General features: G+C 46.1%; 1 protein-coding gene across 3 annotated transcripts; it reads left to right on the forward strand.

Annotated features, from left to right (window-relative positions):
* Positions 1-6300: 6300 nt before the first annotated feature.
* On the forward strand, positions 6301-117831 carry AFAP1L2 (actin filament associated protein 1 like 2). 3 transcript variants are annotated; one of them, XM_045023977.1, is made up of 19 exons: positions 6301-6557; positions 72631-72759; positions 73430-73507; positions 80844-80938; positions 87938-88028; positions 96784-96986; positions 98305-98484; positions 100838-100927; positions 101966-102050; positions 102952-103062; positions 103861-104072; positions 106041-106186; positions 106645-106756; positions 108610-108822; positions 108907-109099; positions 112603-112767; positions 113774-113967; positions 115069-115191; positions 117097-117831. In XM_045023977.1, the coding sequence occupies exons 1-19, from the start codon at positions 6542-6544 to the stop codon at positions 117121-117123; spliced, it is 2463 nt and encodes an 820-aa protein (XP_044879912.1). In that variant the 5' UTR covers positions 6301-6541; the 3' UTR covers positions 117124-117831. The 3 variants fall into 3 exon arrangements, with proteins under 3 accessions (XP_044879912.1, XP_044879911.1, XP_044879913.1); XM_045023976.1 differs by having other exon boundaries at positions 6303-6557; positions 96781-96986; XM_045023978.1 differs by having other exon boundaries at positions 6303-6557; positions 96781-96986; positions 102958-103062.
* Positions 117832-121900: the final 4069 nt, after the last annotated feature.

A 121900-nucleotide genomic window follows, 5' to 3' on the forward strand; every position in this document is an offset into this window, starting at 1 on the left:
TCTACTGCCTGTCCCTCCTTTCTCACATTTATCTCCAGACTTCTCCTTGTCCAGATCTATTCTGCCCCCAACAATCTTCTATTCATTGAACTTTTTGAAACTTTGCACTTTTAGAGAGAGGTAAGGGATTGCTTCTGTGTACACAAATTTGCAGAGGGACAATAGGGTTGAGGTCTGTTATTTCTCACCTCTATATATTTTATATTTTTTTATTTAAAAAACATTTTTGCTGTTAACAAACATGTTATCTCTGAAGACACAAATATACAGTTTGAGAACTGAAAAACTAAGCATCTCTGATGGTATCTTCTAGACTGAGTCCCAATAGGTAGATAGAAAGATTAACCTAAATAATCTATACAGGAGCCCCTGGAATCCCATAAAATTGGGTCCCTAATCCATGAACTATTGAAACTAATTTACAAAAAACTTTTCTTAAACATTATATGAATATATTGTCTCATACTTTAGAATTAGAATTTACAATCTCTATTCCATGATGAGATGTCTTTGAGCTATAATGTATCTTAATTATAACTATCTTTAGATAAGTTTCAGAGTAGCACCCGTGTTAGTCTGTATATGCAAAAAGAACAGGAGTACTTGTGACACCTTAGAGCTAACAAATTTATTTGAGCTAAGCTTTCATGGGCTACAGCCCACTTCTTCAGATGCATAGAATGGAACATATAGTAAGGAGATATATATATATATATATGGCTTCTTCCACCTTTTCATGTTCTGTATGTATATATATACAGAACATGAAAAGGTGGAAGAAGCCATATCAACTAGAAGAGATAGATATACCAATGTGATATATGCCATCATGTGCCAGCAATGCCCATCTACCATGTACATTGGCCAAACCAGACAGTCTCTATGCAAAAGAATAAATGGACACAAATCTGATATCAGGAATCATAACATTCAAAAACCAGTAAGAGAACACTTCAACCTCTCTGGTCACTCAGTAACAGACTTAAAGGTGGCAATTTTGCAACAGAAAAGCTTCAGAAACGGACTCCAATGAGAAACTGCTGAACTTGAATTAATATGCAAACTAGATACCATTAATTTAGGCTTGAATAGAGACTGGGAATGGCTGAGTCATTACACAGATTCAGAGGGGTAGCTGTGTTAGTCTGGATTTGTAAAAGCAGCAAAGAGTCCTGTGGCACCTTATAGACTAACAGATGTATTGGAGCATGAGCTTTCGTGGGTGCATCCGACGAAGTGGGTATTCAGCCACAAAAGCTTATGCTCCAATATGTCTGTTAGTCTATAAGGTGCCACAGGACTCTTTGCTGCTATTACACAGATTGAATCTATTTCACCATGTTAAGTATCCTCACACCTCTTGTCAACTGTCTGAAATGGGCCATCTTGATTATCACTACAAAAGTTTTTTTTTCCCTGCTGATAATTGCTCATCTTAATTAATTAGCCTCTTAGAGTTGATATGGGTACTTCCACCTTTTCATGTTTTGTATGTATATATATCTCCTTACTATATGTTCCATTCTATGCATCTGAAGAAGTGGGCTGTAGCCCACGAAAGCTTATGCTCAAATAAATTTGTTAGTCTCTAAGGGCTTGGCTACACTTACAAATTTGCAGCGCTGCAGCAGGGTGTGAAAACACACCCTCTCCAGCGCTGCAAATTGCGGCGCTGCAAAGCACCAGTGTGGTCAAAGCCCCAGCGCTGGGAGCGCGGCTCCCAGCGCTGTCCGTTATTCCCCACAGGGAGGTGGAGTACGGACAGCGCTGGGAGAGCTTTCTCCCAGCGCTGGCGCTTTGACTACACTTAGCGCTTCAAAGCGCTACCGCGGCAGCGCTTTGAAGTGCTAAGTGTAGCCACAGCCAATGGTGCCACAAGTACTACTATCTTTAGATAGGTTTTTCCCTCAAAAAGCATTTGATCAAAAAAAATCCAATTTAAATTTAAAAAAACTGATTTTTAATTGTTTTTAAATCATTGATTTTTATCCACCCGGATAAGAAGTAGGACTGAGTGTACTTGTAGGCTCTAAAGTTTTACATTGTTACATAACTGCACTCAAAAACAAAACAATCTACATCTGTAAGTTGCACTTTCACAATAAAGAGATTGCATTATGGTACTTATGAGGTTAACTGGAAAATACTATTTTTTTTAAAAAACAGCACAAGTATTTGTAACAAGAATAATAATATAAAGTGAGCACTGTACACTTTGTATTCTGTGTTGTAATTTAAATCAATGTAGAAAAAATCCCAAAATAGTTAATTTCAATTGGTATTCTATTGTTTAACAGTGTGATTAAAACTGAGATGAATTGCGAGTAATTTTTGTGAGTTAATTGCGTGAGTTTACTGCGATTAATTGCCAGCACTAGTCATTTCTAGTTTTATTAGGGCTTGGCTACACTTACATTTTATAGGGCTCTAACTTGCTGGCTCAGGGGGGTAAAAAATCATCCCTCTGAGTGTAGCAAGTGTGAGTGCTTTAAAGCACTAGTGTAAACAGGCTCCGAGCGCTCGGAGCCAATCCCCTCATGGAGTTGGATTACCAGGAGCGCTGGGAGAGCTCTCTCCCAGCACTGACGCGTGACCACACTCGCCCTTCAAAGCGCTGCCGCGGGAGCGTTCCCGCAACAGCGCTTTGAAGTTTCCAGTGTAGCCATGCCCTTAGACTCCAAAGAACAAGCTAGGTCTCTCACATAGTCTTCATATAGGAGCACCATGTGTTTAAGGTAGATACTTCCTTGGCAGAAGAAAGGGGAAAGACAGGAAGAACTAGTTATTCTGCTGCCCATTACTGCTTCTTCAATCGTTCCTCTGTCATGGTCACTAATTAATCTCAATTGTTCTGGGACTGGCCAGCAATCTTTGGATTCCAAAGAGTCTTAATCACAGTCATGAGGAGAAGTGAAGAGGGACAGTAGGTAACATAGACTCAGATTCATGTCTTCAGGCAGCAGAGGTCTCTAGGATTCTCCTGATTTTGCAAACACAGCTTGATGATTAGTTTTATGCATATAACTAGCACTAGATTCCAGTGGGACTACTCCTGTTTTAGGATAAGCAAGTACCTTAATCATTTGCAGGATCAGGGCTAGGTCAGTAGATTCTGGAAGTTGGATTAAGGATCGAATAATGGCATATTACTCTAGAAAAAGTCTGCATATTAAACTAGTAGATCTAGGCAAAGATACATCTTGAGAAAAAGCGGGGAAGATGGGTTCTGTGTGGCTCAGCAGAGTTTCCTGAAAGAATTCTGAACAGCTCTGTGATGCATCTCCCTGCTGTGTGAAAGCCTATGCACTGCTTGAAGAAGGCCCTCCTAAATCCAGGCCGTTTCTGAGCTGGTGATGGCTTTTGTCTGGATTTCTTCAGTCTTGCTGACATCAGAGACTGCTCCTCACCAGCCCAGACATCAAATCTGAGAGAAGAGAGGAAACAAGGGTGGGCAAAAACAATGGAGAACACTTCCTGTCTGTACCACACAAAACTGCTAGACAGCTGGGACAAATTAATTAGGAAAACTAACTTCCACTCACCTCCCCCCATCCCCAAATCCCCATGGTCTGTTTGTGCTGGGTTGGAATCCCATACGATTCTACTCCAGTCCTTAGCCAGGTTAGACACAACTTTATAAAAACCTGGAAGAACCAGAATCAAAGCAGTTTCTCTCTGCAGATTCAGGCTTCCTATTTTCTTGCTGGATTGAGCCTCCCGGAATTATGTAGCCAGTTTTGTTCTCACGCTGATGTGTACGTAAACAATATCCCAGACCATATTCCAGCTCTGCTGTTGCAGCTGGAAAAGGGAGCTGATTGTGTTTCCCTGATTCTCTGTGTTTTGTCCCAGCTCAGGTATAGATTAGGATGGCCTATATTAGGGGCATCACGGAGTGGCATAAGCACCAGCTCCATGCCAGCTGTGCCAGTTCTATGCCTGCTCAAGACAGATGTCCAATTTCTGCCCCCTTAGTGCTGCATGAGCTTGTTCACATCTTCCAAATAAAGTAACAAGTACATTGAACTGAGGCATAGATCTCGCTTGTATATGTGGCACTTACACAGCCCAACAACAGAAGCCCCAAATGAGATCAGGGCCCCTCTGGACAAGGGACAACATACAAACACAGAGTGAGAGTCTCTGCCCTGAAGAGCTTACAGTCTAATTAGACAAGACTGACCGGGAAATGGAGGCCCAGAGGTGAAGTGAATTGGCCAGGGTCACAGCAGCAAATCAGTGGCAGAGCTGGGACTAGACCCTACGACTCTTTTGTCTAAAGCACTGGGTTGGCACTCAGGAGAGCTGGGTTCAAATTTAAGTTCTGACACACGCCCTGTGTGACCTTGAGCAAACCACTTATGGACTCCTTTGAGGTGCAGTCAGGGGTCCTCTACTCTGTCTGCATCCCTCTCTGGATTCCTTGTTCTGGCCCGTTGACTCTCCATCTTATCCCTGTTTTTTATTTTATTGTATTTGTTGTTCCCTGTGGTAATCGCTTGCTTTCTGGCTCAGTGGCTCCTCCCGCTCAGACCAGGGGGTGGGCCGTTAGGTTTGGGAGAGCCTATGGACAGGTGTCCAACAAGGAGTCCGGTGGCACCTTAAAGACTAACTACAGTAGTATACTACAGGCCCAACAAAGAAAATAACAGAACACCACTGGCCATCACGTACAGCCCCCAGATAAAACCTCTCCAGCACATCAACGATCTACAACCTATCCTGGAAAACGATCCCTCACTCTCACAGACCTTGGGAGGTGGGCCAGTCCTCGCTGACAGACAGCCCCCCAACCTGAAGCATATACTCACCAGACCACACCACAGAAACACTAACCCAGAGACCAATTCCTGTAACAAACCCCATTGCTAATTGTCCCCACACCTACTCTAGTGACACCATCAGAGGACCCAACCACATCAGCCACACCATCAGGGGCACATTTAGCTGCACGTCTACTAATGTTATTTATGCCACCATTTAATTTGGGCTTGAACGGGGACTGAGAGTGGCTGGTTAACTACAAAAGCAGCTTTGCCTCTCCTGGAATTGACACCGCCTCATCAATTATTGGGAGTGGACTAGATCCACCCTGATTGAATTGGCCCTGTCAACACTGGTTCTCCACTTGTGCAGTAACTCCCTTCTCTTCATGTGTCAGTATATAATGCCTGCATCTGACAAAGTGGTTTTTTACCCATGAAAGCTTATGCCCAAATAAATCTGTTAGTCTTTAAGGTGCCACCGGACTCCCTGTTGTTCCTGTGGACAAGCTAATTTGACAGCACTGATGGGGAAACTGGTGAAGTGACAAGTGAATTGGCCAAGGTAACACCAGCAACTCAGGGGCAGAGTTGAGCACAGAACCCAGATCTCCTGACTCCCAGTCCAGTGCCCTATCTACTGGATCATGCTGCTTCTCTTGGTGATGTTATAACACAAGTAAGGAAAAATAAAATAAAACCAAATCCCCTCGCAGAATAATATTCAGTCATTCTTTTATACAGTAACTTTCAGCTTAGAGGGTCCCAAAGCCCTGTACAAATATCATTATCATTATCTGGAAGTCAGTATCATTATCTGGAAGTCAATGGCAAACACATTTCCAGGAAAGCAGGAACTGCTCCTACAATTTTTAAGCTGACTGTGTGAGAGGACTTGTCACTAAGAGCAGAAAGATGAAGCAATTTAAAAGTACAGAGGAATTATCTACTGGTAAATTGGGGGCTTTAAAAAAAATAAAAGTTAGCTGAGGCACAAATACACGAATTTGAAACATCTCTCCAAGCCCCTGCAGGAGGTTCCCTCAGCTCTGGGCTTCCATGGTTCCTCGGTGGAACCGTCCACAGAAATAAAACAGTGGATCCGACAAAGTGGGTATTCACCCACAAAAGCTCATGCTCCAATAGGTCTGTTAGTCTATAAGGTGCCACAGGACTCTCTGCTGCTTTTACATAAATAAAACAGTTTGGTCCTTCATCTGGGCACCACATTTCAGCAACAGTCATTAGCTGCTCCTCTTGCTCTGGCAGAGGAACTGTTCATAATACTCGAAGCCTGCTGTTTTCCAAGTCCTGATTTCCCCCCACCCCCTTGACAGGAATGGAAAAGGAACCACCTATTGTCCTGGGTTTGTTGTTTGTTTTTAAAGGTAGCTCGGTTTTGCTTAGATCTGTTCCCCACACCCCCACGGGTGCTGTCACGTGGGGGGCTGTAGCCGCAGCCGCTGTGACGGACTCGGGGACGGCTACCTAGGAGCTCAGACACACGCCTGCTGGAGTTGCAGTCAACTTTGCAACTAGCTTCTTTAGCCCCAGTGGGTACAGCTGCTGTGTGTGATCTCACAGGGAGGAGCGTTCAGCGAGGGAAACTGACTGGAGCCGGAATAAGAGGCTGAGAAGTGGCTTTAGGACAGAGAAATACATAACTGGATTGGTGGGAAAGCGGTCGCCTTCTCGTGGGGGGGATCCTTGGGAGGCTGAAATAACCGAGCCCCTGCAAAAAAAACCCGAGCCCTTGTCTGGATCTGCCTACAAACCAGATGGAAAAATTTAAAGGTAAGCTAGGGATGGTGCTTATTATTCCTGGGTGGGTAGGGCTAGCGCGTGGGTGGGAGCGGAGAGGTTTTGTGGGGGAAACACGCCTGCAGCGGGATCTCTTCCCCCACCCTCCATGGGTTTAAAGGGGTTTGGGGAGCCGATCCCAGTTTTCTTTCAATATCAGTGCCTCCCCAGCGTGTCTCACTGGCGGCTGATGGGTTTCCGCTGGGGACTCTGGGCGCTGGAGCAGACGGAGGATCGGCTGGAAATTGCAGCTCGGGCTTCTGCACTGAGTAACTCGCCCCAGCAGCGGCGCGGGTTTGGGTTGATTTGGGGGGTTTTGTCCCCCCCGCCCCGGCAGTTCCAGGATCCTCGGAAAACAGGGCGGGGGCAGGGCTAGACACCCTGTCGTGTATCGCCGTGGGGGCGTTTTCAGAGCTGGCTCGGTTTGGGGGCGGCCCCCCAGGGCTCCGTCGGAGGCTCGCCCTGAGAGCCGCGGGGGCTTTCCTGGGGCGGCTGATGATTAGCAGGGAGCGAGGGGAATTCAGGGATCGGGCAAAACTGAAGCCCAAAAAGCCAGTGCGGGGCTGGAGGGAGCCGGAGTTCCCCCGGCCGGGCCGGGCGGGTTCAGGTGGGCGCGTTGTCGCTTCGGGAGCAGTGGGGCGGCGTCCAGCCGACATGGAAACAGCAGCAAGTGCAGACAGGCGCAGACCCAGGCAACAAGCGGGGAGCTGAGCAGATTTCCTGCTTCCGAGCCAAATCCTCCCTCCGCGCCCCTGCAAGATGCTGCTGCTGGGACTGGGAGGTGAAAGCTAATTGCAGCCCCCGGGCAAGCTCTGCTCTGCTTCAGGTGATCTAGGAAGAGAGGCGGGTCGGGCTTAAGCCAGTTCTTCACCAGAGGGGTGATGGGGGGTCGCTGGTCCAGGGAAGCCAGTGGAAAGACGCCGTGTGTCTGTGTGTCAGAGTTACAACCAGTCTGACTAATCCCGTGCAGCGCTGGCTGGAGAAATGCACAGCCCAGGGCGCGATCCGGGGCACGGGCCCGTACAAATGGAACGTGGCCCCAGAAAGCGAACCCCGGGGATGTGCTACAATTCCCAGCCTCAGCCCTGGCAGAGCTGACCTGCCTCCTGTCGCTTCTGCAGCGGAAAGGACTCCCACCTCCCCCCACTGCGCGCGTGGGGGGCATTCGGAGCACAGCCACACGAGTTGCGTTATTTCAGAAGGACGAGCTGCTGGAGGGGAAATGGCAGCTGGTCTCCAAATAGGTGTTTTGTTCCGCTGTTGAGCTGAGTGGGTTGTTTTTGTAATGAATGCGCTGGGTTGCTGAGTCAGTGGACTGTACCCTGTGGAGCCAGCATCTGATCTGCTATGTTGGTGTAAATGCACCGAGGTCAATGGGTTACTAGGGACTGATGCCGGTGTAGCTCACTTTGAGGAGAGCGGACGCGCTCCTGAGACAGACGCCACAACGGAGGAAAGAAAGGGCACAACAGTCTAGCCAACAACAACGTCTCCTCCAAGATTACACCTGTCACGTCTGTGGGAAAAGCTGCAGGGCACAAATGGGGCTCCTCAGACACTGAAAAACCAGTGAACCTCCTTGGCTGACATCATCCAGAGAGAGCAAAGATAAAAATCAACCTGGCCCGTGGGGTGGCCTGTTTTTAAATTCTTTGTAGCCTGTGCACACCTGCTGACTGTCCCTATTTAGGAAAGGACAATCACAGGGCAAGACCCTCAGCTGGTGTAAATCAACCTGCACCTACACCAATTTATGCCAGCTACGGAGCTTCCTGTGCAGACAGAGCCCTGTAGTGTAGACACAGTCTACTGCCAGAAGGGGCAGGAAGGCCACCTCCCTGAACAACATCAGCTACATTGATTAAAAGCCCCTTTCCATCAATATAGCTGCACCCACACTTGAGAATAATCCTGGCATAGCTGTGCCAGTCAGGTGTGTGGAAAAAGCCATATCCCTGAATGACATAGCTATGCCAGGATAAATGTAGACCAAGCCTCGGGCAAAACATAACTTGGTGAACTCTAACCACTCCCTTCTGGGGGGATGCCCTAAACTAGTGGGCATTTAGGGTCTGATCCTGCTCCCATACAAGACTCCCCTCTCTGGAAGATGGAGCTGATCTGTTCTCGGCAAGGAAAACCTATAAAGGCTTGTGCTGCAGAACAGAAGTGGCAGTTGCTTTATTCACTGGGCCCCTTCAGGATGTTTTGGTGATTTTTAACAGGGAATTTTGTGCTCAACCAACAAGTTCCAGCCTGACTTTTGATTTAATTGATACTTGTTAGTGTGACAGCAACAAGATTTTATTAGAATGAAAGTAGCTGCACCAAAGCTGTGGTGGTTGTGCCCATTTTAAATGAGGTTTAACTGACCTGGTGTAACCCACACACCTGGTTCTGGTGTTCTGTCCCATCTAGTGGCACCACGACCACTTGGAGGGTACGTCTATACTACCTGGTAGATAGTGTTTGATGTATTGGGGATTGACTTATTGCATCTTGTCTAGTAATCTAGAACTCAGCCTAGGATAATATTTGTAGTTGTTAGTTAACTTGATCTAATTGGCAACCTCTGAACTAGAGTTAAAATAGATTCCAGTTCAGGTGAAATGATCACATGTCACTGTAAGACTTCATTATCCACTTGCTGGCACACATGTGTAAAGGAAGGCTTACAATTAAACAGAGCCATTTACAATCAATGGTCCTAGTTAATGGGAGGTATCAAGATTCCAAACCACCATTAATGGCCCAAACTTTCATAGAATATCAGGGTTGGAAGGGACCTCAGAAGGTCATCTAGTCCAAACCCCCTGCTCAAAGCAGGGCCAATCCCCAGACCAATGCCCCAGATTCCTAAATGGCCTCTTCAACGACTGAACTCACAATGGGGGGTTTAGCAGGCCAATGCTCAAACCACTGAGCTATCCCTTCCTTATCCCCTTTGCTTAATTTCAGTAGGACCTCAGAGTTATATTTCATATTCCTAGTTTCAGATACAAGAATAATACATTCATACAAATAGGATGAACACACTCAGTAGATTATAAGCTTTGTAATGATACCTTATGAGAGACCTTTTGCATAAAGCATATTCCAGTTGTTATATTTACACTCAAACATATTTCCATAAAACATTTACGGAATGCAACATCACACCCTCCTCCTGAACTTACTGCTGGAGTCTTGGACACAGTCCATGGCGAATGCAGTACATGTAAAATCCCCCCCCTCCACACACACACACACACTCAGGTTGGGCTTGCTTCCAGCTAGAGAGTCCTTGGGGACTGTTCCCACCGGAGCAGTCACCAGGACCCCAACTTCCACCTCCAAGATAAGTATCTCTGTGCACCTCTTCCACTCCGTTACAGCCAGTTCGTGCTTCTAGGTCTCGATTTGTGCTCGTCTCTGGGCCTCAATTTTCTTGTCTTTTAAGTCCAGGCTTTGCTGATGCGCAGCCTTTTCTTTTTCCAGGGCAGCTTTTTGTGCTTCGATTTGAGCCTGTTTCTGGGCCACAAGTTCTTTGCCTTTTAAGTCAAGGGCTTGCTGGCTCTCTCTTTCCTTCTTAGCAATTTGTAACCTGTGCAGTTCTAGCTTGTTCTGAGCTTTACTCTCACCTTTTTGCTGATTTTCCTGCCTCTCTTTCCCTTATCTGAAATAAGCAAACAGAAGATAACAAACCAGTAACCACTTTGTCTGTTCTCCAGCCACCACACTCAAAACTCACTTAAAATCACTACCACAGTCTCAAAGCAATCAGCTGTGCACAGATCCTGCTCGACTATGCCGCTGTGATGGGTTCGGTCACAGAGACCCCCTTGGGATCAGGGCCGGCTCCAGCTTTTTTGCCACCCCAAGCAGCGAAGAGGGGGGAGGAAAACAAAAAAGAAGCCGTGATCGGTGGCACTTCGGCGGCTGCTCTGCAGCGCCACTTCATTCTTTGGTGGCAATTCGGTGGCTGGTCCTTCCATCCAAGAGGGACTGAGGGACCCACCACTGAATTGCTGCTGAAGACCCGGACGTGCCGCCCCCTTCCATGGGCTGCCCCAAGCACCAGCTTGCTGTGTTGGTGCCTGGAGCCGGACCTGCTTGGGATTGTCTCCTAGCCCATTGTCCCTGCCAGCTTGGGACTCCAGAACCCTGCCTTGTTGAGCCAGACCTTCTTGAGCTAGCCTGCTGCAACACAGACCCAGGTCTGGTCCATGCCCCCAAAGCTGCAGACTTTAACCAAAAACTGTTCAGCAGATCACCTATCTCCAGCACCCAGACACCCAGCTCCCAGTGGGATCCAAACCCCAAATAAATCCATTTTACTCTGTAAAAAGCTTATACAGGGTAAACTCATAAATTGTCTGCGCTCTCTAACACTGATAGAGAGAGATGCACAGCTGTTTACTCCCCCAGATATTAATCACTTACTCTGGGTTAATAAACAAAAGTGATTTTATTACGTATAAAAAGTAGGATTTAAGTGGTTTTAAGTAATAACAGACAGAACAAAATAAGAACAGGAGTACTTGTGGCACCTTAGAGACTAACAAGCAAAATAAAACAAAACACACAAGTCTAAGCCTAATACATTAAGAAACTGAATACAGGTAAATCTCACCCTTAGAGATGTTCCAATAAGCTTCTTTCACAGACTAGATTCCTTCCTAGTCTGGGCCCAATCCTTTCAGCTGGTACTGACCTTGTTAGTTCCAGCTCAGGTGGTAACTCAGGGATGAAATCATGGCAGCCCTCTTTTTATTCTGTTCCAGCCCCTTTTATAGTTTTGGCACAAGGCAGGAATCTTTTGTCTCTCTGGGTTCCCACCCCTCCTTCTAACTGGAAAAGCACCAGGTTTGAGATGGATTCCAGTTCAGGTGACATGATCACATGTCACTGTAAGACTTCATTACCCACTCGCTGGCACACTGTATACAGGAAGGCTTACAATTAAACAGAGCCATTTGCAACCAATTATCCTAGTTAATGGGAGCCATCAAGATTCCAAACCACCATTAATGGCCCACATTTTGCATAATTACAATAGGACCTTAGAGTTATACTTCCTATTCCTAGTTTCAGATACAAGAATGATACATTCATACAAATAGAATGAACACCCTCAGTAGATTATAAACTTTGTAATGATACCTTACAAGTGACCTTTTGCATAAAGCATATTCCAGTTACGTTATATTTACACTCATAAACATATTTCCATAAAACATGGAATGCAATATCACAGATGACCCCATTATTAAATATTTGTTCTCCATGTTGGCACTTATAGACTCTGATCAAGTTAATCTTTAACCACCTGTTTGTTTAGATAAATAGATTGAGTTATTTCAGTCTACCACTATAAGGCAGATTTTCTAATCCTTTAATCATTCTCAGGGCTCTGCAGATGTAGGCTTCATTGAAGAAAATGAGGGAAATTTTTGGCATCAGCCACAATTGAATTTGATGAATCATATATATTTTTGTACATACCTTTAACTATTAGGTATGTGAATATTCCCTTATTCTCTCCACACTGTGCAATGAGCATTGGGGGTTTGCTCCACACGCTAGAAGCCAGAAAAATGGCATTGGTGGTGAGACACTGTGTGCGCAGTCTGTAATGTACTTTGGAATGAAATGGGCGGCATAAATGGGTTTTATTATTACAACACCCTTCCCTCCACCCCTTCCTGCCTCCCCCCCCCAAGGATGGTACCACTGAACAACTTAACAAAAGGAAACAGCTCACAATGCAACAAGCCAGCACTCCAAAATTGCCCCTTGTAAAATACCTGTAAAACGTTGTGGGCCCCACCCTTCCTTTATGTTGCAGTGTTTATTTCTTTGTCATGTTGCAGCTTGGCATTGGGAAAGCTTCCTCCCCTCCCCAAATACACACACCTTTGCCCCTCTTTTTCCGCCCCCCCTTGTCCTTACACAACAGGATTTGTTTGCATTGATTCCCAGCTGGGGAAGAGAGATTGTGTTTGAATGAGCTTATTGTTTTGGAGTTTTCACTGAGTCTTTTCACTGAAGACCACAGCCCTGGAACATATTAAGTGGATATGCAAAAATGCTCATGGTATTCTTCTGGAATGTTTGAGGTTTGTAGCGCTCTTTGCAGCAATGGACTGGGCACAAGTGGGTAATTACAGTAATGTGGCCAGGTCTACACTAGGAACTCTTAGCTGGTATAGCTGTATGGATATGCTATCCTGGCAAAACCCTCCTAGTCTGGATGCAGCTTCTGCAGGCACAACTGAGGTAAAACTGTGTCTGTGCTGCTGGCTTCTATGTTGGTCGGGGCGTGAATTTTGTAGTGGACTTGGCAACGACCCCCAAGGTTTGGTGGATTCCACACAGGGATATATTTGACTTTTCAAATGTAAATGCTAGAAATAAACTCACTCCAACCATTTCCAACTTTGGATCTGGGGCTAAACGTTTGACCCACTTTATAATATGGTTCTGTATAGCTGGAAATGGAGTCAGTATAAATGTCCATCTAAGATACTTATGTGGCCCCTATACAGGTAGTGTCTGCGTGCCTCAATCTTGAATGTATTTATTTATTTGTTCTTGCAACATTCCTGTTGCTGTTATTCAGGTGGGGAACTGAGGTACAGAGAAGCTAAGTGAGGTGTCCAAGGTGATAAAGGAAGTTTGTGGCATATCAGGGACTTCAACCCAGTCTCCCATGTCCTAGGCTCATGCTATAAACACCTTCCCGAAGGGGACCTTTTCTCTGTGAAATATAATTATGCCCTGGCCTTCCCTTCAGAAATATTACAACCATTCAAATAACCTGTTCTGTGCTCTTCAAAATGACTGAAGCCCATTTTGGATTAAAGGAAACCATGACGACAAAATCTATCCCAAAGTGACAGCAGTTGAAGTGCTCACGGGGGGGAGAAGAAGAAGAAGAAGTAGTAGCAGTGGGAGGAGGGATAGCTCAGTGGTTTGAGCATGGGCTTGCCAAACCTAGGGTTGTGAGTTCAATCCTTGAGGGGGCCACTTAGGGATCTGGGGCAAAATCAGTACTTGGTCTTGCTAGTGAAGGCAGGGGGCTGGACTCAATGACCTTTCAGGGTCCCATCCAGTTCTATGACACAGGTAAAAGAAAACTTGGAGGGACAGGAACCAAGAAAACATGTGGTAGATGTGCAGGAAACAAAGACTAGACAAAACATGGGTATGTATGTATAAGGCTGAGCATTCTTCTTTAAAGCTGTGTGAGTGTAACCCTACAGTATTCAAGCAGGCTCCTGCAACCTGAGCTTATTCACTGTTGAGTTATCACATCTTATATCCCAGGCTGACAAGCAGGACAGACCAGCACCATAAGTTTGCCAGTGGCTGAGGAAGCTTCATGAGGTGACACTAGTTTATTTGCAAACTGTTTTTTATTTTTCTGGCACTAGGAAGTCTACGTGCATCTTTGTCATGAGTGCGCACACATACGCACCTTCTTAAGACTCAAGAGAATGGGTTCCATGTAGAAATGAGCCTGACCAAAACTACCTGAGCCAAACACGCTTGAATTCTAGGAAAATGCAGATCCAAGTCTTAAAATATAAAACTAGGCATGATCCTAACAGTGACACTTCGCAGTTTTCACTCAGGCAGAGGCTTAGGTGCTTATCTGGCCTCATTACCATTGTACCCGAGCCCCTCCCCATTTTTAATTGTATTTATCCTCACAACACTGCAGTCAGGCAGGAAAGGGCAGTGGTGTTATCCCCATTTTACAGCTAGGAAAGCTGAGGTTGAGAGACTACAGGTGAACTCCTGCCCCCCAGTTGGCAAAATTCTCATTGACTTCAGTGGGGCAGGATTTCAAGCGAAGTGACTTGCCCGGGATCAAGCATTGTGGTGGAGCAGAGAACTGAACCCCCTGCTGCTGAGGCAATGCCTGAGTCACTGGACCATCCTTCTGCTTTGGGAGGGTTTCCATACACATAGCAAGGCCTCAAGGGGAGGATCTTCAATCTTCCCCTTTTCTCCATGCTTTAGGTGAGAGGCCTGCTCAAAGGATCGTCACACCTAGCCATGCCCCAGAAGGAGGGAATGGCAGGGTCCTGTGAGGGAGAGGAGTGGGCTGAGGGGTCTGCGTATGTGCACATGCTTCTCATTAAATCCCACAGAGGAGAGTGGTGTTTGCCCCAGCCAGACAAAGCTTTAATAAAACAAAGACCCTCTGGGAGACTTCCTGATACTCCGGTGGGCCAGGCCGACCCTGCTTGTGGTGTAGCCTGATTTGGGGTGGGTTAGTAGGGTCGGTGGAATTTATCCCCTTAATTTAATTTTATTTGATTAATTAATTTTCTAATTAATTAGTAATATTGATAATAATTAATAGATATTAATAATATGGGTATGGCTCGCCAATGTGTATGATCAGAAGATAAAGTTCGTCCTGAATCAGGCTTCACAGAGTTTATAAAAGGAACTTTGGGGTATATGACAGGAACTTACACTGAGACCGAAATAGTCATAAAGACCTTTTATTAAAATCAATGAAACAATAAGTAAATGTAAAAACAGTTCAAGATTACAAAGTTACAAAATATCACAGTTCTTTAAGAGATATATTTATGATAATACACTGTTATAAACTCACTCTGTGCAGTAGCACTTTGGGTGTTTTTCACACTTCTGATAGAGGAAGTTAATAGTATGGGTTTGGCTTTAACCCTCCATAAACTAGATGCTTTAAAAGGTAAAGCAGAAGCAGAAATTAGATTTCTTTATACTTACAGCTTTTGAAAAGAAATAATACCACAGCCTATTAATAGTTAATAGCCTTCATAGATGGGTAGCATCGATGCGTAGATGGGGTGGAGGCGATGGAGTAGACAGGAACAGATAGATGGGTATATCGCCTGCCTAATGGTGATTTGTTTCACCTTTTATAGAAATCTTCCTCCTATGCCCAAATTTCGTCTTCCCCCCATGGAAATGTTAGGGTACACCTGCCTCATAGGCTAACATGTGTGTGCGTATGAGTGACAGTTATGTACGCATTTGTGGTGTACTTGTTAGATTTGTGGGCAAAAATCCCTATTTCCACCCTTTACTGTTATTGGTTCAGTTAAAGGTCTCCAGACATCTGCGTAGGTATTTTGTCTTATTATTACTTTTCTGAGTAAGGGTCCCAAAGGTTGCTTTCAGCGTCACAGGATGTCTGACCTGGATGTATCTTGCATTTCAGCTATTGCAAATCTATAAATCTATAAGCCTATTACATACTTAAATTTATCAAAAAGACATTTTATACAGACCAACAGATTAATCCTCAGGGCTACAGTGGCATGCTGCAAAGCTCATCTGTGGGGCCCACTGCTGTATTGCCAGCCCCAAGCATTCAACAATCATGAGCCAGGCTCCCCCAAAAAATCACGAGACTGGCTTTTTTTTTTTTTTAAATGAAAGCTGAGAGTGTCTCACAATCACAGGTCTCCAGGAGTTGGAGCTTTAAGAAAAACACCAAAGAGTGTGCGACAAAACCTGCACCAGCTGATGAAGCTGGAATGAGGGGGGGAGTGAATGTGGTCAGGCGGTGGCTATCGCAGTCAGCGTGGTCTGGGCAGGTCAATGTGGATTCTGTCCATGTGCCTTGTGGATTTTACATTTTGCCTTGTACATTTAAATCGCTGTGAAGGTGTTCAGAAGGCTAAATAAATAATTCCCCAGTGAATGCTTTTAGAGGTGGCCATTTCACTGGGCCAGGAAGAGAAGGGGGATTTCTGGACACTGAGTTATGTCTACACTGCAGTTAAAAACCCACAGGTGGCCCGTGCCAGCTGGCATGGACTCACAGGGCTCCGGCTAAAGGGCTGTTTAATTGTGCTGTAGATGTTTGGGGTCAGGCTGGAACCTGGGCTTTAGAACCCTGTGAGGTGCGAGGGACCCAGACCCAAATGTCTATACCACAATTAAACAGACCCTTAGTACTAGCCCCTTAGCCTGAGTCAGCTAGCACAGGCCAACCACAGATGTCTAATTGCAGTGTAGGCATATGGTGGGAGGAGGGTTGGGTGGGGAGCCTTTCTGATCCATTTTCCCCATATTGTAAATCATCCACCCTACTCCCTGTCATCTTCTTGGTCCTGAGGAGGTTTGCTTCCCTCTATGGCTGATTCCTGACCTCCCACTTGGATTAGGAGCTAACCTCAGCGAGCTGAGTCATGGTGGGAGAAGCGTGAAGGAGCCGGGAGACTGGGGCAGGCAGGGGTATGAGGATCTCTACTTGCTCCTGGGGTGGAGTGGCAAATTGAGAGGCTGTGCAGGTACAAAGGAGATTGAAGACCCTAGTTTAAATGAGGATGGAGAAGGGAAGAAGGGGAAAGAGGTGGACTGGAGACCTACTCCTCAGTGAAGATCACCAAGGATGCTTATGCCTATCCTTGGAGAGCTAAATTGTTAATCTTCTCCCTCCCTCTGAAGGCTCGTGTCATATCTGGAGTCTTCCCAGCAAAGGAGGATGATATGGGAATCTTTTCAGAGCTGTTAGCCATTCAGGGCCTGCTCTGTGAGCGGGCCAGGGAAATGTTGTCTGTGCTGAGCATACTGGACCAGATTCTTATATACAGTCTTGCCAACCCAAGTGTTCAAAAATCAGGAGTGAGGACCCTCAAAATTATGAGTTTGGCTTAAAAATGAGATTTTAAAAAAATCTGGGATTCTTTTTCTTTGTCTTCTGGTTTCTCAGGCTTTATGTTATACATCAGACATGGTTTCAAACTTTTTTTCTCTGCAATGATGAAGTTGATAGAAACATTTTTTAATGACATCTGAGAATCACTTGACTCCAGGAGCTGTGGCTTAAAAGACCAAACATCATGAGATTTGCAATAAACTCATCAGAGTTGGCAACGCTGGCAATAATCTTACTGCATTAGGCCACTCAGGTAGCATAAAGGGGTCAGATCAGATACTGGCCTGCTGAGAATTCCACCAGTGGAGATGCTACTGGTTTGTGAAGTCAGCTGCCCTTCCACCTGTCCCATCATGGGGAGTATGCCAGGGAAGGGAACATGGAGGAGGCATGGCTTCTCTCTGCTTTGGTGATGCTCCATGATCTCTTAGTGGAGCTCAGCTTCAGCTGGGAACCTGTACTGCTGTTTCTGCAGCAGCCACAGCTCAAAGAGTGGATGACTGTGACTGAAAGGAATTGAAGCTAGATGTCTTCAGAAACAAATGGTAATGCTAATGATTGGCGTTGTTTAGTAAATGTGGTGGGTGGGCCAAAAATCAGTGAGAACAGCTGTTACTAAAGGAAAGGCAAGCATGGGTAATTGCAGCTGGCAAGGAAAGCCTGACTTACTGACTGTTATACTGCAGACTGGAACGTGGTGAAAGAGTTTAGCTGTGGAAATATGGACCCATTGGGTATCAGCAGCTGGGGATATGTTTGAAATCATACAGGGAAAGCATGAGAAAATGGCAATTGTTTGTTCTAAAGTTCCAAATATGAAGGGTAACTTTCACTTAAATACTTTTTTCCCACTGACCTATTGCCTTCTTCGTAGGCAAAATTCCATGGAAAGCACATCTGATGTTTTAGTGTATGGCAACATTATTTCCAGACAGAGTTGTAGTATGGGGTCAGACTGTGACTCCCACATAACATATATATTGTGCCAATTGTGATTTTAAGAAAAGCTGATATCTTTTTTTTTTTTCTCAAATGGAACAGTCTGCTTTTCATGGGTGCTTTCTCCCCACCCCGTTGTGTTGATGTTTTTGGATATGCATAGCATGATTCTTATCAATGAAGGGAAATATCTGCAAGTCTTGTTGGCAATTCAGCCTGTGGGTTTCTTATCACAGTTTATAAGGGATTCCAAAATTTCCCCAAAGTTTATAGGGAAACTTTGGTGCTCAAAAGAAGTCAGTGTGAACCCCCCAAATGGAGATGATATAGGGTCAAATTTTCAAAAGCCCTTAAGTGATTTAGAAGCCTAAGGGTACGTCTTCACTACCCGCCATATCGGCAGGTAGCAATCGATTTCTTGGAGTTCGATATATCGCGTCTCATCTAGACGCAATATATCGAACTCCGAACGCGCGCCCGTCGACTCCGGAACTCCACCACCGCGAACGGCGGTGGCGGAGTCGACGGGGGAGCCGCGGACGTCGATCCCGCGCCGTGAGGACGGGTAAGTATTTCGAACTAAGGTACTTCGACTTCAGCTACACTATTCGCGTAGCTGAAGTTGCGTACCTTAGATCAACCCTCCCCCCAGTGTAGACCAGGCCTAAGTCTCATTTTCAAGTGACTTAGGCTTCTAAATCACTTAAGAGCTTTTGAAAATTTGATCCATAATATATCAGCAGAAACTGATCCACTTTTACCTAGAAAGGAGTCTGATTGGGAAAATTCTCCAAGAGGTTTTTCCATTGCCGTGGGAACTCCATCTCCCTGAGCTACAGTAACTAGGTTGACTGAAGCATTTTACGTGAAGGGTTAGGTGGGCAGTTTTTCATACCCCTGAGTGCTGTAGTTACATCAGCCTAACTTTTAAGTGTAGTTCAGGTCATAGTTAGAAAATGAAGAGCAGACTTTGGCATTGGTGGTAAAAAATTAGCGTAATGGGGCTCCCATCCTTCCGATCCTGCTTTCGCACAGGTAACTAACTCTTTCAGGTGTGCATGGAATATACAGGTACAGGCTTCTCTGTCCTGATAGATACATATATCCAAGAACAGATCTCTGAGCTAAATTCACCCCACAAATCTTTTTATTATTGAGTGTGAAAACCATTAAGACTCAGGAGGAAACAGTTGGCTGACAGCCAACTGTTATGCAAGCTTATGCCATGTCACTGGTGGATTTAAACTGTACGTTTCTCCACAAGCAAGTTTGCAACTTGGAGTTTTCTTGCATGAAGAATTTCATCACATCAGCTGCAGCTCTGCAACATTCCAGCAACTCGTTTGTTTCATTTAGTATTGGACAAACCACTGAACATGGCTGATCTGTCTAGTTGGCTTCCATGCCAGACAACTCAAACTTCCAACATTACCATTCCTATTGTGAATGTTATGTGCACTGCATGTACTCAGTGTAAATATAATCAGAAGCCACTTGGTATCCACAAGCAGTTTGTGCATAACAGCATGTGCACAATTTGCAATTGCAGCCATAAAATTGTAAATACAAAAATGGAGGCTGCTTTTAAAAACCAGTGACAATAACTGCATAACTATATAAAGCAGGCATAGGGTCAGATGTCAATGGAGCGTCACTGATTTATGCTCGCTAAGGATATGGATATATGTATCCAAATCTTGTTGCAATCTTAACTTTGGAGTCACGACTAATGGCTGCATAATTTCACTTTCCATAGAGCAGATTAAAGAACATTTGCATCTCATAAAAAGGTATAAAGGTCTGTTGCCCAGTAGTTTTACCAACATAGGATCATAGGACTGGAAGGGATCATGAGAGGTCATCTAGTCCAGTCCGTTGCATTGATGGCAGGACTAAGTATTATCTAGACCATTCCTGATAGGTGTTTTGTCTACCCTGCTCTTAAAAATATCCAGTGATGGAGATTCCACAACCTCCCTAGGCAATTTATTCCAGTGCTTACCCACCCTGACAGTTGGGAACTTTTTCCTAATGTCCAACGTAAACCTCCCTTGCTGCAATTTAAGCCCATTGCTTCTTGTCCTATCCTCAGAGGTTAAGAAGAACAATTTTGCTCCATCCTCCTTGTAACAACTGTTTATGTACGTGAAAACTGTTATCATGTTCCCCCAGACTAAACAAACCCATTTTTTTTCAAACTTCTCTTATATGTCATGTTTTCTAGACCTTTCATCAGTTTTCTTCCTCTTCTCTGGACTTTCTGCAATTTGTCCATCTCTTTCCTGAAATGTGGCGCCCAGAACTGGACACAATACTCCAGTTGAGGCCTAATCAGCGCAGAGTAGAGCGGAAGAATTACTTCTTGTGTCTTACTTACAAAACTCCTGCTAATAGATCCCAGAATGATGTTCACTTTTGTTTGCAACAGCGTTACATTGTTGACTCATTTGGCTTGTGATCTACTATGACCCCCAGATCCCTTTCTATGTCATTTCTTCCTAGGCAGTCATTTCCCATTTTGTATGTGTGCAACTTCCTAAGTGGAGTACTTTGCATTTGTCCTTATTGAATTTCATCCTATTTACGTCAGACCATTTCTTTAGTTTGTCCAGATCATTCTGAATTTTAATTCTATCCTCCAAAGCACTTGCAACCCCTCCCAGCTTGGTATTGTCCGCAAACCTTATAAGTGTACTTTCTGTGCCATTATCTAAATCATTGATGAAGATATTGAACAGAACCAGACCCAGAGCTGATCCCTGCAGGACCCCACTCATTATGCCCTTCCAGCATGACTGTGAACCACTGATAACTACTCTCTGGGAACGATTTTCCAACCAGTTATACACTCACCTTATAACAGCTCCATGTAGGTTGCATTTCCCTAGTTTGTTTATGAGAAGGTCATGCGAGACAGTATCAACAGCCTTACTAAAGTCAAGACATGCACAAATTTCCCCCAGGAATAGAGAATTACAGAAACCCCTACGACAACCCAGTGCATGTTTCTCTGTTCCCCAGAGCCCAGCCAGGGGGCCAGACACCTGCACCCCCCCCCCCCCAAAGCCCAGCTGCAAGGGGGCCCCCCAGCCCAGATACCTGCACCCTCTCCCTCCCATGGGAGCCCCTGGCCCAGATACCCCTTCCCAGAGCCCAGCCCCCTACCCCTTTGCCCAGATACCCACATCCCCTCTCCACTAAAGCCCAGCCATGGGGCCCCCACAGCCTACAAGCTGGATCCCAGGCTTGAGTGGAGTTTCCTGCACACGGCTGTCTCCTTCCCTCAGGGTGTGCGGGGAACTGCAGCTGTTGGGAACCATCTAGCTTCCTCACGCCTCGCCCCAGCAATGTCTTCTATGTGCGAGCTGGGCTCTGCCAGGTCCAGCGGCCCCCAGTGGTGGCCAGCAGCACTGCAGCCAATGTCTGTGGGAGAAAGGAAATTCTGTGCGCACAATAGTAATTTCTGCAAAATTCTGCATTGCGCAGAACTCCCCCAGGAGAAATAAATTATAATCAAGACCATTTCTTGTAGATAGTCCACTTACATGGCTTTGATAACTAAAACCTTTGAAATGTAAACCTATATTGTTGGAGAACTAGAAGTAAATACTAATTGTATTTATCTGTTTACACCTATATATTGTTAGATATTAACAGTGTAACCAGATTAGCCTGTAGATGCTAAACTTCTGTTCCTGTCTGTTCCTATATTCTATTGCTGCAGAGATCAAAAGGGAATATTTACATTAGATGAAACTTTGGATGTAATAATATCACTGTCTGTATTTCTCTTTGAAGTTTGTAGTAAACTGTCTATGAACTGCTAGAGTGGTTAATTATCTCATGCTAATGCATGCAGCTAGTTACCAGTGTGTGCCTAGGAAATAGGCAGTTTAATTCAAAGCACCAATGTATATTACCTATTCTTCATCCAAGGAATGCCTACTGTGTTATCTTCTGTCAAGAGGCTATCGTAGCCTGCCAGAGATCTGCCAGGACTGGATTGCTTGAGGGGAGCTGTGATTTTGGCTTCTGGGTAACTAGGAAGGTGTAGTAGAACCTGTTTTGTTGCTGAATCTTGGTTTTGGGAATCATCTGCCCCATTCTTTGCACTTTGCCCTGATTGCTCAGTCTCAGTGAAACCCCTCCAGCAACCACAGTCACATACCCTTTATATCTCTAGCCAGTTTAATCTTGTTTTGTGCCTAGGCCTTTCTAATTTTGTCCCTACATACTTGTGTTATTTGTTTATATTCACCCTTTGTAATTTGACTTAGTTTCCACTTTTTGTCGGACTCCTTTTTTTGAGTTTCAGATCATTGAAGATCTCCTGGTTAAGCCAGGGTGGTCTCTTGCCTTACATTTCCTCTCTTTCCTATGCAGTGGGATAGTTTGCTCTTGTGCCCTTAATAATGTCTGTCAAGTTTCTTGAACTGTTCCCCCCCCTTAGACTTGCTTCCCATGGGATCTTATCTACCAACTCCCCAAGTTTTGCTGAAGTCTGCCTTCTTGAAATCCATTATCTTTATTGTGCTGTTTTCCCCTCCTACCATTCCTTAGAATCACGAACTCTACCATTTCATGATCACTTTTACCCAAGCTGCCTTCCGCTTTCAAATTTTCAACCATGTATTCCTGTTGCTTTTATTGTCATTCTCCTTCAAAACTAGAGGCATTGTTGCCTTAGGGCAAATCCAGTCAGCCCGAGAGGACAGATTACAATGTAACACTCCATAGCTGTTACGGGATAGTTCTGTTGTGGCAGCCAGTGAACAATGATAAAGCCATGCATAGGAAGAAGACTATGAAGGAGAATTGGATTCCAGGGCTTTGGGTAACAGGCAGTAGCACATTGTACCTCTGTAGATTTTACTTTGCTGCTCATGGTTGAGGTAAATCCCAGAAGGGGTGTGTGTGGAATAGACCTTGATTAGCTACATCAGTGCAAAAGCTACATGTGCCTGGTCTCCACTAGGATTTCATTTGACATAGCTGTCTCCAATTAAACATACAACTATTTTTTGCAGTGGAGACCTAGTCTGTGTTGATCATAACTTCTTGCACTTTCCATATATGTAATGCCCTTGCTTTCCTAACACCATAACAGGCTGAATTGTGCAACTAAGATTCTCACTCAGCCTATTGTTTATATGACTGGATATATTTGCACCTCCATTTGAATTCCCCTGCTTTAGTCATTTGGTTCATTCAATTTCATGTGTTGCTTATTTACCTCCCTTGTTTTAAACCCATGGCAGCTTTATTCTCCTGCAGCTGGTAATCTTGTGATTGCTGTTCAGACCAGTTCACTTAATGAAGACACGATAACCCAATGGTGCACCCAGGCATCTTCCACTTGGTGAAGGCCATGCTAGTGGAGTACCATATAGACACTAACTGATTCAGACCCTGTCATAATTGTAATAACCTTTTGGGAGCTGGGCTTGGAGTCTGTTTGCCTCCATATGGTACAAAGCATTGGATTCTGCTGCCTTGTCTGTACTAATAAAGTTGCACCCGTTTAACAAACTAGATACATTTTTAGATCAATTTAATGTGGTGCAAACCTCTGATATAGATGTGCAACTCGCTGGTCAGCAGGTGTTACAAGTTCCTTCTCTGTGCTTAATCCAAGGAGGACATGAGGCGGTTACAGATCCCAGTGTCAGAGCCTGGGTCAAGCTAGAGAGACTCTCTCTCTCTTTTAGAATTGCAGGACCTGGTTCTCCCTTTCAGCACTGGAGGTCCGTGGGTCAGTGACCGGTATGGGCCAAAATTGTGGCCATCATGGAGGTATTTACCCTTGCTTATGTTTATTCAGCTTAAATCGGGAACCTATAGATGAAGCTAAACAGATTTAAGCAGGACTTAAAATGGCTTAAGTGTGTCTACATTGGGATTTGCCCAAGATCAATTTAAAAATTGCTCTAGATTTCAAATCTTTAGTTAACTAGTTGTAGTCTAACTAGTATAGACAAGGCGTATTTCTAGAAATGGGAGTGAGAGTTAGAGAAAGAAAATAAAATGAAAATTCTACTGCAGAATTGTAAAGTTTGAATTCTCTTACGTGGCCAAGACCAAAAACAGATACTTTATAAACTCAGGAGGTCAAGAACTCCAGCATCCCAATAACCGAATGATTTCTTTTTAACTCACTAGATATTGTCTACTAAAACTGCCATTGGTCCTTTAGCCTCTCAGTGCCCTTCCAGTGCTCAGTAAAACAAGCCTGGGGCATCTCACAAGGATAATGATGATGATTTCTGGGCCAAAAGGTGTCCTGACTGCTAGTCAAGTGCTTTGACTATATTACAGAGCACTTCCTTTCATGAGTGCAGCTTGTTAGTAGATTCCTGGGTGGCACACACAAGCAACATTTTATGTTGGTTCACATTTGCATTTATTTATTTATTTATTAGGGATTATGGAATTGAATTGCTGTGGTTATTTAGATAAAGAATGGCTAGCTCAACCTTCCTGCTATACTTTTGATTTAAACAATGTCATTCCCCCAGATTATTTATTTATTGCCAATACCATGTTAGCTCTTATGATTGTTCTTGCAGCTTTGTGCAAGAATACTGCAGGAATTACATGCTGTGTTGTCAAAAAAAAGCACTTGCAGCATGTTCAGGCTCCAGGGAATTCTAATTAATCATCAGAGTGGGACATGAGGATCACTTATAGGATATCTGGTTAGTGTTGTAAATAGTTCTCACAGCTCTATACAGGTGATGAAGTGAAGTTGTTATCCACATATTTGGGGCAGGTTTGTTTGTGCAGCCGTTGTCTATGTCCAAAGTCAATTTCACTATAGAAAAGGATACACACCCTGGCTATTGTATTCTACTTCAAACAGCATGCTGGGATCTAGTTCAGTTATTTGGACTCTCTTTGTTACTAAGATTTAAATTCCGGAAGGTGCTCTTGGGTTGTATAACGTTATCTTCTCAGTACAAAAATCTCAGACCAGGTCTTCAGCCAACCACAAAATCTTTGCAGTTGAATTTCATTCCCAGGGTGGACTAAGTTTTTGTTGGAAACTCTCTGTTTTCAGCATATGTTCTTGTTTTTCCCCACAAACATAGCTGTCTCCTTGGCCCTAATTTAAAGGAAACACAAAAGGCCAAATTCGTGCGTGGTGTCACTCCAGCAAAGTCGATGGAGTGACTCTGGGGATCAGTTTGGTCCAAAGATCTTATGCTGGGTTTACTGAGAGGTTACCAGTTTTATTACTATGTTACTTAACTGTGTTTCTTGCCTTTGACAAGTCCCAAAATCAAATTTTAACCTAGCAAAATCTGTTTCTATTACAGGAGTAAGGCAGAGTTGGCAAATCATTAGCAAAATGAAAGCACTAATATTCCAGGGCTTTAGTATAATTAACATGACTAACACTTGTTCTAGAAATAATTAGGACTATTAAGAGGCAATAATGAAGCACCTTGCAGCCACATACTCTGTTCTATTATTGTTGGTTGGCATTCCAGTACTACCTAGGGGCCCTGACCAAAACTGAGACCCCATTGTGCCAAGCACTCTGCAAACACATGAGAACTTACATTGTAAGTAGACAAGACAGACAAAGGTGGGAGGGAAAACAGGCACAGAGAGATGAAGTAATTGCCCAAGGTGACACCACACCTAGGTCTTCTGACTCCCAATCTAATGCCCCTGCCTAGCCATTAGCATGCTGTTTCCCGGCATCCTAATTATGACCTACTAGGTGTTGTATCACTGCTCAGTTATATCTCAGCTTGGCAAGTAAACAGACTCCATTTAGTCCCATGGAATCAACTTCAGATGTATAGAGGAAAGCAGCCCTTAACATCCAGTTGTGCGGGATGCTGACTTCCATCCCTCTACGTGAGCACACTTCATCTATAGAAAGGCTGCAGCCTGGATTAAGAACTATAATGAACACTCATTAATTAACAAAGGCACTGCCATATTTAGCTCAGAAGTGGCCCAAGTGTAGTTTCTAGGCTGAATGTGCCCTATGCACTTCTGCGATTTGGCCTTACTCTCCCTTCACCTTTACCAAGCTCCAAGGAGAAACATTAACTCCTTCTGGGGCAAAATTTGGGTGCCCCTGTCCTAGCCTGAATCATGCTGTAGAATTACTTTCAGAAGCAATTTAGACTAAGATATTAATTTAAAATCAATAGTGGAAGAAATTACTAGGGAGCTAAGTTGTGAGTATTCCTCACTTAATGAGCAAGGGAAGGATATAATGAATCTGAAGTAAGTACATGTGCATTGCAGAGGAGGTGATCTGGCCATAGTTAGTTGTGATGGGTTGGATCACAGAAACCCCCTTGGGAACTGCCAACTGATGTGCCAAGACTACTTCTGCCCCTGCTTTCCCTGCCAGCTTGGGACCCCAGCACCCTGTCCTGTTGAGCCAGACATGCCCGTCTGCTCCAACAAAGACCCAGGGTCTGAATTACTTGCCGCAAAGCTGCAGACTTAACTGAAACCAGCTTACAGAAGTGTTCTTCTCTTTAACACTCAGATGCCCAACTCCCAATGGGGTCTAAACCCAAATAAATCTGTTTTACTCTGTATAAAGCTTATACAGGGTAAACTCATAAATTGTTCGCCCTCTCTAACACTGATAGAGAGTTATAGCTGTTTGCCCCCCCGGGTATTAATGCATACTCTGAGTTAATAAGTAAAAAGTGATTTTATTAAATACAGAAAGTAGGATTTATGTGGTTCGCAGCAGTGATAGACAGAACAAAGTGAATTACCAAGCAAAATAAAATAAAACACGCAAATCTAAGCCTAATACAGTGCTATAACTGAGTACACATAAAATCTCACCCTGAAAGATTTTCCATAAGTCTCTCTTTCACAGACTGGATGCCTTCATAGTCTGGGCACAGTCCTTTCCCCTGATACAGCCCTTGTTCCAGTTCAGGTGGTAGCTAGGGGATTCCTCATGATGGCTCCTCACTTTGTTCTGTTCCACCTATTTATATATCTTTTGCATAAGGCGGGATTCCTTTGTCCCTCTGGGTTCCCAGCTCCCCCTTCTCAATGGAAAAGCCCCAGGTTAAAGATGGATTCCAGTTCAGGTGACATGATCATATGTCATTGTAAGACATCATTACCCATTTGCCAGCACACATGTATACATGAAGACTTACAGGTAAAACAGAGCCATCTGCAGTCAATTGTCCTGGTTAATGGGAGTCATCAAGATTCCAAACCACCATTAATGGCCTACACTTTGCATAATTACAATAGGCCCTCAGAGTTATATTTCATATTTCTAGTTTCAGATACAAGAGTGGTACATTTATACAAATAGGATGATCATGCTCAGTAGATTATAAGCTTGGTAATGATACCTTACAAGAGACCTTTTGCTTGAAGCATATTCTAGTTACATTAGCATATTTTCATAAAATCATATAGAGTGCAACGTCACATTGGTTATCCAGCCATCCCCTCTTCCTCTGGCCACATCTCCTGGGCCAGTTAAGCCAGCACCGCAAAGGGGCTGTATCCCAATAGAGAATTGAGCTCTACATATGTGGGGATCATTTCACCGCCTTATGAAAACACACCCCGCTTAGAAGTGGAAAATGGTGCAGAGCGGTACTGGCAGCTCTTCTGCACAGGAAGTGAACAATATTTTATGCATTTGAAAGTAGAGGGAATTTTAGTTAGGCAAAATATAATTAGCCAGGGAGAATGTAACTGCTATTATTGATGTATATGTAAAAAGCCATATAAATGTTCTTCATTCACCATTTTCTATAAACAGGAAATATCTTTCAATCCCTTTAAAAGTTGGCATCATGGGAGATAAAATAATAATAATAACTGGAGATATACCAATCTCCTAGAACTAGAAGGGACCTTGAAAGGTCATCGAGTCCAGCCCCCTGCCTTCACTAGGCAGGACCAATTTTTGCCCCAGATCCCTAAGTGGCCCCCTCAAGGATTGAACTCACAACCCTGGGCTTAGCAGGCCAATGCTCAAACCACTGAGCTATCCCTCCCCCCAACATAGATGAAGGCCACTCAGTCTGTGGCCCCATCAGGGACCAGGACCTGCAGCAGAGTCAGTCTCCTAGCAACCCAACAAGTGCAGCTGGTTTGCAGCAGGGCTACCTCATAGACTTTAAGGCCAGCAGGGACATCTTGACCACTTAGTCAGACCTCCTGCACATCGCAGACCACAGAATCTCACCCACCCACTCCATAACCTCTGGCTGAGTTGCTGAAGTCCTCAAATCATGATTTAAAGACTTCAAACTTCAGAGAATCCACCATTTACTCTAGTTTAAACCAGCCGGTGACCCACACCCCATGCTGCAGAGGAAGGTAAACCCCCCTCCAGGATCTCTGCCAAGCTGACCTGGGGAAATTCCTTCCCAACCCCAAATATAGCAATCAGTTGCACCCTGAGAATGTCAGCAAGAGCCAGACTCCTGGGAAAGAACTCTTGGTGGTAAGTGAGAGCCCTCCCCATCTAGTGCACCATCTCCGTCCATTGGGAATTTTTATTACTAGCAGTCACAGATGGAGCATATGCCATTGTGGGCAGTCCCATTATAGCATCCCCTCCATAAACTTGTCAAGCTCAATCTTGAAGCCAGTTAGGTTTCCCCGCTGCTCCCCTTAGAAGGCTGTTCCAGAACTTCACTCCTCTGATGGTTTAGAAACCTTCACTTAATTTCAAGCCTGAACTTGTTCATGTCCATTCATCCTTGTGTAAACATTGGCGTTTAAGATTAATAATTCCTCTCCCTCCCTGGTATTTATCCCTTGATGTATTTATAGAGGGCGATCATATCTTCCTTCCCCTGATTGACTGCACTATCTGATCAGTCAGGAAGGGCAGCTGGCTAGTTCTTAAGCCCAGCAGCAGCTCTCCAGCTGCTCAATGAGTATCATGCCTGCAGGTGTGCTTGTGTAACCCACCTAGACTACATAGAGATTAATACACTCATGCAGTAGAGGCTCATACACTAAGTTTCAGGGATCCCAAGTTCGATCCTGCCTGCTGACGGCCAGGGTCTGTTGGTGTTATTTTTGCCCTTGTTCTAGTCTCTGCTCCTGCTTGTTCCAGACCTGGCTCTTGCTCTGCTCCAGCCCTGGTTCCCCTATGACTCCTTTTTTTTTTTTAATTTTTAAATTGGAGATATACCAATCTCCTAGAGCTGGAAGGGACCTTGAAAGGTCATCGAGTCCAGCCCCCTGCCTTCACTAGCAGGACCAATTTTTGCCCCAGATCCCTAAGTGGCCTCCTCAAGGATTGAACTCACAACCCTGGGTTTAGCAGGCCAATGCTCAAACCACTGAGCTATCCCTCCCCCCTTCTCCGATACTGATCCTTAGGTCTGGCTCTGACCTATGACTCCGGTTAACCTCCAGCGCTGGCATTTGGCTTCTATCCCTCCAGCACTGAACCTCTGCTCGTTCCTGGACTTTGCCCCCATAGGACCCAGTTCTAAGTGGTAGGCGGTGCTCTCATGTTAACCACTAGGCCAGACTGCCCAGGGCCCAGTCTCCAACAGGCCCTCAGTAAGTCATGTCTTGTTTTTCTAAAACAGGAATGAGCAACTCATAATGTGACTGTAGGAGAAGGTATATTTCAAACCCACAAAGCTGTAAGAAGCGAGTGTAACACACTAGCTATGGTTTGTATGTGACAGATCTATGCTCCCTTTAGCAGTTGGTGCTGGTAGATAGTAGAAACCTGCTCTCTAAAGCTGTGCGGGTCACTCATGTAGCTGAAGCAGAACCGAACTGTGCTTTTGGTGCTCATGGCCTGGGTTCTAACCATTCTGCTGATACAGTGGATCTGTTCCAGAATCAGGACTAGGAAGCTGTATAATTTCTCACAGAAATGAGAGCTGGAAAAAAACCTTTTAGGTCATCTAGTCCGTCCCTTGTTCCTTAAAGTACATTTTTTGTGTGTGTGTTTACTCCAATCCCATTTTAAATATTCCAAGTCATGTGGCTTCTGCCATTTCCCTCTGGAGTTTATTCCACAGTCCAATAGATCATTAGTCTTCAAAATGTAATGTGTACAGTGCCTGGCACAATGGGGCCCCATGCAATGACTGAGGCCTCCAGGCGCTACTGAAGTGCTAATAATTACAGTAACTCCTCACTTAAAGTTGTCCCGGTTAACGTTGTTTTGTTGTTATGTTGCTGATTAAGTAGGGAACATGCTCGTTTACAGTTGTGCAATGCTCCCTTCTAACGTGTCGTTTGGCAGCCGTCTGCTTTGTCCACTGTTTGCAGGAAGAGCAGCCCATTGCAGCTAACTGGTGGGGGCTTGGAACCAGGGTGGACCGGCAGCCTGCCTATCAGCTCCCCTAAGTTCCCTGTGCAGCAGCTGCCAGCAGGCTAGCAATTGCAGCTGTCCCTCCCCTCACTGCCATGTGCTGCTCCTGCCCTCTGCCTTGGAGCTGCTCCCCGAGACTCCTGTTTGCTGTGCGGGGGGTGGGAGGGAAGGAAGAGAGGGACTAATGTCAGGGTGTCCCCCCTCCCCACTGCTCCTGCACCCTGCTTACCCCATCTTCCATAGAGCGGGGGGACGGGACACCAGGGCTCAGGATGGAGGGAGCTTGCAGCAGCTGTGGTCTCAGCAAGCTGATCTAATTAACAAGGCAGTGTACTTAAAGGGGAAATGCACATAGAGTGTGTGTCTCTGTCTGCAATGTCTCCCCTCCCTCCATTCGTGTCGAGTGAAAGAGTTAACCCTTGAGGGCTCAGCCAATTGCTAGTTCATCATTTAGCACTAAGGGAAATATCCCACCCTCTGACTCCTCTACCTCAACCAAGCTTCACAATCATTATCACTGTGTACCAGTATTAAACTGTTTGTTCAAAACTTATCGTGTGTGTGTGTGACTATATATAATATAGTCTTTTTGTCTGGTGAAAAAAATCTCCCTGGACACTAACCCCCTCATTTACATTAATTCTTATGGGGAAATTGGATTTGCTTAACATCGTTTTGCTTAAAGTTGCATTTTTCAGGAACCGAACTAAAACGTTAAGTGAGGCGTTACTGTAGAATAAATACAGGCCTTGATCTCGGAAAGCACTGACGTGCATGTTCAATGTTAAGCATGTGAGTAATTCCTTTGGCTTAAATGGGACTGCTCGTGTGTTTAAAGTGATGTACGTGCTGAAGTACTTTCCTGGATTGGAACCCTAGTAGGGGAAAAACAAGTACAATGAAGTCAGGAAAGGAAAGAAGGTATAAGAAAGGAACACAGTGTAGGTAGGATGTTTATGTAAATAGAAAGCAGGATGGCAATAGGTGACAGTTAAATACAGCGCATAACTGTTTTATGGCAGCACAGGTTGTTTTTTTATCCTTCCCTTTGGGCTGCTAGTTGGTGGATAATGTTTTCAGTCTCTGCCTATGTGTCTCAGCTTATTCATCTGTACAATGGGTATATACTGTTTCCTTACTTGAAGAGGTGTTGTGAGAATTAATTAACTAAAGTTTGCAAAGTGCTTTGAGATCCTTGGATGAAAGTTTATTTTTTATTACTGTTACTGCATTGTTAATATGTAAATTATAACAAAGGAGAAACTGGAAAATGCTTTCTACTCCCTCCATGAAATATGCCATGCTATAATGTGATGAGGCCTTGTTTACACTAGAAAGGGTCTCGTGGTATAACTATACTGGTAGAGCTGTACCTGAAAATCCACTAGTGGTGTAGCAGCAAGAGTTCTTTTAGCAATAAAGCTTATTCTAGTTCACTGAGAGGAATGAACTAGACCAGCAAAAGGATTATTATTTATTATTATCTTGCTACTGTAACAGCATCTACCCAAAAGCTTTTTCCAGCATCACTGACACAGGTCTGCCAGCAAAACTCTTAAGTGTAGTAAAGGCTCTGAGTGTCTGTAACTCTTACTGAAGTCGGAGGATGTCAGGGTGCTCAGCATAGGAGTGAGCCTTTGACATTAAACTCCTGTATCCACAAAGCAGACTCTTCTGTTGAGAGGAAACTGGAAATACACCGTTAGAAAATTAATCTAACTTTCTATGCCCATAGCTATACCCTTTAGAATCTCTTGGTGTCTTTGGACAGTTTCCAGGTCTCATACAATTGATGCATATGAATTATAAACGTCAATCAATGGAAGTATTTAAAAACGATGGTACCAGAGGAACAGTTACTAACTTTGTTTTAGTCTATATTTTAACAAAATCTGACCTCCAGCTAGAATAATGAGACACATACTGGGAGGTTTGAGGCTCCATAAAGCAATATTGGTGCTGAGGGGCATTTAAAGCAGCGAGAAACTGATACAATGAAAATTTCTGCAGGTGTATTTTGATCAATTGATATAAATGTTTATTTGACAGTGACGATCAGTATAATTAAGTGGTAGGAGAAAATAATGAATAATGAGTCCAGCAGGGAAGGAGGAAATTGTGCTTCTATGGAGCAACTGCAAAAGGGTCCAAACATATGGAAAATTCAATTCTATGGCGAGTTAAATCACTCTTATGTAATCAGGATCAATGGAAATGAGCTGATGTCAGTATTGGACTGGCCTAACACACAGATGGAAAATTGTATGGTAACATCCTCTAAGAGAGACCTGCTAATAGCAAGAGAAAGTTCCATTCAGGCTGGTTTTCCATCATATTTTTTTACCCAGGAAGGGTCTGATCCAAAGCCCATTGAGGTCAGTGGGAGATTTTCCATTGACTTCAATGGGGTTTGGATCCGGTTCTAAAAGAGAGGTGGAAGACCGCAGAAAGTAGCACCCTGCAGTGAAAAATCCTTGTTATACTAGTCATTTAGGGTGAAATTCACCCCTGTCTAGAGGACTAGTACAAGGCCTGTGTAACGCTGCAATCCCACCTCATCACCCAACATGGGGCTAAAATGGTACCTAAGCCTTGCTGGCCCCTGCAAAGGGATGAATTTCACTCCCAAGCCCATCACCATGTGTTAGAAGGGATGGTTCGCTACTCTATGCCTGCAGGAGAGCAAGAAGATGGAGCTGTGAGATAGGAAAATGGTTTTGTTTAGAAGACAGAACTGTGTTTTCTTGGAGAGAGAAGAATGGAGACTCCACGTGGACAGCATGGCACTAACAGGGTGACAATCCAGTACAGAGGTTTGACTAGGAAACTGAGAGTCAACTCCTGGTTTCAGTTCCCAACCCAGCCACTGTCTCGCTGAGACCTTGGACAAGGTCACTGAACCTCAGGCTATGAATAATTTGGAAATCAACATAATACTCTCCTACCTTGTAGGGGATTTGTATGGTTTAATTCAGTAATATTTGTAAAGATCTTTCGATTCTTTGTGCAAAGGGTTCTATTATATGCCACATTTTCTTTAGTGTTTTGTTTGTCTATAGGTGCTGGAAGGACATGGGAAGGTGGCCAGGGAAAAAGGAGCATTGCTCAGAGTTCTACAGCATTCCGGTTACACCTCGCTACTGGAATAGCCCTTGAGACTCTGTTACCGGTCGATGCAACTTAGAGATGCTCCCACTTCAAGCCATCTTTGTTCCTTCAACCTCCTGAGCAGCACTGGGTGCCAGTTGGCCTATCCTGAGAATCTGGCCTAGCATCTGTATTACTAATCTGAAAGCCTGTTTAATTTGGCATGAAACAGGCTAACATTTGCCAACTGATTTTTATTTTAAATGAGGTTGAAGGGGTAGGGGTGAGGGGAGGGAAGCAAATGATGATTTTGGAGAGAAGATTGCATTGCAGGTAAATTGAGCAGTCTGTGAGGATTGCCACAATGCTGCACCCGGCTAATTGGCAATTCATTTAGTGATGAATATCAGCCATTCACACTAGCAGATATTAACTAAATGGGATCATTTGGCAGGAAACAATGATCCCTCTGAGAGAGTCTCCCAAAATGAAATTGGTTCACCAGTCTGAACTGGGTTAGTATATAAGAAAAGATGCCATTGATTCAACAACTAAGGGAAAAATCCCAACCTTTAAACATAATTGGACTCAGCCGTCTCAGAAAGTGGAATGTGCGTGTGGGTCAGTATTAACAGAGAAATGCCAAAGGCAGAGAGAAGGATGGAATGATCTGACCAAAAGCCATTTCTAAATAAATAAAATAAGAGAAGGAGGTGAATACATGAAGTAAATGCAAACTCCCTCAGGCTGATTCTGCTCTCACGCTGATGCAAATCAGGAATAACTCCACTGAAATCACTGGAGGAACAGCTGTGTAAAGCTGACGTGAGCAGAAAATTTTATGTCTTGTTTCCTCAGTATAAAAACATCTGTGAACTAGAAACAAGACGATCTATCACCCATTCAAAGCATGTTCTCTGGGGAAGCCAAGCCTGGGGGAAAACTGAACAGGGTAGAGAATGTTCAGGAGCCTTCTTCCAAAATAATGTAAAAGCCAGGCACATTGTATTTACATGGTAAACTCTGGAGGCAGCTATATTTTGTGTTTGTTGTTATATCCTTGGGGGCAGCCAGTTTAGGAAGAAATCACTTGAGGCCAGACAGCAGACAGCTAACAAAACTACCATTTTATTTACAGACACAGAGCTCACCCAACTGGCCAAAGCTGGCTGGGCTATCCCCTAATAATCTAACTCAGTTGCCATAGGAACAAAAACCATGACAACAAAATACACAACATTTGTACAGTGCCTAGCACAATAGCATCCTGGTCCGTGACTGGGGTATAATAATAAATACAATGACACTAGCATTGTCTCCTGGGGTTAACTAACACAAGTTGCCTGCTGAAATATGGAGATGAGTTTGGCTTAAAACGCACATTCACGCAATAATTTTACCTTAGACACCACAGACATTTCCTTTACATTTGGTGCAATAAATAAGCCTCTTCTGCTTAGCTCTAGAGACACTTTCTGTACTGTGGAGAAACCACTCTTATGATGGGGCTTCACAGGGGGAAACTCAAAAGTGCCAGGTCCAATGACAAAGCAAATGCATCTCTTTTCTGCATAAGCTCCGTCCAGCCCTGTTGAAAGTTGGCATATGTCTTCTCTGAGAAACAGCTGCCGAGAAATCTGGGAGGAAAAATATTTTCTTCCCAATCTGGATGATCTGAGACCAACCAGCTGGTTGGGGAGCTTGCCAAATCTCAGTACAATTGTGGAAATGTACAGTAACTGGACACAATGGTTGTGGTCCAGGAGCAAAGGGATTTATGAGCCCTTTTCAGATTAAAGTGTGAGTGCCTCTTAATATTAGGAAACTGACGAATATCTTTTGGCAAAGATGGAGCCATTATTTACTTTGCAATGGATAAACGCCTTCTTCTGTGGAATTTACCATGTCCCTGATTCCACTAATCCTCTTGAATCATGCCTGTCTGGACAGAACCCCAATGTTGTTAGCCTCTTCATTTGAAATATCCTCTTCAGACTAAAAACCTAGTTTTGAGACTGTGATTTTCCTGGTTTGTTGTATAAAGTTGTGAAACAGATTATCCATCACTCCGAGAACCAAATTCTGGCCCAACTGAAGTCAATAGCAAAGTTCCCTTTGAACTCGATGGGACCAGGTCTTGGTCCTAATAGACCAAACAAAATAATTGGAACTGGTTGTGAAATTTCCATTTAAATTATTTTTTCAAAAGAAAATGCAGTTTCTACACAACTAAATTTCACATTTTTTTTTTATTTTTACTTCAAACTGAAACAAAATCGTTTTTGGGTTTGTTTGACCTGACTCCAAATATTTGTTTGTTGAACTGACCAAAAATATTTCATTTCAGGTCAGTCCAATTTTAAACTGAACTTCCCATGATGCAATGCAGTGTCCCCTCTGACTGAGCCATGTGATGGTATCATGGGAATCAGATGCCTGCAGGTGCATCATGGGAGATGCAGTCTGGCCAGAGAGGTGTTACAATCTTTTCAGTGGCGTGGGTTGCACGGTCAGTTACGCAGCCCTTCCACAGGCCACATACAGAAATAAAATGGCATCCTCCTTATGCTTTGACCTCACAAGTATGATACATGTGAGGTCATGACCTCACATGCACTATACATGCAAAGTCATGCCACACACTGGACTCCATTTTTTAGAGCAGGTCTGCTGCAGGGGCTGATGTGTTCTGGGGCTGACTAAATTGGCCTGTGGGCCAGAACAAGTGTGTAAGCCAGCAAGTGGCCCAGTTTCATAGGGAAAAATGGGACCATCGGGCACCTGAACTACAGCTCCTAAGAGGGAATGTGGCACTGTAGGGAGTTGCAGTTTAAAGTTGAACTGGCTGACAATATTTGATATTTCAATTTTTCATCCCTTTTCATAATTAAAACAACTGTTGAAATATCAGAATTTCCCACAGGATGGAAATTCTCATTTTTTTTCACTCCGCTCCTTTTTTTTTTTTTTTTTAAGTGCGCTCAACAGTCACTTCTAAGAGAGAAGGGGAAAATCTCTGTCATAAGCCTGGGTATCTCTATTTGTTCAGTATAGAGTTCTGTAAACTTCACACAAAGTGTTTTTACACATGCACTTAAAGGTCCTGGACCTGATGCTGTTCAGGTTTATGGCATAACTCCTGTTAACTTCAGGGAGAGCAAAATTGGAGCCAAGGTTTGCATCATCACGGCATGTAATTAGCTTAAGCCGTGCTCATTCTGGCATCAGTCCTGCCCTTACAGCATAGAGGGTGTGTTTGTAGTAGCTCTTTAACATCTGTCAGTCACAGTGCAAGGGACTGAATTTCCACTGTATGGATTTCTTCTCCTTTATGTCCCTTCCTTTCATCAGCTTTAGTGTAGCCATGTTGTTGGGTGCAACAAGGAAAATTTTCCATTAAAATAAAAAATCAGAACTAATGCTTAGAAAAAAACATAAAGATTTACTTGCATTAGGAAGATAACTGAGCAAGATTTAGGGAGGGAAAGCTGTGTGATCTAATGGCTAGGGCCGCAAGTAGGGACTTGCTTACATTGCCCCACAGTTTGGACTACGGGGGTGTGAATAGCAGTGTGCACCTGTTTTGAAGAGGATTATATTGATACAAACTAGGAACCTTTCAGTTTGTGCCTGCAGCCTCCACACGGGAGAGACAGTGCAGCACTTTGGTGCGCCCTGCTATTTGCACCCCTGTAGTCCAAACTCCGGGGCAATGTAGACAGAGCCTTAATATAACTTACGTTGTTCAGGGGTGTGAAAATAACACCCATCTGAGCATCATGTTACACTGACAGAAGTGCTGATGTGGCCAGCGCTATGTGGGCGGGACATTGCTTGTTGGAGGTGGTTTAATTATGTTGACGGGAGAGCTCTCTCCCATTGGCATAGAGCGGCTACACGAGTGATCTTATAGGGGCACAGCAGCATTGGTACAGCTCAGTAGTGTAGACATGACCTTAGTGTCAGGACATCTGGATTCTATCCCTGATCTTCCAGTGACTTGCTGTGTAATCCGTTAGCAAGTCACGTCACCTTTCTCTGCTTTGGGTCCTTATCTGAAAAATTGGGATATTTCCTTTCTCCTACTATTTGTCTGTCTTATCTATTCAAATTGCCAATTGTTTGGAGCTGGGACTGTCTCTGACTATGTGGTGGTGCAGTGCCCATCCCTGATCTTTGTTGTGTAGATGCTACTTTAATATAAGTAATAATAATTAGACAGAATCACACGTCACTTAATGCTCAGTTAGACATGTTCATGATCTTCCAAGGGAAATGGGGAAAGCCCCATCACATGAGTGATTAAGACTAGACCAGGGATTGGCAACCTTTCAGAAGTGGTGTGCCGAGTCTTCATTTGTTCCCTCTAATTTAAGGTTTCGTGTGCCAGTCATACATTTTAACGTTTTTAGAAGGTCTCTTTCTATAAATCTATAATATATAACTAAACTATAGTTATATGTAAAGTAAATAAGGTTTTAAAAATGTTTAAGAAGCTTCATTTAAAATTAAATCAAAATGCAGAGCCCCCCGGACTGGTGGCCAGGACCCGGGCAGTGTGAGTGCCACTGAAAATCAGCCTTTGGCACGTGTGCCATAGGTTGCCTACCCCTGGACTCGACAAACCCCCTTGGAGATATGGGGGATGAGATGCAACCATCCTGCATTGACTGGGGATAGACTAGGTGACTTAAAGGATATTTTCCATTTCTAATTTCTATCAAATGAGTGTTTGCTTTTTGGAAGCTCTATTCCCCTCTTTTCACTATTCCTGTTTTTAAACAAGGCAACCTGTTTGGTTGATGAATGCGCAATGATGAATTCAATGATGAATGCACAACCTTTGGCTCTCTCTTGTTGTCACTCCTAGCAGTCCATCTGGCTTTCTCTGTCTCCAGTACTGACCACAGCCAGTGTCTCGTAACCTTTCTTGGTAGATGCAACGTGTCATCCTATGCCTTAAACTAAGCATTCCAGGACATGTACTACTTTATCCTCTTCCTATCTCTTTCTCTAAAGAGAAAGAGAATTTATTTTCCCTGTCTCTAGGGCCTGGTATACACTGGGAATTTTTATTGGCATAGGTATGTCGATTAGATTGGGGAGGGGAGGGGAATCGCACCCCTAGCCAACATAGATGTGCTGGCAAAAGCTCTAGTTGAGACTCCATTATGCTGGGTACCTTATTCCCTCCAGGGAACTGGTGCAAGCTATAGAGAGCTTTTGCTATACTCGCAACCCCTTTCTAGGCCCTTCTCTACATTTAAAAGCTTTTGCCTATATAAGGGAGGAGAATCAGGGGTGCCTTCATGGTGGAGGTCTATTATAGACCACCAATCAGGAGGAGGAGGTGGATGAGACATTCCTAGAATGAATAATGGAAATATCCCAAACACAAGATCTGGTATTAGCGGGGGGACTTTAACTATCCAGACATTTGTTGGAAAAGCAAAATAGCAAAGCACAAAATAAATTCTTGGCATGTACTGGGGACAACTTCTTGTTTCAGCAGGTGGAGGAAGTAACCATGGGGACAGCCCTTTTTAGACTTGAGTCTAACTGGGATGAACTTGTTACAAATGTAAAGGTTGAAGGCAAATTGGGTGACAGTGATCATGAAATAAAAGATTTCATAATTCTAAAGCAAGGAAGGAGTGAGAGCAAAAGCAAAAGGACTTCACAAAAGCAGACTCTAGCAAACTCAGAAAACTGGAGGGTAAGGTCCCGTGGGAAGAAAAATCTAAGGCAAAAAGGAGTTCAGGATAGCTGGTGGCTTCTCAAGGAGACAATAATAAAGGCACAACAGCAAACTATGCTGATGCAAAGGAAAGCTAGGAGGAATAGTAAGAGGTCACTATGGCTCCATCAGGATCTCTTTAATGACCCCAAAATCAAAAAGGAATCCTATATAAAGCAGAAACATGGACACACTGGTAAGGATGAGCACAAATAAATAGCACCTGTAGGCAGGGAGATATATCGTGATTTTTAAGTAAGGCTTTTGACATAGTCTCACATGACATTCTCATAGACAAACTAGGGAAATTGGTCCAGATGAAATTAATGTCTGTGGGTGCATAAGTGGTTGCAAGACTACATTAATGCAAACTAGTTATCTTTTAGTTCGTGCCAGCAGCACCCACATGGGCCAATTAGAGCACAGCACTTTGGTGCACTCTGCAGTTCACACCCCTGTAGTCAGTGCAGTATAGATGTCCCAGAGAAGCGGTCCATTTAGTCCTGTAGCTATTTTTGTCTGTCTTCTGGAGATGACAAAATGGCCCTCTAGCGGTTCTGCACAGGGACAAATGTACATGCCGCACTTACAGAAACCTGATGGACAATAACTCAGGCCAGAGAAAAAGAGTTTCTCATGTGAAGTTCATATCCGTGCTGAAGATGAAGAAGTCCACGGTGGGATCCTTCATTTAAAATTTGTAAACAAAATGGAAGCTACATGAAGCTAAACATTGTCCTCAATGGCTGTGCAGTCCCAAACCCACTTTTCCATTGGTTACAGAGGGAGGAAGGGGTGCTGTCTATTTCTGGATGAACTTTGATCATTTCTGAACTTCTGTGAATTTTAAAGAATCTCAGATCTGTACATGCCCTGCTTGGAATTTTAGGGGCCGTTTCCATCCCTACAATGGGCCAAACCAACACTGGATTCAGATAACCATGAACTTTGGGGAAGCTGTAACCCAGGCTCATTCCTCTTACAAGCTGCGGGTTCTGTTCATGTTGGTTATGTTGAAGGGAGGCACTTTCAGTGTGCAGCTGGGGCTCCGTAGCAGCCCTGCCAAGGAAGGCTAACCAGGGAATGGGCTGAATCAGCACATTTCATCACTGTTCTGGATACACTCCTTGTCTGGCCAGAGGCCCCTCACTTCTGGGGTGTGATCCGGGTAGCTGTGGCTCTTACAAATGAGACACAGTTGCCTACACCATTCATATCCCCCCACCATCAGAATGGACTTTGTTACTGGGGTCCCCCAGCCATGGAATGTGCTAGTGAAAACCATCACAAGGTTACTATAGTCCAGTGACTGTTTAAAATGAGTTGATGTGAAACAAAAGCCAAGGTTTTCTTCAGGAGTTACACAAGCAATCACGCTCCTACGGTGAAGTTCACATGTGTGCAGAGGGCCAGCCAGAGACCTGTGCACCAGTAAAACACTCAAAATATGGCACAAGTAGCATTCAAGTTCTGCATAAGCTTTGTGGTCTCCCTCAGCACGAGGGGGAATTTTGCCTCTCATGATCAGTTTAAAGAGGTGGAACGGCTCTTACATTTGCAGCTACATACCTACAGTGAAGGTCAACTCAGAAATACAGCAAACTCTATAAAAACTACTTAGAGCCATAATCAAGGAATGCCTTTTTAATAGTCCCATATCCAGTTGTTACCCAGATAACCTGTATTCTGAGCTTGGGAGGCAGGGCGTGGGAAGAAGTTAAGTTGTAAAAAAAAAAAAAATTCCACTCTAAAATAGCTACAATAAAACTGTAAAGAGGAAACCTTCTTGACTGAGACACTTTTATCTGTTGCTAAACTAGATGATCTATGCCCCCAGCTTACACTGAATCAGATGCTTCATGATGTACTGTATTGTCCTTAAAATATTGAAGCTGAGATCTCCGTTGGCACCAGAGACAAAGGGAACTGCCCTGGCCACGAGGCCTATTTTATAGATTTCAGAAGTCAGCCTCTTGTCTCTTGACATATAAACATGTTCCCGAGGATTAGCAAAGTACCATGTCATTTTGAAGGGAGAAAGGGGAATTCCTTACATCACATTAAAAATGACTGGAATATTGATCTTTTTGTGACCTTGAGAGCATCCGAATTGTATATCCCAGTGTTGTCAATTCTATTGCCATTTTTAACTCAAAGCTCATACATAATCTGTGGTGGCCAGTTTCTTAAAGTGCCAGTTTCTGGAGTCATGTGATTCTGTAGTGTTGTTAGCAGTGACTCTGAAACAGATTTGTGGGTCATGGTGGATATACAGCTAAACATGAATGTTGCACTGTCTGGAGTAGCTCACCACTGCGAGTGCGCCTACCTCAGGGCAGACTGTCAGAAAACGGGGCAGATTCCCCCAGCAGCTGGTGTGTTCTATAATTAGATTTCATCATATCAGTAACAAATGTGAATTCGTGAATCACTATACCACTCTGACCATGGAGTCACAGACAGTCCCCTTAGACTCGCCAGTCTATCTTGCCACCCAGACAAACTGGACTTTGTGATAAAAGGTTATTTAAACCAAAAAAGACACCACATCAGGTTGCTCCTACTCCCCAGAGACCCCAGATCAATTGGTACTCTAGATCTTGTACCAAAGACAATGCTGGTAGCCAATTCTACATTGTGAGGATGTTAGTATAGAGGGAAGTAACATCCTTGGTGGCAAGGATGATGTTCTGAAGGAGGTTGTTAATACTGCCGTGTTTCTGGAGGAAGTCAGTTGTGTCCTGGAGGAAGGAGGGTGGTGTGAGTGGTTTGAGGATGGTTTCTATGCATCCTGATATTCCTTCAGTAAGAGTGCCATGGCCATATATGATGGGTCTGCCTGGGTTCCCTTGTTTGTGGATCTTGGGAAGCATGTAGAAAGTCCATGGGATGGGTTCCCAGGAGATGATGTTTTAGAGTTACTCATGCAGTTATTTGAGGAAGGATTTCATGATATCCTCAAATTCCTGGATGAATTGTGGTTGGATCTTTGAGTTCTTTGTCCTATGACTAGAGAGGTGTTAACAGGCCACTTCACTTTGAATGGTCTCTTAGCACAGTGTTTTTCAAACCAGCTGCATGTAAGGCACTGGGTCACCTGGCTCTGGTCAACACCACTGACCAGGACATTAAAAGTCCCATCGGCAGTGCTGCCCAGCTAAGGCAGGCTAGTGCCTACCTGTTCTGACACCATGCTGTGACCTGGAAGCGGACAGCGGCAGGTCTGGCTTTTAGGCGGGAGGCCACGGGACTTTGCACACTGCCCCCGTCCCAAGCACCGGCTCCACACTCGGCCAATGGGAACTGGGGTGGGGGACGGCGGTGTCTGAGGGTGAGAGTCGCGCAAAGCCACTTGTGTGCCTCCGCCTAGGAGCCGTACCTGCTGCTGGCCACTTCTGGGGTGCAGTGTGGTCCGTGGTGCCAGGACAGGTGGGAAGCCTGCGTCTGCACCCTGGCTGTGCTGCTGCCTGGGAGCCGCCAGCGGTAAGTCCGTGCCCCAAAGCTTGTCTCTCTCACTAACAGAGGCTGGTCCCATAAAATATATCATCTCACCCACCTTCTCTTTCTTAGAATATGTGTTAACTACTGTTCTACTTTTTCTGTGACATTCTGAGTACCTTTTCCAGAGCTAAAGAAGAAAGTTCTGTGTACCTTGAAAACGTGTCTTTCACCTGCTGAAGTTGGTCCAGTAAAAGATATCACCTCACCCGCCTAGTGTCTCTCATATTTGGAACATACAGGACTACAGCAATGATAACTGTAATAAACAGGGATATGAATTTGCCAGATGCCTTTTTCTATTTCCCTCCCCATGAGGAAAAAACCTGGGTAAAAACCTGCAGTAAAGTTGTTCTCCAATCCTGCTATGAGTCCTTGTTTGCTGTGGAGATTCTCTTTGGCTGCCCTCTATTTTTAGAGGTTTGGAAGCCTCCTTGGGATGTTCGGAGCCAGATGATCTAACAGCTGGGTCTCAGCTTGGCTGGGCAGGAGAGCTTTCTAGTGTAAGTGCACATCTGTAACTCTGGAAATGGGACCACTGTCATGGTTTCCATCCCTCCAACACAGCAGGGCTCTGCCAAATGTCCAGCAATCTGTGGTGTTTGGGGGTGGGGAGTGATTGGTTCCAGGACTTTTTTTCTTCTTTCTGCTTAAGAGATGAGATTGACATAAACTCTGTTAATCGGCAGCAATTCAACATCTGTAACATCAACAGCTGCATCTGGGAAATGCTGTTTGAGGATTGTTTTGGGAAGCACCCCGGGTTAACTCCAGTTGTTCAGTAAGACAGGAGATTGATGGTTACACCTTGGGAGTGATCTTGCTTCACTATAAAATTGACCACAGCCGAACTATAAGTTTCTTGCATTTTCTTATCCACTTGCATATCCTTTCTGTGGGAGAGGTTGGGAGTTGCATGGAAAAACAAATGCACGTTGGAAAAAACATGACATTGTTTTCACGTGTAGTAACCCCTCCCTCCACCCAAGCATGTGCTACTGCCCATATCTCCGCTTTAAATCGGGGAGGGGGAGGAACAATAGGCTGAGTCATCTGGCTCCATGTGTATATTTACAAAACAAAGGCTGGAAAATCTTCATAGGGCGGGTGGCGAAAGCGGTGCACAGATGATTCTGGGCAGATACAAAGGCAGTTGTAGTGTCTCCCACACCTCTGCTTTGTCATGTGATTTGCAAATATAAACAAATAAATTTCAGTAGTGTAACGGGATCACCAAGGGTGAGATTGCTGCTTTTCTTGAACCAGGGATAAAATAACGAGGCCAATTTGTTCGATTTTCCTTGGGAAACATTGTGTATTAGCACTAGGGAGGAACAGAAAGGTGAAGGGGTTAGAACAATAAAGCACTTTAAGATTTCTAAGACTCGTGACTCCATCCAAGATGGGGGCAGTGCAGAAAAGCATGATTCTTTCTTTCTCTCTCCCCAAAGGACCAGACTTGATGGAAGAATTTAGTGTGTTGTGTTGACAATTCCAATTGCTGGGGCCTTATTTTGATCTCATTTACAGGCCCCAGATTTATTAATTCCAGGCCTGATCCTCAGATTCGCCTGTGCAGGGAGAATTCTCTGGTCTTGTGGAGCTGCCGTAGAGGCATCTGTGCCCTACCCCCAAACTGTAGCCATATAGGGTGTGGCAAGGGCTAGTGGGGCATTGCTGGAGTGTCCCTGCACCCTACCTATCCCCAGAACAGCCTCTTGGGGCAGTGGCCATACGGCTGATTGGAATTTAAGGTGCCCCAGCTCCTCACCAGAGACACTCAGCATTTCACAGGACTGGATAATGTACTAGTGTGGTAGTGTTTGTGCTAATATAATATCTGTGTTAAGCTGCCAAGTGGGAAAGGGATATTTCCCAGAGATAAGCAGAGCTGGATTGAGTTGATTTCAGTGGGAGTTGGGTGCATCTGTGCTTTTGAAAATCCCACCAGGTGCCTATCTGCATCTTTCTCATTTTTATCATAAATTATAAAATAAATCTATTGGAATAGAAATATCGTACTTACATTTCAGTGTATCGTATATAGAGCAGTATAAACAAGTCGTTGTCTGTATAAAATTTTAGTTTGCACTGACTTTGCTAGTGCTTTTTATGTAGCCTGTTGTAAAACTAGGCAAATATCTAGATGAGTTGATGTACCCCATGGAAGGCCTCTGCGTACCCCCAGGGGTACATATACCCCTGGTTGAGAACCACTGCTCTAGAGATCATACTTGTGTTGCTTTGCACAGCATGCAGGCAACCTGTAGAATTCACTACCTTAGGTTGCAGGGCTTTGGAGCGGAGCCCGGAGCTGGAGTGCGGAGCAGCTCCGGAGCAGTGGAGCTGCAGGTTTTTGCCTGGAGCTGGAGTGGAGCCGGAGCACAGCTCCAAAGCCCTGGGTCAAAGAATCAAATGCTTTTTTTAACAGGGCTGGGTGGTTTTAAAAAAGGGCTAGATGACTGTATAACTAACATTAACATCTGCCTCTGTGCCAGGAAGAACAATTGGAACAATTTACCAAGGGTCATTGAGAATCCACCATCACTGGCAAATTTTAAGTCAAGATTGGCTGTTTTTCTAAATGGTATGTTCTAGGAATTCTGTTGGGGAAAGTCTGTGGCCAGGATTCTGCGGGAGGTCAGATTAGATGCTCACAATGGTTCCTTCTGGCATTGGAATCTATGAATCAGGTAGCATGCTATTGTAGTACCTAGTGCTCCCAGCTGAGATCAGACCCTTTTGTGGTAGGCAAAAAGCAGCAAAACTGGGGATACCACCCATGTCTCCTGAATCTCAGTCCAGTGCTCCAGCAACCAGACCACATTGACTGATTCAGGGGTCAAGCTGTCTCATGGAAGGTCCACTTTTCTCTGCAATATCACCAGGTACAGGTCATAGCTGAAAGCAGGATTTGATGGATTAAGGATCTGGTCTGTTCTTGCAAGCCCTCTTTTCCTGTGGTCATGCTGTGGAGATTTAAGACAATGGAATTTCTGTTTTTATTCATTCGTAATCCCATAAAGTTCTAATCAGTGGTCTGGTGGTGACTTTCAGCTATCTTGGAAGGAAAAGCTAATACATGGGTTGACTTCTAGTACCCAGGAGCCAAGGAAAGGCTTAGCCAGGGCCAGATTGTAACGTGGCAGCGCAGACACTAATAGCCATTGTCGTCCCCCACACAGTATGTAACGAATAGTGGATGGTTTTCAGAAGGTTACCAGGAGGATGATAGCATACAGGACCCTGGTGTCTGGATGCCACAATACTAAGCCTGATGGCAATGAGCTTGTTACTGTTTTTTATTTTTGATGCTGGTTTCAGACCGTTTTTTAAACGAGTGACTCCTGCTGCTAAGTACGGCCCTTGTTATGACTAATGCAGGGCCAGCTCCTCCTATAGGGGTCCCTGCACCCTCCACTGCTCACCTCCTGCTGGAAAAGACAGTTCCCTGAGGAGGGCAGGGAGCGCTGCTCAGTGGAGTTCACTTCTCTGTGAGCCTCCGGTACCCAGGCTGCTGCGGGGCGTGGCCATCGACTCTTACTAATAGACCACACCTTGTGACTCTCCTGTGGATCTGGGCATTGCTCCTAAGGTTCCCTTAGTGATAGGGAGTGATCGTGTCCTATTGCCAGCAGGTGTGTGATGGGGATTGGATGTGGTGATGCTTACTTTCTATCTTTACCATCTGTCTTCCTTCCCTCCTCCAGGACACCCATGCAGAAGAGAGCAGGATCATTGCATTATTTATTTGTTTTCTTAGATTGCAAGCTCTCACAGTGCCTAGCACAGTGGGGTCCCTAAGCACTTCCGCAATACAAATTATTTTTTATTACAGCAGCTCCAAGGGGACCCGAACCAAGATCAGAGCCCAACTGTGCATCCAAACACACAGTGAGAGACAGTCCCTGCCCTGAAGCGCTCAGTCTAAATAATATCCTGTAGGTAAACTCCGGGCTTGTCTACACTATCACGCGGGGTCGATCTAAGACACGTAACTGCAGCTACGTGAATAACGACGTACTTAGATCTACTTACTGCGGTGTCATCACTGCAGTAAGTCGACAGCTGATGCTCTCCCATCGACTCTCCTTGTGCTCCTCATTCTGGTGGAGTACCGGAGTCGACGGGAGGGCGCTCAGCGGTCGAGATGCGATAAATCGACCCCCGCTGGATCGATCGCTGCCTGCCGATCTGGCAGGTAGTGTAGACAAGCCCTCAGTCTTTGCTGGTAGAAAGTGGCTGCTGCATGCTCTGAGCTGTGCCTGCTGCTCATTCATTCTTTCTCATAGTATTTTTAGTGGAGGAATGCACCTCTTGACCCACTGTTTGTAGCACTGCCTGTGAGAGCTCTGGCCTGGGAGGCCATTCTACACAGCAGGAGTCTGCTCCCAGGCATGTTCCGGCTGTGGCTGTCTAATCTGTTTGTATTCTGGGAATAGCTGGGTGTTTCCATGTCCCCTGGGGATGTTCTCTGTTTGCCTTCTTGCCTTTGTTAATGCTGCTCGGATTATGGAGAGAACTTGGAAGTGGAACAGAATCTTGATTATTATTATTTATAGTGTATTAAACAATAACATAGCTCCTGGCTCCTTCGCTACTGGGAACACAAGTTTGGGGGATAGTCCTGCATGTACCAGCCAGTTTTCTCTTCATTGTCCGATCCCTTAGGATGCACCTCACTTGGAGAGCAAATGAAGTTCATTTCTAGGAAAGTTTTCAGAGTGTATTGAAAAGATTCAGGGGGCGGTGTGATGTCAGAGAGCAAGTTACACCTTCCTCACTCTCATGGTGAACAGTTTTCCCTCTAATTTTTCCCACAGACTTGCGGCATGCGTTGTGTTATGTGCATCGATATGGAGTTGATGTGTGACACATCACCTTCATATTGGTGCACATAGCAAAATTCATGTGGTGGGGGTGGGGCCGAGGGGTTTGGTGTGTGGGAGGGGGCTCAGGACTGGGATGCAGGGGTGTGAGGGATCCAGGTGGGGGTGGGGACTCTGGGGTGGGGCCAGGGATGAGGGGGGCTCAGGGCTGAGGCAGAGGGTTGGGGTTGGGGTGGGGGGGGGGTTCCAGCTGGGGGTGCAGGCTCTGGGGTGGGACCAGGGATAAGGGGCAGAGGGTTGGGGGGGTGAGGGCTCTGGGGGGGGCTGGGGTGAGAGGCTCAGGGCTGAGGCAGAGGGTTGGGGTGGGGGTGGGGCTCCAGCTGGGGGTGCAGGCTCTGGGGTGGGGCCAGGGATGAGGGGCAGAGGGTTGGGGGGGGTGAGGGCTCTGGGGTGGGACAGAGGGTTGGGGTGTGGTGGGGTTGAGGGCCGGGATGAGGAGCTCAGGGATGGGGCAGAGGGTTGGGGGTGGGTTAGGGCTCTGGGGTCAGGGCCGGAATGAGGGGCTCAGGGCTGGGGCAGAGGGTTGGGGGGGGTGAGGGCTCTGGTTGGGGCTGTGGGCTCTAGGGTGGCACCAGGGATGAGGGGTTTGGGATGCAGGCTGCCCCGGGGCTACGACAGGGAGCGAGAACTCTCCCCAGCTCTCTCTTCCAGAAGCAGCAGCTGGGCTGTAGGGGGAGAGGCACCTCTCCCCGCCATAGCAGCTCCAGAGCTGGTGCCATGGGATAGGTGCCTCTACCCCAGCCTTGGCAGGTCAGGGGCGTGTACTTAACTACCTTGCTGAATGGGCCCTGGGTAGGTAGGTCAGCTGCAACGACTGCATTTTGTAGAGGTTTGGTCTTTCCCTAAGTATTGAAATTGGCTTCATGAATCTGGGATAGGGGAATACATGAACACTGCCACCCTCCGATCACTTTTTCTGTTGCACAGGGGTCAAAGGGCTGTGCTCTGAGTCCAACGTGTACTTAGGTGCTTTGCTGAATAGGGATAACTTGGGGAACTGGAGCCAAGATTTCTGAGCCCGTTGCTGATGAGAGTCCCCTGGTGTTGATTTCAGTTCTGTCTTCATTAGATGATTTCAGTGGCTTATTTCAGGCTTTTCATCTTTTCCCTGTTTTCTTGGGCGTTACGGAAAGTTTTGTTTTGTTCAGGGCAGCTCTGAAGCCAAGGTCCGTCTGGAAACCAGATGTGTCAACTCAGTAAGATATCCTGAATAAATATTTTCAAACAGAAGTTGAATTTTATATCGGAGGTGGATGCTTTCTGACTCCTCCTGATTCTGGGTTGATTTGTTCTTAATGCTGGTTTTCCATCTTGTTGCAAAGAAGAAGCCCTGAGACCAGATTCTGATGTGATTTACACTAACCTAAACCAGGAATAACTCCTATCACACCCAATGGAGTTACGCTGGTGTAAGTACTATCAGCAGCAGACTCCTTTATTTCTCAGAAGCTTCTAAAAGAGAGCTAAGAATATTGTAGCTATTCCTTAATGATGAGGTAAGTGTGGGACAAGCAATTCACGGAACCAACCCACGGTCTTGCTCTTGTGTCATGCACTTACAGGAATTGTTTGTTAGCAATGGGAAAAAATAAGGAAAGTGGGCAAGCTATGATTGTAATGTTTTTCTCTGCCATGAAAGACAGAATAAGAAGCATCTCTCTAGTGGGAGCACGTGTATTTCGACTAGAGATGGCCACGCTTAGATTCTGATCTGACCTACCCAGAGGCTTGGGGTGAGGGTGGGGTTCACGCCCAGTGTTCTGGTTGGGGCCATATCTAATGGTGACTCAGAAACACTTTCTGGAGTCTCCTCTCACTGAGGCCAGGTGAGGCCAGGTCTATATTAGAGAGTTTTGCCACTTCTCTGCAAAGCAGGAAACTCTCTCAACTCTGTAGCAATGAGTTGTGTATTAAGCTGTAAAGTAAAATCTAGGGCCCGATCTGTGCTCTCTTTCACATAGTGCCCCTCCATAACTTGCTCCAGGTACTTCTCAGGGTGAATACACTTGAGGATCTGGTCCATTATCTCTTCCTCAAAAAGATCACAGTCTCATGTGGCCCAAGGAGAGGGCGAGAGATGAGATAGGAGAAGGGTTACAGTCATAACGCATGCACAATCAGTATGGCTGTTACTTTATTTTGCAGTGTGTCAGGAGACACCTGTCTGAGTTGAAAAGTGATTGGTGGGGCAGTTCACACGTGGGGACGCCATGGCAAAAGGCACAGAGAAAGAAAGTGAGGGAGAATCAAGGCTGGTCTTGTTTGTGGGATGGAAGGGGGTGTGAGAGGAGACCAGATTAAAGAGGTAAGGTGGGCAGAGCAGTGTAACTTAACCCTACAGCGCCACCCTATGACTAAAGAGGGTAACGTGTGGCTGTAATCCTACGCAGATTCAAAGTAAGACGGGAGATGCAGCAGGGTCTGTTCTCTTCTCGATATGCAGGAGCAGCATTTTGCATGCACGTAACTTCCCCTGATTATTGGAAGGGGAACAGAGGCAAGGAGGCAGAGTGGTCCAGTGAACACTAGACTGCAGTCAGGACCGCTGGCGTTACCACTGGCCTGCTGTTGGTCCTGGGCAAGACACTTTTGTGTATCTGGTTCCCTCCCAGCCTTTGTCTGTTCTAGGCCGGGATTGTCTCTTATTATGCGTATGCACAGTGCCTAGCACAATGGGGTTAGAGCCTGTAGGCACAACTGTGATGATAAATGTTGGGCAAAGTTCTCTCACAATTGTTCCCTACCATATGGCGGAGTCTGGAGACAGAATAGAGATGCTGCGGAGCTTTATCTGCATGTGAGTTACCTTAAATAGAAAGGCAAGGTATCCATTCCAAGCAGGCCAATATCTCCAGGAGCAATATTTTATCTTTTCCCTTTTCATTAATGATCTGGAGGATGGCGTGGGTTGCACCCTCAGCAAGTTTGCAGACGACACTAAACTGGGAGGAGTGGTGGATACGCTGGACAGTAGGGATAGGATACAGAGGGATCTATACAAATTAGAGGATTGGGCCAAAAGAAATCTGATGAGGTTCACCAAGGCCAAGTGCAGAGTCCTGCATTTAGGACTGAAGAATCCCATGTACTGCTACAGACTAGGGACCGAATGGCAGCAGTTCTGCAGAAAAGGACCTAGGGGTTACAGTGGATGAGAAGCTGGATATGAGTCAACAGTGTGCCCTTGTTGCCAAGAAGGCTAATGGCATTTTGGGCTGTATAAGTAGGGGCATTGCCAGCAGATTGAGGGATGGGAATGGTGAAGCCTCATCTGGAGTACTGTGTCCAGTTTTGGGCCCCACACTACAAGGAGGATGTGAAAAAATTGGAAAGGGTCCAGCAGAGGGCAACAAAAATGATTAGGGGGCTGGAGCACATGACTTATGAGGAGGGTCTGAGGGAACTGGGATTTTTTAGTCTGCAGAAGAGAAGAATGGCGGGGGATTTGATAGCTGCTTTCAACTACCTGAAAAGGGGTTACAAAGAGGATGGATCTAGACTGTTCTCAGTGGTACCAGATGACAGAACAAGTAGTAATGGTCGCAAGTTACAGTGGGAGCGATTTAGGTTGGATATTAGGAAAAAAATTTTCACTAGGAGGGTGGTGAAGCACTGGAATGGGTGGTGGAATCTCCTTCCTTTAGAGATTTTTAAGATTAGGCTTGAAAAAGCCCTGGCTGGGATGATTTAGTTGGGGATTGGTCCTGCTTTGAGCAGGGGGTTGGACTAGATGACCTCCTGAGGTCCCTTCCAACCCTGATAGTCTATGATTTCTATGATCTTATGGCCAATAAGCAAACTTGTTCCATTGCACAACACTGCTGGCCTTGTATCAGGTTTTCAGTTCATGTTTAAAATAACCCTTTTTTGTACTAAGATCCATGAGATCAGCTGTTTCAATAAAGTGTACAAAAGACCTGCCATCTTGGTCCCATCAGATCTCACAAGCTCAGCAAGGTTGGTTGGAAAACCTAGAAGGAACAACCTGGGCTGCTGGACATGGTAATGGTTATTCAGTAGGTGACACACCCTTCCACTGAGTCAGTGCATCAGCATGGGATTACAGGTGCACTGCTGCTGGAAGTGACATCTTTCACCACAGAGCTTTACCTCTTGTGCTCATGAAGGATCCCAGGATGCTTTTTGGGAGTTTAGCCAGGTAAACTCTGGTTTACAGCCAGATTCCCACTTGGGGCATCGTCTCCAGCGAAATTTCTCCATGCAGTTTCAATCTGTCGTAACGGTCTACTTCATGTCCTATCCTAAACTATTGGCCCTGAACTGTTGTATAGTGCTGCTCGGTTCTTTTAAACCTATACTGCATCCCTTCTCAGAGGTGGCTGCCTTTTAATGGTGGGATTTCTGTCGCGTATTGAGGTGTTGAGGCTGAATTAATTAGTATATGTAGATCCTTGATGGAAGGCAATATAGAAGGGTAAACTTTATTACTTTGACTTTTTTTTATGAATGGTGGGTAAGTTTTGGATAAGATGGGGAATTCATGGAATCTAAAGAGAAGAGCATCGCTTAACCAAACTGAACCAATCATCTGAACACTTTTGGGTTATCCCATCATTAATCATTTTGATTTAAAATTTCCTCAATTCTGCTTATCACATTAGATTAATGTCTGGACGTAATTTCTGGCAACCTGGCACTTACTCCTTTGAACATGTGAAGTTATAGCGGGTGAGTGTGATTGAATAGGACCATAGAGGCAGAGCTGTGGGCGATGCTCAGGTGGTGTAAGTATGCATGGTTTGGAATGGAGATTTAAGTCACATCAGTTTGAGAGCATGCTGCCAAAATCCTGGCCAATTTTGAGGCTCTGATTGTTTCCTACATTCCAGAAATGGTTATTGTTTCCTGATTTAGATTAAACGATTTCAGCTGTGGCCTCACATCGGGGCCTTGGAATGGTGGGGGGCATGGCCCCGTCACTTTTAAAAGTGGGAGGGCTATGTGGTCTTGGGGGGGGGGGAGGGGAAGGAGGTGGAGCAGGGCCTGGGTTGGGGGGAAAGGAGGCAGCGAGGGAGAGGGGCCGGGGGGAGGGGAGGGAGGTGGCGCAGGAGTGGGGCTTGAGTGGGGAAGGAGGCAGCATGAGTGCAGGGCCTTGGGGAGAGGAAGGAGAGGGCACGGGAGCAGGGCCATGGTTCAGGTGCCGCTGGCCCCCCCAACTTTTAGGGAGTTTTTGCCACTGCTGCCACACATTAAATAACTCCGGGAAGAGAGCTGAAAAATAACACAAAGCAAACAAAGATAAGAGTTAGTCATAATGTTGAAGAACTCCCCATGGTAGCTTCTGTCACTAAGAGCTCATTCCTCCCATATGACTCACAGGATCGCACCTGAACCATACACAAGCTGCTAAGTCTTTCTTTCTCTTTTGAGCAGATGTTGAGTCATATGTTAATTGTCTGTGCCGATGTCTGGGTCTGAGATGCAGCTAAAATTCTGTTGATGAGCATAGGTTATTCTCAAGAAAATGGCAGCATGCAGGAGTTAAATCAAACAGTGGGAGAGACTAATTTTGGTCATTACCACTGGGTTCTTTCCTCCTTTTTCTAATGACCAAACAGAAAAATAACCATCATCATTAACCAGTTTCCCTAGTCACTGTGTGCTGCCGATGAAATTCTCATTTAGTTAGTTTCGGAGATTCACAGCCACATTGTCAATAAGGGAATCTGGACAAGAATCAAGAGACCACATTCTGGTCCACATGACAGATTCAAGGTATGAAAACATCTTCACCAGGGCCACCCAGAGGGGGGGGGGGCAAGTGGGGCAATTTGCCCCAGACCTCGGGCCCTGCAGGGGCCCCCACGAGAATATAGTATTCTATAGTATTGTAACTTTTTTTTTATGGAAGGGGCCCCCGAAATTGCTTTTTCCCCAGGCCCCCTGAATCCTCTGGGCGGCCCTGATCTTCACCGCCCCTTCCCCACAGAATGCTCACATTGACCCAGTTGTGGATGCTTGTCACTAATGACCCGATCCTTGTGAATAGCACCAGATCCTGTCCTTGCCATTTTGTAGGTCTTACAGTGCCAGTGACCCTGGACTTCCCTACCACTTTCATCTGAATCAGACAAAGATGACAAGGGAGAACATTGCTTTGTTTTCCAGCATTAGCATTTACCGTACAATGCAGCATTAGCATTTGCTGTAGTAATATTGTCATAGATATTTATTGTAAGGGGCAAAGGCCCATGAAACTTGAAATCCAAAAGAGCTTGATGGAGAAGGACGTTATTCTAGTTGGTACTTGGTTCATTTTATTCTTTGCTATTGCGGTAGAGCCTCACACTAGATACGTTCACTTATAGAGCCTAATAATCACGGCATTACTCCAGCTTTACACCAGCGGCTCCATTGGCTTCAGTGGTGGGATGCTCATTCTCCATGGCAAGGAGAACATGGAAACAGTAATGAACACACGCATGGTATCTGGACCCATTCCAGAATGGGCCAAAATGTTTGTAACTCAACCCTGGTTTGGGGTTTTGTTACAAACCAGTAACTCAGGCCAGACTCACTAAGAGGTTTGCAAACTGTCCGCTGGAACTGGGCCAAGTCTTGAGGGTTCTCAGGCTGATTCACCGTGTTGGGTAGAACTGAGGTAAAATGTAGCAGGCCTCGGCTGAGTTTTTTGTTTTGAGTCTTAGGGTGTGTTTGAACCCCCAAACTGAAAAGTTAAATTCATGTATCATGAAGATTTGTGAATCCAAGCACAAAAAAATCTGGCCCAAATCCCCAATGACTTGAAACCACTGAAATTTGCAGAAATCTTGTCTAAGATCACATATGCTTGGTTCTAATCATCATAGAATCATAGACTATCAGGGTTGGAAGGGACCTCAGGAGGCCATCTAGTCCCACCTCCTGCTCAAAGCAGGACCAATCCCCAACTAAATCATCCCAGCCAGGGCTTCCTTAAGCCTGACCTTAACTGGAGATTCCACCACCTCCCTAGGTAACCCAATACTCGACCCAGCAGGCCAGCAATCGGCAGAGCAAACATTGCTTTGTACAGATGTGACTTGAAGCCTCTGTTTCAAGAAACAACACCTGGGGAAACACGGGAAGACAGATAAACCAATGGCTTAGCTATCGTATAAATCCAGACCTCAAGAAACATCTTTTCCCTCAAGGCTCTACAGAAACCCTCTCCTGCCTAAAAATGGCGAAGAAGAAGTTGCTATTAATAAACAGAAAAGAGGAAGGAGACTAGGATTCATTTAGTTGTAAGGGCAGAATTCTTCCTTTTGTTTTCAGCAGTCAGGGCCGGCTCCAGGCACCAGCTTAGCAAGCAGGTGCTTGGGGAGCCCACTCCGGAGTGGGGCGGCACGTTCAGGTATTCAGTGGCAATTTGGCGGAGGGTCCCTCACTCCCACTCGGAGCGAAGGACCTCCCGTTGAATTGCCGCAGATGGTGATCGTGGCTTTTTTTTTTTGTGTGTGTGGCTGCTTGGGGCAGCAAAACCCCTGGAGCTGGCAGCAGTGGCAATAGTTTGCTGGAAGGCGCTTTAAGAAAGTGATATTTATGGATCCTGCATTTCTAATGTGGGGCAGGAGCCGGGTAAATGCAGAAGAGATCTTCTGCTATTTGGAAGTGATTCAGATTCTGGGGCCTACAGTGCTCGTTTGATTTATCTATCTTTTAAATGTTAATGACTTCCTCAGGCGTATCACAAACACTCCTGTTCTTGTCACTTCTCCTTTTGAAGTTTGCTTTCCTAACACTGCCTTTTCTGAAGCTTTCCTGCTGCCAGTCAGCCAACTAACCCAACTCCGTTCTATTCCCCCTCCCCCAAAAAATAATTTCTCTTCTGTTCAGTTTCAAACCGACTTTTCCTGTTGCTTGATGCTGATTTGGGCAAGACAGGTGCTATGCCATCCACATTTAATCTGCTCAAGTAGGGCAGATTAATAAAGGAACTACAGAATGGCCAAAGGTGCAAAAAATGCTGTGAAATATTGGAAAGCTGCCCTAATGTAGCCATGGCCTGGGAGAGATTTAGTGGTGTGTGTGTGTATACATGCAGTGCAGACATGATCAGTAACGCTCAGAGGTATACGCCTTATTATCAAGTTTCCTTGCTTTGACGTAGGAAGCAATAACTTGAGGAGGGAGCACAGGAGTGGAAGTGTGTATGTTTCTATGTGCATTGCAATGGCTGCTTTATCTTACAGCCTGTCACTTTTGGGCTGCTTCTGTCTAGCTAGGTACTTGTGGCCCTCATCATCACAGTATCTGAGCACCTGCCAATCAATACATTTTAGCATCACAACACTCCTGTGATGGAGGGGAATGCTAGCCCCCATTTTACAGATGGAGAACTGAGGCACGGGGTAGGTGAAGTGATTTCCCCAAGGTCATGCAGGAAGTCTGGCTGAGTTGGGAGTTGAACACAGCTTTCCTGAGTCCACATCCATATCGGCATCGCAAATCCCAAAGAGAGGTGGTGTCCTTGCAAACCATGTACCACCTGGATTGATCTCTGGCCAAGTGCCCTGTCCACAAGACCATCTGTCCTTCCCAATACCATTTTGCACCATCACTGAACAGTTTGAATGGGACTTTCCCCTGGTCACACACCCCTTTTTTGATTAACCCTCTTCTCTTTTACTCACCCCACCTTCCTGGGTGACTAGGAGGAGTTAGACTCCTTTTCCACAAGCGAGGACGAGGACTCTTGCATCGCATTGACAGACCTGCTTTCTGACTGACCTACGTGCAATTCTCATCACACCTTCGGATGAAAGTAGCCCGTTGCAGATGTCGCAGCAAAACCAAAGCCCGAATTACATTGTGCATCAGCAAAAATATGATCAGTAACACCCTGCATGAGACTAGCTTGCCCAGGGAGCCTCTGAGGTTATTCTTGTGGCATTCTACATGATGGCTCCTGGTATAATTTTACAAAGCACGTACCATGGTATTGGCTTGAATGCAGAGGCAGCAAAATCTAACAGAAGCTGGTAGCTGGGACAGTACCATCTACACATTTCCTCTTTTATGGGGGGGAACCCTCTTGACTTGGTACTTGCTGCTTGGGAATCTCAAAGGCTATTGTTCAGGATGGAGGAGTATATGAGCTGATAAAAGGATTTTGCAGACCATTGAACACTGCAGTGCAGCTGAGGGGATCGATCCGTGCCCGCGCCCTTCATCACAAATGTGATCCCAGAGCTGCTTATCTTAGCCCTGTGATGTATTTACTGTGTATTACTCGTTCCTCTGCCACGCTCCAGGGGCGTAATAGGAATGTTCATTCCAAGCGTGTGGACTGAACCAATCTTTGTCCCCAAATCCTCCCTGCCGTTGCTCCTCTTGGTGAGCTATTACTCACGCAAGTAGTTCCACTGAAATCAATGGGAGTAAATGCTCATCAGCGTAAGGGTTGCACAGCAGGCCCAAGGATGATTAACTTCTTCCGCCTCTCCCCCATTCAACTCACTTTCAGTTTCCTCAGCTCCCCGCCCATGTCTCAAAAAGCAGGGGAAAATAGATAAGGCAAAACAAATGAAACAAACAAAACCACAACCTCAAAATCCTCCTGTTTTCTTAGCCTTGTGAGGATTTTCAAGCCCTATTGCTGCATTCTCCGACTTGCCATTGATTTGCCTTTGGGAGCTGGAGTTTAAATGAATAATTGTTTGAGGGAAGGTTAAAATTATTGACTAACTGTTTGTGGTAGCAGCCTGCGTGGGAAAGGATGGATACAGGAAGCATTGTCGGTGGTGGTTGTGAAAGGAGAATGCGTGACTCTCCTCGCTCCCATCCCCCAGGCTATGATTGGCTGGATCCCTTCTCCATGTATAGAGCGATGTCATTCTCCAAAACTGTAGCCTCCCTTAAACGGCATCACTGAAGTCAACTGATCAGAATGGAGAGAGCTGTGATCTGAGTACAGGACTGGATGCTACTCTCAGCTCTGCTGCTCACTTGTTTTGTGGCAGAGGCAAGTCACTTCACCTATTACTCTGTTTCCCTGCCTTGAAGTTGGAATAATATTACCAGGGTTGTGGCTCTTCGTCTTCAAAGTGCTTGACAAACATCTGTGAATGAACATTTATATATGTCCCCAGTATTAATATGATCACTTGCGGGTGCTTTGTGTTTGCAAGATAGTAATCGTAGGATCAACTGAATTAATTCCACAGCTGAAGGCAAAAGGATTCTTTTCCAGCCACGATATGGTTTTACTAAGTCAACAGGGAGCACCTACAAGTTAACAGCTATGATAAGGTTCTTAACGTGAAAATTTAAATTAAACGTTCTTATTTTCAATGGAAAAAAATGGCAAGAAAGCAAATGGGCTCCCAAGGTTTGGAAAGGGGGAAATTGTTGAACATTGGAAAAAGAATGAAGAACATTTTTGCCTGTCTGCCCTTCATGCACCATTATCTCCTCTTCCTAGCCTTCCCATTTACTTACTTCCCTCACTGGAGTGTTTGTCAGGACCTTTTGAAGATGTAAAGAACCATACAAGCGATGAACGTCATTATTTATCTTTGTCTTTTCAACAATGGATCCACTGTAGTTTCCCGGCTCCTTGAACTATCTGTGGGTGAGAGAGAGAAGCTTTCCTAAAAAAAATCTTTCTCAGGAGGAAGTTGAGCTGGTTAAAAGCTTCTCAAGGTGCTGGGAAACTACAGTCCCCAGCTGTGCATTGTTCAGCTGGTGGCCCATGGGCCAGATGATTCTGTCCTGCCTCCACCTAGTGTGACTTCACATGCACAGTATGTGCGAGGTCACGCTGCACGAAGAACACCATTTTGGACTGCCTCAGGCGTGCAAGTGAGTTGTTGCATGCCTTACTAAAAATGTCATGGCACTCCACTGCAGAGGTCACTGGGTTCTTCTTATGTGCTTTCTATGGAGCTAGGCCCAGTATGGATTTTGCTGGCCATGCTGTGCTGCCAACCCATCCTCTTCAAGGAGCAGCAGACTTGATAAACCCAAGGATTTCCTCTTCCATACCTTCTACTTATGAAGGGAACAGAGGCCAAGATCAAGCCCACCAAGATCTTATTGAACTTTCCCTGGGTAGCTGCAGGATGGGGAGAAAGAGGATAATGTATGTAACAGAAGTGACTGCTGTACTGGAGCCATGTAAAGTAATGTTGCCTCTCCCCACTGCCGAGCGGGATTCCCACCCTGTTTACTTAACCATGTGAACAACTGCACATATCGCTGAGTTAAGCAACTTCCGCTGTGATCTGCCTGATCATGCCCCTCTTCTAGAACAGAGCAGAAGACCTTCTCAAGTCCATTAACACTCAGTGCAGAAGTTCCTGTGGGAGTTACCTCATTGCTCCTACCTGGGAATCTTTCACTAAGCAGCAAAAATCAGGGACATGGAGCTGATGGGAACATGACATAAGCCTGACTTTGTACATCACATGGTTGAGAAAGTTGAGCAAACAGTAGGAGCACATGGCTGGATTCTCTCCAAACTTACCCCGGTGTAAATCAGGAGCAACACTATTGAAGTCAATGGAGTTACACTGGTGGAAAATGGTGTGGGGAGAAAATCAGGCCAATAGTAACTAAATGCCACCTATACATTGTGCAGGCCAAATTCTGGACTGATTTACACCCATAGCAATCAAGGGGATGTAAATAAGTGCAGGTTATGGACCATGCTTTGCAAGTGGGCTTTTTTTACATGAATCAGCCAGATCCTGCCATGGTATCCTAACAGTGAAGCTATATTAAGGTGCACAGGAAATGAGGGAAAGTTCTCTCAAACACAGCAAAACAACCATTTACCGGATAAAAGAGATTTCGTTACTTAGTCTGTCCTGGATTTTGTTTACATGAACAAGAGCCAGTTATCCAGAGTGGAAATAATATTCTGAATTAAACTTCTGAAACCCATTACATAAACACTGAGAAGGTATCACTAATCCTATCACAGATTTAAGAGTTAGATCATTGTTTTCATTTAATGTTTCAGCAGAAAATCTGCAACAAGAAACTGCTGATGAACAAGTTGAAGCCCTTCCAGGGAGTTCTATTTCCTGGGGACATTTTAAACTCAGATTTGACTCTTTAATCTCCCTTTTGTATTAACAAACCTCCAACGAATCATTGTAGCTTGGCTATAATTTAGCCAGTCTGGTGCCTTCTCCTTTCTCAGCATTAGAGCCTAATGAATACTTACCTCATCCATTGTAATTTACATTCTACCTCAACACACATTGCCATAAGCCCCTCTCACCTTCCATCTTCTAATTCCAGATTAGACTGGCCTGCAAAATTCTGATCCAAAACTGGATCCAAGGCTGAACTGCCCCTAGAGGCCGGAAGTGCTCAGGTCTCCGAAGGCGGTGGGGATGGAGGGTATTGCAGGGAGAGTTGTTTGACTGAAATACTCTGAAATCTGGTGGAAAGGAAAGAACCCTACTTAGACTGTAAGATCTTTGTTCTGTGTTCGTACAGTGCCTAGGACAATGCGGTCCAGGACTGGGGCTCCCATGTGCTACTGCAATATAGAGAAATAATGGCCCCAAATCACGAGTCAAGTCCTAGAAGAAAGCGATGAGTTTGATGTACAAATCGTGGGATTTGGAAAACTGACAAGACAAAATCTGGGGTTTCAAGTGGTTGAGGGGAAATCTCTACTTCAGTAATGGAATGTGAGTTACATTGCACGGACTGTCGCTGTGGCAAATGATGTCACTTATAAAATATTGCTATTCTCCCCTGCACGATGCACATTTTAAACTGTGCCTGATTATTGCAATTCTGGGCACTGCATTTCAAGAAGGATGTGGAGAAATTGGAGAGGGTCCAGAGAAGAGCAACAAGAATGATTAAAGGTCTTGAGAGCATGACCTACGAAGGAAGGCTGAAAGAATTGGGTTTGTTTAATTTGGAAAAGAGAAGACTGAGAGGGGACATGATAGCAGTTTTCAGGTATCTAAAAGGATGTCGTCAGGAGGAGGGAGAAAACTTGTTCACCTTAGCCTCTAAGGATAGAACAAGAAGCAATGGGCTCAAACTGCAGCAAGGGAGGTTTAGGTTGGACATTAGGAAAAAGTTCCTAACTGTCAGGGTGGTTAAACAGTGGAATAAATTGCTTAGGGAGGTTGTGGAATCTCCATCTCTGGAGATATTTAGGAGTAGGTTGGATAAATGTCTATCAGGGATGGTCTAGACAGTATTTGGTCCTGCCATGAGGGCAGGAGACGGGACTCGATGACCTCTCGAGATCCCTTCCAGTCCTAGAATCTATGAATAACCAATGTGCTGTGTTATGTGCTCCTGGCCAGCTGTAATTCGGCCTAGAAATCAATGTAATAGACTCATAGACTTTAAGGTCAGAAGGGACCATTATGATCATCTAGTCTGACCTCCTGCACAAAGCAGGCCAGAGAATCTTACCCATCCACTTCTATAACAAACCCCTAACCTATGTCTGAGTTATTGAAGTCTTCAAATTGTGGTTTGAAGACCTCAAGCTGCAGAGAATCCTCCAGCAAGTGACCCATGCCCCATGCTGCAGAGGAAGGCGAAAAACCTCCAGGGCCTCTGCCAATCTGCCCCGGAGGAAAATTCCTTCCCGACCCCAGATATGGTGATCAGTTAAACCCTGAGCATGTGGGCAAGACTCACCAGCCAGCACCCAGGAAAGAATTCTCTGTAGTAACTCAGATCCCATCCCATCTAACATCCCATCACAGACCACTGGGCATAATGCGTTATGTGAGACTGCAGATGTGACAAGATGTTGCCCTGCTATTAAATATAAGGGATCACACGTTATGTGCCAGATCCTGCTCTCATTGAAGTCAATGGAAATTTTTTCATTGATCCAGGGGCGGCTCTAGACATTTCGCCGCCCCAAGCAGGGCGGCATGCCATGGGGGGCGCTCTGCCGGTCGCCGGGAGGGCGGCAGGAGGCTCTGGTGGACCTCCCGCAAGCGTGCCTGCGGGAGGTCCACCGGAGCTATGGGACCAGTGGACCCTCCGCAGGCACGCCTGCGGGAGGTCCACCGGAGCTGCCTGCTGCCCTCCCAGTGACCGGCAGAGCGCCCCCCGTGGCATGCCGCCCCAAGCACGCGCTTGGCGTTCTGGGGCCTGGAGCCGCCCCTGCATTGATCTTAAAGGGAGCGGGACTAGCCTTTATGATGTTTACACCTGTAAGTGGGGGACTGGCATCTTCTGAGGCCTCATGGTATTAACTGGTCTTGGAACCCTGCAGAGAGATGCTAAATGAGCCAGTCCTTCTGACTCGCCATGGGAGGTGGGTGGAGTTTGTTAGTTTCACTATGGATATAAGAGACATGGAAGTGGCAGATACGGTTGAGAAGTATGGAGGGAGAAGTCTTGGGAACAACTAAGCCGGAGAAGGCATGTGCTGAAGCTTCTGTTGTTTTATATTATGTCATTAGGAGACAGATGGGTTTTGATTGTGAACAGAGTGTGTAGATTGTGTTTTGGAGAGGGTTTGCCTGCCCCCTGTACACAGTTGCACAAGAGGATGCCAGAGGAAATAACTGGTTTGCATATTGGCACAATGACTAGAGCTCAGAGTCTAACTGAATGCTCCCTGCTGTCGCTCTAGAGATTGATGAGGATCATATGAAACATTTTTGACAGTGATTGAGCAAGAATATTAAGTGATGAAACTTATTCACTAAAAGCCCTGCGATGGCCCCTGGTAACCAACATCTCATAGTACTTGGTATACATCCCTTCCCTGTGAAATAACAGTGTCATCACACCCATTTTACAGATGGGTAAGCAGAGACACAGAATAAGTTAATATGGCCCATCAGTGTAACACAGGGAATCCGTGCTTCTGTGGAAGCAGAGGGTGAAAAATCACATATCCCCATTCTTAGTCCTTTGCTTTGAATGCAACAAAGTTGCTTCAACATTTTTTCTTTCGTCTTCTGTTATGTTTCAGTTGCTCATTTTAAGAAAGGATGGTCTTGAGCCATGTAAAAGATTGAAAACGCTAGAAGAAAAAGACAGGAAGGATACTAACGGGTATTAAGACTCGGTGGTGTGTGGGTCCTTCCTCCATGCAGGTCTGACAGATTCCTTTGAATTGTATCTTGCCTGCAAGAGAGAGATCCTGCTCCAGCTACTTTGGGTAGGGTTAACCTCCTTTATTCCTATGGTTCTGGTACACATGGCAGAGTTTTGCTCCCGTGCTGTAACTGGCAGTAATTATGGTAGCACTAATCATGAGGAATTTGCGGTCCCACAATCATGGTAGCTGGTGAACTTGTTGTAGAGAGGGGAAGACTGAGCTACCAAGGAGGGTCCCACAGCCAAAGCCCCCAACGTCCTCAGGGAAGCTGTGTTTCTAGCCAGGTGGCTGATGAGCCAGGGTCTGTGGGAACCAACTTGTTAAAATAGACACCAATCTGTGCTGCTTTCCCTGCCGGCACAGACAGTAGGGGAGGTGCAGTGCTTATGCCCGGTACAGGAGGGCAGGAACAGACGGGGGGGTGGGGGGGATAAGAGGTGCACTGGGAACGAGGAAAGTCCCGTGACCCTAAATCTGCCTCAGCTGTACCACTACAAATGTACTCCAGGAGCTGCTGGTAAAGTGCTAGGTGGCCCTCTAAGAGCAGCCAACTTTCTTTCACTGATCTGCAGCAGCCCTTCATTCAGACGTCTGCAGGAGCTGCTCATGCGCACAGCAGCCCCATACCCAGGTAGGAGCCCGCCGTCCGAACCAGTTGTGTTGTGACAGAGTTAATTCCCCACATCTCTGTTCCCACAGGGCTGAGCTCAGCCAGGAGACCATATGCTGCCCATCTGCTTGGAGCAATCAGTGGATCTCCCCCAGGTTAACTAAAGGAAACAGAAGATAGGTGTATGAAAAATACTGCACCAAGCTTGTTGTTAAGGGACAACTCTTTCCAGTGCTTCATTCGCGGTACAAAGCCCTGTGCTGTCTCTCTGTCAGGTCCTGTGCATGATTCTGTCTTGAAAACAGCTGTTTTATATGATCCAATGTCCTTTCTGGGCATGGTTAGAAACCACATTAGACACCAAACAGCTGTCTGTTAGCATCAGGGCAGCTGGTCTCTCTAACTCCCAGACAAAGTCAGCAGCATGTAGCCCTTCTGGTGAGTAGGGAACGGGCATGGAAAGCAAAAAAAAAATCCCAGCGATCAAACAAGAGAGAAAAAATAGAAAACAAAAGCAGGAAAAAAGCAACCTGAGGAGAGGAAAAGGTCAGGGTAGGGGGAAGAGACAAGGTGACAGCTCTAGGGGAAGGGATGCCTGCATGCCAAGCCATCATAGGGTTCACTTCAGGCGCAATTCATCTTGGCTTCTTTGGCCAAAATTTTCCTGCCCCCATTATGGTGCAGTGGGTATTTGTCTGTCTGTCCCGACTCCACCCCAGAAGTGTCTGCTATTGCTGGGAGTGTGTAAAGCTCGAGATATGTGCACTTACAGGTGCAGTGCTTATTATCATAAGCAGCGCTCGTGGCTTCAGGTCACTGAGACATCTTACAGGACTCTCGGTTACATGGTTATATTTATCGGTGCGCTGGGGAGTAACTCACAGCATTAAGCGCTACGCCTGGTAGTGAGTGCATGCAGGAGTCAGCCCACAGACTGCTTATAAAGCTCTTTCGGGATGACAGGCGTTCTATAAAGATGCTGTTATGAAGGGGACATGCTGCTGGTCTTATTCAAATCTCATGCAAAAATTTGCTTGCCAGAGTGAGACCTCCTGTGGCACAGCTGAGTCTGGTGTGATGCACTGGCTGGGTTGTAATGGAAAGGGTGGGAGACCCGCATCTTTGCGGGGCATCGCTGTGTTTGTCTTGAAAGCTACAGTAAGTGACCCAAAGGCGTGGGATCGCTCAGAGAAAAGCCCCTATTTCAGCTGTCTGAGTGCTTTTCATGCTTTCTCTCCCCCTTTTCCTCCCCGGCCCCCCTCCCGCCCCCCGGATGCTGTTTCTCATCTTCCGATTGAGCAGGGAAAGTAAGTCTGTTGTTTGTTCAGAAAACTGAAAAGCCCTTTGTGCATCTTCTGCTGCCAGTTTGTTAAAGTTCAGAGTTTCTGGGTTAGAGCTGCCGGCTCGTCAATAAGATTCTTGTTCAAACATCCAAAGCAGCCCACGCAGAGCTGGTTGGGCTCAACTGTTCCGTTCTCAGCCTACGACCCACAAGACGCATTGTCTGCCCCTCTTCCTCCATTTCAGCCTTTGCAGCAAGATCAAGCCAAATGTTTCCAACTTGGATGTGGGAAACCAGGCAATTAAAACCTTATTTAGGCACCTCAGTTGAAGTGTGTGTGAGTCTCTCTTTTTTTTTTTTTTTTCTTTTCCTCTGACAGAGCTCAACATTTTGGAAAACCAGGACAATTTGTTCAAGTGCCAAAATGTGCTCTGAGTAGCTTTCTACAGCTGGTTGAAAATGCGGGGGAAGTTTACAAACATTTTGAAATTTCAAAATTGTTTCCATTTTACAAAACGCAAAAATGCCGCATTTTTCTTTGTAGGGGTTTTAAAAATATATAAATTTGTATCTTAAACATCAAAATGGTATTGGCTTTTTGTTTGCTGGAAGTTTCATTTTTTAATAAATAAAAATTTCTATAATCCTTTTGATTTTTTGATTGAAAACATTATGAAAATATTCATGAAGAGTGAAGCATTTGGGCAAAAGTCAATAGTTTTTCATGAAAAATGCTTGAGGGAACCCTCTCCCGTTTTTAATTAAAAAAAATTGTTTTCATTCAAACAAAGTGCCAAGTCTAATTCCTAAGTTGACACACCCACGTTTGAAAATTGTAGCCTAAATTTACACCTTCCAGTGGCCTTGAATTGATAACATCAAAACCAAGTTACATTGCGGTGTACAACATGTGTTTAAAGGTTCAGCATATTATCCTACTCATGATGTGGCACCTATCCAATCTATGCGAGCATCATTCTACAGCAGTACCATGTATCAGTTCTGTACAGTACATGAAACATTTGCTATGTACCAATCGGCATGCAAATGCAGCTTGCTTTCAAAGTGTGCACTGTCCGGTTTTGATCCTGTTGAAGTTATTGGAGGAAGCCTGCCTTTATGCTGTAGCTATTTTACCATTTTTGCAGCTCATCCTTCATAGGAATCTCAAGTGGGTAAGGTAGAGAGATGGCTGCTTATTTGAAGAAGTCAGTGCTTTGTTATTTTGGAAGACCGTCTCTTCTAAGGGTCATCCAGCTGTTGCAGCTGTCACTGGCAACGCATCTGGCTCTTCTCACAACTAGAGAGAATAGCTTTCTTCTGCTGTCACCACAGACTACGCTTGCCTTCCCAGCCACAGTCAGCCCTTATAAATGTCCCAATTAGCCTAGTGAGAATGGGGTAGATCCCCACGGTATGCTGCTAACACTCACTATTCAGGGATTTGAATGCTCTCTCTAAATCGGCTTTTACCCAGCACGCAATTCTCACATGGTCTATTGATTCCCCCCCCCCCCGCAGCAAAGAAAGAAAACCAAAGTGAGAAGGCAACTGGCTTCTGCCAAAGCAGCCTCATGGGAGAGCTTAGAGTGCTGCCAGCTTAGAATGTTTAGTAGGGGAAACCAGAGAATGAAAAGCTGCTACGGAAAAGCCTCCACTCTGCATTGTGTTGAGTAGACGCTTTCAAGGGAATCCAGGGTAGCACAGTGCTGTTCAGAAACACCTCCACTGCTTCTGCCCGCTGCAATTCTAAGAATCAAGGGAGCATGGTCAGTTTCGCTATAGCTTTGGACATTCCAAGGGGTTTGGAACAGTACACTATACTCACCAGATGGGGATACAGAACTAATAGTACTTATAGCTCCCTCCAGGATACATACGGTGTGAGAGAGGTGCTTGATTTCATCTTCCCCCCCGCCCCCGGTCTTAACCCAGCCTGGGACAGGTGTAAGAGTACTCTATCAGTAGTAACGCTCTGCTTTCAACAGGCATGAACGCTCCCAATCGCTTAGAAATTCTTCCAGTGAATCTCTTAAAGGTTTGAGCAAAAATGGTCTTGGGGTGAAGCACTAGAGTGGGATGCAGAAGGACCAGGCTCAGTTCCTGGTTCTGCCACAGAATCCTTGGGCAAGTCACTTAATCTCTCTGCGCCTTGGTTTCCCATCTGTAAATAAGGGGGAAAGGAATGCTTCCTTTTTTCTACCTTGTGTCTGTCTCATCTACTTACAGTGTAAGCTCTTCAGGGCAGGAGTTATCCGTTACTACATGTCTTTACAGTGCCTAGCACAATGGGGCTCTGATCTTGGTTGGGATCTGTACCTTGACATAAATAACTGGTAATAATTCATTTAGTTTAGATTAAATGAGATGGTTTGATCCCGTTCAACAGGGATTTCTAAAACCCTTGTGTGAAAGTTAATCCTGAGCCTGCCTTCTTGTTTCCTTAAATTGCTAGAGTGTGATCTGGTCTCTTCAGATTAGACATTGATGTGTATCATCATCATAGCAGAATGGCAAAGATCGGAGGCTGTTGGAAGGAATATTTTTGTAGCCCTGTTTAATGGTCATTTACCTTTTAACAACATTAATGTTGGGCATAACTTGTGGTTACTTGACAAAGAGTGCGTTGCCTCCGGATCTGATGTGAACTGCTAATTTTTTAAGTATCAGAGAGGTAGCCGTGTTAGTCTGCTTCTGTAAAAGCAGCAAAGAATCCTGTGGCACCTTATAGACTAACAGACGTTTTGCAGCATGAGCTTTCGTGGGTGAATGCCCACATCCGACGAAGTGGGCATTCACCCATGAAAGCTCATGCTGCAAAACGTCTGTTAGTCTATAAGGTGCCACAGGATTCTTTGCTGCTTTTGCTGCTAATTTTTTGGCTTTGGTTTCACGTAAACTGAATAGCCAATACTTTGAGGCAAGAGACTTCTTTTCATCTACCAAGCATAGCCCTAGACTCGTGCCAAGATGGGATCAGATGCATCGACAGCCAAATGTCGTGAGTGGAGCATGCAGCCTTTGTGTGGAAAGCAGCTTTGTTATTGCAACATTAAAGTTCCCGACTCTCCATGTGTCACTCTAGCAATGAGGCTCCTTTGCTGGAATTAGGTGGAATTACTGGACTAGGCTGCTTCTAGGAAGCCATAGTAGAAGTAGCAGTAATAAAACTGGATAGAACACATCATCAACTCAGGTTTCAGAGTGGTAGCCGTGTTAGTCTGTATCGGCAAACAGAACGAGGAGTCCTTGTGGCACCTTACAGGTACGAGTACTCCTCGTTCTTCTTATCATCAACTCATGCTTTTAGAGTTAAATATAGGATGGGAGAACCTCAAAAGCATCCCAGAGGCTGATTGTAAACCCACCCTGACAAATCTCTCAGGGCTGCCCATCTAGCCCATCCTCTTGCACTTACTTTCCTTGCCGTTTGCTTTGGTGCCCATCTAGATCCAAACTAGAGCAAATGGGCTTAAGACAAAATTGTTAAGCGTCTGCTGCCACAAACTCCAGACTAGGTGCTGTATGGGGTTTGGCAGAGCCGTATAGTTCTTTTCCTCAGTTACCTGCTGTCCTCATGGATCTGAGATTCCTAAATGCCCTTTAAACATTATTTTAAATTTCTAGTTCCCTTTGAATGATCAGTGCCTAGTAACCACGTGTTACAGGGCACAGATGGTCTGGTGGTTAAGGCACTGGGCAGGGATTTAGGGGACTGAGGTTCATTTGTTGACTCTATGTCTAATCCTGGGTGACCTTGGGCAAGTCCCTTAATCTGAGCCTCACTTTCGACAGGCTTCTAATGAGGATGACAATCTCTAGCTCTCTCAGGGTAGGTATCAGGCTGATAAGTGTTGTATGAAAACATCACATAGATAGGGGCTGCGATTCTTAAAAGGAAGGTGCTAGAACAGGGTAAAAGTAAAGCCCCTCACGAGGTAAGAGGCACAAATCTCATTGACTTTCATAAGGACTCGTGTTCCTAACTCCCTTTCTGTGCTTTCAAAAAATCCCACCCTGATTCTACTACTCCAGTCCCCTTCCCTTGCTGCTGCTGCTGCTGCAGAACCCTGGCTTTCTAATATGCTAAACAAAGGCCCTGGAGATGCTGGCTGAAGAGCCCCATGGGGCTGCAATTGGAATCAAGTGAGTGTTGTCAGACGCCCCATGGGGACAGGACCAGCAAGGCAGCCTCGCTACAGCAGTGGTACCTTACCATGTGATCGCTTCTAGACCACCAGGGTGAGAAGGCAAAAACACAGGAGGAAGAGAGAGTCCATGGTTCGGACACTAACCAAGGACTGGAGAGACCTGGGATCAATTCCCTACTCCAGCACAGACTTCCTGTGTGACCTTGGGCAAGCCACTTAGCTCATCTGGGCCTCAGCTCCCAACTGTAAAATGGGAATAATAGCACTTGCCTGCCTCCCAGGGGTGTGGTGAGGATAAATACATTAGATTTTGAGATGCTCAGGTACTACAGCGATGAGGCAGTATAAATATCCAAGATACACATTCAGGGCAGAGGGGCGCCACTGAGGACATTTGGATCAGGCTGCTCTAGATAATTTCCAAACTGGTTTGCCCATCACTGGGTTCAATATACCGTACACATAGTGGGACAGATCCTCAGCTTGTTGAAATCACTGTAGCTCCATTGATTTCAAAATCCTACCTTGGCTTAAGGTAGAGACACTTCTGGACCATTGCTAATTCTTACCCACCTGCTGTGGTCTTTTCTTCTTCCTCCTCATTTGCACTGAGTATCCCTTTGGCTCCCTTCATATCCATCCTTGAAGATTTCATCTTCACTTTCCTGCTTGTGCTCGTTGCTTTCTTATTAAAATTAGCATGTTCCTCCCTCTCTTCCTTCTTCCCTCTGAAATGAATAGTCCCATTCATTGCAGTGGTGATTTATTTGTACAGGTATCAGGTTTGGATATGGAGCATCCCACTGAGATCAGAGGGAGATTTGCATAGGAACAGGCCATGCATACATTGCTGCTGTTTGAAGAAGAGCTGAACGTTTTTCCTTGAAGGCCCTGATCCAGGTCCATGGAAGTCAATCGGCATCTTTTCACTGACCTCTGTGGCTGTTGGATCAGGCTCTAAATGAGCTGTTTGAGTCACGGGAAGCCTGAAGCCAGTTTTGGCATTCTGACTCCCTTGCTGGAAAATGTAACCTATTGCATGAGCTGTGTTGTTCATAAGAGATTTGACCCTGTGTGCTGTGGTAGTTCTGGATGCCTGGAAGAAGAATGAGGTCATTCTCTATAGTAATGAGGGATGGGAGGAGGAATCATTAACCTTAAGGAGAAACACAAACTCTATCTTGACTTCCATGTGGACAGCTGTTGGGGAAGCTGACCCACTTCAGTAGCTCCGAGATAAGCTGTGATGTTGTTTGGGTTGTGCTCTTACTGTTATTGTTGCTTATATGTAAAGTGTCACGTCCAGTAGAATAAGCTAATAGGACAGTATATTTTGGCCTTGTCTCCAGTGGGATTTTGCGCCAAGTCCAGCAGTCGATGGCCAGCCACCCAAGTCACTGCGCCAGCGCAAATTCCACTGTAGACAGGAAAATTGTGATTTACACAGTGGTGTTTTGTCTGTTTGCTGGACTCGGAGCAAATCCCCCAGGTTAGAGAATGCCTGAGAGATCTGATTGATACCAAATAATCACTCCTCCGTTTGAATCACAGTTATTGGTAAAATCCCAGTATTTACAAGTAATTCCCCCTTTCCACTTGCTTGTGAAAAGCACGGGGACTTCTTGGTCTTACTGGTACCTGATTTGTGTTGCAATGGGTTGTGCTAGGTGACGAGACAAGCCAAGCCGATGCAGCACAAGGCAGACATTTGAAGTTGCCCTTTGGTGCTCAGCCAGACCAAAATAAAAGTAATGTAGAGAAGTCACAATAAAATATAAAGGGCTCCCAGGCAATAGAACAAAGGCTCTTGAGCAAATTAAGTTAGGTTATATAAATTGATCTGGAGGCAGTGGACTGGTGTTTACAGTCAAGCCCAGGAGTGATGGTCAATTGTTGGAGCCACAAAGTTAGCCAAATAAAATCATATGGCATTAGAGTAGCAAATACTTGCTACCACCCAGTAAACTGGCTTAATAATATAATATAAGCCTATCTCATACAACTGGAAGGGATCCTGAAAGGTTGTTGAGTCCATCACTCAGCCTTCACTAGCAGGACCAAGTACTGATTTTGCCCCAGATCCCTAATTGGCCCCCTCAAGGATTGAACTCTCAACCCTGGGTTTAGCAGGCCAATGCTCAAACCACTGAGCTAGTCTTCTCCCCTTACACTCACACCTTCTTAGGGCATATCTACACTTACAGCATGTGGTGTGAATATGCTCTATGCCAACGGGGGAGAGCTCTCCTGTCAGCATAAAAAACCACCCCCTGTGAGTGGCAGAAACTTTGTCTGCCACCAACATAGAGCTCTGTGCACACTAGCACTTATGCTGGTGTAATTTATGTCGCTCGGGGTGAAATATTAATACCGCTGAGTGTCATAAGTTTTGCCGACGTAAGTGGTAGTGTAGACATAGCTTTAGTAGGGAAAAAATTGCCTTGTGATTAGGGACTAAGACTGAAAACTAGGCACTATTCCTGGTTCTGCCACACGCTTTCTCTGTGACCTTGGACAAACCACTTAATCTAGCTGTGCGTCAGTTTTCCTGTCTACAAAATGGGGATATTAATTCTTTCCTACCTCCCAGAGTGTTGACATACTTCATTGCTGTGGGGTGCAGATCCTATTGTAAAGAGTGCCATGGAAATGCTTATAACTAAATAATCGCATCTCCCCAGCTTAACCACTCCGTGTTTTGTAGCCCCACATCCCCTAGTGGTGCAGCAAGGAATTGTAACAAATAATATGCTTATGCATTGTAACAATTAATATGCTTATGCAAAGCATGCAAAGCATGTGAATATAGGAAGTGACTGAGTTAATGTAGAAGAGGAGAGTCCTAAGAGAAGGAATCACCATACCTGGCTGACTCCTTGCCCTTCCCACCCATTGTCATTCTTATTCTGCATTTCCTTTCTTCACAAAACACTCTGTTCTTTCTGCGCTGAAATGGTCTCCTGCCCCTGTTCCTAACTTACCCCTGGCAACAGTAGGAGAAATCAGAAGTGAGTAACTGAATGCCAGCTAATAGAGTGTGGGCCTTTTCCCAGAAGTTATTTGACAGGGAACCGTTCAACAGAAAGAAGAAGGATTTTCTTATAACTAATAAACTGATTGGCTCTGTTTAGTGGTGGTGCTGGGGGCATGATCTACTTGACCTGTTCTCCACTCACTCTTTAGGTTATTATAAAGGGGGTGTTCTGTCCACGGCGTCTTTCTCCTGAACACTTGTTCAGGTGCTGATCAGTCCTGCGTTTGCTTTCAGATCCTCTACATCTCCATTCGATGCAAGTGGCAAATTGCTGGAAGCTCTTCCAAGCAACATAGTCCCAGAAGACCCTGAGTATCATGGGCATACTCTATTTCTTGTGCATGAGTCTTTGAGTCACTGCAAAGATAAATGGAATCAAATCTGAAGTGGCCCCAAAAAGGCAGCGTTTGGAGCTGGATCCCAGTCTGAATCAGGTTGAGACTAGGGCTCAAGGCTCTAGGCAAAATCAGGGTCATATTCAACGGTGCCAAAACCTTGCCAGCTGCATTCATGGTAGTTCCAGCAGCAAATGGCCAAACTCTCACAAGATCAGCTGTTCTTACAAAGCCTCTAAACTCTCTGGACAAAAATCTTGGTGTGATTTCAGCTATAGCCGAACTGGAATCAGAAAACAAATCCCTTCCACTTAGAGATGTGATCCAGAACCAAAACCTTAAGAATGGTTCAGCTCAAATCCAAATCCCTCCTGATCAAAAACATGTCCAGCGGTTGGGAATTAGAGGTTCAGTGCATGTCCCCTCTCTAAATGTAACCAGGTGGCCCTGTAAAGAAATTATCCCAATTGTTTGCTGTGTCTCCTTTAGCACTAGAACAGCTGCTTACGGAACTTGAGGATTTTCTGAAGATACTGGATGAAGAGAGCCTCAGCAGCACAGCTGTAGTGAAAAAATGCTTCCTTTCCGACCTCCTGCGAGTGTACACAAAGACGAGCGGTACGTGTGGATACAGCACGTTGTGGGTGGGAGAGATGAGTTATATGGGTTTTTTATAACTTGGGACTGGGGAGAGGGGATATGAGAAAGAGAGAGATGGATTTTGTTTTTAAATTGTACACCTCTACCCCAATATAACGCTGTCCTTGGGAGCCAAAAAATCTTACCGTGTTATAGGTGAAACCATGTTATATCAAACTTGCTTTTGTTCTGCCCGTGCCCCCAGAGTGCTGCTTTACCGCGTTATATCCACATTCATGTTATATCGGGTCACGTTACATCGGGGTAGAGGTGTATATAAATTACTAGAACTATATACAAAAATAACCACAGTTACACATTTTTAAAAGTAAAGGATTTCCGAGATTCCTGATCATTTCTGTTTTCCTTGTTAAAACTTAGTTTATTTAATCCACACCATAAGATACAGAGGACATGCCGTTTGGTTGAGTTCATATCGAAGCAGAAATTTTAACTCGTGGAATTTCCTGGTTCTTCAGTGTTTAATTTAGCAATTTAACATTGTATAAATGGTAGTTCTTTGCATTTAGTAGAGATTTAAGGGTACATATGCATGCATGTGCACATATTTTGCTTCTCTGTGTGTGAAAACTTAGCAGCGTGAATGGGACTGGGTCATGAAGACATCTCTTCTTCCCTTTGTTTGCAGGTGGTGATGAGGAATACATTTACATGAACAAAGTGACCTCGGTTAAACAAAAGGATGGACAGGAGAAAGAAGGTGGAGGTATGGAATCTATGGCTATCGAATGCCTGGGATTTAACTTCCCAATGGAGAGAGAATAAAGGGGCATAGGATTTGATCCTGCTCCCATTGAAATCAGACATGATTCCTATTGATTTCAGTGGGTGCAGAATTGAGCCAATGGAAGGGGTGGAAGGACTACCATATTTTTACATATTCCATGCTTTTGGCTAACACAGTGAGGTTATTCCTGGAAGTAGCACTTTTGAGGGCAGTACTTAGGGATAAAAATGTCTCCTTGCTAAGTATGCAGCTTCATGCAACCCTACTGAAATATTTAAAGAAGTCCTCCCATTTCGTATAGACCCAAAGCAAGTCAATCCATGTCTAAAAGCTTTTGTTTGATTACTATGTTCAGCATACTGCTTTGCACCATGCCACTGGTGGTTTCAAAGAGTCTAAACTGGCTCAGGATGAATTATTGATGCACAGAATATACATAATATCCCTCCCGCCACATTCTCAGGAAGTTCCTAGCACTGTATCCTTGCAAACTGTATAAATTGAGAATAATAACCCTGGGTGAAATGCTCGTGATTGTCTTCCAACAGTTTTTCTGACTAGATCCACCTGGTTTTGCATTCACAACATGGGAAGGAATTCTCCAAAAATTCAGAACTATTTTATGCAAACTTGTCCCTTTCACAATATTTATGGAAACTCAAAAGGGCCACTTATCTTCAAAGCTTCATGCTTACAAATATAGATCAGCCCTTTAGCCACTTCCTATCATCGTCATTATTATTCATGTTTATTACAGCCTAAGGGCCAGCTGAGAATGGAGCCCCATACAAACATAAGAGACAGTCCCTGTCCCCAAATTGCTTACCCTCATTCTGTCTTGTCTATTTAGATTGTAAGGGAAGGGGGACAACACACAAGCAAAGTGAACAATATGGTGGCCTGCAAAGGTCATGTTAGTGCCACGATTTTTATTGTGTTTAAATCTGTTTCATGCAGCCAAATTGTGGATTAATGTCAAATGCTTCTGAAAATGAGACATTCTCTTTTTACTATATGTAGGTACAGCCCCATCACAATGGGTCACAATCTTGGTCAGTGCCACTAGTTGCATAATTATAATATTAAACCATAGCCACAGAAGGCCTGCTTGTATCTACCATGACTTGAGCATGGAAATCAGTGGCAATGGAAAGATTTATTTACATGGATTCTCTATCCTGGGTCCCATGACATGTATAAAATAAGGCTTGGCCAGGCAATGCAGTGAGCCATGGAGCTGTGTCAGGCCGTTAAAGCCTGCTGTCATTGTTTTTATTTCAGCCATGTCCCTATCATGGGCCCTGAGCCCCCACTTGCTATCATTCCCTAAAGGATATGGCCCTTGCTCTTTCAACCACTTCCCCAGACCAAGTTAAACTTCTAAGTTTTGTTTGGAAAAACTGAAGTCAGTGGCTTCAGTTCTATGTGTGTGTGGTCTAAATCCTAGTTATGGATGTGTAAAAGACCTCAGTTCTGTGACTGACTGGATGGGAAACCCTGCATCTGTGCAGAGCCCTGAATGGGTGCAGGTGCTGGAATCTGCCTATCCCATCAGTTTCATTCATTCAAGCTCTGATTGTGCTAATGTGGTCTCCTAAACCCATGCAAAGTCCCATTGAAATCAATGGAACTTTGCATAATAGGTGCTGGGTGCATGCTAGCAGATCGGGGCCTGGGCCCATTCACAGTTAGATTGCATTGAAAGCATTCCCTTTAGGAGCATTGCAAGATAAGATGTTTTCTAGAGGTAATCACATCAGCTCAGAGAAAGGGGAAAAAAGCAGGTGAGGGATGGCCAACAACATTAGTGCAACATTTGATTGCACTAATAAGATGACGAACTGAGCAATACAGTCCTTTGTAGGTATCTTTTTATGGCATAGTAATTGAATTCACCCTGGTAAATAACTTAAGAGGCTACAATCTACTTGAAACATAAAGATTGTTCTTTGGTAATACCAGCAGGGAAAATACAGTACAAACGCAGACATAACAGCAGTTTTTTGGCTGGATACAGGAATTTGCTTGGTGAAATTCTCTGCTCTGCGTCATAACGGAGGTCAGACTAGATGATCCCAATGGTCCCATCTGGTCTTGGGATCTGTGAATTATTTGCCTTGTTTGCAGATAATGGAGAGCATAGATGAAATGAAGAAGTAGGACATTTTATTTCTGTTAAAACTGTGCATGTTTACACTATTTCCTCTGGCCTGTTTTTTGTCTTTCTAAATGTCACCTGCCCAAATTCCAGGGCTAGGGGAATTTCAGATCCAGTGAAACCTGTACTAAGTGCCCTGTTATTAAGCAACTTCATGCCTTAAGAGAGAACCTGAAAATGTCTCCTATTGTATTAGGGACACTTCTGCGATGCCTTTGCTGGAAGCCAGTGTAAGCAAACTGGTTTTGTAAGGGCTTGGCTACGCTTATTGAGGGAACGATGCATCGGCGGTTGATTTAGCAGGCCTAGTGAAGACCCATTAAATTGACCGCAGATCACTCTCCCGTCAACTCGGGTACTCCACCTGAACGAGAAACGCAAGGGGAGTCGATGGGAGAGCGTCTCCCGTCGACATCGCATAGTGTGGTCCCCGTGGTAAGTTCAGGGCCGGCTCCAGGCACAAGCCCAGCAAGCAGCTGCTTAGGGCGGCCAACGGTGAGGGGCGGCATGTCCAGGTCTTCGGCGGCAATTCGGCAGTGGGTGTCTCACTCCCGCTTGGAGCGAAGGACCAGCCGCCGAATTGCTGCCAAAGACTAAAGCAGCAGCAGTAGAGCTGCAGATCGCGATTGCGGCTTATTTTTTTTGGCTGCTTGGGGTGGCAAAAACCTAGGAGCCGGCCCTGGGTAAGTAGATCTAAGTACATCGACTTCAGCTATGTTATTCACGTAACTGAAGTTGCGTAACTTAGATCGATCTCCCCCTGTAGTGTAGACAAGGCCTTAGACTCTTGAGTTGATGCTTACAGCTGGTTTAGAAAAAGAATTATTCCTCAAGCAGATCCCTCCTTATAAAGGGAGGAGAGAAGAGCAGGAAACTCCTTAAAGCCCGGCAGGGATCTCACCATACCATACACATCTGATTTACCCTGAAAGTGCCCAAGTACCACAGCAAAAGGCTATATATAAAACCCTGAGATCCCCAGACCCAAACTGTGCTGCATCCCATGGCCAGCTCCTCAGCTCTGTGGAGCTGTGCTGATGCACATCAGTTGAGGATCTGAAAAAAGGTCTCCATCCTGCTCTTGACTTGCTGAGTAGATTTGTGGTGGGGTGGAGGGTGGGGGAATGAATACGGAAAACAAACTATGTATTCCTGGCATGGTGACGCTCATTAGGATGATTCCTAGGCATGTGGTGAAGCCAAACACTCGCTATGCTTAAGCAGATGCTGGCATCACACAAGGAATGCAGAATTTTGAATGAGTGATCACTGCACAAAACGTCACTTGTCCCTCTAGTTGTCTGCAGTGTTTGGAGGGAGGCTGTGTTCTGTGCAGTAGTTACAGATTGGCAACGTGATTTTTGTGCTAAAGCTGCACCTACACAGCGCACTTCTTGAGAGAGGCTGGGTACCTGTGAATGTGCTGGTCACCAACGGGTATGTCGACACTGCAAATTACAGTCTGTGGTGATGAGCCACAGAGCCTGGGTCAGTTGCCTTGGGCTCAGGGAGCTAAAAATCACAGTGTAGACATTGTCTCCAGCTGGAGCCTGGGCTCTGAAACCCAGCGGGGGCGAGGGGTCTTGGAGCCCAAGCTGCTGCTGCCACTTTTAGCCCCGCAAACCGTTGAGCCAGGCTCTGAGACTCTGTGCCATGGATTTTTCTTTGCTGTCTAGATATGCCCAGTAAATCGGAGTCTCCTCATCTCTCTCAGAACAGTTTCATGGTGCCAGGGCCGCCCAGAGGGGGGGCAAGAGGGGCAATTTGCCCCAGGCCCTGAGCCCCACAGGGGTCCCCACAAGAGTTTTTTGGGGCCCCTGGAGCGGGGTCCTTCACTCGCTCCAGGGGGCCCGTAAAACTCTTGCGGGGCCAGGCCCAGGAGCTTCTTCCGCTCCCAGTCTTCGCCGGCGGGGTCCTTCCGCTTCGGGGCGGAAGGACCCCCCCGCCAGCGAATTACCACCGAAGTGGGACCCGCTGCTGAAGTTCAGCTCGGTCTTCGGCGGTAATTCGGCGGTGGGGGGCCCTTCCGTTCCGGGACCCGCCGCTGAAGTGCCCCAAAGATCCGCGGTGGGGGCCCCCCCGCCGACGAATTACCACCGGAGACCGGGCTGCACTTTGGTGGCGGGTCCCGCTTCGGCGGTAATTCGGCGGCGGGGGGGGGCCCCCGCCGCGGGTCTTCAGGGCACTTTGGCAGCGGGTCCCGGAACAGAAGCCCCCCCCCCTCCCCGCTGCCGAAGACCCCAGGCCCCCAGAATCCTCTGGGCGGCCCTGCATGGTGCTTCCCTTTGGGTTCTCCTCTCTAGGAAATATCCCCCTTGATGTCCCATCAAAAAAGCAAACAGGGTGTTAGGAATCATTTAAAAAGGGGATAGAGAATAAGACGGAGACTATCTTATTGCCCTTGTATAAATCCATGGTACGCCCACATCTTGAATACTGCGTACGATGTGGTCTCCTCATCTCAAAAAAGAGAGGGGCAACTAAAATGATTAGGAGTTTGGAATGGGTCCCCTATGAGGAGAGATGAGAGGCTAGGACTTTTCAGCTTGGAAAAGAAGAGACTAAGGGGGGATATGATAGAGGTATATAAAATCATGAGTGATGTGGAGAAAGTGAATAAGGAAAAGTTATTTACTTGTTCCCATAATATAAGAACTAGGGGCTACCAAATGAAATTAATGGACAGCAGGTTTAAAACAAATACAAGGAAGTTCTTCACGCTCACAGTCAACTTGTGGAACTCCTTGCCTGAGGAGGTTTTGAAGGCTAGGACTATAACAGGGTCTAAAAGAGAACTGGATAAATTCATGGAGGTTAAGTCCATTAATGGCTATTAGCCAGGATGGGTAAGGGATGGTGTCCCTAGCCTCTGTTTGTCAGAGGGTGGTGATGGACGGCAGGAGAGCGATCACTCGATCATTACCTGTTAGGTTCACTCCCTCTGGGGCACCTGGCATTGGCCACTGTCAGTAGACAGGATATCGGGCTGGATGGACGTTCGGTCTGACCCAGTACAGCCATTCTTATGTTCTTTCCAGGAGCGATGGTACTGAAAGTAGCACTCCTGATGCATCATAGAAGAGGGAAGGCTCCCGCACCAGCTAGTTAGCAGGGTATTTGCAGTGTAACCATGGGGTGCCTTGGTAGGACCATCTCTTCATTTCTGCATGATGCAGTAAAGCAGCCTTTTTCAAGGCTGATGATCAGACAACTGCGCCTTAAACCAGGGGAGGCCTAATTTGAATGTTAACTGTGCAAGGAACCGAGCAGCTTTGCTTGTCATGGTTGTGCCTAGCAAGCAGATGTATTCAGTTGGTATTCACTGGCTGAGCTGTTTGGCACATGGCTGCCTCTGACCTTGTAGCTTAATGAAATTGTCCAGCATTAACAAGGAGGGAAGCAGAGAAGTTTCACCACAGGCAGCAGACAGCCTGGGGGATTACGTCACTGTGTGTTTCGGATTGTACCGATGCTTCTGCCACCGTGCCAGAGGCTCATTATAGGATGCAGATTCAGAGCTGTCATTGTGGCTTCCGAGACTGAGACTGAAATGGAGCAGTGCGGGTCCAACTTTTATTTATAAAACACAGAGAAATATGCAGCGAAGTTCATGCCAGAGTCTTCTGAACCCCATGGTAACCTGCCCTAGGAAAGGCACAGCACCCTGACTGTTCTAATTTATATTTTCCCTATTCACATAGGGAGTGAGGCTGGGCTTTTAAAAGGAGCCTACAGAAGTTAGGCAATCCATTCAAAGGGAGCTGGGCACCTAATTCCCTTGTCCATCTATGGCACTTTATATGCCTCCCTTTAGTGTAGTATCTTTTAATGTATTTCTCTGCACAACACTCCAGTGAATTAGGATAGTGCTATTATATCCATTTTACAGATGGAAAACTGAGGCCCAGAAAGACCAACTGACTTGTGCAGGGCCACACGGGAAGTCTGTGGCATGGCAGGAATTGCACCTGGGTCTTCCGAGTCCCAGATTAAAACCTGAATCACTGAAATATCCTCCCTTCTTAGATCTGTTGGAAACGCTTCCCCCTACACAGAGTGCCAGGTTCTCAGCTGGCATATACCGATGTAGCTCAGTGCAGCTATGCTGAAAATGCCCTCTGAGGGTTTGGCCCTATATATTTTTTCCTAACAATCTTTTCCTCGGCTATTAAGTCCTATATAAATGCATTAGTTACTAGTGTTACCATTCTCATTTTATGATTAGAGTAAGTGGACTTTGCACCTTTGTGGCAACCTTTGTGCTTGAAGTGAGTGGTGTTATCCCATTTTATGGATGTGGAAATGGAGGCACAGAATCGGAGATTAGCCCGATCAGAGGGTGTCCGTGGTAGAGCTGGGAATAGAATGTACTCTCGGAAGATCCCCTAACATGCAGCCCCCTGCTTTCTTCACTATGTCACACTATCTCCCAAAAGCCTTTGATGTTCCTAAGGCCAAATCAAGATGGCCAACCGTTAGCTACGACTCATTTTACAGAGGTGACAAAATTCAATAGGAACAGTTTTTTGTACAAAATAAATCTGTTCCTTATGTTCTAATTGTGGTGCAATAGATCGATGACGTATGTATTCCCTACAGGGAAAGAACTTTTGAAACTTTCTTCTTTGAAGGCTTTCGGCCAGGACCTCCACTGAAGCCAGTGCGGCTACATGATTTCCACCAACTGAGAATCTGGCCCTTTGTTTTTAAGATTGTTAGTGAGTGGAACTGGGAGAGTGAAAGTGATTTTTTTTTTTTTTTTGCCTGCAAGTGAAGCCACGTTCAGCAGAGTAATAACAGGGTGAACGTTTTAGAACAGCTTAATATAGACATCATCATTACAAGTGAAGTGATTTTTATTTTAAAAGACATTTTGGTCTTCATAGTTTTCATTCCAAGAGGAAAAACATTCCAAAACAAGAAGAGCATCTACCAAGAGAACTGGTTCTTTAGCTGTGGTGCCATAGCACTGTATTCATGGCTACGGTCTGAAATGACATGGTCACCACGAAGCATCAAAGGCAGACTCTGTAATTAACACCCTGCTTCCTACTCAAATATAACGTAGCACACGGATGTTGCTGCACCACTGCTAGGTAATAAGTGCATTGCTGGGACATGCCACATGTCATTATTCCTGCTTGTTTCTGTTTGTAGCACTGGATTGCGGAGAGTCTTTGTCCAATGGGGAATCAGGACACCATTCATCTCCTCCTCAGAAGAGTCTGCCAGACCTTCCTCCTCCAAAAATAGTATGTGTTTGATTCCTGATTGCTCTTTCTTCTCTCTTTTTCTCCTTTCACAGTCTTAATATTTAATCAAATCTACCTCTAATGATAGAATTTTATATTTTTAAATTCTTCATGGCACATACTGGCTCTAAGCACTGACAATTTTTTAAATTATGCAACATATAAAGGCAAACAGCTTAGTCCTGGTAAGTTTCAAAACAGGTTTAGGTAACTAAGGGAGAGATTTTCAAAGACACGAGTACAAGTTAGGCACCTAGCAGCCAGTTGTCTTTGAAAATCTCCTTCTAGATGGGTAGCAGCAGCAGCAATGGTTAGACTGCCTGGGAGAAACTTACAAAGGCCAACAATCCTCAAACTACAGGGCATTCGGGTAATCACCATGGGGTGTCAGGACAATATTCTTTCTCTGTTGTGTAACACTGCACTTGATCACTGCTATGGAAGACAACGGGATTTGCTAGCATCTGGCATTGTCCACTTTCCGAGACAGGCCTGACCCTAGACCATTGTTCCCTTCCCGTATGGCAGTTTCTTACGAAACCTGCAGCCAAGTGGATGTGTGAGAAAGAGGAAGAAGATGTGAGTATTGGGACCTGCTCCCTAGGCAAAAGCAGAAAGGAAGCTTGATTAACGTTGCTGTTCTCCTTGCTACACTGTAGGTTTTAATCCTTTAATCCTAATTTAATCCTATTTCAGGGGGAGTCAGATCAGTCAGTGTCTCACCACAGAATTCAAATGAGTTTGTTATGTGTAAGACTTGGAAGAAAATTTGCAAACTCTCCTATGATGAAGGGCTCATGTGCCCTTCAAGGGCTTCCTGGCCATGTCCTCTGATGGCCAGGAAGGAGTGGAGTTTAAGGCACTTCTCTTCCTTTTTCTTTGGGCATAGAGTGCCGCTGCTACCTAAGACTATAGCAGCCCCCGCATCTGCTCTGCAGAATGCGGTGTGGGGTGGGGAACATTATTGTGCAAGTTGCAGCCTGAGTGCAACTTTCTCTCTGTGCATACTTTTTGGTGCTTGAAGGTTTGCATGTGTGTCTTGAGAGAGACCAGTTATACATGATTCAGGTTTCCCTGAGACTTTGTACAAAAGAAATCTACAACCAACATTCCCTTGGATTTTTCCATGGGCCAGTTATAAATGTAATTAGGTTACAGTTCATCACAATCAGCTTTCAGTGGGATTTTGTTTCCTTGCCAAAAGAGCAGCCCTAGCTATCCTCCAGAGACACTGACAAGCGGGGCTTACTGTGTAGCAGCCGATCAAACATGGGAATCTCAGCAGTAAGGACTTTCTGATGTAAAAGGACAGCAGACTTGAAAGAGGGGTTAGTGGGTGGGTGGATGTGGGGATGTGTGTGGTGACAGAGAGAGGGGGTAGAGTTTGCTAGGGGCTCACTGGAGAAACTGTTCCTTTAAAAGGAAGGAGAAGTCAGAGGGTCAGAGAAGGGATTACCATAAAGGGTTTTAGGGAATCTCTGCTGTAAAGGAGTTTAAGGGTTGGATGTCACTTCGGGGTGCTGGGAAAATGAAGCCTGAAAAGGAGAAAAGTAGGGCTGGATTAATACAGAAGCCTTTTAGATGCTCAGCAGTTGTCCTAATGGATGCGTTCCAGAGCCTGCGGAGTTTTTCCAGCTAACCCATCTGGCTTAATTGTTAACGCTGCCCATGCTCTCCATGCTGAGAAGGGACGGCAGCCCTGGCCTGTGACTGGGAGCAGTGATCTGTGTGTCACTGATTCCGATCGCAAGGGGCGCTGTTCCTGGTGGAGGTGGTTGCGGCATTAGCAGTAGCAGGATGGGTAAATGAGGACACAGGCTGGGGTAGCAAAAGAGTCCCGTGCCAAAAGGAAAGCCTGCCTGAGGATCAGCAAGCAGATGCAGCTCTTATCATGCAGCCTGTGCTGTGCGACATGGCCGGAGGAGCTACAGCTGCACAGGCTGAGACACACACTGGCTCTGACTGTGGGAAACTTCGAGGCAGCTTCTCCTGGTTATTCAGTGGAACAAATACAGGAATGCACCTCTAGCTCAGCACAGTGTAGGCATGGGAAAAACCACTGCCTTCCTCCTGCCCCTACTGTTGCCTCCAACAAATCAGTGGCTCCTTCTTGATACCCCTCTTTAATTCCTGTCCCATTAAATGAAGATTGCCTAGTTATTGATCAAAAATGCAAGTCTCTCATGCTCTTGTAATGACTCTTACATCCAGTCAGTTGAGTTTGAACCTAGGACCTTCAGTACCGAAGCCCCAGCATATACAACTCTAGCTAAAGGAGCAACTCTATTAGATGGTAGCAATAGTAGGATGTTATCCTCTATGTGAACCAGCCACTAGCGAGGAATGTGGCACACACTTTATATGTGTGTTACACTCTCTCCATTTGGCTTTCTTTTCCTGGTATACATGTAATGGGATTGACTGTCTGTGCTCAAGGGAGACATCCTGGGCTGGATGGGCAGAGGTCAAGATGATGGTGCTTTGGCAGAACGAGGCAGGACATGCTGGCACTGCCCCTGCCTGCTCTGCTCGTCATTTGGATTCACATTGATTTTTGAGAGCAAGCAATTCGACTGCATATTTAAAGAGGGATGAAGCAAGTGAATGAATAAGACTAAGGGTATGGCTACACTTACGGTTTGCAGCGCTGGTTATCCAGCTGTGTAGGAGCAGCGCTGGTGTGTGGCCACACTCACAGCTACCAGCGCTGGTGTGTGGCCACATTTGCAGCATTAGCAGCGCTGCTGGGAGCAATGCATTATGGGCAGCTATCCCAGCATTCAAGTGGCCGCAACGTGCTTTTCAAAAGAGGGGGGTGGAGTGGGGTCTAGTGTGACAGGGAGCGGGGGGAGAGAGAGGGGGGATTTTTGGAGCCAACACTGTGTGTTTAGCTTCCTGACTTGAAAAATCAGAACACATTTCCAACCCCTTAGTCTTAACTCTTAATTGCAAAAAGCCTGCAGCTCCCCGCTGTTTCACTCCCTCCCTGCCTGCAATCTCATTTGATTGTTTACAGCCAGGTACAGATGATCACAGCAAACAGGAGCTCTGTTTGTTTTTTAGATAAGCAGTTCAACGGAGCTCCGATCGTCCGTTCTGTTGCATTCACTCTCCCTGCCTGCCTCTCATTTGATCGTTCACAGCCAGGTACAGATAGCTCCTGTTTGCTGTGATCAGTGTTTGTTTTTTTAGATTAGCAGTTCAACGGAGCTCCGATCGGTTCTGTTTCATTCACTCTCCCTGCCTGCCTCTCATTTGATTGTTTACAGCCAGGTACAGATGATCACAGCAAACAGGAGCTCTGTTCGGAGCTCCGATCGGAGCTCGTTCACAACAAAACAAAGAGAGGCTGCATAACTAAACAAAGAGAGTAATTTATAAAAGCATTCTGGGATACACCTTATACCCTGGAGGCCAATCACAGCGCTGGTGTGTGGCCACACTTGATGACCAGCGCTGCAGCACCAGCGCTGGAATCCTTATTCCCCATGCTGAGTGAGGTGTACGGCCAGCGCTGCAGCCAGGGAGTTGCAGCGCTGGAAGTGCCCTGCAGGTGTGGCCACTTACTAATTGCAGCGCTGGTGGAGGCTTTCCAGCGCTGCAAATCGCCAGTGTAGCCATACCCTAAGGGTATGTGTACACTACCTGCCGGATTGGCAGGTAGCAATCGATCTAGCAGGGATCGATTTATCGCATCTAGTCTAGACGTGATAAATTGACCCCTGAGCGCTCTCCTGTTGACTCCTGTACTCCAGCTCGGTGAGAGGCGCAGACAGAGTCAATGGGGGAGCGGCAGCAGTCGACTCACCGCAGTGAAGACACCACGGTAAGTCGATCTAAGTACATCGATTTCAGCTACGTTATTCACGTAGCTGAAGTTGCATAACTTAGATCGATTCTGCTGTGTTTTTGTCCCTGGGGCGTTTTTCCTTGATGTTAAGGCAGTGGGAGTGTGTTTTTTAGGAACTTGCTGTGGGTATATCAGTCAGCACCAGTTACTACAGTTGGGTGTGTCTGTGTGTTTGCAGGGAGATGTAATTAAGTGGGCATGGCTTCATTAGCCTCTGGTTACAAACCCCCAAATTCTTAGATGACTGATCAGCATGCTCAGAAGCTATAGGACTTTCCACTCTGGGCTAGTTGTGCCTTTTCCAGAAGCCCTAAGCAAAGGGCAGTGAAGCGTTGTGCTGTCCTGGAAGCGAGTTTCCCCCTTGTTTCCAGCGGGGGAGTTATCGGCGCCAGGTATAAGCTTCTCCTCTCTCTCTCCTCCCCCACCCACCCATATGCATCGGTTCAGCTATGTTGGCTGAGAAGGCTCGAGTTCGCTCAGTCCCTCCTCACCTGCACGGGTTCGTTAGCGGGCTACCATCCGGCCCTCAATATCCTGCCAATTTTCCTCTCACTTCCTCATAGACATATTGGACAGCTGCAGTCTGCAAAAATAGGCTTTAGTTTTGCCTATGTCCCATCGTCTCCAGCGACAGCGTAGTGAACCCTGCAGTGTCTGGGGTGCTCAGCTGCTCTCAGTTTGGGGAAATTTTTCTCCTTTAGCCAATTGTACCAGTTTCCCTAACAGCGCTGTGTGCACTCCAGAGGTCCGTACTGCGATTGAGGTGTAAAGAATGACGGTGATGAGTGAGGGGGAAGCTCAGAGATTAGAACCCCGGGAGCTTGGCTTTTTTTATTTATGTGTGGAGGGAGAATAGAGAGCATGGTCAGGATTGAAAAACCACATCAGCTCCTTGCTTTGAACTTTGATTCAGAAAAGGGCAATGTCCGGAGAGCGATGCTCTCAGGGAGGCTGAGTTTAATGAACAGAGACCACAGAAACTGAAAGTTACAAAGGAACTGCGCTGGTCTTTAAAACCAAGTGTGGGAAGTTGCTTGTAGAACGATGAGGCAATGTCAGGGTGTTCATTATCCTGTGTGTTGGGAATAGCTGTTCATTATCTGGCACTTACAATGTTTCTTTTCTAGGTTCCTTTTTCAGTGCTAGAGCCCAGCATTAGTGGGTCTGATCCAAAGCCCACTGAAATCAATGGGGGGCCGTGACCTGACTGTGTGTATGCACAATGCCTAGCACACGGGGCCCTTGTTTTGAGTGAGGCCTCTAGGTACAATCACAATGTAAACCTCAAATAACGACAATGATGTCTATGGGCTTTGGTTCATACTTAATTCCTTCTGTCTCCCTGTTCTTCTCCCATGCCTTAGCACTATCTAGCAGTTCTGCGCTCTGCTCCGCTTTTCACCACACGCTGCCAGTTGCCCCTGTGAAAACACACTAGTGTCTTCTCGTACCATTCCCACTTATTAGCATAGAAACTGCAGTGCTCTGGGCCATTCCTGTACGATAGTGTCAGGTGTTTGTTAGGGTTTGCCTGCTTTATTGTGCCATTGTGAAATGGACAAGTGTGCTGAAATGACCAGACTGGGTTGGCTAACACAGTACAGTATATTTTTGATCTAAGCTAGAGACAAAAGAAGCCCATGCCTTTTGGTAAAGAGAAAAAAATAACCTCTAAAGAAGCCGAAGCCTAGTCCCACGTAGTCCCCTTTGGTTTCCATTGTAAGGATAGTAAGGAGCGGGGGACGTGTTCCCCTCATTGCCTGCCAGTGGCTGCATCTCTACTCCAGACAAGTGAGGTTTCAGCCCCTATGTATAGGGCTATTGCAGGCTGGTCCTTGCTGGAACACCCAGCATCCTCACCAGAGCTGATGTCTTATGCTGGTACCAACTAGAATCTAGCTCATACAGTTGCAATCCAGAACAGATCATCACCCAGGTAGTAAGAGAATCACCTGCCACTAGCTAAAATAACTCGCCTTCAGCTGTTTTTAACTGAGTTACATGAACATAGCAGATACGGATTGTGTTCTATTATGCGTGGCATGGGAGAGGAAATCTTTGGTGCTGGACAAATTGAGGAGCAGGGCTAAGCTACAGGATGGTAGCATCATCCCCCCCCAACTCCCCTTGTGTGGGCTATAACTCCACCCACTATCCTGTTCTGTGCAGGTTTTTATGCTGCAATCCTCACCGCAGGATCTGAGCCCCTCCTGCTACTGCATTCACGTTTGCAGTCAGTGACGTCAAGCGCAGTCGTATGAATGGCTTGAGAAGTAAATGGGTTTGGTTTTTACCCACCTTCTTGCTCGTGTGCTGGTCTTTCCAAGGGATCAAGGAACTGTTTTCTCTGCCAGCTTCTGTTTTGGGGAGGGATTTGGCAGATGAAACAGGGTTTTTCCAGCACTTGGACTCTTTTCAAAAGCTCTTTTCACTTTAGTTTTGTTTATCCACTTCCTTCATTTTTGCTCATATTGACTTTAAAGACGCCCGATGTGTTTCCTAACCTGGGACTTTGTGCTGTGTGACCCCCGGGCTGTGAACGTTCAGTTAGGGAATCTGAGGCAGGGTAATAGACTTCTAATGCCTGTTTGGGCTAAAGGTAGGTAATAGTTCTACCTCTGTTCCCAACTGTCCTCCACTCAGGTACCCCCTAACTATTCTCCTTAGTGTTGAACTTCATCCCCAATTGAAATGGATAGAGTATGTGCAGCCATCTGGACCTAATGGAAGGGAGGACATTTACTGGGACAGCAGGATCAGATCCATGGCTAGAATGAACAAGCTGCCTGCAGTTTTTCCAGGGGTCTGTCCTATAACCCCAAAATTGAAGCTTTCAGGAAAATTGAAGCGTTGACTATTTAAAGCACCGCAACACTGTGACGTTGTATAAGAACTGCCAAGTGCAGCATCACAATACTCCTTTAAACCTAATTCAGCGAGCTGTATATCGAAAGCCAGTTAAATACTAGCACTTACCGATGTGTCTTTCCTTGAATCTGAACCCATTTACCTAGAGGTCATGAATTGCACATCTAAAAGGATCCCTCCGTGGGGCCACACTTTAGCATTACCAAAAAGGGTTGTTCAAAGTTTCGGAGTGCTCAGCTCTTTACTACGAAATATGCTTGCTTTATTCATTCATTCCACAGACTGCAGAAATGAAACTGCCTTCGATCCCCAAGATTGAGTCTCCAGAGGCATATTACGAAGAGGCTGAGCCATATGACATCTCTGTGAATGGTATGTCAGAGCCAGTTCTCGGCTTTTCATGGCTATCATTAACCTGAGTGAGATGCAGAACTCAATGTTTGTGGAAACAATCAAACAGAACTACTTTCATACAATTCTTTTTTGATTCCTGTGGATTTGCTGGTCATAAGAAGGGTACTGTTATAGTTTATAAAGGATTAATAAATGACTAGTAGATGTTATATGCCTGCTATAGACAAGAGCAGTATGTATTATAGATGGCTATAAAATATTATATGTGTTGGTGGATTCTCCATTTCCTGAAGTCTTCAGATCAAGACTGGACGTCTTTCTGGAAGAGATGCTTTAGCCAGATTCAATACAGGGGTAACTTTGTGAGATTCAATGGTCTCTGAAATACAGGAGATCGGACTAGAAGATTTAATGGTGCCTTCTGGCCTTAAAATCTATGAACTCAATGGGTATATTGGACTTTATATCAATCTTGAAGCATTTATTAAAACAGTTTAAAATTGTTAATACATTTTTTGAAGAGCTATTTATAAGTGTACCCTTTATGTAAAGCGTGACAGTTTGTAACCTGCAGTGATCTAGATCACTAGACCGTCCCCTCTTTCAGTCTCGTGTACCAGAGTCAGGGAATTCAGAGAAGGGTAACAAGTAAGGCTGATGATTTGGATCAGAATTCATTACCATTGGGTGAGCAGCACTAGACCCAGCTGTGCAACCCTGAGCTTTAAAATTTGTGATGAAGAAACAAAGTGGGGGACGTTGCTTGAAATTATGCGGGGTTAATTTATGTTGACAGCCATCTCTTCGGGATAAGGACTGTATCTTCCCAGGTGTTTGTACAGCACCTAGCACAATGGAGGCCCTGATCCTGAGGGGGAGCCTTTGGGAGCTACAGCTCTCCTGTCGGCTTAATTACTCCACCTCCACGAGAGGCGGTAGTTATGTTGGCGGGAGCAGCTCTCCCACTGACCCAGCACTGTCTACATGGGGGGTTGGGGTTGGTATAACTACGTCACTCAGGGCTGTGGATTTTTCACACCCCTGAGCGATGTAATTCTGCCACAGTAAATGAGTAGTGTAGACCTGGCATTAGTTTGAGGCTAGGCTGAATGATGTAATCAGGTGCAGTTAAGTGGAGTGAGTTGGAGTATTAGCTCCTAGTTATCACCCCATCTGCATCAATCTCTTTCTATGTTCAAATCAGCGCCACCTTGGCAGCATGGGACCCGATCCAGCTAGCTACGGGGGCTTGAATTAGTTTCCATTTTCTCCAAATCACCATAGTTTGGGGCGGTGCAGATAAAAACCTTCAGGTTGTCCCATCTCTATAATGAGGAAGCCAGGTTTGGGTTTTCAAAACCTCACCCTGGACTGGTTGGCTTCTAGATGTCATTTTATCTAAATGGCTCCGCTCCGGTTAGAATACTGTGGGCCAAATTCTGCTCCGTTACTCCTGATCAGCACTTTGGGGTTGGTTACCAGGCCCTGTGAGTGCAGAGAAAATCCTACCTCCAGCAGGATCGGTGGGTAAAGCACTTTTAGAAAGAAAAGTAGGTGATTTTTTTTTTTTCAGTGCTTGGTGTTGCAGCCTTGACAGAGATAGTGCAAGATACTGTTATGGGGTTCAGTGTGCAGTCCAGACCACTGAGGGAAGGGCTGTGTCACCACCTGCCCTGCAACCCTGGGTGTTTTGCAATGCTTTGCTGCTGTAGCTCACAGCCTGGGGTGCTCACAACCAGTCTACAAGCCTGCTGGCTCCTGAACAGCTAGACAGCCCTGGTTCAGCAGGTCTCACCCCAGCGGCCTGTCTGTAGCCCACTCTGGCTTCCACCAGCCTTGGTTACAACCAGCAATAGACCTTTGTTGTCTTTGCCTGAGGACGGACTGGTCAGAGAATCCAATACATGTTCCTTTGTCTAAGGCAGACCTGTTTACCAACTGCCCCAGACATACCTTAGTCATAATTCCAACATAAATCCATAACTCTTAATACACGCTGCACACATACATCATGCAAGACTATTAATGGTCAGTGAGTTATTAGTTTTCAAGTGATACCTCACAATGGATATTTTATACAAACACTATTGCAATAGGGTGGGACTACAGGGATGCTTATGGTCACGCCTGCCCCTTTACAAAGCTGTAGGAGGGTTGGCCCCTGGCTGACCCAGAGGCGGCGGGGCAGAGCCCTCTTTCCTGGACAGGGCATCTGCCACCATATTTGCTTTCCCCTTTATACAGAAGAAACCTGTTTTGCCACCTTTCTATTTAGAGTCTCCAGGACATAATATCAGACAATATCCATAATTTCAGCTATAGGGTTTTTTACAAACACTTCACTGTGAGGCTAATGACCAGCGGGGTGTTAGATTTCAAATGATATATTACATGTCACTTTTAAAATAAATATCCTGGTACCAGTGCGTGAGCTGTGATGAGCGTGTCAGGCCTGATGAGTTGCTGACACAGAGCAGTGAACTGCAAATGGGCCTCTGGGTCACAGATGCCCCACAGTGTCACGCTCCCCAGTGCTCTGAGTCCAAGGATTAGAATTCTGCTGACAAAAAATTCACCATCCGCTCCACCTCCCGGAAATAAAATAACCTCCAGTTTTTGCCAGTTTCATGTCAGATTCTTTCCCTACCCAAGCAAAAAGGCAGCTGTAAACGTCATCCCACAGGATAAAGTTGGGAATTAGCTTGCAGGTAAAAAGAAAAGGGAGTCATACCTCTTGTTTCTTTTCCTGTTGTTTTAAATTGTGTGTAGCCACCTGCCAGCCCAAGACTGCCTCTAACTTGCTTTGGGGGCCTCATTCAGGCCAGAAAGCATTATACATGCTGGGGTGTTTTCCAATTGCCTTTGCAGTGAGATAATAGTTACATTTTTTGCCATGCACATAGGAAAAGATAATTGTCCAACTCTGCTGAGAACCACAGCACGTAGGGACATGCACCAAACTTATTTGTATGTACCCAGGTGTTCTGTCTCGTATATATGCCAATTAAACTGGGTTATGTTACTCAGACAGCTTTATAAAACCAACATTTTTGTGCAGAGAACCTCGTGAGGGGGAGAAAACTAGAATTCTACTGAAATCTCTTTTGCTTGGCAATACAGGATATTTAATTCAACATATGCACTGGCAGGGAATGCCTCTAATAACTGTGATGGCACCTTTGTTCTGAGAAGTTTCTAGTGAATGATTATGCAGGCACGAGGCATACAGCGAACAGGCTAAGATGGTTTGGGGTAGTGTCAGAAATATAAGATTTTGGTTACCAGGACCACTGTCTAGTGGCTGCTATTGTTAGTTGATCATTAGCACAATGAGAAATGTGCTCCGTGTTGTACAGACCAATGAACGGCATAAACGCAGGGGACTGGGAGTCACGACTCCTGAGATCTGTCCCCAGTGTGTTACTGGGTAGCTAGGCCCCTTTGGGCAATTCACTCAACTGTTCTGTGCCCCAGTTTCCTCCTCTGTCAAAATGGATATTATCATACTGCCACGTACCGTATATACTCGTTCATAAGCTGAGTTTTTTAGTAAAAAAGGGAAGCACCAGAGAAGGGGGTCGGCTTATGAACGGGTATAGAGAGGGAGAGGTGGGACACAGCCTCTCCCCCCAACAGAGGGAGCAGGGAGAGGCAGCACAGCCAGCAGAGCCAGAAGGGAAGAGGCGGGGCCAGAGTCTCTCCGCTTCTGGCCACGCTGCTCTTCCCCCCCCAGTCTCTGAAGCAGCTGCAGCTCAGGGCTGGCAGGCTGTGGCTGTGCCGCTCGGCCCTGCCCCCCAGAGCAGGTTGTGGCTGTGCCACCTGGCCCGCCGGAGCACGCTGCGGCAGTGCCGCCCGGCCCAGCCCGCTGGAACATGCTACGGCTGCGTCGCCCGGTCTGGCCCGCCAGAGCAGGCTGCAGCCGTGCCGCCTGGCCCAGCCCGCTGCAACATGCTACGGCTGCGTCGCCCGGTCTGGCCCACCAGAGCAGGCTGCGGCCGTGCTGCCCAGCCTGCCAGAGCAGCTCCAAAGACATCCTCCCCTGGCCCTCCCCAGCTAAGGCGGGAAGGGATGGGATGGGGAGAGTGTGGGGGTCCTGGACTAGGGGCGGGGTTATGAGGGGGGTGGTCACAGGGGTTACTCCCCTGACTCCCAGTTTCTTCCCCCCCCCCAAATGTCCCCACCAGTTGCTGTCCCGGCCCATCAGGGAAAACAGCTGGCGCACTAGGACACTTTGTTTACTTGGGTTTACCTCCGTGCCTGCAGACGCAAGGTAAACAAACCATCTCGGCCTGCCAGCGGCTTATCCTCATGGTCCAGGAGCCAGAGTTTGCTGACCCCTGAATTATAGGGTCAGCTTATGAATGGGTCATAAAAAATTTGCATTTTTACATATCCATCTTGGGGGGTGGCGGGGTCAGCTTATAAACGAACCGGCTCATGATTGAGTATATACGGTACCTATCTTGGGAGACTTGAGGCTCACTGGTGAAGAACAATGGGACATGTTCTGATCGCCTTTATTATGCTGAGTAGCCCTTGCTCCTCAGGTGGCTCCATTGACTGTGGGTCTGAAATCTGATATGGGGCCACTTGTGGAATAAGGTGCTATTCAACATGAGTAAAGGTGATCTTTGGTTGGAGAGTGTAACGCGTCATTGTTAGGTGTCAGTGTTCTCCTTCCTAGGCATCAGCTGCTCTTTGGATACTATTCTAGTTCAGATGGTAGCTTTGTTTGTCTTTCCTGACTATTTTAAATGTGAGGGCTCTGGTGAGGCCAAATCTTTACCTGCAAACTGGTCGCTGCATCCTTGGACAGTAAAATGGTAATGAACTTGGTGGCCTACACCACTGCCCTCTGCTGGATGGAATCAGAACAGTTCAACTGTGCCACAGGCCCTGTAGTGCAAACAGTTGGTGGAGATTCTCTGTTAGCTCAAGTGCTAGGGGAAGGATCTGAATTCTGTTCCCTCTACGGCCGCCGTGCATAGCACAGTGACAGTTGCGAAATGCGAAGTGGAAACAAATTACAGTATGAGATGAGAACCCTATTTTGGCTGGTTGCTGACCTGGACTGTGTTTTAAGGCTTCTTTGTCAAATGAATCCCTTTTCTTCATAGGCCCACCTCCTCTTGTCATTTATGCTGGGGGAGATCATGGGTAGCTAATGGAGTTACATCTGATAGCCTATCATTTTAATGAAGTTGCATCTGTATAAAATGCCATGAGAGGAGAATCAGGCCCATAAAGTGAACTGGGATGAGAATATGCAGGTTCAGATAAATGCAGAATGTCAGAGTAGATAGTATTGTTACCCACATCTTAACTGCTGAACCACAGGGCTCCTCAGCTGGTATCTGCCCCAGACATAAATAAGGCACTTTGCAGGTGGTTATGCACAGACGCCTTTGCAGGGGGATTATATGGGAAGGAAAAAGCTTAAGAATTGGCCAAGAAGCTCCATGGTCCTAATGAAAGTTACTCTCTGACCAGTTCACAGTTCAGGCAGCTACTTTAGGTGAATGAAAATCTGGATGGGAGATCTGTAATGAGATTATGATGTTAGGAAGAAATTTAATTAAGTGGCTGAAAAGGAGCTATAGTAGAAGGGGAAAGAGAGAGTTTGTTGTCTAATGGCTACAGCACAAGGCTTGGGTAAAGAGACCTGAGTTCAAATCCTATCTCTGTCTTTAAATCTCCCTAGGCTTGATCCTGCATCCTCTGGGGTTGGAGTTTTGCAGTTGACTTTGACGGGTGCAAGACTGGACCCTCTGTCCCTCAATTTCCCCATCTGTAAAGTGGGGATAATGTTACTCATCTCTCTCATATGGGGTGATGGAAAGTGCTTTGAGATCCTGGGGCAAGGATGCTATAGAAGGGCATCCTTTCCTAGCGGAGTGGTGAAGATGCAGGTAGCTGGGGAGCCGCTGTTCATCTCTTGTTACTGAGTTTTTGAATTTAAGTCTTGTATCTCCAAGCAAATGGATGTAGTAAAATAAAACAAGAATAGAAGCACTAATAAAATTAGCAAATATGTTGCCAAGAAGAGACATCAAAGCAAATCCTCCAGATGGGCCAAGGAGATAAGCAAGTCATGTGGCATCAGAGGTGGGACCGAAAGACACCGTAACAAATGGTGGCTGAATAAATTAGAATGAACCTAATAAAGACGGGCTTGTTAGGTCTTGTGGCTGTTCCTTCATCTGCAGTATTTTTGCACACAAGCTAAGAATGCCATCGCCCTTCGTTACATTTGCATTAATTACTAGGATCCCCTTTTGCTTCGAGTCAGTGCTGAGATGGATTCCATCCTTATCAGTCTACCCCTGCGCTGCATTTGCATAATTGAGTGGCACGATATGAAACAGAATGGGAATGTGAGTGACAATATGGCTGCCTAATTAATAATAATTCGAACTGAAATAGTTCATCTGCACCAGTTGATTTTAATGTTGATGGTCATTTTAAAAGGAATTGCCTAGTTCAAGGGGAACCAATGTAAAATATGGGCTCTCTCTCTCTCTTTCTCTTTGCTTGTGACTATGCAGGTATTCTTGGTAGGCTCGCTGCTACTGGAGCCAGGACAGGGTTGCAGGTTACCGAGGGAGTAATTTATGCCACAATAACCATGGGTACGGCATGTTTTCAAAGCCTGAACTTCTGGCATTGTCTTTCTATTTATTGTCATCGTAGCAGAGAGTATCCCCTGCCCAAACTATCCATTTTGTTACCACCAGCATTCCTCCCTTACAAGCATGGATGGATCACCACCCCCATTTGGCCCATTGTCATCCTGGATGGATACATTTCCATTCAGGAGGGCCAGGGGTAGGGTGAGGGACATATTCAGAAGTTCGCAATCACTTTTTGCCAGTCAATGGTTCATCCCATATAGAAAGAGTTTTTATCAGAGTACATCTGAGTGGCACTGCTTTTTATAGCTGAAGATGTTGCAACCAGTGAAGGGGCTGATCGTTAGCTGGTGTAAATGGGCATAGTTCTTCTGGAAGTGAAGCCATGCCGATTTACAATAGCTGAGGATCTGTTCCAAAGTCTTCTAGGAGGTAAGCTGTAGAGTGGCATGTCTGCGGGAAATAATACAGTCGTCGTCTTTTGAAAGCTGGACTATCTAATCGGTTGATGGTGGGCCATTAACACGATACCCATGGGCATTCAGTGAATTTTGAAGTGGATAGTCTCCTTTCGAGACATTGGCTTAATTAGTGTTGCTTTGCACTAATCACCTGCTGGCGCTATCGTGTAACACTTAATTGGGAGAGATTTTGGGAGCAATATTGTCACATTGCTGTGGCTTCTCAAAGTTACTTTTATTTTAAAAATGAATACACCTACCTTACCGGATAATGCTTCAAGGAATCACAGTAAAGTGTTTTAACTACACCTCTATTTCGATATAATGCTGTCATTGGGAGCCAAAAAATCATACCGCGTTATAGGTGACACCATGTTATATTGAACTTGCTTTGATCCACCGGAGTGCGCAGCCCCCCCCCCGGGGTACTGCTTTACTGCATTCTATCCAAATTCATGTTCTATCGGGTGGCGTTATATCGAGGTAGCGGTGTATTTTCTCTGTTTTTCTCTCAGAAATGCCTACAATATTAAGGTAACACTGCATTTGAGTGGACATTTGACTAAGTCTTGATCAGAGCAGCATAATGAGATCAGTATCGTAATTCTGTTCAGTAAGGATGAATGCACGAATTAAACACGAGGTGCACAAATCTTGGGATATGCCTCTGATGGATCTATGTGAACCCCACTAACAATAATGGGTGGCTGGCAGATTACATCTGTATCATGAACACCTAGGTCTTGTTGTAAATCTCCTGGAAGTTGCTGGGGAGTCTCTCTATTGACTTCAATGGACTTTGCACCAATGACCAGCCATCTTCACCTTTTGAAAACCTTCATGACCTATGTACATCAGAGCTGGGTAGCACTATACATTGTGGGTGTAATTTTCAAACGTGGTCAGCACTGGCCTCTGCTCTCATTTGAATGGTAACGTTTCCCTTGACTTCAGTGGGAACAGAGTTAAGCCAATGCTGAGCGTTCTTGAAATCCCACTCCTTATTAAGAATGTAATGGGACAGTTACATACTGTTCTTGACTGAACATAAAAACAATCACTATTATTTAAGGCTGTAGTTTATTACTACTTCTTACTGCCACCACTCAACATCGCTTCACTGGTGCCACCGCTCAGATGTTACGTTCCAGGTTGAGTCGATATAGCCGTTGGCCCAGAAAGGGAACCACAGAATAACATACAATGACTCATTGCTTGTTGCATGGCCGTGCAGAGTTTTTTACATACTGGAGGCAGGGGCTGACTTAGAAGGAACTGGACAAAGCTTGCAATCACGTTGCAGGTTTGGAAATTTTGGCTTCTAGTTGGGTATATAAAATATATAATTGGAAAAATACAACCACCATCTGGTAGCGCATCTGAGGAAAGCTCTTAAATTGTAGACTCCTTTGAGTATTTGCAAAGAGAGAATCTCAGGCGCAAAACATCAAAGCAACAGTTTGGGCTAGAAGGAAAAACCGGATGCTGGGAGATCAAATTCACTAAGAAAATGGCCGTAGGAAATCTTCAACAGAGGAAAGCCCTGGGGCAGAGCCTGAGCTGCTTGTGACTGTGGCATGCCGTAAGGACACTCTCACTTGCCTGATGTGAGCATGCATGAAACAAACAGGAATTACCACCCAGAAATACACCTGCTGACCAGCTTTGCCTTTTTTACAGAAGACGGAGAAGCAGTCAGCAGCTCATACGAATCCTATGATGAAGAAGAGAGCAGCAAAGGGAAGTCAGCAACCCACCAATGGCCATCCACTGAAGCCACCATTGAGCTGATGAAAGATGCCCGCATCTGTGCTTTCCTCTGGAGGAAGAAATGGCTGGGACAGTGGGCCAAACAGCTGTGTGTCATTAAGGACACCAGGTTGCTGGTATGCAAACATTTGCATTTCTTCCCTGACCCCCCAAATAACCTATTTTCTCAGACCAGGAGTGGGAAGTGGCTTCTCAATTCCCATAGGGCAGAGAGTCTTATTTTAATTCAGATGCTTTAAGAAATATCCACTTAGCCTCCACGTAGAATTCCCCAAAGATTTCCACTCAGTAACATAACCAATAGAATACAGGCAGGTGATACCACAGGCCAAAGAGCAGGTTAAGCAGCATTGCTCTTAGTTGTTATAGAAAACGATGTGGGGTAAAATGTTCATCGATTCCAAAGCCCAGGGACCACAATGATCATCTAGTCTGACCTGATGTATAACACAGGCCAGAGAACTTCCCCCAAATAATTCCCAGAGCAGAGCTTTTAGGAGAACACCCAGTCTTGTTCTAAAAATTGCCAGTGATGGAGACTCCATTGTGATCCTTGGTAAATTGTTCCACTGGTTAATTACCATCACTGTTAAAAATGTACACCTTATTTCCAGTCTGAATTTGTCTAGCTTCAACTTTCAGCCCTTGGCTCATGTTCTACCTCTGGAGACTAGGTGGAAGAGCCCATTATCAAATATCTGTTCCCCATTTTTCAAAAGTGCCTAAATCCGATTTTCAAAAGCGAATCAGGCACTTAGAAGCTTACATCACATGGAAAACCAATGGCATTTAGGGACAGATTTACAAAGGCATGTAAGTGCCTAAAGAAGCAGATCGGTGCCTAGTGGGATTTTCAGAAGTGCATAAGCAGGCAGCTGACTAACTCCTATTTAAACTCAGTGGGAGTTAGGCACCCAACTCGCTGAAGAATTTTAAAAATCCCACTAGGTGCATCTGTAGGCCCCTAAACACTTTTTTTAAAAATCTGCCCCCCTAGGTGCCTAAGTCTCTTTTGAAAATGGGGCTTAGGTGCCGAAGGCATGTCAGCACTTTAGAAAATTTTACACGTGGCCTAGTGGTTTGTAAGCAAGTCAGGGACTCCTTTGTTCTAATCCTGACTCCTCTGACAGCAGCCTCCCATGGCTGTTGTTTTACTCATAACATGTTGGTTAGACCCAGTAAAATCTCTTGAGATCTAGTTTGTCTGAAAGATGCTGATGTTTTACACACACACACACAGATTCATACATCTGGACGCTGCAGCTGTAACTGAGTTGAGCCTTCTTTGTGTTCTCTGCAGCCATTGCAGATGTGCATGGTGCTCCACTTGTGCTGATGTTAGGAAGCGGGTTATGTTGAGTTTACATGCTTTTAATCTCTTACTTAAGGTTTACTTAATTACTTACTTTAATCTCTTACTCCTTCTACTTTCAGTGCTACAAGAGCTCCAAGGACCACACCCCTCAGCTTGATGTGAATTTGCTGGGCTGCAGTGTCATACACAAGGAAAAGCACGTGAGGAAGAAAGAACACAAGCTGAAGATCATTCCGATGACTGCAGATGTGATTGTGCTAGGATTGCAGAGCAAGGACCAGGCAGAGCAGTGGCTCAGAGTGAGTGGAGCTGTGTCACTTTGTAACCCAAGAGCCCGTGGCTTTTGTTGCATGATCGCACCATGGTGGGCAATGTCAGATTAGCTGTACCAGTGGAAAAGGGGGACTGTTCATTCCGCTGTGCCCCTGAGGTAACTCCCTCTGGGCTCGCACTCCTGTACCCAGGGCTGGATTAACCCGGAGGCAAATTAGGCACATGGCTATGGCCCAAATTGGTGTTGAGAGGCCAAAATCATAGGCCAGGATCCTTCGCCGTCTCCCCTTTGCCCAGCTGAGGGGGCGCAGACCACCCACAGCGGCACCCTCTGCCCTGGCACTGCAACCCTAATCCTGACCCCATGGTGGTGTTTGGAGAGCACCACCCTGCAAGAGCAGCTCCTCGACCGGGGGTGGGCTGGGCCCAGTTTCCTGCTCTGGGCATTGCCACCTGGCACCTGGGGTTGCAGCCCCATTCAGGTTTGGCCCAGCCAGCCTTCCATCGTGATGGGAGAGGGTGGCCGGCATAACCTTTCCCCCGGGGCCACCTCTCACACCAGACTGAGAGAAGTGTATGTTTGCCCCAGTGATGGGTTAATCTGGCCCTGCTTGTATCTCGTGCCTGTCTTCTTGGCACTCCCTTGCGCTCTGCCCTGACTGACAAACATGGTGAATAAGTTATTCCTTGCAGTTTTCTCGCAGTGAAGAAGGTAAAAGAATATAGAAGGTCCTCGGGTTCATCGAGGTGAAATGGCTGTCTCTTCCATTCACCCTTCTGGAATCATTTTTCCTGCCAGGGAACCTCTCCATCCCCTCCCCTGGGTTCTCCGTGCTGGGCTCTTCACACGTCTCCACGCTCTGCAGGCTCAGCACTTCTGCCGGAAGATTGTGCATGCTGAGATGTCAGTCATTCGGGGCCAGCAGTATCAGATCAGCAGTGAAAGCTCCAGCTCCCTGCACTATGGTCTGAATTTAAGGGAAGGGAGGGGAGGATACGTTGCCAGGAAAGGAAGCGTCTAAAACGATCCTTTAGGATTGTTGAAGTTGTTGGAGACTGTGTGTGGGGGGGTGTTAGTAGAGCAGGAAGAGGGGGTTAGAAAGAGAAGGAGAGGGACAGAGAGTGAGTGTCAGGGGACAAGAGCAAAGAGTTTGGGTACCAGGCTACATACCTTTACTATATTCATAGGGATTCAATGCGCTGCACCGGAACTTAGCTGTGCAACTCCCATAGACGTTACGGTGGCTCTGCTTGCGGCCTGTACCCCATTCCGCTGTTCTTCCGACGTACACTGGCCTCATTCACAGCTGCAAGCACGTAGACACAGGCTCCGCTTCGTTTTCACGTCCTGGGCAAGCTTGCTCCCAGCAAACCCAGGCCACCGTCTGTATGTCGGAGAATGGAGAGGACCTCCCCAGCCCACCCTTTCCAGCCAGAATAAAGACGGTCTTTCAGCAAGAGAGCACTGAACTCCCAGCTTCAGTCTAATTGATGTTTAATGGGAAATGCTGCAGAGACAGAAGAACGCTTAATGCCTCTCTCTGTAACAATGTGTGGGAACGCTTTTTGGAGAAAGTCCCAAACACAGAATAGCTAAGGACTGTACAGGAAACATGGTTGTTTCATGGAAACTGCAGCAGAACAATGAACCTTTACAAAGATCAGCGATTAACTCAAAGCAAGCTGAAGAGCTCTGTTCACATGCAGCCTTCAGCACACCCACTGGACTGATACAGAGGGCCAAGTTTTGCCCTGACTTAAACCCAGTGCAGCCCCATTGAAGTCACTCGGGTCGCAACAGGTCAAGTCAAGGCAGGATTTGGCCATCCGAATTTTTGTTCATTTGAACTTTATAGGCCAGGTCCTTAGCTGGTGTCACCCCACTGAAATAAATTATGAAGAGTTACATGATTTACACCAACTGAAGACCTGACTTTAGTGATTTCAGTTCCCAGAGTTTTATGCAAATTGTAGCATCTCATTTTGCTCCTAGTGCCTAGCATCCTCTGAATTTTGTTTTCCATTTACAGTCCACACAAACCCAAAACCTCAAAGAGAAATTCTGTCCGAACGGCTTGCTCCACCTACATTTATGTCTGCACCCTACATGAGCAGGGCAGGGGTTTGACATCAAACCCTAATTCTGGTTTTGCTTGCAATGGGTCCCAGGTTTTGTTCACCGTGCGTTCCGGTTTCGTTGGTTATGGAGCCTGCATTCACGATCCCTTTGACAAAGCCGGTCTGAGGTTCAGGTTTTTAACATGAGGTGAATTTTGGCATGATGTTGAGGTTTGCTGCCTATGGTCTGCATACCGCTGAAGATGATGAATATTGGTAATTTAACAACTCTTTTAGCTTGCTGCTTTGTTCTCTGTGCAGGTGATCCAAGAGACCAGTGGCCTTCAGTCTGAAGGAGTGGGTGAAGGAAATCAATACGTTCCAGATTCCCACCGTCTTAGTTACCTCAAGGTACAGCTTGTATCTTTAGCGAGGTGATATTCAATGTGTAAAATGCTTTAAATCCTTCTTTTACAGCCTACTCCTTTAACAAAAAACATGCAGAGTTTACACAAGTGCAGTAACTTTATCTGGGCAGGAAGGAGGCTGACACTGATACGAATGCAACCAAACTTTACTGCTGAAAGAAGCATTATTGGAACAATATTAATTTTATATACGTAGAGGGCCTGAACTGCCATCTGCTGAGTTTCTTGCTCCTTCCACTGAAGTGTCTGGTCTGACCTAGCATGCCAGGAGCTATGTTCCTACCCATTATACCCTAGTATAATGATTTGCCTACATCCAAACTCTCCAAAAGTTTGGATCATTTCAGATCCAGATTCAAACATTGAAGCCTGGGACCATCTCCAATACAAATAAGTGTTGGGAGTCTTAAGACACAGCCCATGGAGCAGCACAAAGGTGACTATCTGAGAGCTGGGGAACTGGAGATTCTCCAGTATTAGGCCATCACAGTAGCACAATAAACCCAAGTAGGTGCCCAGATACCATGGTGAGGGACACAGCGTGGACAGATAGATGGGAAAAAAAGAGGCGGCAATGGATCCCATCTTACTTTTAGGAAAATATTTATTAAAAAAAAATAATAATTAAAAAGGCTTGGCCTACAATTTAAAGGGGAAAGGACTCTAGCTAAATTGCCTGACAGGAGTGGATGGGCCTCCAAAGCACATATTATAAACTAGATCCTCACCTAGCTCCAGTGATTTCAACCCAGCTATACAGCTCCAAGCCAGCCAAGGTAGGAGGCCCACACATTTAGAGACCTGGGTTTGCAAATGTGCCTGGGTTGCTACATCTGTGATGTCTGCACTTCCCCCCGTAATTATGTCAATACTTTCCCCAAATTTCCCTTGACCAGCATAGAGACCCAGCCCGTGGATTTTGTGTGTGTGTGTGTGTGTGTGTGTGTGTGCAAAGACATTCTTGGTGGTATTAATGTATTGCCTTGGCCCCGTGGCGCTCACGTCTGGTCCTTATTGACAGGCGGACATGTCCGAGAGGCATTCTGTGGTATCAGAGAGCGGGAGCAGCACGGACGGTCACCCGGAATCCATCGAAACAAAAGATGGTAAAAGAAACCAATGTCTGGTGTAACAGGACACTCCTTTGCTCTGTCTTCTTACCCCATAGACTCACAGGGCCATGTATTTGAGTTCTCTCCACCGCCACCACCACTCTGGTCCCCATGCAAAGAAGGCAGAGAACTCAAAGGACCTGGGGGGCTGGAGGGAACATAGACCAGCCCTGCCCTTCTGGGAGCTCTGCACTGGGAAGAGGGACTTGTACTGGGACAAAATCGTATCCCTGACAGCAGGGTCCTGGCCTGTGAGTGAAGCCCCTAGCGCTGCAGTTATACTAATAATAAGGGTGTTAGTCTGGGACTCGAGACCTGGCTCCAGCTCTGCCAGACTTCCCGTGGTGTGTAAGTGCCTCAAGAGGCAGTTAGGTACCTGGAGGTTTTGAAAATCCCCTAACTCCCATTGCTGTTAATGGGATTCAGGCACCTAGGCGCTTTTGAAAACCTTGCGTGGTGCCTATCGGCATCTTTAGGCATTGAAATACCTTGAAAAATCTGGCCTTTAGTCTCCCTGGGCCTTGGAGTTTTATAGCTGAGCCCTGCCTCACAGGGGTGTTGTGAGGATAAATTCATTAAAAAAGAAAGATTGCGAGGAGCTCGGATGCTACGGTAATGGGGGCCTTAGACCATATCCTGCATGTTGTGTACAAATTAGGGTACCCGTTGATATGCACAGCCTGCGTTGTTTATGGGGAGGACCTAGAGTAAGTGATGCATTTGTTTACTATTGGCTCATTTTCGGCATTCACTGCTAGCACTCTAGATTTTTATAAATATGCCCGCCAGCTAGTTTGGAATGAGAATCGTGTGTTCGCTTTACCGGCAGGTAACATGGTAACATGTGTGTGGCCCCAATGACATGACTCACATACTGTACATTTCTCTCTGTTTGTGTTAGTCAAGAAGAAGGGTACAACTGGCCTTAAACTGAGCAACCTGATGAACCTTGGGAGAAAAAAATCCAGCTCATTGGAGAGTCCAGAGAGGACACTAGAAACGTCCAGTAAGTGTCCGGAAGGATGTTACCATGAAACAGAACCCACAATTTTGCATTTTCAGCCTAGCACCCTAAAGATAATTGTGCTCACAAGAGCAGGTAGCAGCATGAAGGATGAGTTGCCAGTCAGCCATCAGCCTCTGGAAAAATCAGAGATATATGTAGAAGGCCTCTGTGCTTCCGTCCCCAGAAAGCAACATAAGACATAGGGTTCCTGAACGCTCAACAGGGAGAGGTTGGTGTGGGATTTAAAGCTTTGGGTGAACAGGGCTCCATAGTTTTGCATAAGCTTTGACTAAGGGCAGGTCTACACGGGAAGCTTACATTGGCATAGCTATGTCTCTCGGCTGTGAAAAATCTACAGCCCCCGAGTAACGTACTTAGCTGACCTACTCTGCTATTGACAGTGCTAGGTTGATGGAATAATTCTTCTGTTGACCTAGCTACCACCTCTCGGGGAGGTATATTAACTACAGCAACAGGAAAACCCCTCCTGTTGCTATAGTGAGTGTCTACGCTGAAGTGCTGCAGCCTAAGCATCCACAGTTTGTTTGCCACTCTGAACCTAACCTGAATTCTGAAGGTAAAAGTGTGACTAGTTTTCCACCCATGTCACAGTAAAATTTGGCTCCAAACCTTTACAGTTAACCTATGTGTAGTGAGCCCTCGCCTTTGAAACCAGCAACCAGACGTGTCTCTGTTGACATACTGGCCCAATGGAGGCTTCAAATGTGCATGTGATTCCCAAGCCCAGGTCCCAATGTGGTGGAAGATGTTACTAAGCCAGCATGTGCTTGCTTGCAGGTTACCTGAACATCCTAGTGAACACCCAGTGGAGATCCCGTTGGTGTCACATAAAAAATGGTCACCTCCATTTCTACCAGGACAAGAATAGAAGTAAATCTGCACAGCAACCTCTGAGTCTGGTGGGCTGTGAAATTATTCCAGACCCCACCCCTGACCATCTCTATTCTTTCCGTATTCTGCACAGTGGGGAAGAACTAGCCAAATTAGAGGTATGGTGGTCTATGTTTCTCATAGGAAATTGTCGGGATATATCAGCTAAGGTGGCCATAAAAATTCCTACTGCCCTGCAGGGTGAACTCAGCTGAGTAACATTCTCAGAAGTACCTCTCTTTAGCCGCAGATAAAATGTTAAGTCTCCAGGACTGCTGGTAACTGGAAACAGAGACCTTCATATTATGAAGAACACTAATCTTAAAAGGCCAGGATCTCAGCTGGCATAAACTGGTGCAACTCCATTGACTTGCCATTCACTTACCCCAGTTAGGTTCTGGCCCAGAAAGCACAAGTGAATCTACTCAGATCTGCTACTTTCACTTGCCTGTATCCTGGACTGTTTATCTCTAATCTTAGTTTCCTCTGACATCAGCATGATTAGAGTAGGAGGAAGACAATGTGAGCAATTTCCTGTGTTTTCCAATGGGTGGAATATTTATAGCGAAACAACAGACTTGAAACGACTGCCACAAGGTCTGAAGGAAGGTGTTTTGTTTAGCCGACCGGCCGCTGTATGTCTGAGGTGCCCAGTGAATCACAGACCATATGTCTGCTGGCAGATGTAAAAGCTAAAGAGGTGTTTGAAAAGATAACAGCAGTTTGTAAATGGGGGAAGCTATACTGCATCAGAGTGTCCTAGCCAAGGTCCAGGCTGACTGGTTGGTTTCTAGGTTGCACTGATTTTATTGGGATGGGAGGTGGAGGAAGAATTGAGTCCGAAATATAGATTCCACATTTTGCCTGATTTAACAAAAATCTGCTTAATTTTTGGGCTATACAAGACCTGGTGACTTTTAACAACAGGGACCTGTGCAAACTTTATCCAGTTTTGATGGATATGAGTTCTCCCCCCCCCCCCAAGTTTTGCTTTGTTTCTTTGAAATATTGGGGTTCAAGCAGCAACGCTCAGCTGTATCTGCCCAGTCTTGCAGTGTTTCAGGTGGACGCCATCTGAAACCAGGAGTTCCACAGGGTTCTCCACTAGAGATGGTCTCAAGTTGCAGAATTCCTATCTGGACTGAGAACACTCCAAACAATGAACTGTGGCTCGAGCTGTTGGTGAACATGGACGGTTTCAGTGTGTCTCATTACAAAGAGAAGGGCCTTTTTCCAAAGCCTGATCTGGATTGGGGTTTAGATTTCAAACCTCCCTCCCATGCACTCAGAAAATGGTCAGTGGGTGTTTGGACACAGGGTTTTGATTCGGACCCATAAATCAGCCTGAGTTCTCTTGAAACTTGTCCTGTTCAGAGACCCTGCAGATATCATTGTTCTCAGATCTCCTAATACTAGCAATCTTGAAAGTCTTATCACTGCCCTCTACTGGTCAAAGATTGAAAATTCAGTCTTTCCTTTGCAAAATTGGATTGCCTGAAAGACTCCAGCAGGGTGGGGCTATAGGCAACTGAGATCTCTTCCACTGTAACGGGGAAAACTCAGAGCCCTGGTCTTGGCAGGGAGGTAAATGAGGAATTGCTTTTAGAAATACTTTAGTTTAAAATATAAATTTAATTATAAAGTCTACATGTGGGACCTTAATCCCATGTTAATTTGATTAATTTCAAAGCATTGCAGTTTATTTATCCTAACCAGGGGTGGCTCCAGGCACCAGCATGCCAAGCACGTGCCTGGGGCGGCAAGCTGCGGGGGGCGCTCTGCCGGTCGCTGCAAGGGCAGTAGGCAAGTTGCCTTCAGCGGCATGCCTGTGGAGGGTCCGCTGGTCCCGTGGCTTTGGCGGACCTCCCACAGGCAAGCCGCCGAATCTGCGGGACCTGGGACCTCCCGCAGGCAAGCCGCCAAAGGCAGCCTGCCTGCTGTGCTTGGAGCGGCAAAATACCTAGAGCCGCCCCTGATCCTAACAGACCCCAATAAATCTGCAATTTACCTTCCCATCTAAAGCAAATTAAGCATCTTGGAAACTGCTGTTACAGCCATAAAAATCTGTTTCTTTGGCTATGCTGCAGGCCAAGTCTTCTGAGGAAATGGGTCATTGGCTGGGCCTCCTCTTATCGGAGTCAGGCTCGAAAACAGACCCAGAAGAATTCACCTATGATTATGTTGATGCTGACCGGATTTCCTGCATCGTGAGTGCTGCAAAGAATTCATTCTTGTAAGTCACAGTGGCAGCACGTTTGGCTTTGAAAAATTCCTTGATCTTCTAAGCAGCTGTAGCCGGTGAGGGGTAACAGGTAGGAGAATGGAGTCCGGCCCTCAGCTGGTGGGTGGCTGTGTGATGCAAGAGGCACTTGATCTCAAAAGAAGAGCAGCAGATCACGTTTTCCTGATGCTCAGCTGCAGACACCTTGCCTGGCACTCAGGAAGGCAGTGTGGTGCTCGCTCTCCTCCATTGTCACTCACAAGCGGGACTGAGGCAAGGAGACCGTGCATTGCACTAAGGAGCAAATCCTACCTCTGCCACAGAGGATACTCTGGCAGTGGAGTCAGTGTGGAGGGCAGACTCTGGAGGGTCTGGTGTGTAGGGGTGGGGGTGGAGGCTGCACTGCAGCATGGTGGGAACACGGGGGACACCTGCAACTTTTGAAAGCATGTCGCCTTGGGTATTTACAGCTTAATGCAAAGGAAGTGCTGTGAGCCCAACACCTATATCGATAACCTGCCGAAGATAAGGACCCAGGAGGAGGAACTCTACGATGACGTGGACCTGTCGGAGGGGACCATGGTACGGCTTTACAATGGCAGCAGCCTTCTGCTAGTTAGGCCACATCCTTATCCCTTTTCTCAGAGCAGCTGAAACAATGAGAGTTGCTTTAAAGCTGTCATGATTCAGTGGTGATGCTGATCTGCCGGCTGAATGCCCTGGGGGGTGGGGGGTGGGAGTCCCTAGAGATCACTCTGATTCTTAGGGCTTGGCTACACCTGTGAGTTACAGCGCAATAAAGAAGCCCCAGGCGCGCTAGCTCATTCCCTGTCCACACTGGCAAGGCATGTAGAGTGCTCTGACTCCGCGGCTACAGCGCTGCTGGTGCTCCACCTCGGCAAGTGGAATAACATTTGCTGTACCCCTGCTGGAGCAGCGTGGCACCAATGTGAACGAGGTGTTGCATTACTGCACTGTGATCAGCCTCCGGAAATGTCCCATAATCCCCTTAAATCAAGTGGCCACTCTTGTCATTGTTTTGAACTTGCTGTAGGAATGCGGATATGCCCTTTCAAAGCTCTGTTTCTGACAGCTGGCTGCTTAACTGCTCCGGAACAAAGGAATGCTGCTTGCTTTGAGTGAGTGAGAGAGAGGCGTGGAGGGAGGGAGGTCTGCTGCTGTCTGAACTTACAAGACAGCATGCTGACATGGTCTCAGCCCCCCCAAACCTATTCTCTCTCCCTCCACATACACACAACACACTCCCTGTCACACACCACCCCCCAATCCCACCACCCCCCACGTCCCATTTGAAAAGCATGTTGCAGCCGCTTGCATGCTGGGATAGCTATCACAATGCACTGCTCTTTGTGGCCATTGCAAGAGCTGCTAACGTGGCCACGCCAGTGCGCTTCCAGCTGAGAGTGTAAAGACTCGGCAGCATTTTCCCTGCTGCGCTCTCCGAAGCCAGGTTTAACTCCCAGCACTTTACAACCGCAAGTGTAGCCATGCGCTTAGACAAGTAATTGCATTGAACCCTGTGGCCTCTAGGTGGCAGTGTTGCAGCTACGATCTGCTGAAGACAGTCTTACGCATGGATATTTGGCTAGCAGGGCAGCAAAATACTTCAGGGCTTAAGGATAAAGACTGCTTGAATTGCAGATACCTCTCATTATAAGGGTGGAGATTTCTCACTGAACACCCAAGGCTTCCTTCAGCAATGCAAGGGGAGATCTTTTTAAGCATCTGCCGAAAGTCAAACTCCCTTTGCTCCCTGGAAAATTTGCTAAATCTTTCAGGAAAATTCCCCTTTCTTCCCTGCGGAGTGTGCCTACCTGCTCCCCTAGCGTGTTTATTCAAAAGCGGTAAGGTGGACTTGCATGGCTTAGGGGATTGTTAGTGGAATACAAAGTCTTTCCTGTCTGGCTTGCTGGCTTTGAATTCAGCCCAGAAGGGTTGTGGTGGAAAATTTAACAGCTGTTCACTGGTATGAGTGAAATAGGCTGGTGGTCTCAGTGTGGAACCTTGACCAACACATCATTGCAACTGGAATGGCCATGAACACTGGCCCTTTACGTAGGATGGACAGTGTGAAGAAGTTTGTCTTTCTCCTTCCCATACTAGACCAGACCTGAGGGTAACAACCAATTGGTTTTCATTCACTGCGGGTCTCAGGCCAACACTTTTTGCTGTCATTCAATTCATTTGAAAAAAACAGAGAGAGGGGGTAACATTTTCAAAAGCACCTAAATCCTAGGAGGAGTCCAAGTCCACTGGCTTTCAATGAGACTTTGGGCCTTAGACTTAGGCGCGTATGTAAATGTTACCCCCAAATCATCCAAGTCAACATTGTTGCTTCCTAGCGTGAGACTGACATTCTGCCTGCCAGCAGGGTTAGTCAGGATTCTTTTCAGATGATACTTTCTCTTTTGCAGGAAGAAATACCCCAAAGCGAAAGCAAAGACGAAGAGGACCCAGACAGAGTGTACCTAGACCTCACACCGGTTAAATCCTTCCTGCACTCTGCTGGCAGGAAACCGGCACAGCTGTCACCTCCACTCTCTCCATCTGTGGACGATGTAACAGAAACACCCCTATTGGCTAAGGAAGCAGAGCCCTGTAGAACGTCAATGGAAATCCCAGACCAGGTGCTGTCACGACGCCAGTGACAGATGTCATCAGTTGATTAGTCCCTACTGCCAATTCATTCCTAACATTTTTTCTCTCAACAGACACTTCAGGAGAAGATGGAGCCGGAAGAGTCACCATCACAGACAACCACTGTCAAAATCCAGATGCAACAGCAGAAAATCGCCTTCCCCCAGAGCAGCCCTGAGATCAAAGCCTCCTGCCCAGTCACGGCCAGTCCACAGTTAGCGTCAGCGCCCAGAGAGAAAGTGGAATGGCCCAAGGTGGCAAATACAGGTGGGTCCACTAGACGACATAATTATGCTGCCAAAGGGAATGGTGGATGGGTGCGCAAAGCCCACCACTTATCCGACTGCTAGAATTGAAAGTTGTCTGATCTTATGGTGGTTTTGCATCTGCTAGTGGTGAGTAAGGGCCTGACCCTGCAGGGCATTGAGTAGTGCCCAAACCTTTGTGCAGCCATTTCAGCCTGGATCGCTGCTTTTCCTCCCTCTGTCTACGGCAAAATGGCTCATCTGCTTGGTGACCTCAGCTGTGGCTCCAAAGGTCCAAGCATGGCAGGGGGCAAAACAAGGAAAGAAATGTGTGTGCTGATGAGTTCAGGACACATAACGCCAAGCTGGGCCAAACCTGTAAAGTGGGTCTGCAGTGGACGTTTGCAACTCTGGCTTGGGCATGTGTCGATAATGTAAAGCAGAAGGCTTGGCAAGAGGGAGTGGTAAGGGCAAAAATGCACACTGCCTTTGAGAGAGATGTCGGCTTGGTCCCAGAATTAACACCGCTGCTTAAATCAGGGGAGAGGAAGGCTACAAAGGTGAAATGAGTCTGCCTTCAAGTGGGGACACAGCTTCCAACCAGCCCTCTGGAAAGGCAAGAGACCAGGAATCCCTCCCCCAGATTAGTTTCCAAGGACAATGGGAGTAAGGGAGAATGACTGTGAAACATACAGTGGATATTGCCTTTGAGACAGGATGATGACTTCCTCCGACGGGGCCGAGGGGTGGAGTGTGTGTGGGAGCTGTCTAGTATGATGATGATAAACCACAGCAACTGGCTTAAACCATTTTGTAAGAGCTGCTGAATGCTGAAAAGGATTGACATGGACTATGAAAAAAGAGGCTTGCAAAGCAGATCTTGGGCACAAAAAGGAGATCCTTGAGACACAGAAAACAGAGGGTACATCTGACCCTGAGAGTCAGAGGGGAAAATGCTATGTCTTGAAATGTGTAACATCTTTTCTTTTCACTGTAACTAAACTAAGGGGACCGTATCCAGATTTGCTTTTGCGACGCTTGGATCTAGCTTTGTTCTGAAAACTGTTCCTTTTGTTTTAAAATGCATTTCTCTCTTTTTAATAAACCTTGCTTTCAAGAAGTGTTACTGTTGCTTGGGTAAATGCCCCAAAGAGAACCACACCCCTGTAACCTCCAAGGAGAGGTAGTTGAGAGGAAAGGAGTCTGAAGCCTCTTCTCACTTGGTTTCTTGCTCAGACATGGGCTTTGCTGCAGGATCTTTGCTGCAAGAAGCTGTGCCATGGAGAGCCCCTTGAAGGGGATAAGGCTAAAGGCGTAGACACTTGTTTCGTGTATTCATAACACTTTCTGAGTGGCCTAAAATGGGGTTGGCCTCTCATGGAAGAAGCAGAGTCACATTCCCTAACAGGATGCAACAAGTGCAAGCCATAAACAGACAACGGGAGTGGGGAGGAGCAGAGGAAGGGGGACCATAATAAGCTATTCAGTAAGACACGAGAGCTGAGTGGTTATCTAGCCTCCTCCCCAGGGTGAGGGAAGAAGTGAGAAGAGGAATTGATTAGATGGAGGTGGTTTGGCAGATAGGTTAGGGAGGGGCTTCCATGCGTAAGGTGCTGCATGGAGACAGAGGTGAGAGAAGACAATGAAGGGGACCTGGTGGCATTGGCGGGGAGAGGAGAGGTAAATGGAGAGCAGGCAGAGGCCAGCTCAGAGATGTAGGCAAAGGCTGCATGTTGTAGGGCCTTGAAAGCAAGGAGAAGATGTTTGTGTTGGATGTGTAGCACAATGGAAAGCCAGCGATTCAGAGATGGGACGGGGTGGTTGAAGGTTGAGAGAGGATTTTGGCTGCAGTGTTTCAGATGGAGGGTGGAGGGACCTGAGTATCAGTGGTGCAGGAGAACGAGCTGAGGTGTGGATGAATGCTTTGGCCGCTGGGACAGGAAGGGGAGGTGGGGAGAATGGTGGGTGAGAGGATGTGGCCACGGTTTGGATGTGGAGGGAGATGGAAATAGAGGTTAAACACTGACACTGTGTTCAAGATACAGATAGACACAGCCTATTCCTAACGGGGCCTAAAAGCTAAGGGATGTAGACCTGGAACGAAGCACGAACTGTGTCCAGAGGTGCTGGAATCTCCATCAGGAGGAGTAAGTACATTCTGGGACTCTCAGCAGACATATGACAAGGCCTGCAGTGTCCCCTCTCTAAACACAGCTACTTTAGGTATACGAATTAGGGAGCCACCTCCTTCCATGTTGTTGTAAACTTGGCTCCAGTCCTCCTCCTTGCCCCGACCACCCCCAAATCGCCAGCGTTAAAATTTCAAAACAAGGATTCTGGTTCCTTGCCCCTCCAAATTTGCATACCCAGGATGACGGTGTGGTGCTGCTCCTCGGTTAAGTATAGCTGGCTTTAGAAGCCACGGAGTATTGGTTCTACAAACGTTGGAGCCAAGACTTTCAGAAGTCACTAGAGATTTTGGGTGCTGCAGTTTGGGATGCCTAACGTGAGTCACCTCCGAGAGGCCTGATTTTCCAGAGGATGGGAACTCAGCTCTTTTGGAAAAAATCCTTTCAGGTGATTCAGGTTGGGCACTCAGCAACTGATGTCTCCAAGTCACCAGCAATACCTGAACAGCTGGGCCTTGGCTTGTTTTCAGAGCAGTGTTATTAAATTGGTTGTGTCCTTTAAAAGCTCATATACAATTGTGTCTTTAAACTACAATACTTTTCTACCTGGAAACTGCTCTCCAGGGGTGACTGGAATATGTCATGGTGTGGATGGTGTTGCCAGTGATTTAAGCGCAGGACAGGGAACCAGGGACTCCTGATTGCTAAGCCTGGCTCTGTCACTGATGCCTTTTTGTTTTAGAGCTGTGAAAATAAGGGATTTTTCAGTCTGCTGGCAAGCCAAAAAATTTGGGGTGGGAGGATTATCATTTTGGGTCAAACCAAAAACAAAACTTTTTGAAATTTTTGACAAATTGAAAAATTGGGGGAAAATGTTGTGGGTCAAATGAAATGTTTTGACAGACTCGAACCATTCCATTTCTAGTTAAACCATTTTAAAACATTTTTTTTTTAAATAAAATAAAAAAATGTCAAAACACTCATTTTCAGCTGAAAAACTGACATGGCTCGTTTCCAAAACATCAAAACTAAATGTATGTTTTGTGATTTTTATTTTATTTTTTAATCAAAACAATTTGGCAAAACTGACATAAATTCATGGAATGTTTCTGAGTTGCCAAAACTGTGTTTTTCACTGGAAAACATTTTTGGCTGAAAAATGTCACCCAGACGGGACTGGTTTTTCCATCATTAAAATGAAGACAATATATCACAGGGGTGTATGAGAATTTAATTCACTGAAGCTGCATAGCGGTATATCAGGCCTAAGTGATCTTGCTACTTTCTGGAGTGGATTGCTTTGCTTTGCTTTGCTTTCGTGGATACATGAAGACTGAAAACTTTTTCCCTTTAGCCTTGTCCATGGCTAAGCCTGGCTTTGCTGATGTGTTTGCAGTGCCTGTAGAAACCAAACTGGGCAAGAACAGGATGGAGGTTGAGGTGAAGAGGTACACAGAGGAGAAGGAGCGGCTGGAGAAGGAAAAGGAGGAAATCCGGTCTCAGCTGACCCAGCTTCGGAAGGAAAGACGGGAGCTGAAAGAGACGTTAACTAGCTGCACAGGTAGGAGCCCAGGGAAATTTCAGCTCAAAGGAGCAGGTTCTGAAACAGACCTAGGCACTGCCAGAGAGACCCTCAGGCGTGGCATCTGGTGCTTTTGCAGGAAAGGAAGGATGCATCCAGTGGTTCAGGCGCTAGCCTCGGACTTGGGAGTCCTAGGTTCAATTCACTGCTCCAAAACTGACTTCCTGTCTGACTTTGGGCAAGACACTTAGCAAATACCTTTGAGACTCTGGGCCTAAGGTACTATTTCCGTGGGAGTTAGCTACCTCAGGTCCCCATTAGTAAAATTGGGAATAGTAGCACTGCCCTACTTCACAGGGACGTTGCGAGGATAATTATATTAAAGCTTGTGAGGCGCTCAGATACTGCCATGATGGAGGCCAGCTAAGTACCATGGATATCTAAGATCCACATAGCACTCTGCACCGACTCACATAATGGCGACTAGAGTGGGGTGGGAATAGTGATGTAGTGCCAACCATTTAGTGTTAAGTTTTGGTCACTCACTACGCATCTGAGCTAGGAGGAGAAGGGCCCCTAACTCGTTATCATGGGTCTATGCAGTTAGTCACGTACGATTCGCAATACTCCTTGTCGAATACACAGGCTGAGCATGTCTGGCAATATCTCCCACTAGTGGCTGGGGCCAGGCTATGAGGCTGCCGGCAGACATAACCATACTCTGTGTGCTACAGGGGACACCAGACTGTACAGGAATAAGTGTTCTTATTCCAATCACTATTCCCCCCTCACGAAGTCACGCGAGTCCCCTGGCACACATACTAACCAGCCCAATCCCAGCAAACCTAGTTATGGAGGGACAATTGCCCAGATCCGCCTCTAACAATAGAGCCTTCAAGGGTTGGTACACAGGTAATTGCTTTCTCATACACTCTGTCTGCGCCTGAGAAAAGCAGCACATGCACGGGAGATCTGTGAGTGCAGTTATCCCCACGGCTCGCTGGCTCAGCTGGGTGCACGTATTGATTTGGGCTTCCCTCTGCAGATAGCAGCCTGGTGGCTAATGGGGAGCAGAAGCTGAAGGAAATAGACGAGGAGTGCAAAAAGAAAGAGAGCAAGAGGGTTGACCTGGAACTGAGCCTTGTGGAGGTGAAAGAGAACCTGAAGAAAGCAGAGTCCGGCCCGGTGACACTTGGCACAGCTGTGGACACCACACACCTGGAGAACGCAAGCCCCAAGGTACGTGCCATGCTAAGCAGCTGCTGTTTCCCGGCCAAGTGGCAGGGAGTTGCGAATGAAGGCCTGGCTCTGGGGAACTGAAATGCTTTACATCTCCCCTGAGGTAGCTCACACTAGATAGTCTTAGGATTGCAGCCTCAGAAATAGGGATGGGGCCAGACCTGAAGCCCAGCTCCGGCCGCTTCTGCACTGTGGATAAGGAGAGATGAAAGGTGCTAGTTGGGCCCTGGGGAGACCCGAATGTAATGCCTTGCTCTGCCACGGCTTTGTGCATGCAGAGGTGACGTGTGTGTGGAGGGGAGGGACACACAGGGTCACATGCCCCCACAGATTTCTGCCAGGATTGATATTTTTATTTTTTGCAACCCTCCAGCCAGGTCAATAGGGCCACACGTGAGGGGCAAATTCCACCACCATTAGGCCACTGCAGGCCTATGGGGCCGGGTGCCTGCCCTGGTGTTTGTTCGGGTCTCCCACAGGGACCGGGGGGGATTTAACCAGGGCCACCTGGTGGCTAATGTGCAGGAGCCCCCAGCCGAGGGCCTTTAGAAGCCGTGGCTGGAAACCACCTCACCTCCAGGGGCTTGGGGTGGGACCGCTCCTGCATATGTTGACTCAGAGTCAGCCCTGCTCTGTCCTCCCTTCTGTGCCTCAGTTCCCCATCTGCACATTGGGGTAATAGCACTGCCCTGCCTCACAGGGGTATTGCGAGAAAAGATGCATTAAAGAGCCTGAGGCGAGCTCAGATACTATACTAATAATGGCCAGGAGCTACCTAAGCTCATTGGAGCCAAACTTTGCAGCTTGTGTCCATCCCTTCTTGCAACTTTTGTCCGTACTGATGGCTGAGGCCAAAGAGCATGATAGCCAGCAGTGTACGTGGCTGATAAATATAGAAATTACAGACCAAAAAGACTGACTGGGTCATTGATGTGACACTCCTGTTCATGCCACTGCATCACTACATTTCAGCCTCATTGCTGGGTCGATGCCTCGGCATGAATGGGCTCTTAGAGTGGTTAACTCTTTGGCTAATGACGTGAGAATTTTAGTAACACAAAATCATCCTGGTGATGACTGTTACTTTTATTGTAAATACAGGTCAAAACAGCCAGCCTGGCAAGTAGCACCGAGAACTCCCCAGTCAACTCGGCAACAGCTTTAAAAAACAGGCCTTTATCCATCATGGTTACAGGGAAAGGGACAGTTCTACAGAAAGCGAAGGTAAGGCCCAGTTTAAGGTGGGGAGCAAAATGAATCCCCTTGGAACAGATGCGTATACTCAGCATCACTAGGTTCCATTCTCTTCTTTCAAAATCCTTTGCTTCCAGTCTTGCCTTCTGAGCACTGGGAAGCGGCTGCAGACTGCGCTTGACCTGTGACGGGCAGGAGTGAGAACCATTCTTCTGCACCTTGGTCCGTTACTCAGAGCTGATTAGCCCTGGTAAGGGTTTTGCCTTGGTGGGTGTCTGCATCTGGACAGGCATCTTCGTCTTCTAACTGCAAATTAACTTCCTTGCTATGGCTCTTAGAACACTTTCTATATTTACACAACCACGCTGAGCTGAGCAGTATCGGTCATGCTGAAGGCAGCACAGTGTTAACAACCCAAGCATTAAAAATCAATCCGTTGAACATTCCCTTCTTCAGAAACTTGCCTGATCTTTGAAGCACAGTGAGGGAAGGTGAAGACAGCTCATGTTGTAAGCGTAGGACACAGGACAGAATTTTGCCACTCACTGCGTGACCTTGAGACAGCAATTTAACTCCTCTCAGCCTCAGCGGGCACTTCTGTAAAAGGGTGGGTGTGATACTTGGTGGCCCCTGTTAAGCAGAGGGCCATACAAACACTAGAGCAGGGGTTGGCAACCTTTCAGAAGTGGTGTGCCGAGTCTTCCTTTATTCACTCTAATTTAAGGTTTCACGTGCCAGTAATACATTTTAACGTTTTTAGAAGGTCTCTTTCTATAAGGTCTATAATATATAACTAAACTATTGTTGTATGTAAAGTAAATAAGGTTTTTAAAATGTTTAAAAAGCTTCATTTAAAATTAAATCAAAATGCAGAGCCCCCCGGACCGGTGGCCAGGACCCGGGCAGCATGGGTGCCACTGAAAATCAGCTCGTGTGCCGCCTTCGGCACACGTGCCATAGGTTGCCTACTCCTGCACTAGAGACACAAGGTGGGTAGGGTAACACCTTTCACGGGATTAACTTCTGTTGGTGACAGAGACAAGCTTTCGAGCTACAGAGAGTTCTTCAGGTCGGTGTAGCTTGAAAGCTTGTCTCTCTCACCAACCAAAGTTGGTCCAGTAAAAGATATTACCTCACCCACCTTGTCTCGCTAATATCCTGCACCTAACGCTGCAAACATACAAACCCGAGGTTGTATTTATGATGCCCTATGTTTTCAGAAGTGACTTGTGATTTTTTGGGGGGGCTCAACTTGAGAGACTGAAACAGGGCCCAATGGTCATGGGTGGGGGGGCTCCTCAGAGCTTTGATGGAGTTGGATGCTGGGTACCCAAAATTCATATCCAGGTGGGAGCACTGAGGCCTAGACAGCTAAAGTGAGCTGGTGAGCGCTGTGTCACAGGGACCCACCTATCTTTCCCTTTGGGGTGTGACGTGCTTAGTGCACTTTTCGGCTTCCCTCCCCGTACCCCATATTCATTGTCCTATCACAGCCAGACAGGTAAAAGCTCCCAATCTGCCCCTTATGGCCATGTTAGTGCCTTTTATCACACAGTGACCCTCTGGGGAAGCTATGAAACTAGCTGAGCTGCCTTCACACCCTTCTTAAAACTCCTTTCATGAAAGCTGATCTCGTCAGTGCAATATGCTCGCTCCCAGGCCCGGTCCCTAACTGCGGGTGTGGTTGCTGTCTACTTTAGGTTACAAACATGGCTGGGTGTAGAGGTCCCTAGCGTCTTATGTGCCTACAGTGCTGTGAGTGGTGCCATTGAAATAGCTTAACCCCTCACAACACTGGCTAAGTGAGCGTGAACCTGTAGGTGGAAGAATGAATGATTATATGATGCAAATTCACTAATGCTAGTTGATTCCTTTCTGGACCATGTGGGACAGAATTGTCTTCACGGAGGTTTGTGGTGTTGGTTTTTTTGGCAGGAATGGGAGAAAAAAGGAACCAGTTAGGACAACTCCATTTTCAAGGATGGACTAAAAAGACTGGAATTGCCCATACATGGACCAGAGGATTCAGTCATCTGTAGGCAAAGGGCCATGCTAGAGGGGCAAGCTAGCCTTTCCTCTATCACCACCCTGTGCCATTTGCTCAGTCAGAAGGAGTGGGACAGTCTGTGATCATCACAAACCATCCTGCCCATTCCCATGGCACAGCTGAGAATAACACAAGTGGCAACCTTTGCATCAGCCTCCTAACCCGATTGATGTAAACAAGACTGTTACTGTACAGAGGGCTGGTTTGCGTATGTCTACTCTGAAGTTTTATCATTGCATTATTAATGTTTGTTTTAGTGAGAACTTCCCTTGGAGCAGAGCCCGAGGGGGATGTCGTTACAGGCCTGTGCTTTCTATACTCCATGAGCCACACAGGCTAGGAGTGACAGTGAAGGTGTCCATGCAGAAGTAGGGAAAAACCTCTTCTGCTGAGATGCGAAACCTGCACCATGGAATGGGAAGCAGCATTAGCCAGGCCTAGGAAGTCAGGGTGGAGGTGTGGTAGAAGAAACCGAGGGGGAGCTAAGCGTACCCTTTATCCACATACAAGTCAAGTCTTGGAATAACTGTCAGTGGTAGGAACCATGTAGCCACCTCAGTGTATCAGAACCATTTTCCCAGCCTTTCATGTGCCAGAATACAAGGATGAGCCCTGCTTAATTGTCTGTAAGTAAAGGGGCAGGTTTTGGAGCCTCGTTCAAAGGGATATACCCAAAAGCTGTTGCCAGGAGATTGAATTCATCTTGCTTTATGGAAATGGTGAGTGTTGTCAAAGAGCCAGAGCCTCAACTGAGAACAATAGGATAGTGTTGGAGGTTACCTGTGAGGGCCTAATGGTTCGTGTGTGTGTGTAGTACAGCCCCAATATTGTACAGCATATACAGACAACTTGTCCTTTTGACAGAGACCCCTACGCTAATGCCCTGCTCAAGGGACAGGCTTAGCTGCAGCGTTGCCAACCCTCCAGGCTTGCCCTGGAGTCATCAGGAACTAAAGATTGTCATGTGATGAAACCTCCAGGATTAAGTCCAACCAAAATTGGCAACCTACCTGAGACAAGTAGCAGCCAGAACAGAGGCCTGATTCTTCTGGCTTCCATCGCTGACAGTGGACTTTACACCGCATTACTATAACGCTGAGTCTAGCTGTATTTGAGGGGGCAGCAGAAGTCGCTCTAAAACCCTGTCTGGTGTTTAGGGATTTTTACAACTGAAAAATGGACGCTGGAGGTGGAAGCCTGGTTGGCAAGGCCTGAGTCCCACCCACCCACCCTTTCCAATAGTAATTGTTGCTCATTGATTTTGCTCTTCTAAAGTTACATGTGAGAGGAGATGAAATAATCAGCTCACTGACACTGCTGGTGGCCTGGGGACAGCCCCCCTCCCAATCCTAGCCTGTGGAGCTGACATGCTCCTTCACCATCCAGCTAGGTTAGATTAGCTTTTCTAGAGGCCCTGGTTCTGCAGGCTGCTGTACTAGAGGACAGTTCCTGTCACGGCAGCTGTCAGCGCCCCATGACTGGAGTCCCTAGGGCTGCTCCAGGACTGGGGACAGACCCTGCAGCCAATTCCCCCACATGGCCTCCTGCACCCTGACCAGCAGGCAAGGAGCTCGACGAGGGGATGCTGCCAGATTTCCTCCTCCCTGGTGTTTCTCCAAGACCAAGAGTTTTCTCAGCCTTTAACGCTGTGCATGGTCAGCAGCTCATGCGTGGTGCAATTAACCCACAGGGGCTGGACAACGAATTACAAATAAAAGGCCGACTCTTCATTATTTAGCATTCAGCATTAATTGAACCACCAGGGCTCCAGGGCCAGAAGCAGGTAATCCCGCCAGTGGCCACTAGGTGGCGTGGCAGCATCACACTTTCCTATTCTCCGGCTTTTTGATTAGCCACTCTGGCCCCACTCCCAGTTAGAGCAGGCAAAAGGGGTGCTGCTGTATGAGACTCATTGGATTGAGCTATTTAACAATTCGTTGAAGCTGCGTCAGAACCTTAACACTCACAGCTTGAAACTGACTCTCTATTCCAGAGTGGGAGATTAAATGCAAAAGGAACCACTGAAGGCCAGCTCCACAATTTATACCCAGCCCTCCTCCCATTGTTTAATAAAAAAAAAAAAAAAGCCTCATAAGGTCACTAGCCCTTCAGTGGTGTTTAGCTGCCTTTCCTCCAGTACTTTCCCCTGACCATCTCAGGAAGAAAGCATTAGGGCCCTGCCTCCGCAAAGCACCTCAGGGGAGATTCTGCAAGGCAAGACAGGGCAGTCAGTTAGGCATCAAATGCCAGGTTTGCCTTTGAAAGTCGCCCCCTAAGCATAAACATTGCTGACTCAGGGCCTTGGAGGACAAGGAGTGAATTCACAAGCCGCTCCCTGCCTAGCACTGGTCTCTGCTACATTCAGAAATGTAACCTAGACAAAGGCACAACTGTGGTGGAGGGGCTGACAAAAATCCAAGTTTCTCTCCCCTCTCCTCCCCCCAACACCTGTAGGGTATTGGCCCCACCAAAGTTTCATTTTCTACCCATCATGCATTGCCTGTCCCATGAGAGCCTCACCACTCCCTCCCCTTTTTGCTATAATACGAGTGCTTCACTTTAGCGTGCGTCAGTCACTGCATCCTGCCCGGTCCACCCCTCGCCCTTCTCCTGACATGGTGGCAGAAACCCTCCTCGTAGGTGGAGACAGAGCTGGAGGACTAGCTGCTTGCACCTCCATGCCCTGTCGCTGTAGAGTGGGCCTGCTGCTGTAGCTGTTCCTAGGCATTACAGCTAATACTAATTCTCATCGGGGATTGAGCGCATCAAGCACTTTCCACATCCACCAACTGGGTGAGTCCTGCCCCACGCAGTTTACCTACGACAAAACATTAAACAGTGAATGCCTCTGTCATTGCCATGGTTGTCCTAAGTCAGTGCCGTTCTCTGGGGGCATAACTGTGACCCATCCCGTGGCGCTTTAAAGGTTGTTTTTTTAAAATTAAATTTGAATATGTTAAATTAGGGGGCGGGCTGCTTTTTTAAACAGGGTTTGGTTGTTTTTTAAAAAAAGGAATGACCCAGGGCCAGGGCCAGGGCTGGCGTGACAGTTTTCACCACCCCAAGCAGCGCGCTGAATTGCCGCCACGAACAGCTAAACATAGAAGCTGCCGCCGAATTGCCGCCACCACGGAAACCCGCCTAGACTCTGGTACCAAAGAATGCAGCCAAGAATCCAGTCACAGGGCTGGATCCTTCAAGGTGTTCCTCACATGAACAGCACGGTGCTTTCTCAGGAGAGCTCGTTCCAGTGAGGCCAATACGTGCCGGCCAGTAAGCACTACTCTGTTGAGTAAGCGTTTGCAGGATTGGGCCCACAGGCTGGCCTCTTCGAGAGTCCTAACTTGTGTCAGAATTGCAGAGAACAGCTGATGTGCTTAGCTCACTGCAATGTTTTTCTGAAGGGATGTGAGAGTTTATCGAGTTAATGCCTAAGTATATGTATCTCTCTAGCACTAATCACTTGGTTATTTACAGGGCCAGCTCTAGGCACCCAATACCCGCCTGCCACCCTAAGGGCACACGGGCCAACTCTAGGCACAGGGCCAGCTCTAGGCACCCAATACCCGCCTGCCGCCCTAAGGGCACACGGACTTCCCCCGCTGTCCACAGCAGCAAGTCGGTGCGCTGCTTGGGGGCAAAACAACAGGGACTGCCGCCCCTAGCAGATTGCCACCCCAAGCACCAGCTGAGCACACGTGTAACTAGTGTGTCTCAGTGGGAAGGGCAGCCTTACACCAACCCAGAAGGGGAAAAAAATAGCTACCATCCCTTTTGGCCACTAGATAGCAGCCTTGTGACATGTTGTTTGTGTTGACACTACCAAGAACCGGTGCACTTGGGAAGAGAGTGGAAATAAAATCAGTCATAAATGTGTGTCTTAGCCCATCCTTTGCTGCGCTCCAAAATGAAGTTAAAAACCCCATTGTCTTAAGTAAGCAGCCTGCTGAGTGTGTCTGAGAAAGGAGTCGCCACTTTGTGAATATGAAATCCCCTCCTTTACTCCCTGAAACGCTCAGCTTGGTATCACGGTAACAACACGAACTCCACGGTAAGGCCCAGCTCATCCATCTCTGCTTCACCCCAATTGTGCTGGGTTCCCTGGTAGAGTTACCACAAGCCCTGAGAAACCAAAACACCCCCTTTCAGAGCTGGGCTACCCGTACTTTTTGTACTGACAAATTATTTCCATTAGGGGTGCGATTTTTTTTTTAAACTGATGTAGTTATACCAGTAAAACCCCTAGTGTGGATGCAGTTAGCCTGGTATAACAGTGGCTTATAGCAGCATCGCTTATTCCTCTAAACTTCTGGTATAGCTTATTGCCACAGGTGTACACAAGGAAATTGTGCATATACCAGTGGCTAGCCTGTCACACTTGGGGAATTGTACCACTTCATAGCAGCATAGTTAAAACAGGGTGTAGACAGGCTCCAAGTACATAAAATGGAACTGTATCCTGCTTCGCTCAGACATGCTAGGTCATGGTTGTAAAGTGCTTTGAGAGAGTCTCAGCAGACAGGCCCCAATCCATAGACATTAACAAGTCCATTACCATTCAGTGGACCATCGACAGTGCTAGTCCAAAGAGAAGGAATAGTTTCTGTCCATATATCATTTATGGAATGTAAATGGGAGGAGCAGTTGCATTTGGCTTTCCTAAGTGATTCTTATCTTGTATAAAGCAACAAC

This window comes from Mauremys mutica, chromosome 7, assembly GCF_020497125.1.
Source record: "Mauremys mutica isolate MM-2020 ecotype Southern chromosome 7, ASM2049712v1, whole genome shotgun sequence".
Classification (NCBI taxonomy): Eukaryota; Metazoa; Chordata; order Testudines; family Geoemydidae; genus Mauremys; species Mauremys mutica.

What these genes read in the sequence shown, in the direction of transcription:
- AFAP1L2 (XM_045023976.1), top strand. An exon ending in ATATGACATCTCTGTGAATG is followed by an intron (nt 88,029 to 96,780) that starts GTATGTCAGAGC and finishes CCTTTTTTACAG; the next exon opens with AAGACGGAGAAGCAGTCAGC. An exon ending in CAGTTCTACAGAAAGCGAAG is followed by an intron (nt 115,192 to 117,096) that starts GTAAGGCCCAGT and finishes TTTTTTTGGCAG; the next exon opens with GAATGGGAGAAAAAAGGAAC.